Genomic DNA, 144,179 nt, shown 5'->3' with positions numbered 1-144,179 from the left:
TATGTTTGAAAATTAAAAAAAATGTTTATCACAAAACCTGCAAATTAACATAAACAGACCTTTCTGGAAGTGAATTGATCTCTCCTTATTTATTGCAGCTGTTTATTTGTTTAGCTCTTAATGGAGGTTTTAAGAAGCAGAGATAAATCCTTTAGAAGTATGTTCATTAAATACCACAGATAGTTTCCATTTTTTTTCCTTTTTGAATGCAGATAAAATCCTTTTTTTAGTATTTTTACATCATGATTGTTATGTGGTGCCACTCTCCTTGAATGACAACTGAAAAAAAGATAATGCAGGGGTTGTACCTTCACAATCTAAAAATATCTCTAGGCCCAGGAGGACATTTGATACATTTTTCATTTAAGACCCACAATTTTGAAATTACATTGTTATGGCATTAAATTGTCTATGATTTTGTTTCAATGCACAAATTGTACAGTTCTGCAATGAAGGAAATATAATATTAAGAATAAAAGAATAAAACTTATTGATCAATGGTTTGATTTCTAAAAGTGAAGCTGCAACAAGAAATTGTGAAACTGCTTTTTCCCCCAAAAGTGTCGAAGAAGATATTCAACTCATTTGAAGGATGCCTTATCTGACTTGCCAGTGTGGATCAATAAGACAAATTGGGGTGTTCCCAGAACAAACAGAGTTCATCCCAAGAACTACATGAATCTATTTATTACAGAAGTAGATCCACTGACATAATGATTCAGGAATGCATCTTGAGAATTCTAAAATAATGTGATCCATTAGTAGACAACGACTACTATTACTAAATACTAACTCTGTGTTCAATAGACAACTACTGTATATATCATGTACTGCTTAGAGTACTGTGAAAAAGTATTAGCTTTTCCGCATCTTACACATTTAGCATTACATACTGTACATTTACATGTAGTTATTTCTAGCTGTAGTTTCTATCAATGTTTTAACAGTTTTCTAGTCAATTTCGATTCTTTTAACATTTCATTGTATAATTCTGAATATTTCACACACAGAAATATTAAATATTATTATATTAGTTTCAATAACAGATTTGTTTAAAATCCTGTGGAATACAGACATACATTCTTCCAAGCATTGACATCCAATTTCTTTAATCGTTCTGCCTGGTATCTTTTATGCAAATTCCATTTATTACTTTTTTATCATATTCTAATTAGTTCTTGTTATTTTTAGGAGTTATTTCAAGAAATTATATACTTAGAATCCACTTTTATTCAGTGTTCTTCAGACTCCAAATATAATTTCCTTGTGTACTTTAAAAGAAATGGTTCTTGGTTACAATAGTTTATGTTACAGTATGATCTACTGTATTTCCAATTTAAATGATCTAAGTTGGTTTCTCAACTGTCATAATTTGCTTGGTTTAATCTTATACTAATCTAAACCTTAAAGTTCCTAACTGCTACCAGTCTTGGAGATTAAAAAAAAGTTTGGAATGGCAAAACATAAACTGATATTTAAACTTCACCATGTCCTAAATTTGGAAAAGTTTATACAATGAATATTAAGAATGTAAGATACAATTAAAGGTCTATAAACAGAGCGGTATATTTTCAGCCATGTTTTAAGGCTTGTAATCTGTAACAAGCAAAACACTGTACTGCAATACACCACCTCTACAATTTAGCATTACTAGATATTCAATGTCAAACTAATTTCTTTTATATTGATATTTATGAGAAAAGTTGTTTTAATTTAGACTAGTCTGATCTCTCTATAATTGAATTTCAAACATCAATAATATTCAATCTACAAATTAATTTGTTTAAGTCTATCAACTGTAATTTAACTACTAAATTGTATGCTATTGCATTTAAATTTATTTTGAGTAATATCTGACTATCCATTATGATATTTATCTTACCTAAAAAGAATAAAATAGTTTCCTTTCATTTTATGTATATAATAAATAATTCAGTCAGACTGAAGAGTAGTATAATCTACTAAATCTACAGTACATTATTATTGTTTGTGTTGTTGTTAATTTGCTCATATTAACAGTTGTAATAGTAGTTGTAGGCACAATAATAGTGTGATAGGTTTTATTTTACATACGATTTTAAAATATTTAATCATGTGATTATTATAGTTATAATCATAACCACAATCTGTATTTTCTAAATTTCTCCTTATCAGGGAGGTAATTTCTCACTTTTCCAACACACCCACTGTGCAGTGGGGCTGCTGGTACATAATGGCTACCCCACATTACTTAGGTGGGTTCTACACTTGACTAAATAAATAAAGGGTTAAGAAAGTTATAAATGGTTTACATGAAGCACTTTGATATTATTTAGAAAGAAAAGCACAACACCAAATATAATTGAATATACTGTATGTATATGTAATTACTTTCATAAAATAAAAAAGTAAAGATTTCTTCATGTATATCTTTCCTAGTAAGGCAATGTCCCTGCAACTTGACTGGCTTGAACATAAATGCCTAGTGTGCAGCTTATCTCACACCTTGCAAGGAAGCAGTTCTTTTATGGGTTCACAACTGATGCCTCTCAAGACAGTAACTAGTGGCTGTAAGTCTCCCAGGCAAAGAATAGCTGACACCCTGCAATGACTTAGTATCAAAATGCATAAGAATGCTATGTAAATTCAAGGACATTAATTGGTATTTAAATTAGTACTGTGGCTAAGGATCTGTGCCTGTGGCTGGAAGTTTGCTGGTTCGTATCCCACGGCCGGCGAAGGAATCCTACTCCGTTGGGCCACTGAGCAAGGTTCTTAACCTCAACTGCTCCAGGGGTGCCGTATAAATGACTGACCCTGTGCTCTGACCCCAAGCTTCTCTTCCTGTCGACAGACATGACACAAGATACAGGTTGTTTTTTTATCTGATTGACATTAATTAATTATCTTAAATATAATCCGTAGATTTGCTGTTCTCTTTCTTGGTGAATAAGTCTATATTTGTTTATATACTGTATGTATATGCATCATAATATTAAATTTTTTAACCTATCACAAATGCTATTCCTGTGGCTCTTTCCCTACAGTTATTCTGTTACCAAGTGCCGAGCTAGGTGTCTTGCACATTTACACATCTAGTACTTTTTCTTTTTGCTTACATTTTTTGTATAATGCCGTCATTTGTACAATACAATGTACAATATATCATTTATATTTTTCGTTTGTATTTTTTCATCTCTTTAACACTAAATGCTCACTCACTGATCTGAGTATACAAATGCTGCCACCTAGAATTTACGAGGTGTCAGATAGTACAGTATACCACACTTCTTCACAGTGTTTTTAATTTTTGAATAATCTGATGCAGGACTCCAATACAATGGAAAACAGTCAATACAGTATTACATTTTTATTAACCAAATGGTGCTTTCCTGCACTAATCATACTGTATGCATACTGTACTAATGACAATTTAATTAAATAAAATGATTAAACACAACTCCAAATTGTCACATAGCATTCTTTCAGGACCCTATGCAGACAACACGATCTGGGGGAGTGAAGAAAACTCGAGGAAAAAGGCATGCAAGGGGCTGGAAGGAAAAAAGGGGGCGTGTCCAAGGTGCGCTGGTGTTCGGGGGAGGTGTGGCCGAGGCAAACAGTTCGATTAAAACTATACAGGTACTTCCACACAAGGCACAACGCTTATTTCTGGAAAGTTTATCCCTGCCTTGCAATTATTCCTGAAATGTCACATACCCAGGCCAGGTCAGGAAATGAACCCAGGTCAGGTTCTACAATACAATATTCCTTTGGTCCCCATTGCTTATATGAGGACCAATGGATATAGTATCAATCTTTTAACATATGTATATCTAAATATATATATCAGAAACAATCTGGAGTTACAATAACATAGCCCATGCTATTTTGGCCAAAGCTAGCATTTGTGTTTTCTTCTATTACAGCAATGTTCGTAATCATACTGATTAGTTTGGGTAAGAAATTAATCATTTTGAAATCTTCAATTCACATTTAACTGTCTGGAGCCTATATCCTCTGGCCGGCACCGGGTTAAATTACATGAGAGTCGTCTATATTCTATTACATGGTGGGAAAAGCACAATCATGTATGGTAAAGTCCAACAGTGTCCGGAATGTTCAATTGGTTTCCTTCAGTTGAGATTTCTCTGGAAAGGGCTTTGTAAAGGATCAGCTTTTGATTTTACAACCAGTAAAAGGAGCTGGATTCTGGATCTGGGCCTCCAAACAGTCCACCTCAGAATGGATGGATAGAAAAGAGATAACAAAGTATTAGTGAATGACAATGAAAACGGAAATTGGTAGTTTGCATAACTTGCTTTTCCTTAGGATTTATCCGAAAGCTAGACTAAACAAATATGTTTTTAGCCTAGATTTGAAAATTGAGAGTGTGTCTGAATCCCACACATCTTTGGGGAGGCTATTCCATAATAAATTTCATAATCTTAAACTAATCATCTAAAATGTCAGCATACTATCACCACAGAATACTTTTTCAGTTGAAAGAAAGAAAAGCAAAAAGAATAAAAAAGAAAAATGTCTAAGACTTGTGCACAGCAGTGTTCATCGTCAGTTCTGGTACTGGGTACGATTTATATAGATTCTTTTAGGAAAATTGTAGTTGAATGCCTTCATCTCAAACTAAAGGGGGAAAACTATTTAGCATTTCAAATGACTGTTCAAATAACCCACACAAAATCCTCATGCTGTCTTCAATGTGCTAGGTTAAAAATGGCAGCAATCAAAGAGAGTTTTGAGAGTGTAGGGGTGCTTGATGGAGAAGAAATGCATGCCCAAATTGCACTGAAGTCTATCATTATCTAGTAGTGCAACTAGGGACATTTTTAAATTCAAGAACCACTTGTGCTGATGGTACCAACCTAATAGCATAATACTGAATTTGTTGTTTTTTAATGAGGCTCAGCTTTGTAACACACCATGGACTGAACAGAGTTACTCAGCTTAATCGAATTGGACTCAGTGGGAGCTATTTTACTGAGACAACTTTTTTGACTCTAAGAGGATACTTTAAATATTGAAGACCAAGAAAAAATACCTCTTTACATACTCATCTACTTGGAGGATGGAGAGCTCTAGTGTTTTCAAAACTAGCTCTTGTCAATTTCTACACACTTGAAAATGTCCAAACAATCAGCAAATATTTGCACTGGCTACTATTACAAACTACAACAATATTTTTTTTTTGTTTCAGTTGTTTTTCATGCTTTACTGTTTTTAGCAATATTGGTACAGTATATATTACTATCTCAGGTCTATAGTGCATTTTAAACAACATATGACAAATTATTATTTGTTATATTCACGTTCATTTTTAGTAAGATGCAGAATTAATCTAACAGTGCATTTAAAATTTTACTTATCGAGATACAAGGAATAATTTAATCATTATGCTTGTCTTTTTAAGCTGTGTAGATGCATACAGTATATGGAATACGTATTTGCAATGACACCAAAATATATACTGTATACCATACAGTATATTAGCATTGCTCTTGGTTTTTTCTCACCTTTTTTTGAAGTTATATTTATTTTTATGTTCTTTTTTCAAAAATAAAAAACACAAAAGTAAAAGGGAAACACAAAGTAGTGAATAACATACAGTACAGTATGTTATCAGTAACTAAGGAAGGAAACTGAAATAGTGCACCATGAATTCAGTATATCTCTGTTTGGTCATTGAATATTACATGCGTTATATGCACCTTATACAACAATACCTTCCAGAAATGGACTACATTTTTTAATGTAATATCACATACATTCAGTAGATTAAACTTCCATTAATTCTGTGACAACACATCACATCATTTATTTCATTGCTGCATTTTGGAGACTGTCCAGTACCTGCAGAACACATCTTTTGGAAATACTCTATACAGTAGCTATAGTAAAAATGAATTGGTAAAAGTTGCAGCCTAATCCATTGCTTACAAACTAATAAGAAAGCAACCTCTCAGATGGCAATAAGAGCTTGAATGATATCCCACAGAAACTGCTTAGGCATTAAATACAAAAATGTTCTAAAAAATTCTAAAAATGCAGAACCATTCCTCTAAACCATTAAAGGCATCTGTTCAAATTGTAGCATTTTCCCTTTAATATAAGGTTGATTGGTATGTGTCCATCCTAGTCTATAAGTCAGCAGTATCTTGGAGCTTCAAACAGACATTGAACGATTGACCAGTTTCCATTCAGGTTGGGTGACCTGAGGTCTGCTGGTGAACCCAGTTAGTATTATCAATAAGAGATGAATCACCTCACTGACATAAAGGTTCTTTCTGTGCTCTGGGCTCTCAGAGTTAAATGAAATGGATGGTTCCAAAATGCATAATGCATGCTGCTGTCATCACACCTGGTGTGGTGCAGGAGTAGTAGCTGTGAGTCAGGTTTAATATGGATTGTTTTCTCCTAATTGATGAGTATAAAATGGGAGCATAGCTGCCAAATCTGAATAGAAAACAAATTAAATCACATTCTGAAATATGCATTAATATTCCTAATGCTCCTCACAGCGTTTATACGTTCAGATATTATAAAAAGGCTTATTTTAATGGAATTTTATCTCCATTTATACATTTATATTTTTATTTAATGTAGAGGAAACTGTGAAGTAGTGGTCAGGACTGTTGAATTTTAACTGGCTTAAATCCCAGTTGGTACACTGCAGTTGTACCCTTGAGTAAGGTAATTGACTAATTATTTCAGGGAAACTGTTAAGATATGTAACCATAGCATAAGATTTTTTCCTGAAAGTTGTGCACCACGTTTAAATATGTTGATGTATGCCTTGGAAAACATTCAGTTGGCCAATTTAAAGCTTCTGAGCTTTTACTAATAGGTGTTATGGAAGGTTTCTTTATTGTTTATCTAAAGGCACAGGTCATTTCTCAACTTTAATGATTAAATGTTGCAGCTTCTCTGCATCATCCACCTGCTTAGCTAAATTCTTTGATGATAATTGCTAAACGCTCATTATACTGCTAAAGGAAACATCAAATAGTTCATTATTAAAAGCATCTGATGATTAAGAAAATCAAGAGACCTCATCACAGCATTGAAATCTACAGCTAGAATCTATTTTTTTAAATTGCAGATAGAACTGAAATCATTCTTTCGTTTACTACTGGGGTAAAGAAGCAGTGATGACAGATACCCAATCAAGTGTTTATTATAAAGTGAGCCTGTGTTCATTAAAGTAAAATCCTTACCCTCTACTATTTGTTGCAAACCTACCAAAGCAGAGTTTTATCATGTAAAGATCTTCATGGCCTATTCAGAGTTTTGAAACTAAAGTTGACATTGGTGAATTTTATATAGAATTAATGCATTTGACATGGCAAACTACTTCATGATGTTTTCAATGCCTCAACATAAGTTATGTGAAATGTTAAAAAAGAAATGAAATCCGCCTCACTGTTCAAAGCTGGATAGTATCAAAGTAAATTTTAATGTATATTAAAATTACCATACATTATACTTTATTGAAAGTTAGATTTTTTTCCAGAAACATCTTACTGAAAGGAATGAAAACTGTAAATTCCAAAAGGTACTCTAATTTGTAATCTCATTTCTCCTTACTCAGCTGTAATATAAGCAAGAGAAAATCTTTGCAATGGACAAGCCATTTATAAAGTCGCCCAACTGGAGTCATGCAGGCAGTACAGACAACAATGATAGGTGTCTAAGGTGTTATATTCTCTCCCCCCTGGGGCAATATGGGCTGTGCCTGAAGATAGATACTAAACAAGAAGGTCATTGGGTGACTTTGTAGTAATGATATGGTGAATTTAAATTCCAGCAGGAAGATATAATGACTCTCATTTCATCTCAGTCAGACTTTAGGGAACCTTTAATAAATACTTCCTTGAAACATGTGAGATGAAGGCTGTTTAATGAGTTCAAAGTCTTATAAGGAAAAGGACATTTTTTACATGCTCATCTTTATTTTTCATTTTTTATTGTTTTTTTTTGCTCTTGTTCCTAACTGTGTGCTGATTGTTAATCTTTTGTTCTTGTATTGCTGTATCTGTGTTGATGATTTCTTTTGTATTACCTGTTGCTGATCCACAATGATTCTTGTTGCTGTGCTTGCTCTCTTCACTTCACTATTTTATGTCAGGTTACTGACCCTCGCTCACCTTTGGTAGAAATCGATTCTTACCTGTCCATTAAGCAAAGCTGGGGGGGGGGGTGGAACTTAGAATACTTAGGAACTTAGGCACTCATTCTGTAGCAGTCAATCTTAGTTTAGTTTTGCTTGTAAGGATACCCTATCATTGTCTGTGTACTGTGGTTTCCTAATACTTGTTTTAGAGCTGTTAGTGGTTAGCCTGAAAGTTCTGGACTACTTTCTTTTGTTTCTCTTCCTTTTGTATACAGTATATTTTACATATCGGAGTACTTTATAAATGGACATGTGTTTTGCATATGTTTTCTCTGCAGTTTTAGGACATTTGTTATGACCCCTTGACTTACTGTTTAGTGCTTTCTATAATATTGGAAAACTGACTCAATGTTAGTGAAAGTTTTGATTTGCCTTCACAAATCATCAGATTTGCAAATGACCAAAAATAACAATGTTACTTAAAGGTCATTCTTTTCAACAAAAAAATATTTTAAAAAAGGAGCATGACATACTGTACTATCGACATATTGTCTACAACAAATAGGATTTTTAATACAAGGATTTCCTCTCACTGACGTTACTGTACTTAGAATATTACTGTGTACAACGTTTATTTCACCAATATAGAGTGCATCCATCCATCTTCTCATTTACACAGCTGGTAAAATTAGCAAATTGAAACATGATATATTGATGGTTTATGAATAAGGATGTCTAATTTGGAATATTTAAGTACTATTAAAGACATGATGGAAAGCCCAATGTCAGGATTGCTCATTGAATACAAAAGTTGAAAAATACCTCATTCAAACATTAACACTCAAAAAGTAAATGATAAATTCATTAACATTTTGATTTTACAAGCTAGACACATTTACTAAAATGCCAATATGCAATACGTTTGCATCTCTATGTTTTAGAAGCTCAGTCAATGGCATACTCTTTCCTAAAGCATGAGCTGTAACAGTGTAATGCTCCATATGTTTTTTGCATCAAGCCCTGGTATTATCTTGAAACATTCACCACTTGCTCTTAGCTGATTAAAGATTTCCTAATAGCATTATTCCATTCATAGAGGAAGTGTTTGTGGTTCTACTGAATACCGCAAGAGTGGAAATGTTTTCAGTTTGTTCATAATAATAAAAAAACAGGTCACTTGAAACTATGCATGCCAGTACCATATACAGTATAGTTCACTGATACACATTATTGTACCAGAACAAAATACCATTGAATTTATATTAATTGCACTACCATAAACAAACAAAAAAACATAATTCTTTGTAAAGATGGCTTTTAGCCAATCAGTGGTCATCAAAAAACAAGTTGTTAATATTTAATGTATTAACTTGTGATAAATGACCACTGCAGGGCAAAATGTAAAATGCATAATTTATTACAAATTGATCCTCACAGTGCTCAAGCTGTAACAAGCATGTACAGTAATTATTTTGTGCATATCCTTTAGGTATGACATTTTTCTTTGGCATCAGCTTGTATTACAAATTTATAATCCTTGTTACTGAACAACAACACTTAAAATAATTAGTTTAATTTCCCTGGTGCAGAGGATATACTATTTCTTTATTTAGTTGCTACAGTATGTACAGTACATATACCTATTATCTATTTGATTTATTTGTGAACCTCATGCATAGGAAAGAGAACATGATATTCAGTCTTGACTGAATATTCATTCTTGATTATCCCATTAACTCATTTTATAATAAATATCCCTGAAGCTAACTTTATATGATTTTATTCAAGGATGTACGTTTTTTAGAAACTGTCTCATTGTATAACTTGCTTCAGTGTACAGAATTGCATAAGGATAAGAACCATCTATGTTGGTGTTCAAATGTGTTGTTTTAATTAAATTCAGAATATAAGGCAATGCAATTCTTGTGGGTTCTATTTCCCCGATAAAATCATATCCATCAATTATGGACACCTTCAGTCTAGTTCTTAAAATCCTTTACAGGCAATGTACTGTAGCAATAAATGATCTAAACTGTTAAAATAATTTCTTTTGTAAAAAAGACCACTGAATAATGCATAGGAACATTTTACATATAGCAGGATCTCTATTGATCCATCTCCATTTAAAGGGTTTCAGTAATTTTAAAATCCATTTCCCTGTCATCCATGCGCTCTCAAATGCATATCACTTTCTCTGTTAAAGTTTGGCAGGCATCAACACAAAAAAGCATTCTACCTGCTATAATGTCTATCTGCTTGCCTGATAATGTCAATCAATAGAGAAATTCATTTCCGTGCTACTATTTGTAAACAAGATGCCTGTTCTTGTTTCTAATAGAACTGCATTGTATATCATGCAACATTAAAAGTGTTTTAGTGCTGTTGAAAGGATGAATATTTTATCATGAATACTTCATAATTTTCAATTAAATTTAACCATTTAGGTAAAGACATTTGAAGTGTGTCAGTTATAAAGCCTTCCCTGAGCTTTATATTTTTTTCAGCTTTCCTGGAACTCATTCCCTCAGTCATTGCTGACGGTAATTGTTCAGCACTTCAAAATGAAGTAAATGCATAGGGCATCTGAACTGCAAAAGTGAATTACAGTCTGATTACAAACCTGGCATGCCAAAATTAATGAAACCACAACAGGCCATAAAGGTTACAATATAGGGTTGTTCTTTTTGCCTCATATTTTAAAATAAACACATTAACACTGCAGCCATAAGAAATGAAATGACTGAGTTCCTGTGTTATAACATAAAAGAGATTTGAAGGCAAAACCTAATTTTAGAAAACTATCTCAAGTTTATCTGGTTTTGAAGAAAGCAGAGGAATATTTTAAGAAAATTATTTTTAAAAAATGGCTCTGAATGTGTACTGTAAAACTGAGCAAAACTTTTTAGTGGTGTGCAATTAACTATTAAGACATATCCCATAGTGACACTGCCTGTAGAAAATTAGGTTTACCATTTGTTTGAAATTATGCATAGAGGTTCATGTGTAGGTGTTTTCTACATGTAAAAGTAAAAAATCCTGACATCCAATTAAAATACAAAATGAAATGCCACCTCTAATCAGGAAAGATCACTTTCTCCTTGCGGCCATACTATATGGTTTCTTTGTTTTTGCAGGGATTAATAAACTGTATTAGAAGTAGAGAAACTTTCATTTGTGAAATATAAATTAATGTTTATTTATAAATGCACAATTATCTGTAGCAGTTTTACAAATAGTATGAATTTCTGTGTCCAGGGCTTGAATGGTCAAAGCATACTAAAGAGAGACAAGACAATATTAAAATAAAATAAATCTACCTTCAAATATAAGAACACAGCCTTTGGGTGTTCAAAAATACATGTTTGCTTTCATACTCTCCTGCTTTGTCTTGCTGCTTCTTTTGTACATTTTTTTTTCTATCCCAGTACTATTGATATTTTATGTAATCTCAGGTTCTAGTTATGCCTTCCTGATTGGATTTTGATTGGTGGGTAGTTGTACTGAGCTAAACTACACTACACTACCCCTGACATAACCTGTGGACTCTCTAACCTGCATAGCTCTCTATATGTACAGTACCGTCTGTGGCTTGGAGATGTTAATGTCTGACCTTCTCATTGTTTGTCCCTGGTTAGTAGCCTGTACTGGCTAAAAAGTGCAGAATGTTCAATGGCAATGGTGCAGTCTAGATTGGTACTGTATACAGTATCTAGTATATTCCCCTGCTCCCATCAATAGAATTATATAAGATATAGTTTATACTACATATACAGTACTGTACTGTAGTAAATGTAAACTTTTTTCAGTCTCCTAGGGTTTTATGTTTTGTTACAAACTATCTTTACACTGCGTGTCTTTAACATTTGTATGCAAAAACATTTACCCCATCTATACACAAATGCACACACATTTATTCACAGTGAAAATGAAGCATATTATAAAGTATTAAAAATGTTTTGTATAGCAACTGGAGCACCAAAGCACCAAAGCCTTTTTCTGTTTCATAAGTGATCACAACTTATCTCAGCTAACAGGTTATAAACACAGATAATGGAGAAATGCCATCTGAATTCCACTAATTATTTTAATTTGCATTGTATTGCCCATTGGACATTTTGTCAATCCAAGAAGTGTCTCTAAAGCAACCCTTTAAAGGGTCCATTTGTGGGTTTCATAATGCTATATATTCCAACGCAATTAATGTCAAAATTGCACTTTCCAATGTTTTAATTGAATTGATAGTATCTATATAATAAATAAGTAGCTTTTCACAAGAACACTGACAGCAGTGGATAATCTTTGCCTGTCTTCTGTGAAGTACTGTAAAGCTGCAAGACATTGGGGGGTTCATCACTTTAAAAAAACAATACTTTTTATGTTAGCAGGCTCAGGTGTTATTATTTCCTGCCTAAAGATGAGTGGCCTGTTGGAAAGCAATGGAAATGAGGTTAGAAATGGCTGCCTTTTTAAATCATTGGGTGTTAAAATTTCTGTCAAATCATATAATCTTCAGCTGGCATACTGGCACTTTGCCAAACTGAAGGCTGACACAAAGGGGAGTTGGCAGACTTTTTCCCTGAGGGATGACACACTTGCATTTGAGATAATTGGGAGGTTTTCCAAAAGATGGCAATATGGAATTTCACAGTCTCCTGTTGCTATTTGCATGTCATGTGAATGGATGAAAGACATTCTCTCTTTCTCTGTGATGATGAAATATTACACATACAGTATATATAGAATGAAAGGAAGAAAAGGAAGAAATGTGAAAGGGGATATAATTCATAAGACACATAAGCACTCCTGATATCCATGTTATTGTAACCAAATGATTCATATGCATAAGCATAGACAAACCCCAGAAAAAGACTTATTTCTGTATCAAGTAAAGAATTTTAAATGTGAGGTATTGTGAATGGCTTGTATCTAAGGCAACAAGAATATGGTCATTTTGCATTTTCTTTGCTCAGTGTCTATACAAAAGCTTCAGAGTAAGGTTTGCTTTAAAAAATCATTGCTATTGTGCTTTATCGCAAAGTTTTGTTGTACAGTCTATTTAATCAAAGAATACATTTCATTTAGACCATACATTCCATATTAAGCCAATGTGAGTATGTTAAGGGCACTAGAAATGTATGAGAATATTGTATTTTAAGTAACTACTAACTACCAAGTGAGCCAAATAGCCGCCTCTCTCTTACCACCTCTTATGTACATAAAAATTTAGAATAAAAGATACTAATGAACCACTGCAACGTGAGAATATAGAACAGCGTTCACCTTCCATCTATTCCATTATTCATTTCACAAGACTGAAATTAATTTTGCCAAAGTTGATAACACTGACAAATCATCTAGTTTCTTACAAAATTATTCAGACCTTGTTTTCACATTATGGTGCTTTAAAGCTTGCAATCATGGCTTTGAAGCAGCAATTAATAATTTTTACATACACAACTTACTCCACACATTCAAAGCAAAAAATAAAAAGATGTAAATAGGTAATTAACAGAAATGGGAAAGTCAAGATTGCATAAGTATTCCAAGCCTTTAGCTTGTCAAAACTAATTTAATTCAGGTGCACAAAAATACTGATTAGTTTAGTAGCTTTTGTCTGTGTGTAACAATATTGGTTTACATGATTTCAGAATAAATGCACCCATCTCCGTAAGGTCCCTCAGTCAGGCAGTGAATTTCATTGAAAGTTGGAAACACAGCTTTTGTTTTTGTATTTCATCTGCTAATGAAGCTTGCTTTATGTTTAAAAGTACGGTAATTAAAAACCATTAATACTTTCGTTGAAGTTTAAATAAAGTTGATGTTTTGTCTTTTGGCTAGACTTGACTATTTAGCCATGAGATATACAATAGATTGTCATTAAACAACCTTATGTTTATTAATCTTCCTTGTTATGCACACTGAGAATGATAATGTAATGAGAATTAATTTAATCACAGAGTGCTCATAAATTGTGCTAGGGAGAAAACAATAAAGTGTTCTGAAAGGTCACATATAAACAGGTTTTCGATGGACAGAATGATAGATTAACATACTGTAGAGGAAAACAGTATAGGTGTCGTTGATATGAGGACTTTTGAAACCAAATTTCCAAAACTGAATATGTGCTTTTCTATATTGGTACAGTTGGACTAATAGGTTCTAGTAAAAACTTACAGTATTCAGAATTGGTCATGGTTAGAAATCCCATTTTATGATAAGGGACACTGGTCGTTATCCTAAACGGAAAGCAACTCAGTTTATACTACAGTATATTTCGCTTTGCTTGGTAAAATTTGCATGGTCACTTGTTCTCAATATTTACAGATATCCATCAATACCACATCAATCAACGCTATTATCAGGCCAGGGAAAGGTATTCTGCTTGCAATATACATGAAGGTGTGGCTTTTAACAGCAATTGTAACAGCTCTTATCTGTTACTAAAGGGTGGTAATATTCCATTGTAATAAGAAAAGGAAATAGATTACATAGGTTTTTATATAATACATGCACTTAATTTACTATCCTCAGATGGCTGTTTATTCTCATTATAAGAGCTTGCTTTGTTGGAATTAGCTTGCTAATTCCAACTGAATAAATTAATTTTTCCTCAAATATAACAAAGAGAATTCCATATAGTACAAATGCAAGCAGTTCTCATGGCCAGATTCAAATTTTTTATCTTAATTTTTATGGGTATGTGGATACCTTTTCAAGGGCATATTGTGAAAAGTGAAATTCACTAAAAAAATACATTTGTAATCAGTGTTCAATAAATGTAATGTAAAGATTGAGAGTTTTTGTGAAATCCCTCTGGGACAGGACAGTGTCTTTCTGGGATATTGATTAGGCAGAGCTGCAGCAGGAGATGCTTGTCAGCTCTCCTTAACTCAGTACCGCTGCACCTCCATCTGTATTATTCTTTATCTTTTTCTACCAACCTCTTCAAGAACATACCGTCATGTTAAGTGAAAAAAAAAACAATAGCAGAGAGAAACACACTGCCTTGAACCCTAGAAAATGACAAGTTTTAATTTTAGTGTTTAGTTTATAAGCTTATTATGTTAGTTGGTTTTGTTACATTATTAATTTGGGTGTCTCCTCTTGCCAGAAAGCGCTAAAGGCACAGCCATATGGATGTTTTTAGGTCACATATCCACAGCTGGCAGCTTTTTCATGAATGTTCAAAAACATGATGACATGAGAATGGGTTACCTGTAGGTTACCTGATAACTCTTGGGGTGCGACACTGGAATTGAACTGCAGAATGCTGGAAATACACAACTCAGTAGAAATGGCAAGCAGCTTGGGTGTGGGAGCAGAGCATAAACAGGGTTGATCATCTCCCAGTGGGTCTAGAAGACTTCCCTGAAGCATTTCTCTTGATCTATGAATCTCTTTGGCCAAGACCCCACCTCACAGGGGAATCTCAGGTGGTTGTCTCTACCTTAAGCCCTAATGATGCTTAACATTTCAAGAAGCCACTGTCCTCCAAAGTTCAAAAAGGACATTGAGTGTTTCCTGGAGTTCACTGGTTATTAAAGATTTATTAATTACATCACCACCACTGTCATTGAACTCGCTACAAAAGGTAACTGTCACGATTATAGTCCCCCCTCCTTAAGGGTGCTCCAGCCCTTTCACTAAGACTTTATTCTCTGCACCTGTTCCCTATTCCCAGCCCACCTTAAAAGCCAGGCGCTGACGCTCATCCGGGCTCTGCATCTGATTTCCATATCGTGCGAGTCCGGGACCAGGAGGCGCCTGGTCCCGTTAAGGTTTTAACCTCTGTTCCCGTTCCTGTTCCCCGTCCGCCGGTTCCGACCCGGCCTTCGTGGTTTTTAATCCTTCTTCTGATGGATCTTCTGGTTTTGGACTTACCCTTGTGTTTTGGATATTCCCTAAGGACTACTCTTTTGGATTGTTCGCCTCGGCCACACCTCCCCCGTGCACCAGCGCACCTTGGACACGCCCCCCTGTCTTCAGCCCCGTATTCCTGCATGACGTTTCCCTAGTGTTCCCCCACTTCTTCAGATTGTGTCGTCCGCATAGGGTCCGGAAAGAACTGTTCGTTACAGAATGCAGAGCCAACACCTGGACCCCGCGGACGGCACCCTGGCAGCCTGGATTCCATCAGTTTTTTTTTTCTCCCCTTTTTTTTCTTAGGGCTTCGGAGCCGCCCTGAAAAGGAGGGGCGTACTGTCACGATTATAGTCCCCCCTCCTTAAGGGTGCTCCAGCCCTTTCACTAAGACTTTATTCTCTGCACCTGTTCCCTATTCCCAGCCCACCTTAAAAGCCAGGCGCTGACGCTCATCCGGGCTCTGCATCTGATTTCCATATCGTGCGAGTCCGGGACCAGGAGGCGCCTGGTCCCGTTAAGGTTTTAACCTCTGTTCCCGTTCCTGTTCCCCGTCCGCCGGTTCCGACCCGGCCTTCGTGGTTTTTAATCCTTCTTCTGATGGATCTTCTGGTTTTGGACTTACCCTTGTGTTTTGGATATTCCCTAAGGACTACTCTTTTGGATTGTTCGCCTCGGCCACACCTCCCCCGTGCACCAGCGCACCTTGGACACGCCCCCCTGTCTTCAGCCCCGTATTCCTGCATGACGTTTCCCTAGTGTTCCCCCACTTCTTCAGATTGTGTCGTCCGCATAGGGTCCGGAAAGAACTGTTCGTTACAGTAACCCAGTCACAGATTAGAGGATGGATCAGTACCCTGCTGCTTTCCAAACTATTACAGATCAATTCTGCCAAGTCCCAGTGTTGCACTGCCCTGACCTTTCTCACCTCTTGAAGATGATGTATAGCTACAGGCATAGAGTAATATCTGTATATATAGTACTGTAGCTGGCAAGCATTGTGGTGCAGTGCCTTTTTTTTCATTTCCTTTTTTTCCTTCAGTTGGTTTAATTCAGGTTCAGTATCTACAGTACACTGCACCACTCCTTTACAGACCTTACACTCCATACCTATTGCTACAATTAACATCTCAGGAACAGCAACAGTGTGTTGTAGATTCCATGTGAATATCGTTGTCAGATGTAATAGCAGTTAGTGTGGCCCAAACTTAAAAAGGAGGGAGATTTTCTTTGTTCAAGCCTAAGGAGTCTTGAGAGAGAGCACATTTCGTGTCATTGGTTTTCACCTGTGATAAAAACTGCCAGCTGAGTAGCATTTGGAAAACCAAGAAAATGTTTATCTTTTTAGTGACTGCTTTGGGTTGTGTGGGTAAACCTGGTTGTTGTTTACTGCTAGAATGATCTGCAAAGCACTTTTATGTGAGCAATCCTGCTAACAGGACCTTCAGTTTTTACACGTACAGTATTTAGATCTCAAACAGTTTTCTGTTGGAATTCTATTTAAATATAGTGAACACCTTCTTAGAAGTTTAGCTTGCATTTTTCATTGGGTTGTTCTGAAACAGAAGTAATTTAAAAAATACTTAGTGTTATTTATCTCTGTGAAAATTGCCATCAATCACATGCAGGAAAAGGTTGGATAATTAGACAATAATAGATTAGGGGTGGTATGGTGATGCAGTGGTTAGTATTGCTACCTTGCTGCAATGGGGCCCTCAGTTCAATTCTGCACCTGGGGGTCTATCTGCATACAGTTTGGATGTTCTCCCCATGTTTGTGTAAGTTTCCTCCCACAGTCCAAATACATACTGGTATTGCCAAAAACACACTAGAAAATTGTCCAATATGAGTATGTGTGTGTCTGTGAGTGCCCTTGGATGGACTGGTATCCTCTCCAGGTTAAACCCTGCCTTGTGTCTGTTGAATTGGTTGATGGAGGGATAATATTGGATTATGTAGTCTTTTATTTAGTAGAGTGCAGAGATATTTAATGGCTCTTATTATGTACATTTCTCATTTTCTTCTATTGTGAAGTCTTTATCCTACGGTCTTTTCATTCACAAATGGAAATGTACGTTATCCCTTTTGTAGTGAATGCATTTTGTTTTAGTTAGAAGACTACTGCATACTATGTCCAACATTTTCTCTGTATGTATATATTTGCTGTAGAAAACAAACACGGTGGGTTTGAATACTCTGTCCTTTCATTGTCATTGATATCATTGTTGTTCACCCAATTGAAGGGTCCTGTGCTTTTGGGAACCATTCTATTAAAAAGTAAGGTTATTTTTGCCTTATTAAAAGCTATTGCATGGTCTGTTATAGCAGCACCTGGTGGCTTTTCTCTATCAAAACTTGTTGCACTTGGTACAGAACTGAAGCATAATTGCAAAGGAGTACCCCAACATTTAAATGTATATGGGAGCACTCCACAATTACCTTGGGCTGATACTGGTGATGGACCATTTCACTGGGAGGGATTCATCAAGACTCCAACACCTTTAATGCTACATGCTGTTCTGAATTTTAGTGCTACCTGTAGGTGGACCTATTCTAAAAGAATAGGTTTGTGACAGGATGACATCTTTGCAGGGTGTTTAGTAGGCATAGCTGCAGTAGGAGATACTTATCAGCTGCACTTGTTGTGCCTATGCAATCACCTACAGTATGTAACTCTCTCCCTCTCTTCCCAGCAATAACCTACATGAAGCCTTCCCCCAACCTTACCCTCCTAGCCCCGTTGTTCTAGTATTCATTTTTATTGTTTCCCACGACCATTAACACAGTGCTGGTTAATACAGGTATACAGCATGTGTTATCACAATATACAGTTTGCTTCAGTACATTATGACATACATCAAAAGATACATTTTTGCACTGATGTTGTTAAGCACTTTGCCTTTATACAGGTGTTTCGAAACAAACAGGAATTATATGAGTGGACATAGTCTTAATGAAGAGTTCAGTCTGTTTTAATTTTAATGTAGTCCTATATACCTTTTAGGTATATCCATAGTGAATTTGTTTTTAAGTGTTTTTTTTTATTTTTAATGAACCATAAAGCTATATATTCTGCTTTAAAAAAGAGCTCAGTTTATAAATTATATATTTTTTAATTTTGGTTCTGCAGTCTATGCCTTGAATTCATATTTCCCAATAAATATGTCCTCAGAGTCTCCTGTTAGCCTTCAGTTTTTACATAACATCTTACACAATAAGTTCCCTGAACATTGACTTTTTTGGCTAAGATGACTCTCATTTAGTAAAAAAAGCTGAATGAGTGTAACAGACATACTGTATAGAAACAATGGAAGAAAAGCCTCTTCTGATCCATTATAGAACTGAAGAAAGTGTGAAAAGCAAAAGTAAGCAAAATGACATAAACCTCAACACTGAATATGAAGTGCATATCATGTTTCATGCTTCAGAAACACAACTACTGTAAATATTAACATGCATTCTGTATAACAACAAATAAGATTAATTATGTATATTCTCCATGTTAACATTTTTGTACATATATTGTAGTACACAGTGGCATTTTGTATTGGTAATTGGATAGGAAGACTGTCTCCTCAAGGGAAATGGGTTTATTGCTTCCCATGTAAATAGCAATTGAAAGTCTTTCCATATTTTCTGACTATACATGAAACGAGTTTTCATTAGAATTCCTTGTGGATGAATGTTCATGTCACAAATACTGTTTATAGGCATGAAGTTGAATGACATCATATCTCTCCTAGAATAAATTGCACAGATTTGGTGATATAGAGCATTTTCTGAATGCATCTTTATTATTTTTGTCATCTCACTTTATCGAAACCATTATATCTCACATATCATTGCAACCATTACAACCATTATTACATACCAATCCCATTCTCAGTTTGATTCCATGTTTTTCTTTATCATTTTAGTAGATTCAAAACTTTTCAAATGAATCTGTGCGTAAGCTTTGGACAGGTCATATAGGCACAAGTTCAAAGTCAGATGAAAGTTTCACCTTCATGTTCCGGGTGATGTGAAAACATTCTTTAGAGACTCTTAACAGACTGGGTACAGATTCCAGGGAGACACAGTAGGGAAGGAAATAGTAATGCAAACTACGATTTTTGTTTCTGTCAATATCTGCATTTGACAATCTACGTTGCATTTCCTTCCACAATAATTTTCAGTTACTGTAGCTGTATTAATTATGATAAAAAATCAGCTGTGTAGTCTTGTGACCTTTAGTTCCAGGAGAGGAAATGCTTCCACTCTGATGATGGAAATGATAACAGTGCAAATGCTGACACTTACAGAATTGAAATTGAATTTTGTAAATTGATCTCATTGCCTGATGAAAACAAGGCTTCTCACTGCTTCACATTTACATTATTGTACTAGAAATCAGTTATTAAGATGGTTTGTATGATGACTTTAAGAAATCCATAGTTTAACAGCACAAAAACACAATTCTTTGTTCCATGACAACAAAAGCAAAATAAATATCATATAACATGAGAATGAAAAGGATATTTAAATAGGATATTTAAAGAAAAAAGTCCATATTGACAAGATCAATAGCTAATATGAGATAAAACATAATATGTTTAATAATATGGTCATACTGTAATATTAAAAGCATGGCATGAAAGTATCAGAAATATGAACTCGCAGCAATCTAGTATCAACATATTAGCACTATACAGTTTTCAATAAACATGAATATAGTACATTCTTTCTTTCTTTCTAATATAATGATATTAAGGATGAGTTTGAGATTTGACTACATTCTTGATGATTCCACTCAATCAATGAAGTAAAAGAAATAGTGCATGAATCGAAAACATTTCATACAAGTATCATTGTAACCAGTGTGTGAATTGATTGTGTCCTAATCCCTAGATTAAGAAAGTCTCCAGATTGCAAGATTTTAAAAAGGATCCATCTTTCAGGTTTTATTTGGATAGTGCCCTGTACATTTCTGGAGAGCTCAGGCTTAAATATCAGATAATGGTTTCTCAGTTGCATTTCAGTAAAGACTGGAAGTAGAAAGCAGAAAATAAATCCCAAGTAACACAAATCTCAACAATGCTTGCATTAACGTGTGAAAAAGATGTCTAGAGGGAGATGTGGTAGCTAATAATGGCATAATCCATATCACTAGGCTTGTCAGTAACTGTCAATCTCTGAAAGAAAGTTGAAAGTAAGATCCGGCTTGCAGCATCTAAGGTGCATTAGTAATGCACAGAGTCCCGGTGGGGATAATTAGGTCTGAAAGCGTAATCATCAGATGTAAAATACAACCTTTCTTCCTGTGATATGGCATTCATATTCTGTGCAACAGAAGAATAGCAATTGTTCGATGTCAATAATCAATTGCCCTGAGTCAGAAGGTTGTTAGTAGAGCAAAGACTTTAGGTGCTCTTTAGCTATGATTTGAGACTTTTACTGTTGAGAAAACACCTCTGAAGAAGCCAATATTTGTGTTTCATAAAGTGTCCATTTCTTTCTATATTTTCCAAGTTAAAACAGAATAGTATAGCTCCAAATTTAAATTTATGGATGCCGGTACACAATAATCAGCAATCAATACACCTTAAAGATATAGATATTTATACAGAGTACCATTCAAATATATTTAATACACATTATCACTTTAGGATACATTACTTGGCATTGTCTAACTAATTTGAAAGGTTTAGCTTTAGAGGTCTATGACAGTTTAGGTAATTTCCAATAAGCACATACTGTACAGTAGTATGTAGTGTAGTAAACACTCCTATATTTTTAGTACAGTAGAACAACCTGAAAAACTATAATTAGCCACTAGAATGAAAGAATGATTTCTCTTGTATTAATAAGCACAAACAGTAAATTGGATTAATCTTGTTGATTTTACATTTCCTAAGGCATGTTGCCTCTTATTTAATTAGGTTATATTTTTATATCACTACAATTCTGAGATGTGTGTATTATTTTACAAGTTCGCTTTTCATGATTAAAGACTTCCCTGTTAATTAACCACATTTGCAAGTTTGTTTTGCATTAATTCTGACTTGCATCTGGAAGTATTTTTGTCTCTTACAAAATAAAAATATAACTTCACTTGCATATAACAATCATAGTACAGCTGTAGTTGCCCTCTTAAATCAATTCCAGAACTGTTCATAAATTGAATTATTTTGAATTTGTACTCTTGTTATTTAGTAAACTAATGATTTTATATCATTGTGAGTAACAAGTTAAGGTACTCAAAATAAGGAATCCATAAATTTTCTATTAATGACCAATTGCTATGAACTCAAATTCTATGAGAATAAATTATGTATATATACACACATATGCTATGGTGTGCATATTAATCCAAACCTAACCTTACTCCTAATACTAATCTACTCCTATATCCTAATCTTAATATAACCTCATCACTATTGAATATTATTAAATATTTATGGATGCTTTACTAACATTTTGTAGAACCTCAATTTATATTCAATTCAATGAACCTTTCCATAATTTGTTATAAATCATGTCACACAAAATACTGAAAAGAAATGTTAATCGATATATAAGAATGTAAATTAACCTATTCTGATATCTCTTTCCTGAAAAAGAATAACCACTGCAGTTTTGGCACCATTTTAAAACTGAACATTTTGCAATACCTGGAACTGAAACCATCCTAATGTAACTGTCACACTAAAAATAATTAATTGGTGCTCTAGAATTCTCTTGAAGAACCTCAATAATGTTTGGCTGAACTAATTTCAATATATTTTTATTCTATCTGCATTAGGTTCATCCAGTAGCCAAGCTACTGCCAGAAGCAAAATTTTTATATAAAACAATCACAGAAGAAAATTGAAAAGCGGCTAGATAATATAAAATTGTATACAATAGTACTCAAGAGAGGGGCAATGTGCTGACACTGAAATTAGCATCAAAGTCTTGTGAGTCCTGACACCAAATGAATCAGGCTTCAGAATCACAACAGTGGTGTTATTACAGAAAATGACACCCTGGAGCACAACAAAGACCAATTATAAATGAAACCAAACTAAATAGTAAAAGAATATAACAGATATTTGTCAAGAGTATTAGAATGGTAATCTACATAAGCATTCAAGGATCAGCTAGAAAGTACTTTTCTTGATACACAGGTTTCTTATTATTACTCATCTCTTTCAACATGATACTGTACGTCTTTAGGATTTCTTAGGGTATAATGTTCTCTTAATACATAGTTCTAACACTTAAACAAAAGATTAAAATAAACACATTCCAGTTTAAGTTGGGTTTATGAGCGTCAGTTGTAAAGAACCATGGGTATGAATAATAATTAGCCCAGTCACCACAGAAAAAATCACAATTGAAACATACTGGAACTGTCTTATAACTTTCTAACCAGGCTTTTTAGGCATATAAAGTTTGTTAAACTACTGTATGTTATCATATTAGATAATGTAGGTAATCAGTGACTAGAATTGTCAACATAATCTTGTGCTGTGACTATATTTGGAAAAGAACCATATACTGTACAGTACAGATTGATAAAAAATAACATATAGAACTGCAGTGTTTGTACGTTCTTGGATGAATTATAACACTCTAAGGAGAAAAGGTCTGCATCATTGATGTTGTGAGATTCTTTGTTCGGCATTTCATTTCCCATATACAGTACATACAGGGGTTTTTCATATAATTTTTGCTCATTACCCATCAGAAACAAGCCTGAAGCTGTTGGCACACTCTGTAATTGTTCAAATTCACATAATATAGTGACATAAATACCTCATCTAGAAAATTATTCAGTGTCAAATACTTTGTCAGGTTCTTCATCTCTCTTTCGTTTAAGTTGTTATTCTTTGAATTTAGCTTCCAACTTTCATTTCAGAAGCTAATTCTATTTCTGTTATTTTTGAAGTGGTAAAACCAGTGACCCTAAATATTTACCATGATTATTGCATGTTAAGGACTGCTAATGTTTAGTTTAAAGAATTTCAGAAAACAGCATGGACATGTACTAGTGTGCTAGTTAACACATTTGACTTTCATCTTAGTCCCGTTCTTAAGTTGCTTTTGAGATTTTATACTATTGTGATGCCATTCCTGGGGGCGATCATCATTTGGTACCTTTAGTAGGCAGGTATACCAATTTGCTTTGGGCATAATCTCATTACGAAGGCTAGCTTCGTAATGTGGATAGTTTGACAGATTCTGATCCTGTCAGAAACTGCACCAAACAAACTTATATAATTGATTTTATTTAAATGCTACATATTACAAATCTTTGTTTCTAAATTACTTGATTCTGAATGTCTTTGTTATTCAATTACCTTTTTGCATTTCCTCACATAAGATTGTTTGTTTCACACCCCATGTGTTGATACTTAGCAACAACAAACACATGTTTATGTGAAACAAGACATACTAGCATGAAATAATTGAATTAATTTATTTGTTGTGATGGTTTAGAATTTTTTTTGTTGCTTGTTGTAATTTACTCAGTGAGAGATATGTACAGCTTTATGAATGTTACACTTTTGAACAGTTACACTTTTTACCTCAGCTCTTTCAAGAACAGTGCTCATACTGTAGTTTCAATAAAGTTTATCTGTTAAAAATAACACTCATCATCATGGCACGTTGACCAACACCCAAGTCTAAGCCAAAATAACGCATGTGCAAAACCACTGCAATGAATATACAGTATCAGGAATGCTTCTGTAAGAAGCTTTGCACTAAAACTGTAACCCCTTGAAACAGGTTAATAATTGTTCCATTAGTTGTTTGCACCAATAATTAAAATACCATTGTTTTGTAAATATTCTTCTAGTTTGCTTTAACTGTTAGTTTTATAACTTTACCAGAAACAAACGCAAGAATAGTCTATAATTTCCAGGTTCTATTTCCTCCTCTTTATAACAATTGTAATGTAATGAAATATCCTACTTAGGGTCTATAAATAATGTCCTTCATTTTCTTAAGTATGACTAGGAAAATAAAATGAGGCCCCAGTGATTTATTAGATTTAATCCAATTTAGCCCCTATACAACTATGCCAGTTATTCTAAAATTGAGAACATAAGAAAGGTTCCAGATGAGAGGAAGTCATTTGATTCATCTAGCCCTCTAGACATTTAGGTTAAAAAAAGTGACAAACATGGGCATCTCAGAGATCAAACCTGTGGCATAGGCATCATTAACATCAGATTCTAACCAACTGAGCTAACTGGCTTAAAAAGACTCTGATTTGTGCAGAATTAAGTTAAAGTATTTTTTTCCCTTATTACAGCTCATCAATACAGATTGACGTATTGATGTAATTAAAAAAGATATGGCTTTTAATTACAAAATAATTACATTTTACCTAGTTTTTTTTTTTTTTTTGAGCCAATAACAATGTTTCTGAAGTAAAACTCTTCTATTAACTAAAGTTCTTCTATTAACTATGAATCCATTCAAAAGCTCTCCCTCATTCCTTCCTAGCATCCATTTTTAAAGTATAAATTATGTTAAAGTATATTTTTAGACTCAAGATTCAGTGTACACATCAAATCCTTAATTCAATAATTATATTGCGTTTGAAAAGACCAAGTCAATTATTATTATTATTATATCTTCCTTATTATATTCTCTATTAAATGTTTTTACAAATCTTAAAAGACAAATATTTACCATTTCTAATACAGTATATCAGTTACAGAACATGTAATCCCCATTAAATCCATCCATTTTTAATAATAATACAGGGTCATCCTGGACATGTGGACACCCGTTTACAATGAGGCAACACTTTCAGATGCATGACTTCAGAAATGCCAATTAGCATAGGCGGTAAGTATAATTATACTGCGAGAAACCCAGTGAAAACCCATGTGGTTAACTCCAAACAGGAGACATCCCAGGTCAGGATTGATCCCAAGACTCAAGACTATGAGGTAGCACTGCTAACTAACTCTTATATCATTATCCTGCCCTGATCCCCCATTACAAATTTTCAAATGTAAGGAAAATTGAAAACTCCTTGTAGTATAACATCACTACTGCTACATTCCTACCTGATCTCATTATATAGTATATCTGCATTTAGTAGTCTATAGCATACATCTATTGTCCTAAGAATGTGTTTTTTTCCAGTTTAACACACATTACCCACATTACTCTGTTCTGAGGCTTGCAGGTCATTTTTGATATATTATTGTGTAGTTCCCACCACACAATGTGGTCTATCAAGCCTATCATTTGCAATAAAATATTACCCACTAATTTAATATTCATCCTAGTCATTTTAACTTAGTTCAGTTATTCATATGATGTCATAGGTACCTCTTAATGCAGTAGCCTCCAAAAATCTTTCATTGTATTCCTTATACCTCTAGCATTAAGCTGCCGCATAATCATTAAAGAAAGGATGTTTTATTTGTTTCAAGTTCTTACTATTGTCTTGGGCTTTCCTGATTTGGCCTTTTGTGAATATCCAGGCTGCCAGTTTCCTAATATAAATACTTCTTCTTATTATTATTAGTATTAAGAAATATTATTAATATTAAAAACTGTATGGCACGTGGAAGATGTGCCATGTTTGAATACATTTGTTAATGCTGTAAAATAAGAGGCCCCCTAATCTTAATACAAAATGAAAAACAGAAAACTGCAAAGCTGCATCACAACTTTAATAATAAATAATGACTTTTGACATGTTTTTCATGATATTGTTTTATTTATGATCATGGATGGGGTTGTCTATTTAAATGGAATTCTTAACTGAAGATAAGGAAGGATGATGACAACCAAGTCATTTTTATCCCAGCTGTTCTAAATCATCATAATTTCCTATAGTCATTTTATAATTTTCTAGATTCTATAAATATATACTGTACCATAAGCGAACCTCTCCTTTCAGTTTTGTCTTGTGCATTCCTCCAATACCCCATCTCCATGTTCGCAGCTTCCTCATCCTGTCAGGGGGCTGGTCCTCAGCCAAGCAGTATGAGCCAAATTTCACTATACTGTACATAAGCACTCAATAAACATCCTTAAATGCATCTAATTCTTGGGTGTCAGTCTTTGTGAACTCCATTTTTTAATGCCCACAAGCCATTAACAGGTGCTGAATCTCTAAATAGATAAACTGTAAGTGCTGTGATAAAAGGTTCCTTCATTTGAATTCTATAATGGACATATATATTACTGTATATATAATTATATAAAGTGGAAACAAGATATTTGATCATACTTTACCAATAGAATTGGATTTGAATTTATTTTTTTTAATTAATCTCCTTATAATTTATACATTCTGTAAAAATAAAGATTCTATGCATTCATGATTTGACTGCATCTACTGTAGTTAGGGGTGAAATATTATTTTCACTGTTTTGGGATAAAATCAGTTCACCTGAATACACACATGGGATCTGAATGCACAGCCTTCCAATTATGAGTTATGAGAACCTTAAACACTAGTCCACACTGATATATCATACTGACTTGATATATTTGTAATATTCTTTTGGAAATTTTCTTTGGTGTGGCGAAGTTAGAAATAATGATTGCTCAATGTCACTTAATAGATAATTTTCGGCAGCAGTTACAGTTTATCAAAATGTGGCAAAAAGAAATGGATTGGGTACAATTATATAGCTACTTTGTGAGAATCTTTCTATATTAGGCTCAGAACCTTTGAAGGTTAACTCTGTATCTCAAGTTTTTGTCAGACAGATTAAACTAGAATACAAGACTTTAATGAAGCTTCAAAGCTAGCATTTTTACATAATTGTTCAGACGTGAAAGGTATAAGTTTATGTTATTAGAAACAACAAAGACTAGATAAGCTATGTCTAAGCAAGAAACTGCAATATGAAGAAAGCATTTGTATTGACATAAATGTTAATAAAAGGCAAATCAGACTGAAGTTTTAGAGGCATGCCCTGTAGCATAGTTTCAGAATTACAGTTTGTATGGCATCAACATTAACTTGCATTTGAAGAATATCAAGCTGATGTTACTTTTGGCTAAAAAAAAGCATCATTCGTGCATCAAAACACAAATTACCATTGATGTTAAACCTTTGTGAATAGGATCATCGCTGTCTTCAAGGCTAAAATTATATTTAAAATCATCTAAAATGAAATAACATATCTCTTAATCTCTTGAATCTGTCCACCTATGAAGAAAAACACTAAACAACATTAAAAGATTTCATATACTGTATGTACATTTTTTTAAAATTTACTTAGAAATGTTTAACAAGATCTTTTGACAAAGCACAGTTTTTAATGCATTGTTATATTCTTCAATAAGCTTCTCTAAATTCTCTTACTTTTAAAATCATAGAATTTCAAAAGCCACAGAATTACACTGCATTTTGATTATCCAGAAGTGCTTACTTCATTTGGTGCCAAAAGGCACCAAAGGGTAAAATGTTGAACAATCTGTTTTTTGATGAAGAAGAGAAAGAAAGAAAGTTTCCTAGCTATATCAGGTTCTTGGAACTTGAATAAAGAGACAGATGGTTCAAGCCAGAATCTTAAGAGAGCTGGCAACAAAAGCCAACAGACACAGTGTGAATAATTAGAACTTAGAACTTAATTGAGTTTTACTGTATTTTATTAAGACATACATATACATCTCTCTTTCTCCTTTACCATTTGTTTGATACTGTATATGCATTTTTTGATGATGAAAATTGACTGCTGGTTTGACATTGTTGAGCATAAAGTCCTTGTGTTTATTCAATAAGTTGCTTCAGCATTTTACAGCAGTTAGTAACTAGGAATTTCCTCAAATCTGCCCACATGAACATTGCCTTTGTGGGTGTTGTTAATAAAATTTAATTTCCAGAATTGTCTAGTTATTGGCCAGCAAATGTGCTAATTAATCCTTTCTACCACCATACAATTATATCCTCTACAAAATGAAGTGTTTTTGTCACATTGGTAAAATAATGCAAATGTGTTATGCATTTGTTGAGGATTTACAGAAAGGTTGCTCAGCTATGTAGGCCCCCCAAATCATTGGGGATTTGAAATGTGTACTTCAAAGATGAGCTAAGAGAAGAAAGTTTTATACTGATGGGCCCATACTATGGAATGAGCATGAGGCACCTCCAGCATAGTTATTAGACCCAGAATTCAGCAAGATTATTAAGCAAGAACTCCTGTAAGCAGCAGAATAATGTAATGTCTTGCAGTAGCTCATCAGTCAAGTATGGTCCCAGACTAGTAATAGTTTTTTAGTTTAGTAATAGTTTTCTTCATCGTGGACATCAAATCCCTCAACCAGGAACAGCTAAAGATCACTAGAGCTTTACATTAGAGCACTGCTTGAGAGGCTGAAAAATGCAGCACAAATGTCCCAACAGCTGCAAAATATGAAGTTTGACCATATGAAGTTACATTGTAGATACAAACTGTGAGAAACTGACTACCCATACTGTAGCAAAACTGTGTCTAATGATCATACTGTCAGGGAACAGTTCTTTCCAGACCCTATGCAGACGACACGATCCAAAGGTAGAGTGAGGAAACACTGGGGAAAAAAGGCATGCAGGATACGGGGATGAGAACAGGGGGGGCGTGTCCATGGAGTGCTGGTGGTCGGGGGAGGTGTGGCCGAGGCAAACGATCCAGGGATGAGACAAACGGGAAATCCAAAACGGCGGAAAAAGTCCAAGGCCAGGCAATCCATCCGAGACTGACAATTAAAATCCAGAACCGGGTCGGAACCGGCAGGGGGAACGGGAACAAGAACAGAAGCTAAAACCATAATGGAGCCAGGTGCATCCAGATCCCGGGCTTGCATGATCCAGAAACCAATGCAGAGCCCGGATTAGCGTCAGCATCTGGCTTTTAAGGGGGAACTGAAAAGGGGCTGGAACAGGGAACAGGTGCGGGAGATAAAACTAACAAGGAAGGGCGAGAGAGCCCTTAAGAGGAGGGGTTGCGATCGTAACACATACATTCTACTATCCAGGGCTGCCAGTCACTAGTTAATATAAACATACCGATATAGACAGCATCAGTGCTTTAGAATGATCTTGTGCAATACTTTCAACAGAGTTGAGGTTCACATTAACAATTGTGATGGCCATGCTGGGTGTATGAAACTGTACAGTATACCAATTGTTGCAGCTCAGGTAATACACATAGGGACTATGAAATCTTGGAATATTGCAGACGTGTGGTTTATCTTTATATACTTTCCTTTATCCCCGGGCATAACTTTTAAAGTACATGTTAGGGATATCCTGTAATTTAAGTAATTGAAAACAACATATGCAATGTGAACTTAATTTAAATTAATTTAATATAAACTTAAATTGTGTTTTATTGGGTTCATTGGAATTGTGTTTTGTAGAATTTGCTTAAAATCTCCTGTATTCTATGTGTAGTATATTGTACAAACCTTACAATTCTTTGCCTGTCAGCTTTCACTTTAGTTGAAGGGATCAATGCACTTACTGAAGGGCTCTCAGTAAAAAATGTTTAACATCGTGTGTAAATACTGAAGCTTTTTATTAAACTATAAATAAGAATCCATTAGCCTAGACCTTTTCTTATAAAAACAGAAAATCCGGAAAGTCATCTTGTTTCAGAAGAAAAAATATAAAAATGTCTAATAAAGCCAGAACTGTTTATCACATTTAAAAAATATTAATTTAGGAAGTTGTCAGCACGGTGGCACAGTGGTTAACACTGCTGTCTTGAAATGCTGGAGACCTACAGTGGAGGTTCAATTTCTGGGATGCTATTTGGATGGAGTTTGTATGTTCTCCCCATGTTTGCATGGATTTCCTCCTGGTGCTCCAGGTTCCCCACAGTCAAAAGACATGCTGGCATGTTAATTGGCTTCTGTAAAACTGGCCCTGCTCCATGCATGCGTGTCTGAATGTTTCCTGTGATGGACTGGCATCCCATCAAGAGTATATCCTACCTTGCATCCTTTGCTTGCTAGCTACCCCTGCAACCATGTACTGTCCCTTTGCTTTGATTACTAAATGGATTCCATGGGTTCAACAGAGAAAAGTTAATATTGAGTATGAATATGGAAATAAATCCATGTTAATACTTCTGACAGATAAATGCACATACAGATTTCTTTTGGATGTATGGCTTAGTTAATTTTAATGTATGTGAACTGCAAAAGCAGCAAAAGTTTTAAAACTTTTTAAGAGAACTGTACCCTATTTTTCAATAATATATTTTATCCACCCGAATGCAATGTTGCAGCTCAGGTAATGCATACAGGTGCACAAGAGGGGCTATGAAATACTGCAGATGTGTGGTTTATCTTTATCTGTTGTCTTTTATTTTGTACCATGTGCATGAGCAGATTAAATAATTCATATATGAAAACTTTTTTTAAAATTTTGTTTTATCTTTTTTGACACCCTCATATATGGCTTAATGTGTTACAAGCACTTGATCTGTAAAGATAAGGAAGAACCTAAGGAAAGTGGAATGATAATAAATTGAATATACCAGAAACTTCCATCATTCCATTTTACTGAACTAGAAGTTGTAAAAGGAAGGTTTTTCATATATTCTGTATAAAATGATTTGCATATGTCTTAGACATTGTACTGAACAGTTTTTCCCCTTTATGAAAAAACAATTATATTCTAACCTTCTATTGCAAACATAGCCATTTTGTTTTATTAAGTACCAACAGTCTGAATAAAAGTGTTACATTTTAAGGTTGGGTTTCCTCTAACCTAATCTAAATTCTATTAACAAGTCAAATTTGCTATTACAGTAGAAAACAGGACAGGAGTCTTGAGTGAAATGTTGAAGCTCGTAACATATATAAAGTATATAGCATTTTTTTGCAGTAGTGTATTATTGGAAAGCAATGAAACAATCCAATTATGGTTTTGTCAAGGACAGCATGATATACTTTTTGTATTTTTTTTTTTTACTTTTTATCTAATGATGAAAGAATTTTCAAATACAATATATACAGAAACAGGCAAAATAAGTTACACATTTCATCTTTCATTTCTGTATAATTATTGTAAAGGTTTTCTTAAGGTAGTGTACAGTACATACATGCTGCAGTTGTACTTGCAAGTACACATAGTCACATGCACATACAGTATGCTACTCTAGCCATTTCGAGATTGCCCAAAGGTCATAATGCTTATTCAGAAGTGTTATTTGATGCATTTGTTGCAGAAAATACACTGCCTTTTATACTGGTGAAACAGGAGGAAGAACTGAAATAGAAATATTTCATAACATTGAGGACTGAAAAAATTTCCAAGCCATTACTTCCTCATTGTACCTTTCCTGACCAAGATGACACTGATCATCAGTCTGTGTAGTTTCACAGGGAATCAAAGACTCCTGTACCAAAATCACAAATTAGTAATTATTTTTCTTTCAAATGAGCTTCTATCAAAAACAAAAATTAGTCTTAAGCTTGGTTCTAGTATTTCCATGGTACTCAACTACAATAACTAATCTTTTTCTAACCTCTCCAAATATTTACAGATTACTGCCTTCCACACTTCCCATGTACTGTAATTTGTCACCCAGATTTTCATCTCTTTAGCCCCCTTTCCAACACTCTATATACAGTACTGCTTCATATTTCTGTTGTCTACCCAACACACCTACAGAAGCCTTCATAGCCAAAAAATGCTTTTTTCAGTGTGGTATTAATCTTTCCACATTACATCTAGTTTATGGGTGTAACTGACCATTTTTCCATTTGAAGTTAAAAATATTCAAGAGTTTATCATCTTCATCATGCATCTTATTTTTCCTTTTACAACAGAGAACAAAACATGCAGCTACTTGTTCACTATGACAGGCCTATTGCTCAGCAGGCTGCTCATAAGACACATGAAAAAAAAAAATACTGCACAAGGCACTTTTTTTTTAAACTCAGAAATCTACACAAAAAAGCCTACTCTAACCAACTCAAGATGTTTTGGAAGCATGAATCTCTTTATATACCAAACTAAGTCTACATTAAACCCATGTGAGAATGTGGCTGTCAGTCCTTCACCAATTTTCTAATTAATCAGTTAATGCATCATAAGTTCAAACCTATTTTTACTCAATAGAGGCTTAAAAACCTTCTAAAGGCAGGTCAGCTGAAACTACTATTCAGACCTCTATTCAAATTGTGGCCTACCCCTTCACCTTGAGTTTACAAGTGTTAAAAAGTATTTAATATGCCATTTGAACATGGTACTAAACCCTATGGATAATTTTTAATCAAACAGAAATGCTACTTTCACTGTTAAGGCAATTGACACATTTCAAAACAGTAAAGGTGAGTGTTGAATTAGGGGCATTATATATTTTTTATTTACTGCAGAAAAGTATACATAAAATTTCTCACTGCACATAAAACAGACAAGCGATATCTTGTTATCGGAGTTTATCTTTAAAAAAATAGTGCTTCATTAAAATATTGAAAAGTAAAGATCACCTATGAGTAAAAGCAGAACATTCAGACAAACAGCAGGTGTGAAGTCGTCTGATGTTTTCTTTGCATTCACTGAATACTGTATGTCATTGATCAATTAGTTGACTATATACTGTAGGTGATCATAATGTAAACAATGTAGTTTTGCAACTCTAAGTGAAATACTGCCTTTGTTCTTAGCCAATGACCTATAAAATAATTACAACATTTTTTTATTTTGTCATAAATAACTTCAAATTGCCACTTAGTTGAAAGACATTGTAATGTTTTTTTTCTAGAAAGCCATATGGATAAATTTTAGCTTTAGATGTAATTGCCTGTTGAAATCATCTTAATATATTTATATTTAATCATGTCCTTATCCATGAGTAAAACACTTTCACTGTGTAAATGAGTTTGCTTAGTTATGCAAATGATTAATATATATATAAATAGATTTTTATGGTGTACAGTATATGAATTTGAAAACACTTTTGCAAACCTACTAGACAGATAAAATGTATTTATAAACACCAATGTCCATTTTTAAGCAGATGGAAAAATGGGTAACTAATGTATTTCTCTTCAAATAAAACACTTTCAAAGAACTGTGAGACTAAGAACTAGTTATCCCAATAAATAAAACTTGAACTAATGTCATTTTCCATTATCTTTACAGGAACAGACATCACATCTCCTTGTTGTATGCCTCTTCTTCTGAATTCTTCATTTCAGAGTAGAACTCATTGATAGATGTGTATGCCTGACATCTCTACATATGTTTGTGACTCATTAGGGTGATCTTGGCAGGGGGTTCAAGAGGCTGAACATAGTCACGAAAATTAATATGTACAGCCAGGCTGTCATCTGGTGTTTCTGTCTTTATGTTGCTTCACTGATCAGTTGAGAAACGAAAGGACAGAGAACAGACCACTTGCGCTGAATCATTACAACTGTCATTAAATGACTGGAGTTCTCTGTTTTCCAAATGCACAGTGCAATGAAGTGCTAGCACAAAGTGCCTGTTTTGTACCACCTTAGGAGGTGCTCAGAAGAGAACCAGAGATCTACAGTATGTTGTTTTTTCAATTATAGCATTCCAGTAAGATAAAAATAAACCTTATTTTGTACTGTAAGTCACACAAAAATAAAAGCTAACAGGATATGGGAAGCACATTTTATTGTTAATTTACTGTACATACTGTATACAGATCAGAGTTTGAATGGGAAAATATTAGTTCCCATTTTCCCTCTAAGTAATCTTCCATATCCAAAACTTGTACCTCCTATTTTTGTTGTCTATCACACACACCTGAGGAAGCCTTCACAGCCAAAACTTTTTTTTTCAGTGTAGTATTAATCTTTCCTCATTACATCTCCTGGCATGAGAGCTTTTCAGTTGATGGGTGTTACTAACCCTTTTTTTTAAATTTGCAGTTAAAAATATTCAAGAGCTTGTTACCTTTTAATGTACTGTATCTTTTAAGTTTGTTTTATCATAGAAAACACAACATACAGTAGTGCTCCTTGCTCACTGAGACAGGACTACCTCTCAGCAGATGGCTCATGAGGCACCATCATTTTGATAACACACAGCGATATAAGAAAACCCTACTCTGAACAACCCAACACCTACTGTCACTGTGAATTGCTTCATATACCACATTTTACTCTAAAGTCTAAATTAAACCCATGTGAGAATGTGACTGTCAGCCCTTCACAAATTTACTCATAATCAATTAATATATCACTTTGATAAATGTGGAGGCTGAAAACAAAGAGTGCTTTAATTGTATGATGAAGAAATTTTCAAATACTTATATTGAACTTATAGTGGAATGACCTAAGGAAGCATTTTTGAAAACTAATATTTCAGGTACTGTACAGTATGTACTAGCTTTTGTTTTAGTCTATAACCCTACAACATTCAAAGCAGATATTCTGAATCTTCTGACCATATCCCTACTGGACCTCAAGTATGATGTGATTCTGGGAGCAGATATGAATGCTGCTGTGAAACATGTACTCGACTGATCAAAATCAAAGGGGATGAATGCCCAGTCTCTGGCATACAGCACTATAGCACTTGAAATTGTAAGTCTGATCAGGGTGTATAAGACATACTGTATAGTTTGCATTTAAACCCTAAACCAAAACCATTTACATTTACATTTTGTAACATTTGATAGTCTCACCTTTTCTGATTATATTCTACTTTGAAAATGAACCATATTATTAAAAATTAAATGTGCTGCTCAATGTTTCCTTCATTAACCAGCATGATGTAGAATTTCTTGTAAGTAAATCAGGGAAGCATTATTGCTGGTAGTCTACACAGCTACCATTTAGCTCTGAGATTCCACAAGAATGAACACTTTGCAAATATCACACCAGTATGGTAAATGTTATTATTATATTTTGCCTGTTTTATTTTTAATTTTATAGTTCTGGCTTGCAAGATGATATGAGGGATTTCTCCAATCTCTTCAATTACCTACTCTTTTCTGCAGAGGTAGCTGTATTGGAGAAGCAAATATCGCTGTCTGAGCTAAAGGAGTAGTTCAGGACATAATCCCCTGGTATCAATGGCAAACCTCTTTAATTTGATCTATTTTATTATTTATTGAGATGCTGCTTTTATCCAAAGAGCATTTCTACTGGAGCTTAAGTACTAAGTACAATGTTCAAAGGCACAAATGTTGTGCCCCAACTACGATATACAGTCAGTCCACCTCCTTCTAATTTTGTGTGATACCAAGATGCTTAGGTTCTATCACCCTGGAGGTTGCAGCTCAATGACCAAATTATTAGACAAGGATAAGATTTTTTTAATTTCATCCTTTTGCATCTGGTAAAGTTTGTTACCTATTTCCTGTAAGCAATACACATTGTTCCTTTCATCATTCATCTTTCACTTCCAAAAGGGATTCCATCTGTCTACTCTGCTATTTAACATGTTTTCAGAGCCACTCTTTGTCTATCTGTCTTTGTTACTTCTGTTACTTTTCTGTCCATATACAGTATCATTATGGCATAGTCCTCAAAGTTGATAGTATAGTGTAATATGTAGACAACATATCCAAAATACTGCTTCATTTGTATTGTTTTTATTTCTGTACCTTATCAGGGAACAATATTAATTCATTCAGTATTGCTGCTTTTGAATTTTGCAATGGAGAAATACAGCTCTAATTGTAAAAATGCCAGTGGTCTGAAAACTGGAGTTCCTTGCAAAGGTCATGTACAGTAAAGTGACAAAGTGCAAAGTGACATCTGAAACATTATGTTAAAAACTAATCGGGGATTTAAATGGTAAAGTAAAGATTGTGAAAGAATTCACAAATGAAAATGCAAACGGTTTGATATCTCAAAGTCATTTCGTTTAGATCCAATTGAAGTTCCAACAAATAAAAATCGGGTAAGTATCCAAACTTCAAACTAACGTTACCACAGTTTAGCTGTTCTGTTTTTGTCAGAGAAAACAGCAGTTGGTGGGAGGAGCAATGAAGACATGCTCAGTTTTGGTTGGTGTTGCAAATGTGTTGCAATTTTGAAACAACACTAATCTTAGCAAAGGTGTGCTTAACAAGTGTTTCATTTGGATGTTAACTGGTTTCAGTTTAAGTGCTTCTTCCATTCAAGATTGTTGGTCATGTGGTCCAGTGAGAGCTAAAACTGATTTTCTTTAGTCCCACTATGCCAGGAATCCCACATTTGCTAGTAACTTTGCAAGCAACTGTGAGTTATTTCCCCACTAGAGGCTGTTGCACTTGTGCTTGTGTCCTGTGTCACCAAATTAGAACAGGAGTTAAACAGAATATCTGTGTTATCTCATATTTCATGGTTTTTTTTCAATTTTGGAAATTAAACCGTTAAAATCAGAGGTTCTGTGTGTGGGGACTAGATATTTCCTTTATGGATGTTCCTCTAGTTTCATACAATAATTGTAATGTTTTTTTAATGTAATGTCTCCTAATAAGTGCTTTTTAAACTGAATATGGCAAATCCCCGTCCCCATGGTACTGTACATTCCCTGATCCCCAGTTTTCCAAGAAAAGTCACCAATTACTAAAACAAGCACTTAAAAAAAAACCAAGCAGAAATACAGTATAAAAAAAATGCTGAATCTCGAGCCTGGGCAGGCAGTACAAGTGCATAGTCAATCTTGGTTCAGGCACTTTAAGCTTTTTGTGGCAACATTCTCTCAATTTCCAAAGAGGATTTTGTAAAGAGAGAAAATAAAAAAAGAGTTAAAACATAAGGGCAGACAACCGCTCAACATATACAATAGTTAATTTACCACCAGATCCAGCTGTGATCACCTCATGAGACGATGAGCATTCCTCTCAAAGGTGATCGCCCTAAATTCAAAGTACAAATATGTTGCCAAACAAGAAAAAATGGTGTAGGGGCTCATTATTAGGAGTCTTCTATAAGCATTTCTCAAAGGGGGAAGAGGGGGAGGGGAATTTTGAGGGAGATGTGAAAACATTTTGGTTGGGTTTCATAACATCAGTAATCTTACAGTAAACCGTTGCTGTTTATTCCTATATAATTCCACTTTGAGGTGTAATAGAAAATTAAACTAATTGTCAACAAAATGCCTGCTAGGCTAGCTAGAGAGAAACAAACCAAAAGCTCTTTTCAAACATTGAAATTTCTCCAGCTGACTGTGTAGAATTTATATTTTCCTTCCCACTGCCTTGCTCCTCAGTAAGAGCACACTTCTGCCTATTTTCTTGTTTTGCATAATTGTAAACTCCTTACAAGCAATTACTCTTTTATTTGCTTTATTTTGGAATTAAAAAGGGATTCACAATGATACAAAACACATATTTTGAATGAGAATGGTCATTCTTTGTTTTAGAATCTGCAATCCAAACACAAGCCCTGTCATTTTTTTACTCAAATCAACGTTTTGTAAATGCATGCTTATGGCTTTCCCTGGGAAGCGAGGTTGTCTGAATATCCAATGCATAATCACACTGGACATCTGGGGCAATATAAAAGGACCTGGTCACTACTAGCTCTTTTGTGTTTATACAAATCATTAGCTGTTATTTCTCTTTGGTATAGGTAATTGAATGTTACAGATGAGATATTTCCAGATACCACCTATAGGTACAATATGCATTTGGCTTATAAAAAATATGAGAAAGATTATTCACTAACATTTTCATGATTATGTGTCACCTGTTACTACTTCTTTGTCTGCTGCTCTAAATAAGTATATTTACTGATATACCCCAAGACTATTCCTAAATTATAACACTGATCATGGCCTTTCTTTGTGGCAAAAACTGAATTGGTTGGTTGGTATGACCTCAGCTTCTATGGATTCTGTACTTCTAAATACTATGTTTTAATATAATTAACATGGAGCATGCTATAGTTCTGGAGAGTCAGATATTGGAAACATAGTGTGCTGCCACTTACATGGTCAAATCCTTATTGCATAGTGTTCTTACCATAACTGTCTGATCCTTTTTTGTTGAGCCTTTGTTTGGAAGACTGGAGAAAGGTACAGTACTTACAATGAGTCCAAACTGTTTACAAGTTGGGCTGGTGAATGTTGTTGTGTTGAATGTTGTGTTATACCATATTGTTCTGTTCCTGAACATGTAAAAACTGTCTCACAATAAACAATGAAGCATTATAAGAAATTGCACAAGTCTAAAGACACAAAAACACAAAACAGCATATTAAAAGAAACAAACAACATTAAAACATTTTGATGTTGAGATTTCCTAGTAGTTAAAAGTATCAATTCTGAGACTTCCATTTCTGTTTTATTGATAGCACAATTTTATGTGATAGTAATTGTGCTTTTTTTCTTGCTATGTAAATGAGCAGAAAATATGCATTTAGTCATTTGAGCTTTAGCTGTAAACTGGCATCAGCTTGTCACCTGAGGGGAATTTCTATTAGGTGACAAAAGCTGGTGGATAATTTGATTTGCTGTTCAGTTTAACAGCTTGTTTCAGACTTGCAGATAAATAGCACAGAAGTAAAGTATGACTGCTAATGAGGTGGTTGACCTTTGAGGTCATACAGGCTATATTCTGAATATTTGTAAAAGGAAATGTTTTTAATTTTCACTAATTATTAGAAGACACTTATGTCCAATGGAATAATCATTTAGATGTTTACCTCTAACCCATATGTTGAGATTTTTCCCTATCTGTAAAAGTAAAATTCAGCACCACCTGCATGAAAAACAGAAAGAGAAGTAGGAGTATAGAAATAAGCCATAAGTGAGGATTAGAGTCTGTAACTATAATTTACTTTTTAAACTTCATCCTGATGTATTGACATACTGTTGACAATAAATGTAAATTAAATCAAACACTATATTTTCTGAGACATTGGCAGGCTATAATAAATACAGACAGTAGAGCTGACATGATTTACTGTTTAACTGCTTTGTAGGGTGAGGGATTTTTGTTGATTTATATACAGCATCATAGGTGCTACTTTACCTACAGGTCTTTGTAAATAGACAAATTACAAAATGTTTAAGACTTGACAGTAAGCAGTAGCCTAAGTGAATAAAAAGAGGATTTCATTGTTCAGTGAGACAGTTTTCTGGGACACTTTGGTTGATCAGACACTCAGCATAAAGGCTTTTTGTTGGGCAACACTGCCAGCAGCAAATGCAAATAAATAGGAATGACAGCTAGTCATGCTGACAGATAACAATTTCAGATTCTCTTTCATGCCTCACCTAAAGATTTCTTATGAGAATGGAAAGGGAAATAACCAACTTCAAGCTACAAGCCTTTTTAGCGACAGTTTGGAAGAAAATAATTTTATAACAGATATACTGTAGAACAGATATGAAACCACACTTCACAAGCCAAGGAGCTAATTAATTTCAATATGTATTCAAAACTAATTATAACTTGTTCAGTTTTAACCCTTCAGCTAATAATATTTAATTTACTGATTTCAAGTTTCAGAAAGATTTCTAAGGAACTAGTTAAGTGGCTTTTATGTGAGTGTTTTAAGCCAGTGCTTATACAATATACCATTCATATTGTTATTTTGTTTTATGAATTTAAAACATTTTAAATGGCTAAATTATCATATTTCAATTTAAGATTCTCTGCCTGCCTATAAATAAAAAGGTATTGATAATATTAGTTTCGTCAACCTAAATCAAAAGCCTTTGGGTTCAAGAACAAATTGGTTTAAAGAGGTATTTTAAGGTTATAAATAAGAAGATGCAATACATGTATCTAAAATAAACCGATGACCAGATATTTGATACAATATACAGTGCATACTGTATATACAGAGAGGCATTAAAAATGCTATTGGTTGGAAAACTCATTCATTGTTAATGCTCCTTAGTTCATATACTGTATGATGCTTTGAAATTGAGGGGATCTAAGATGGATGAATCCACTCCTGAAAGTATGCAGTAAATGACAAAATCAAGGGCTGCTGTTGCTGAAAAGGCTATAATATCAGATAAGATTGAAGAAAAATTCTAATCTTTCATCAGGATTAACACAAAAAAGGCATGGGCTCAAGGAGATACAATCACGCATTTGAAAGATGTGCACAAAAAGAGGGGAGTGAAATGCCTGTAAGCATCTATTGTGTTGAGAAGTATGATGTGAGCTAGATAATTAAATCCAGATATATATTTATTATACAAAGGATTTGACTTTTTAGATAACATAGTGCAACTCTTACTGTACATAAGATATTTATTTCCCCATGTGCTTCTTATATTGCTCTTGAGAAACCGTATAGACCTTTTCCCAATTAGTGCATGTGTTCAAATTTTATTCTCACTAAAAAAATATAAATTGTATTGTTTTAAATGAATGGCTGTGTGATGCAATGTTATGCTTCTGAATACCCCAGATTATATATGATTTACAGCTTTAGTTTATAAGATACAGGACTACAGTGAAAAATAAATAGCTATGTTGGATATCAAACTGAAATGCTCAGTTTTGTGTCCTTAATGATCCTAGAAAGTACTGTAATAGCCTATATCTTGAAGATTCTGTGATCAAAACTGTCAATATGAATTCAAAAATGAAATTTCTACAATACAGGTAGAACTTATTAGAGACCCAAGAAAACACTTTTGTAATAGAAAAGAAATAAAGACTGCTTATTGTAAAACCCTAAAATCCCTTGGTTAGAAAATTAGAATTAGAAAATGTCATCATACTATTATCATTGGATGTTAGAATTAACGATACTATTATTAATCCTAGCTACATACTGGAGTGGTGACAGAGATTGGTTGGAAGATTATCAGATTATATCAGACCTGCAATTCTAGCTCATTCTAGATTTGCAGAGTGAAATGAAGCAAATTCATGATAAAAGTTCCTTAGTAGAAGTGTGTATGCTATCTCTATATCTCTCGGGCTGATACGTGAAATGTAAGACTAAGTGAGGCTGAATAATTATGGGTTATTACAAACTAATGGCTGTGAAAGAGGACAAGAATTTTTTAAGTTTGTATAGTTCATTAAAAATTATATATTGAAAGTATATATTGTCTAATATAAAACCATCAAAATGTTTCATAAAAGGCTTTTAGTACCTACATACTGTAGGTACTAAGGTTTGATATAGGTTTTTGAAAAATGCATGTTTTGTCAGTGACTTCTTCAGGAAGGGTATTTCATGTAGAATTACTTATGATACTGTATAATACATAAAAGACTGGGATAGAACAGACTATAAACCATTAAAAAACAATTATATATTAGCTGTAACATGGTTTTCCATTGTTTTCGTTTTATTAATAAACTAATGTGACAAAATGGCACAGAAAATTAAGCACACAAAAATCCCACTTTAGAAAAAGGTTATTGCGGTAAAACTGCACCTCCAACAATTTCTACTTGAAGTCCACTAGTGGAAACAGGGTTGCTAGGTTTACTTAAAAACTGCGCCTAACGGTTTCAAGAAAGAATCTGAAACATAATGATTGTAACTAATAGGAAAATGTCTGCACTTAAACTATATGATTAGAAGATAATTAAAAATACTGTATCTCTTCATGCATTCTTTTCCATGTGTCTCTTCATAGTTTCAATATTAACCAAGTATTTAAAAAGCATGAATTACTTCCTAGTTTATTAAAAATTGTGGAGTGGGCAAGCAGTAGACTGAATCTTGCAGATAAAAGAAATATGAAATGTATACACTATGCTGCATATACTGTACAGTATATAAACTTTGATCTCTAGCCATTTTTGGTATATTCCAGTTACCCTAGACTTTGGATAATTAATATGGCCCTATGCTTTTTCATATTGTTTTTCATAACTTACAAATTCATTGCACTCTCAAGTCAGGTACAGTAAATCTGTCACAAGAAATGTCTGTTTAATCACTCCAGTTTGATTTTGGTGTCAAATTGATAAACTAATCATGTTAAGATGGTGTAAGACAAATAATAACAGTATTTTATAACTATCCCCAATGCTATGGTTGTTGTGTGCTTTGTATACTTTAAAAGCTGAAGAAAAGTAATAACTACAGTAGGTGACATTTCTATGAGGCAGTTAACATTTAGCCGTTTAAACAGTAATGTTGATAAAAAGCAAATCACAAGTAAACCTTCTAATATTTATATGTACTGTATACTGTCCATGTAATCCAGAAAAAATGAGATGCAGTACAAGTGAGAAAATTGTTCTCATTGCTTGAATGCATATTTGTTTTTGCTTCTTTGGCATGTACAGTATTTGTAATAGATGGAAATGAACCATGAAGTCCTTTCTGTTCCAATCTGTGCCTTTGTATACTATTATTCAAAGCACAAGGAGTAAAAGCTTTAGTGTTGACCCATTTTTAAGGTAATTATATATTACAAAATTGTGGAATTATTGATGCATAAGTCTACATAAATCCTTGACCTTTTAAATAGAAATTATTCTATATATTTTAATGTACTGGATGCTACATTTATCATGAAAGCATGTTAGGGTCAAATTGTTTACATCCAGCTTGTAGAACTAGCTGACAGTTCTGGTTGTCATCAAGTTAAAGAAAACAAGAATGTTTTTAGCACCCAGCAAAGCCTGAAGGCAATAACTGGACTTCTTTCAAACGCAATTTATGTTCATTACATATTATTTGATTTAATATATTCTCTACACATTTTAGAATATGGAAACATTCTTTATTTGGACTAAATAAATAATATGAAGACAAAAATGTGATACTTTTTGATATTGCACTTAACGACTATAAGAAGTGTCTTAATGCATTTATAGTATTAAAAACAAATCATATTAGTACAGTAAGACCATCAGCTTATTTCTTCAGAGAAATTCGAGCACCTAAATCCCATTTATTTAGTTTGAAAAATCACTGGACTTCAGTAATAGTTTTTCTTTTCATTATGCCCTTTAACAAATAAAATACCAAATTAATTATCTGTAGATCTATTGATATGATAATGTATTTATATAACATTGGATAAAGTGGATAACAGCAAATGAAATAACAACCAACAGTCAGATGTGCACATCACAGAAGCTTCCGCACACTCCCGTATTCAACGTCTTCTATAAAGGCCACTATTACAAAACCAGAAAAGCTCAATAAGTGACAATAATTCATTATACAAAAGCAGAAGCTAATTCATAAAATCCATAATGTTGTTTATCCAAGTGTAAGTATATTCCTTGGCAATTCTGGTGCTAAATAAGACCACACCAAGCAGTATTTATAAAAATATATTTCACAAAGTAGGAAACAATACAGGGGTATCTCTGATTACAATACATGGAGTAGATAATTAAACATACAAGATTATAGCATTAAAGCACAGTAGAAAATATGATTTGCATGTAAGACTATTTAATATATACTGTAGAATCTACCAAGAACTGCCATATATTGTTACAAATTGAGTATGCACGCAGCTTTAGTGCTGTTTAAGAATCCTGTGTGCAAGAGCTAACGTGCATAAACAAATCTATCCCTTAAAAGAAACGCTAAGAAAATTAGCAGTAAATCTATGTACAGGTATTTTTCTAATATTATACAGCATAGCACAATAAACAAGTGTTTAATTTTTTTTAAGATGGGTATTTTTACCAGTTTTATAAGCTTATTTTCATTGTCCAGAGCTCAAATGAACCAGATCCTTCCAGCTATTGTGCTTAAATTATGACTGGTAACTCCAAATATACACAGGACATTTTTAGACACTGTTTTTTTCTTTTTCTAAATGATTAAAATACCATCTGATTTCTTCACAGTTTAATATAATTCTTATATTCTTACTCTCTGCATAATTCTGTATTAACTGCATTATCAGAGTTTCTAATTTCACTTCAATAAAACAGCTGGTCTAGTGACAAATTATGTAAAAAAAATGACACCGATTAATATTTGATGCACAGAAAACAGCCAGTAATGATATAAAATGATACAGTATCTTTTCATTATGATGAAAGAATGGAAAGTGCCTTTTCAAAAATGTCTCAGGATCCTTGTATCTGACGTTTGCTTCTTTAAAAAGAAGGCCACGTTCATATCTGGAATTTCTTATTTAGTTTCTATGTAATGGTTAGGCTATTTATCTTTTAGTGCAGACACACAACATGTGAATATAAAGAGTTGAACTGTATAAAGCAAGTCAATAGGCTTATCCAGTTTATATAATGTGGCCACCAAGTATAGAATTTTATCCCAAGCAATGCTTACTGAAAGCCAGTATGGTGCTCTTTTGTTATTCTTACATTCAACATTGTAATGAAGACCACGTATTGCTCTCTTGTTTTCTGTTTGTTTGTTTCATTTTGGCAGGATGATGGCTAGTGATTTGAAACCTGGACCATTCACAATGGCAAGAACCTTGTGTGTCCACCACAGCCCAACACAGCTCCATGGCTCCGGTGAATGATACAGTGCCGTGTGTCCTCTGTCTTGGTTCTTAAAGCGACTACCAAGAATCCAGATCTTGATGTTTCTGGTGGTCACAGTGAACAACAAATACCCAAAATACTGCTAGACACTCGACAGGAATCTAAGTAACACTCCACAAGAATCATAAACCTCCTAATATAGACGCCGTTTAGATTGTTTCAACATTACAATGCATTTTGATGTGGTAAATGATGAACTCTATACTTTCCTCTAAGAAAAAAGAAGGTGGCCCTTTTTGTAGCCGCTTCTAATATCTGGCAACCCTAGCATAATACACAATTATGTGGACAGAACTGAATCATTTTTGTAAATCCATGGTCAAGTCTCTCTGTCACTCTCTCCCACAGAGTAAAGCTCCCCCAGTCTTTTAAAACGTGGACCCCATTCTCTGAGGTAGTCAAAGTTCTGGTCAGAGTCTGAAGAAGCTGTCTCCAGTGAACTTAGTGAACCAGCCACTGAGCCCCTCCCTTCATATCCATAGATTTGTATTGAGTCATATGGGGGTGCTGTGGGATCATTATCAGCTTCATGAAGTCGTACATTTATAAATTCATCAACATCAACACCATTAGGGGCACAGTGTTGTCCTTGTCTGGGCATAAACTGGAGGTCTGGTTTGATATCCTTGCGAGGCAGAAACCCGTTAATCCCGTCAGGATTCTGCAAAGTGGCAATGTCAAAGGCTTCAGTGTCCTCCTCGCCTCCCCCCTCATCATCGTAGCGGATTATATTTTCTCTGACATCCTCATCATCTTTGATGATAAGAGGCTCATTTTTGTGTCTTCGCAGAGTCACAAACAGCACTACAATAACTGGGTAACAGAAATAAAAAAAAAAACATTTACAAATTTAGATTGTTGTCAAACATTGGGAGGATGCACTTTAATATCTTTAATATTTAGCTTTCATCTTTAATATCTGAACATAAAGTTGCAAAAGAGAAGTTAATTTATTAGATTAAAGTAGCATAAACAATAATAGTCTGAAAGATTTCAGCGTATTTTAACAGTTCCTTGAATCTACAAAGTAAACAAAATAGAAACATAATTACTTTCTGTAGTATGTTTACTTACTTTTTTCACTTACATTCCCTTTCTCCCTTTAGTACTACTATTACTGATTATTCGATATGTGGTCATTACTGCTTATATTACTATATATATTAGACACCAGAACTACTATTACAAATACTGTTCTAGATATTCCATGACTGTAGCTGACTATGAGTGAACACAACATGTTCAGACACTGAATACATACCTACCAATAGGATTTTAGATACATACCTAATAATAGGATTATACACGCAAGAATTGCTATTAAGGCTCCCATACTAAGTCCAATGGGCAGGACATAGGCTTCCACATTGCAAGACTGAACAATGCCATCACTACTGCAACCACACACTCTGATCGTCAATGTGTTGGTGCTGCTCATTGGGGGGTTTCCATTATCAGATACAATGATTGGCAAGAAATACATCTCCTGTTTCTGTCGCCGGAAAGCATTATGCTTGGCAAGAACACTGACAGAGTTATCTGTGGAGGAAAAAGAAACTGGTAAAATAGTGAGTCACTTAGGTCATTGTAAAAGTCAGTGTAAGCTTTATTTCCATCCTAGAAATCTTTCTGTTTTGTATTTTGAGTTTTTCATCTACAGTATATGCTTTCAGCATGTTTGTTTTACAGATGTATTTTATATTTTCCCCCAAATAACTTGTTTTTAACACCTCACTGTTGTTATATCCACATCCATATTTTTATTTCTTTTCTATCCAAGATAGAAGATAAACAAGATTGCTCAAAGTCAAAAAAACAAACAAGGGTAGGAAAAAGAGCACATCCAACACCCATAAGATAGTAGTCATTGCTATGCATTTGTTTTTCTTATTGTATAATGCCCAACACACCTTGCAGCTCATAATTTCAAAACCCTTTAATTCACAATCATGACACAAAAAGAGAGGAAAAAAAGTGTGCCTGACAATGTTTAAAAATCCTGCTTTAGGTTTAAAGGAGCACAATAACTATATTAGTTATTTTGATAATTCACATTAAGTGTACAGTATGTCCAAAACATTCGCATGTAGAAAATAGATCCATAATTCATGGAATTTCACCTCACTAAAAACACATTTCGACTCAACAGGCTCTAGCCAAAAAACTAAATCACAGTCAAAACTAAATATTAATGGCTATACTACTTTATTATTTTTAATTTTAAGATCATCAACTATTTTAATTTTACACCACCTACTGTATATACAGAATCACCAATTTTTAATAGACTTTGCAAAAATATTTGGACAAGGGGGAATCGGGACCATGCATGGTTTTCTCTGAAACATGTACTTTGCAAGATGCATCATGCCTACAGGACAGATGGCATTGATTTTAAAAAGTGACACAGCTCTTTGACAATACAGTAGGCTCATAGGTATCTAGCAAGTAACAAAGATTGCTGTTGAGCAGCAAGTAAAAGACACCCTAGGCAACTCAAACCATCTGACCCCAGTAACACCAAGCCAACCATTGACTAGTGTTTGGGGAATACCCGTCACAGTCTGACATTGATATATTGACATATATCAGACTGGAACTGGTGATTTCTGGACTATGGAGCTTGGAGCTTAACCTACAGTATACTTCAAATGCATGCCTTGTATTGGTTGAGCTCATCTGTACATTTTTTAAAGTCCATTATAAAGACCTCAGCTGCCTTAAAAAAAAAAAAAACTTTTCCTCAAAATAATTTTTTCCAACAAAACAGCACAGTATGTAATACATAAAAACATACTGAACAGATACTGTACATCAGAGGAACATTAAACTGGGGGAGGACAGGTGTGAAAGTTTGTGATTGCATATTAGAGGTCTTTAAATTAGATATGAATATTACTGTAGTTTTGACTTCATTGCTTTTATTTCAACAATGGGAGAGCTTTGTCTCCTTCCTGATACATTCTAACCTCATTATCTATTTTGTATAGTCTTTTATCCTTTACAAAGCGAGTAATGAAATAACAGTTACTGTAAGTCAAGCAGATCATCTCAATTATCTTTCACAGTTTTGATATAACTTAAACACTGCAGAAGAATCATCTGGTATTTCTTGGCTGAAGAAAAGAAAAAAGGATCTTAAATGTATATGTTATTTCAAAGCTGTATTAAAAAGACAGTCAAGTGATTTTAATTAGCATAACCAGAGGTAAGGTGGCCATATGACTCCATGTTCACTGAGGCACTTTGAGATAGGATGGGATTTTAAAACAGCCCTTAAAATAAGTCATTAATTTGTACATTTGGCATTTTGCCTTTCCTGGGATGAAAATTGGTACTTCATTCTTATATGCAGTAAATGGGTAATACTGATCAGCTGTTCACTATGAAACCTAACCCAAAATAATGCTTTTCATCTGTTTGCATGGTTTGATAGATGGCAGGAATAATGAACTGCTGATAAGTACAGTATAACATGTTTACTGCATGCAGGCATTACACACCATTTTCCATCTTGACAAAAATGTAACGTTGAATTTATAAAATGGCACCTTTCATTTTAAAGTTTTAAAATGTCATACTTTCTGTAAGTGTCCTAGTGAACACAGAGTCAAAATAATCTTAAACAGAGAGGTGAAAGATAACTATAGGGCTATTATAAGTGGCTATACACTGGCAAAATACCTACAAAATATACAGAATGTCTTTAAGTCTGAACTTCAGTAATATTACTGTAGGTCTGGTTTAATAGCCCAGTATTATTGCTTCAAATATTAATTATTAATTAAGAACCTTTATATTTGATTAAAATGTATTAAATTGATCTGCATCTCTAGAGAGAAAGATGCAAACATACTTATAAACAAAGTAAAACTTGGAAATTTAATATACCTTATACAGTAGGTTTCACTACAATATATGAGGTATCTTAATAAAGCAGTTATTTAGCAAGCAAACTATGATGCAATTGCTTTTTTGTTTATTCATAAAGAGGCTAATGAAAAATGTTGAGGTTTTTTATTTTATTCCTTCCTGGAACACAAAGTAATTATTTGTAGATGCTCTGAGCAGATTTATAGTAACAATTAAAGTCCCATTTTTGTTATCACATACTTTTAGTAGGTGGTAAAGTATACTGCCAATATGGAAAATGTAAAATGTGGGTGTAAAGGGGATTTTGCATGGATGAGAAAATATGCCTGGGCAAATATTTTCAATTTTAATAATGAACTGGTCAGGTGCAATTTAGAACTCTATACCCTAGGTAAACAGTTAAACCTTAATGTATTGCAAGCAGAATTGTCACAATAATTGCTCTCACTTTTTGCAGAGGTTAACCTACCAAATGAGCATAAGACATTGGGGATTTGGGAGAGAAGACAATAACAGACTAATTCATTTCCTAATGCACTACCAGCTAAAAACATATTGAAATAAATTAGTCATAACATGAGCCAAAGATGAGCTTTTAGACTTGTTAATAGAGCTATGATTGAACAATGAAAATATGCAAAGTCGTCTACATGTATTTATTGGTATGGTAATAATCTTCTAAGGACATTTTTTTTCTAAATCAAAGGAATTATGGGATCTTGCAAATTTAGGATTTTCTATCCTCTATTGTGCAAATGGGCTAAATCCCTGACCAAAAATAAAGTGCTTGATTTAGCTTCTGTGGGCTGAACTTGCTGATCAAAGAGTATTTAAACTGTGTCTCTGTTAATTGAGATCTGAGGGTTTCTGCTTCTTGTGCTGATATTCATGGGTAATTGGAGGAGGTTGTAAAACTCAGAAACAATGATATTCTAATAGCAGCAGAATATGGTAGTAGTAGCAAATTAGGAACAGCAGCTCCAGCCAGAGTCATCATGGGAGTCCTAGCCATTAATTTTTGCAATGAGTTTGGTATTCTTCTCTGTCACTTCATTTCCATAACTCATCGGCAATTAACATTCAAAGAAAGACTATTTTTGTTACCAAAACTTGTATTCTTTATACGTAGAACTGTGTTAATCTTTCAAAAGTGTGAGATTCACTTGGATTATATTAAAATTCAAATTATAATAATGTACTACAGAATGGATACTAATGTACTCTTTAGAGAAGTTAGATCACTGAACCTCTGTCTTGAATACTTTGTTTCTGAAGGATGAATTATAGCTGTCACAGAGATCCACTATGTACAGAAAAGACTGAGCAGTAGAGTATTAAAAATGCAACAAAAGAAACATAGCAGCATGTTGTACAGGTATATGAGATTTTTGAAATACTAAAACACAAAAGTACATTAAAGGTGGCAGTATACAAGCATATTTAGCAGCACATTTCATGAAGCTGACTATGGCATAAAAAAATACAATTTGGATCCCATACATAAATTTAATTTTTTCTACGAAGTTTGTTAACAAAAGGAAATAGCCAGGCTTCACAGTACTGTGTAGATTAAAATGGTACCTAGTGGTTAGTGGGTTATGTTGACATTTACTTTTAATAATGCAGAGCCATCTCACAAAATACTGAGTTCAAACAATGATTATAATTTTGGAATTTATCTTTAAATTGTAAGAACACTGATAAACTTGGGACACCATTTGTTTAAGGTAACCTTGGCAATTTTTTTAAAAAACCAGTAGCTAGTTTCTGTATAGTGTGTCAGAGAGAATAAACACTATCCTTCTTAAATATGACTGTTTTCTTTATGGTGTGTCTTTGAAATAAAACAAGAAGGTGACGCATTTAATTTTACAGTTCTTGCAAGAAAAGCAATTTCCAGCTAAACAAAGCAGATCTTCTAGCCTCTAGGCTTCATACAAGAACAGAAGGAGAAAACCAGATGAAGATTTTTGCCCCCAGCTCTTTGAAAACATTATGAAACATTAGGCTGAGCAAAGGCACTTCAGCAAGTGAAATGCAGAAAAAATAGCTGGCTAAACCAATCATGGTATTTAGCAAACAAATTTAGTGCCATCTGCTACTCTGAAACAATTAAAAAAATCACTAAATCCAATTACAAAAAGAATATTTTCAAGACAGGATTTTGGAACCTCTTTGTTTGTTTTCTTACTAAATGCATTGTGCATTAAAGAAGAAAGGATGTTCATAAGCATGTTGCAAGAATCCCTGCTCTTTTATAAGTGTTTTTAATTTAAATCAATTAGAGTTTATTTAATCGACTTTTTATTGTCCAGTAATTGAGCAGTGTCCAATATAACTTCATATAATATATTATTTTGTAAACATTTCTAACACAAGTAAACCATAAATTGGACAACAGACATACCTGTATTTCAAATTTAAACTAAGAAAATACACAGTTCAAATAGTTTTTAAACATAAAAAATTAACAAATATATTTATGTGTTAATAATTATTTTCAATTATTTTCTTACCTTCATTGTTCTTGATTGTAAAATTAGGGTTGTTGGACATTTCTGGAACTAAGCTATATGTGAAAAAATGTCCATCTTTTGGGTCATCCTTGTCAATTGCACTGACTGTCTGAATTACCTGCAAAAGGGAAATAATTAATAGTTTAAAAGATATATTTGGAGCTGCTGTTTTATTAAAAGCTATTTTGGTCATGGTAAGTTCTGATATCAGTTTTGTAAATTAAGCAAAGTTCATTTAAAGTTATCTAGCTAGTTTTTAACATCAGAATCGGGGTTTATCATGTCTATTTTTTGCTGTGAATACAGCATATTTCATTGATATGGCAGGATGGTGTGCTTTCAGAAAAAAAAAATTAAAAATTGTTCCTTTTTTAAGAAGAGTATATCAGAAAAGGACTGCCTCAATACGTCTCCCAGGAATAAATGGGCTAGAAAATGAAGAGTGTTCATTATTACTGAAGAGATGCAAGACAGTCATTGTTAGTGAAGATACATGTCTCACCTGTCCAGGTTTTCCATTCTCACATAGGAAAGCTTCATATTCTGATGCAAACTCAGGAGCATTGTCATTAACATCAAGAACTTTAATGGCAACAATAGCTTGGGATATTTGACTGTTATTTCCTGAAAGTAAAAGTAATTGAACTTAACAATGAAGAAGAAAGCAGCAAATGATACACAAAACAAAAAAAAAAACTTTTTGCACCAGATCTGTACATCTGGATGTAAAATTCACACTTATTCCATATCCACATTGTTAGGGATCACACAAAGACAGTCGTCAAGACAGACTGACTCAAGAATATATAACTATATGGAATAATAACTATATAAAACTAATAACTATAACTATATGGAATAACCATATAATGGATAAGAGGAATAAAAAATCCATGAAAAGGGGTACTAAAATTCCCTGCACAACATTCATGTTTTATACATGAAACTTTTTTATGCATATTAACGAAATGGTGGCAGTTAAAGTTTAAAAGACAATAAGGGCAATTTAATTAGATTTTGGTTTATTGGAATTATTCATTGCTAATAATTCATAGTTCCTTATGAGAGTCCAGTACACGATTTCCTTTAATCAGTGCAGCAAATATTAAGTTTAAAGCTGTTATCTAATAATTAGGATGAAGTTGTGATAGAGTGAGCTTTTTTACATCACAGTATATTAAATGCCCAGCACAGTAAAATCAAATTCATATCGTTTCTTATCATTTTTATAATATAGTTTATAATATAATAAAGGTTTTATACAAATAAAAAAATACACCCCCCAAAACAATGCATATAAACTGTAAGAGCACATAAAGAACTAGAAGGATCTTCACTGGGACGTAACATACAGTATACCATTCATGATATCACAAATTCAGTTATTTAGTATTTTTGAACATTTACAAGTGAAGTTACTTCTACAACACAATTGTGTCTTACTTAAAATGTAAGTGTACTCCTTTACTAGTAGTACATTATTTTGGATGTAAAGGGGCAATCTATTATACGTCAGAGACTGAAATAATATAACATTAAAAATAAGATTTTTTAAAAAAATAAGTATTGTCACAACTGCAATTATTTATCACTGCAATATCTCATAAAGTAGCTTAAGTAATTAAAAGTATGGAAAAATGCAAAGTTGGAAGTCTGTGCTCAAGAGGCCAATGGTGTATCTGAAAATTCTTTTTAAGTAGGCATTTTAAGTAGTAGCCCCCATTCAATGGCTGGCTGTTAAAGTGACTTTCACTCCCCCGACAGCTGGGAATTCAATCTGATTAGTTAGATGTCATCTGGTGCAAACAGCAGAACACATAGTGGCCTGGGTGGTAAATCATGATAGAATGGGACAAGGAATGCAATTCTTCCAGTTCACGGCAGAGCAACTTTTTTTGTTAAATTCTGATCTGAATCGCAGCAAATGCTGCAGTGTTTGTTTGCTAAATTTCTATTAGTATTTTGCATTTACACTACTATTGCTACATGCAGAAACCATGCCACAGGGCATCAAAACAAAGAAAACCATACACCTGTCTTGATGTGACAACTATGATTTAAAAAGAATGACAATGCTTTTCTTAAATACATGTATTTTTAAAATAGGAGAAAATTGTAAGAAACTGCATGAAAATATAATATTTAATGATCTGGAGTACTTTGATGAGCTTTCTATGACTGTATTCAAGAGGAAGAAAACTTTTAGAAAATCATTAGTCCATAGAATTTATCAGTAGATCAATATTATTATTTTATAAAAAATAGAAAAAAGACATACATTTCTCATACAGATCAGCAAAGTAAGGCAGATTAAAATGTGAAATAATTCATATACATTGATCAGTATAATAGCTAACATCTGTACTTGCCTGTCAGGAACCCCAAATGATTTAACATGATTTAATCATCCATCCATCCTTTTCTAACCTCTTTATCCAATACAAGGTCATAGGGCAGCTGGAGCCTATCCCAGCAAGCAATGGGTGCAAGGTAGGATACACCCCAGAAGGGACACTATTCCATTACAGGGCACACATAGACACATACACACAGACACTCACACCACGGCCAATTTGCCCAGAAACCAATTAACCTAATAGTATGTATTTGGACTGTAAGAAGAAACTGGATCACCTGGAAGAAATCCAGATGAACACAGGGAGAATATACCTTACAAACTCCATGCAGATAGAACCCCAGGAATTGAACCCAAGGCCCCAGCTCTGCAAGGCAGCAAAGCAAACCACTGCTGAACTGTGTCCCCTATAATTTGATCATTTTTCAGAAAATAATATTGTGTAAGGTCATATTAAATGATTTAAGTAAAGGTAAAATGATTTATAGTTGGTGAATGCAAACCTGTACGTGACAATATATAAAAAAAAAAACTTTTTCTTTCCGAAATCTGACCTGTGCCATTGAAAGCAACTTTCACATGTTAGTCTGTGAAACAGGGTGAAAAAATGTTATTGAAAAAAAAACTCCCTGTAAAATATAATCTAGCTAAGTTTACAGACAGGCTACAAATTGGATAACATGTTGCTGCCACTTGTTGTACTTATTGAATTATTTCTCATTTTTCTAAATGACTGTCTTGTTAGATTGCTTGTCTGAAATAATGATCACAAGGTTAAGCTGAGGTTTGACTGTCTTTGAGGACCATCTTTACAATTAGAAATTGTGCAGGAATTGTTCTAACAATTTGTGTTTCAAGGAATCAGATCATCTTAATGCAGAGAAAAAACAAAGACAATCGATGATTACTATTATAGATAATTTTAATATAATAAATATATAATATATATTGATATTATATTGATATATGCATATGAACCTTTTAAGGGCAGTACATTTTGTGTTTTAAGGGCAGTACTTTGCAGCCATGTGAATGACTAATAATTGATTTTCTCTTCTGTATGACTAATATCTTATCTAATAACTTATGTTTCCTTTCTGTTGAATGTTATAATAACCTTGTACAGTACATACAGTTTTTCTTTTGATAGCATGGATACGCCTTTCTCTTTTGAAAATGTTAGTTTTACATGTATATCAAAAGATGTGCAAAAGCCAGTTAATTAGAAAATACATTAATTCACCTAAGGTCAATAAATTAATTAACTATGCTACCTCTCTTAAAGTAAATTAAGTTCTTATTCTTTACCAGTACCAAGTACAGTATGCATTTCTTTTTTTAATTCTGTCTACTTCCATCATGTACTATATGAATGTCCTGCTAAACATATTCAGGATAATGGGAATATCAGACCTGATAATAATAATAATAATAATAATAATAATAATAATAATAATAATAACAACAACAACAACAACAACAACAGTTTTTAAATAAACCTAAATAAAAGTTATACTTACTGATTTCTGTGGCTGTCACAGTAATGTTGTGCCATGTATCTGTCTCTCTATCAAGTGGCTTTGCTAGGGTTATCTTCCCATCATCAACATTAATATTAAATTGTCTCTCCAGGTCTGTGTGCCGATCAATCAAATACCTAAAAAATAAATGTCATTGTAAGTACTGTGATAAGTTTATGTCACATGTAAGTAGCACGTTTAGTTACCTGTAAAGTAGTGTAACAAGGCCATGTTCAATAAGAAGCTCTTCCATTACAGTACAGTCATATACTGTGAGCTCAGAATGATGCACATCTGCCCAACTAAGTGGGTATTGTCCCACATTTCAGAAAATAAAGGAAAAACTAAAGGACACCCTCTTCACATAGGTTTCTATTAATGTACTTGAAGCCACATTCAACAATATAAGTCAGCAGGAAACAACCTGAGAATAATATCTAAGAAAATGAGCAGATTCAAGGCTGACAGTACAGTTGTGCATTTTGTAGTTGTCCAAAACATTTTGAAAAACTCTGCCATGTGTCACTTACTATACATTGTTTTTAAGGCATTCTTTCTCTTGTGGTAATGAAAATGAAGAAAGATTCAAGTAATTGGTGGTTTTGGGGAGTGGGGTTAGCTTTAAATGTTGTATAACTTCCTGAGAAAATGGATATGAATTACAGTAAAAAAATTTATAAGAAACATTTGATCTATAAATATATTGATTAGATACAATATGCTAAAACCTGTTGTGTAAAGATGAAATTAGATTCAATGAAAATATTTTAAATTACTCAAAATTCCTGTCACATTACTGACATGAAGTAATAACTAATCCAACTGATAATACTATCACCACCAAAACTTGTGCATAGAGTCTTTTAGTCTAATGCACCCAAATTAAATTTAGTTTGATCTTTTTTGGTAGCAGCTAGTGTTGCAGGGGCATGTGCCTCATGTTGATTATTGAGTTTTTCATAACAATTATGACGGGTTTTAACTCATTAACATGCTACTGTATATCAGTAACATGATCAGGTTGTAAACATTCCACATTTTCCAACAATTTCCTTTGCCTTCCATCAATTAAAGCAGTAATAAAATATAATGTATAGTAACCTTTGGTTTTTCTAATTATGTTTTTGGTTGCTTTAATCAGTATTCAGGAATTCTAGATCTTGGTGCACTGAATGGAAGAATCCCTTGCAGGATTAAGTGCTTATAGAAATTTGCAGTTTTCTTTTAAACAATTCAATATTACTGTATCTGTTCCTTGCATGTGACCATTCCGCATGCATCAATGAAAATATCTTACAAGCAAATGCATTTGGTTGAAGCAAACTGAGAAGAAAAGACACGATATGGGGCAAGTTTTTTAAGATACCTCTGTAAAATTTCTGATGCACATTCATTAATTTTTAAATTGCTGATTTTGTCGTGTCATCTCTTGACATTTTAATCACGCCCAAGATTGTGCGGACTGGCTTGTACAATTGGTCAATGTCACAATGCCACAAACTTTCACTCATTTTAAACTTAATAAAATCAAATAATTTTCATGTTATTCTTGTCAAATACCTGGCACAGGAAAGGGGCTGTAAATGTTTAAGCACAATAGCTGATATCAACCAATAGCTGATCACATGCATGCTTGCATTTGTTGTGAGAGGTATACTGTGCAACTCTTACTTTCATAATATAATTGTTTTCATTTCATACTAACTGACAGAGCAAATGGTGATTTCCCCCTGTTTACATTTGCCATTATTTTCAGAGTATGCACTTACACATATTCCATGTTCAGGTAGTATTTGCTTAAGCAATCCATAGTAGTAATTCAAAAAAGTCCAACGGAACTAATAATTAACAGTGACTCCCAGGGTTCAAATGTGGAGGACAGTGGGGAGATAGTGTGGTGGAGTCAAGAGGAAAACAGATGGAAAAATTCATCAAGGCAGAAGAGTAGGAAGAGAGGAAAAGGCAGGCAGACTTTGAGCGAATCCAGTAGGAGACAGATGTGAAAGATGGAGACATATAGGAGGACACTCAGATCTCACTAGGAGGACAAAGTGAGGAAGATTCATATTCCCCATTTACAAATGTACAAAAACCTCATCAGCAAATACATGGAAGTTAGAGAAGCATATGAAAGGACACAGGAAATAGGTGTAGAAGCATAACAGTAAGACACACGTGACAGAACCTTGTGGAATACCAATGAAGAAAGAGGAAGGAGCAGAGAACAATCTTCAGAAAGGTAGGAAGTGAATCACTTATGAGCAGACTCCAAAATTTCTACAAGTTCTAATGTTGACAGGAGAATAGAATGATTTACTGTATCATGTCAAAACATCAGAATGATCAAGAATGATGTGAAGAGAAGAGTAGAATGAGCTGAGCAAGAAGAAGCAGTGAGAATCAGAGAGGAGAACAGTTTCTGTGGAGTGTGCCTAACTGAACAAGGTCAAGCACTGATGTTGGAACTGGAATTAGACAAAGTCTGTATTTCTTCATTTTACTGAAAAAAATAGGATTATCTGTTTATGGAGTGGATTGAAGTTTAAAGAGATTCAAAGTTTTTGGAGAGTATAATTTCCTTTACCTTGGAAATATGGACAATAAAATGTGATGTATTGTTTTGAAAACACAGTACCTGCCTTTGATGTATATCCCAGGGATGTTCAATAATTCTTTACCTGCTTACTCCTGTCAACGTACATCAAAAACTTGTGTCCTAACATCAAAGGTTTCATAACTGATGTAATTTCTAGTCGACATTTCAGATCCTTTTTTATTTTTTAATTCCTTTCAGAAGTAGATTTAGGATTTGTGAGAAACAGCAATTTCAAGGTAAGCTCCCCTTAGTACGATTTTTATTCAGTCACCCATAGGAAAGCTTATATCTCTTCTGGATATAAAGCTGCTTGTGGAATTGAATAAATTTTACAAAGGTTAACACTATAGGATTAATAATGTCTTTGGAATAAAAAACATTCTTCTATCATGACATTTATGTTTAATTTCCATCATACAAATCTCAAGGAAAATTTCAAGACTATTCTGCCTAATCATATGTCTTTGCTTTTATCAAAAAATGCTCAGATTACTCAAGGTACTCCAATGGTGAATAAGGAACACCATAATCACATCGTTTTTGCCTAACATACATTCAAGGAGAAGAAACACCTATTTAAGTTTAATGCTTATGCCACCAAGAAAGAACTGTGCTGCAACTTATGAGCCTGACAAAAACATAAACATTCCTTTAGCTGCTAAAGTAGAGTTAGAAATGGGAAAATAAGCTAAAGGGAATTTCTCAAGGTCATACAGTGAATCAGTGGCTGTACTGAGAATTGAACCTACTGTGTGGTTTAAAATTCTGGTTGTAATACCTTAGATCCCACCACAGCAAACACAAAGTAGCACCTTCAGGCACACTGCAACATACTATTTCATCCTGGACTGTTTTGGCAGTGTAGATAGAATAAAAGCTACAAAGAAAACAAGTGACTCAGACTGGTTATGTGGTGACTTTAAAGAAGGCAAGAGTTGTATCTAGAAATGAAAATATGCATGTAAAATAATTAAGGACATTTAAGTCTTTTATTGCTACTAATAATGTTAATAACAAGCAAACAATTTATGAAAACAAGAGACGGCAGCTGTACTTTCTAATGTTTGAAAGGGTACATACAAATTAACCATGGTATAATTACTATTTAAGTATTTACTATACTATTTACTAATACTGTATAAGTAAAGTTTTTTTCAAAAGCTAATAAAAAAAGCAATAGTTAAATCTAATTACAAATTGGACTTATTACATTTCCTAAAAGAGAAAACTTTAATAGAAGCTTTGAATGCTACAGTTTTTAATTATAGTTGTTTTCCAAATTTTTAATGTGTATAATACCATATTTGATATGGATGAATAAAAAGTGTTTTGTACTGTATCTGTTAATAGTGCATATGGTAATTGCCCTAGGGGGACTCTAATAAACTTCTACTAACTAAATGGAACAGAATCTTCTAAGCATACTTGGACAATTTATCTGTATTGGCAAACCACACAAAATAGCAAGAAAATGTCAAGTCACATCAGAGCCATTAGCTTCAAAGACATGGTGTTCCGTAACCTATTCAGCTATTTTGTTGGATGCTATCATTTCATTTGGCAGATATGGGAAGTAATGTGACATTAACCACTTTGCTTCAGAGAATCTGTTCTGAGTACACTTTTTCTTGTTTAAAATGTCATTCCGACAGAAAAATAAATCTTACAGCAGCCTTTAACTAAATTCTCTAAAGCTTTACCTAATGTGGCTTGGCTGTAAGTTTGGGCTTGGACTATTGACACTGACAGAGTTACTTCAAGCTTCAGCAATTGAAAATGAAAAAGAAATTAATCATGCTTGAAAAAAAAACGAAAATGATTTAATTACAAATTACTAAGAAAACAAATTCATATGAAGGAATATTGTCTACATACGAAATAAAATAATGTTTATTATGGAAAGCATGTTGAGACTACGAAGAATATGTACAGTACAGTCAGTATTATTGATAGCCCACACAATTGTTTTCTGTTTTCTTCTTATATCCCTTTCTTGGAATATTTCTAAATTCTATATTTTTTTCCTTAGAGAATAACACTTTTTTCACAAACGTCAGGTTTAATTAGATGCTTTTATGTGTGTTATATAATAAAAAATCCTTTGTACTTTAGCCTTTATTTTACTGTTTTTATACATCATGACTGTTGTCTGTGTCTGAATTAGAATTCAGGACCACCCCCTCTAAAATCTCAGGTGAAAAGCACAATTTAAAATAAATAAAATAACCACCGTGCGGTAACCCAATAATGGCTTCAAACAGTGTTTCTGAAAAAAAAAAACCCAACCTCTTGAATAGAACATTCAATAGAACTTTTTGTCAAGTTCACACTACAGTATGTCTATCTTCAGTGTATCAGTGCATTGAATAATACCTGTCTTAACTGTCTTAATTAAACTATTGTGAAAAGGAAGTGGAAAACAACTGCAAGTATCACTAATGAAAAGAATGTAACATGCAATTGTATATGTGTCATTTCAAGCAGAGATGGTATTAAATCACAAGTAGGATAACCTCTGTTATCTGTAAGAGCTTTTCTGTGCAGATTTTAGTCTTTTTTAAATTAGCCTGTACTTTTCCGCAAATATTTGATGTCTCTTTGTTTCTTGTAGTTCAATTACTTTTAAAAAGAGGGCTAAAACGTTTTTACAAAGAAAACTTTGCTGCATTATAATGGGAAGAATTACAATTTTTGCAAATATATATTTTTGGAAAATATTTATTTTAGGGTACAGCTTGTTTACTTAAGAAATCTGGGAACAGAACTATACAAGGTTTCTAACCTGTCACTTTTAGCACCATTGAAAAATTTGATATTTCTGTACCTGACTAGAGAGTACATTCTTAGAATGTTCCATTTGATTTGATTTCAGCTATAGTCATTAAAAAGAAGTACTAATTTTGCAATTCAAAATTTAAATTAGAAGGACCTGTATAAAAAAATCATAACTCACTCAATATCATTTTCTCACCTTTTATTTAACTTACACAACATTCAAGAAAAAATAATCAGTCTACATGCCCAGTTGGAACACCATTTCCATTTTCATTCAATATATAATTGCAGTACCTGTTGAATGTTGTCTCTTGAAACATTTTGAGTCACTAGAGAGTTAATGAAATGCAGAGGTGAAAATTGTATTTCTAACTCATACTCAAGGAGGCTTTGAGTGATGATTCTCAGAACAGGTTAGAAGAAGTATGTTATTCCATATCTGCAGGTCATATCAGTTGTTACTAGTATTATATTATTTAAATCTTGTTTTTGTTAACCCTAAACAATAGAGATATGTTTTTATTTTAAAATAGACAATCAAAATAGCATCCAAATCTTGAATTTCAAGACCTAAAAACAGATATAAAGCTAAGGTTTCTGACTCTTAATTGACCAGAGGTCTTAAACTTGACATGTTGTGCTTTGAACACAACTGTGGTTTCACTAAACCCATGTGTCATGTCTTATAAGATAGATACCAGTGGTTCAGAAGTTAAATCTTTCAAATGCAGAGCTCTACTATGTCTGTGTCTCACAAAAGTGAGAAAAGAAAAATCAATATGCACCTTTTGTATTTGTGCCAAACAGAATGCAGATTTTGATAGCACGTCTCATCTTACCTTACGTGGCTTTTAGTAGCATCTGGGTCAGTAGCAGACACATTGCCAATAACAGAGTTAATGGTTGCATTTTCATGTATGCTCAGAAAGTAAGTAGGTTTTGAAAAGACTGGGGGTTCATCCGAATCTTCAACCGCAATCTTCACTGTTGCCGTATCCTTGAAGGGAACACCGTTGCTGAATTGAGGATCAATACGAATGTTGGCTGCCTCCACCTTCAGCGTATAGGATTTTTTGTCCTCAAAGTCCAGAGGCTGTTAGAGATGACAGAGATGAATGCCTTTCACTAATGACCACAGCAGCAAGAACAAATGAATCTAATGCTGATGGATGAAACTTTGGAGGATTTCTCTGTATTTGCAATGTTTCATTCCAAGAATGCCATCTCTGTTTTCCTACACTTAAAACTAAAACAAAAAAAAATAATTTTCAAGAGCAAAATAACACGAAACAATCATCTATCGGCAAAATGTCAAATTCCACATCAAGCAATCAATGTGTTATAAATGTGAGAGCACACCAAATACCTTTAATGGATCAAGACTGTAATTAAGGTTAATCTAATACCACTATAGGAAATTTGTTGTGAGCTTGAAAGTAACTGCATACAATGTCAATTACATACATATTGTATATACTGGTACTGGAAACAGAAATATTTCACAAGATATAAAATCCGTAGATACAGTACAGTATGCTTTAGAGAAGCAAATATTATATTTGGAAAAAATGTATATCCTGCATGCAAAATTAGTAGTATTTTGATGGTTTAGAATAGCGCTGCTTGTGATCTTTTGTTCCATTTCATTGACATATTATTCCATCCAATATTTTACATCAACATTAGTGTTATCATATACAGTAGTATATTATGTCCCACACATTTATTTGATATAGCCCTGTATTTTCAATCACCCCTGGGTTCTCTCATAATGCTGTCATAATGGGATAAAGTCGCTTTACACTATATAAAACTGAATAATAAAGGGAATAAAAACTGGGTTGGATGGTGGGAGCTCCTTTGGGAATTAGAAATGCATCAGACTTTTTTAAAAAAGTAACAGTTCCAAACCATGGCCAGAGCCCGTCTTGGAAACCTGCCAAAAGCAGGCACAGCTGTGAACAGCATACAGCTGGGAATCAGTACCAACAGGGAGCTTTGAAGTCTACATGTCTGGCATTGGGGCCAAAGGAAGAAAAACCCTGCAATAGTGACTGTATTAGCCCAGGAAGCAGTTCAGCATTCACATTGCTTTATAAACCTACTCACAACAGCAAATGGACTAACAGCTGAACAGTGGCAAAAGAGCACTTGAAGTTTTAAAACTGACAAGACGCATCAGTAATAATCAGTACTAAAATAGACTTTAATGGACCTTAGCAAGTGGGTGTGCAATACCCATTGAAATGCCTTCCAGTATTTAATAAAATGAAATAATAGCCCTTGCTATTACAATATCTACTAACTGTAAGATTACTCACTTATAACTGCTGGAGAATGTCATTTAAAATAATTAAAAACATTATAGCTTAATAAGCAATGCACTATAAAAAAATACATCCATATGAATGAAGAATTTGCAGTATCTTTTCAACTTTGGTACCTATACAGTACATAGTTCAAATTGCTTTCTCTCTAACGTCTGTATGACATTAATGTTGTATACCAGATTTAATTGTCATTTTATCCATCCTTTGTAAATTGTACTTCTTAAATACAATTTGGGAAATAAATGATCATGTTGCCAATCTTCATACAGTATGTAAGACATTTCTCATTTTTCTTAGCCACATTAGATATAGACTTCAAATCTGTGTACTGTCCCATCACAGATTGTTTGGAAAACTTGAAAATGAATGCTACTCCACCTGCTTGCATTAAAAGTGCTGCAGTTTAATTTTATATCTATTGTGTGCTGGGCTGTATGTGGTAAATGAAGTGCTGGTTCTCGTGTACCATGTGCAAAACGATGCATTTCCTTCCATGTAATTCCCTTGACGCTGCAGCCACTTGCAGCCAGAAGCTCTATTATACATGCCATATTTCCTTGGGAGAAGCAACATAGTAAGTGTATGTAAACATAAAGCATATTTAGGAACATCAAAGATTGGAGTTGGCTAGTACAGGAAGCTGCACATCCCACTCACCAGTGAGAGATCAGCCCGAGGGTCTGAAGATAAAAAGCTTACACCCTGCAACAACAAAGGCTCTTCCGACTCCATGTCTCTCCATGCCTCTGCAGTCCCATTTAAATCGATAGTTTTGACCTTGTTTCTAAGGACTTCTAATAATTTGCTCTGTATATTAGAGAGCAGTGTATGAAGCTGTGTTTGGTAGGGCTCTTTTCAAATTGTTCCACTTAGTCTTTGTTACACATTACACAAGAAACATCAATAGGCTTTTAAAGAACTCCAGGGTCACAGATACACTTCAAAACCTTTCCAAAAGATCATTTAAAATTCTCATTTCATAGTTTTTAAACTTTTTCACATATGAATCCTCATAATGTCTATATTTAAGACATGTATTAAAGAATGCCTTGCAAACTCTCTTTACAATACTCTTGCAGTAATTGATTCAAAACCAGGTGAAGATGGAATGATTAGCAAGTCATAATTCAGTGTAAAGATACAGTTTTCTTTGCATCTTTGCGTGAGCACAATCTAGTGATTTTCAGGAGTTGTTTTTTTCTAATAGTATAAATATAAACTAAAAAATGTGTATTCACTTACAGTATTTTAATGTCTTTATATTTATTTAATATTGATTGTTTGATGATGAGCTTATAATTGTGATTACAATATTAAGGAAAATGTGGAACTGTCAATCCATAGTACAACATTTCTACAAAATATCTTGACATTTACAGTCATCTGCAATGCTTGTTATCCATGAAAATAAGATTGTATTCACTGAAATTAATGCCAGTCAGAGAGCCATTCTGAAAAGAGTTGTCAAGCCAGGAGTTTCATTTCCAAGTAGAATTCCTTCCAACTATACAGCTGGAACAGGCAGCTGACTAAACAGATGAGATGCTGGATGACAAAGAATTGGGATAAAGCTGTAAGATTCTGAGCTAAAGCCCTCAATCCCCTTACCAAAGGATGTCCTTGAGGTAGGCAAAGGTTTACTGTGTTTTGTCAGATTTACAGACTATAAGTAAGGGCTGAAAATTTGCATAAATATTTTGTTTTTTCAGTTTAAACTGGTCCTTTGGTTTCTGCAGCCCTTTTTCATGAAGTAACTGAAATGGTGTGTGTAGAAGAGGATGTGTCCACATAAACCCTCTTCAGCACTATAAAAACAAGTTTACTTGAATGTAGCTTGTGACGCCTTCATTAAAAGATAGCATCTTTACAACACAATCCTATGTATCCTGTGTAGCCCTTTGTTTTAAAGTATTGTAAATTCTCACTGTGAATTCTTCTATACCAAGCCACTAAACTCTCAAATGGACTGGTACGGAAGGAAATGAAAGCTTAAACTTTACCTCAACATTTCTCTGTAACAGAAAATTAAAATAGGTTTGATCATTTTCTTCTAAGTTCTCTCTATTCATTGTAGGTTTCATTTCACACCTCTCTTCACCTATCCTGACTTCACACTACCTGATTAACCACTCTGTCTGTCCCCTGCTCCCACCCCCTGCCCCTCCTCTCTCCAAGCTTTTGTTCTCCTGCTATATTACCTTTTCTTACTGCCCTGTCTTTCTCACACCTGAAGAAGGCTCCACGGACGAAAACATTGTGTTTTCTTTCTTCTGTTTTCAGCATGGAATAAACCTATTATGTGTAAGTTTGATAATGCCCACCATATTGTTCTACATAAAGAACCCCAAACAAAATCCCCAAACAAAAGTTCTTGAACATGACAAACCTTTTTCAAACGAAGAATTCCGTCCTGTGTTTGAGGATCTGTGGTTATCTCAAAAACATCTATTCCATCTCCTTCAATAATACTGTATGAAGACTTAGCATTTTCTCCTATATCTCGGTCATTTGCCTTCACTCGCCCCCCAGCATTACCAACAGCAAGGTTCTCTGGTATTGAGAAGTGATACAAACCTTAAAGAAAAAAAAGAATAAATCAATCAAACAGCACTATTCAAAAGAAGTCTTACAATCCCATTATCATTATCAAAAAGAAAAGAAAAACAACTTAAGTAACACAGAGCAAGAATCACGACTTGATTCTACATCATTTGGTATACAGTACAGAGTAGATAGAACTAAACACTCTTTTTCTACAGGCACTAAAAATCCTGCAATGTTCTTGTGTGGTGAATAATTTTTATGACAGATACTAGAGAAATCTAGTGTAGCATAACTAGTTGACTAAAGTAATACTGGGAAAAATAACCTGTTTAAATGTGTCCAAATATCTCCTAGAAAGTTACAAAATTTAATTCAAGCACAGCCATGAACCAAACATAAAACTGTGCAGCTCTGTAGTGATTGACATGTATTACTGTGAGTAAGGAATCGAGCAAGATGGGCTCGCACATACTTTGTGAAAATTTAGGTGGGTTGTCATTGACATCTGATAGAGTAATCGTGACCGTCGTAGTTCCTGACAGCCCTCCCATGTGACCACCCATGTCTTTTGCCTGAATTACAACATGGTACTGCTCCCTGGCTTCACGATCCATATCGGACAGGGCAGTTCTGATAACACCTATGATGGAAAAAATAGACAAAAGAAGAAAACTCTTAAACATTTGAAGTGACTTAAAAAAAAATTAAACATGCAGCTTTAAAAAAATATAAAAAATAAATGTAATTAATCTTCAATTCTAATATTATGTATTGCTCACCAAAAAAACATGACATAATTTCAAATGGTTGTCTATGATGTGTGAAATACCAATGAAAACAGTGCATAATGATAAAGAATGACTGTAAAGTTGAGTACTGCTTTTAAGCTAAATCATAATAAAAGGGTCAAATAAAAAAAAATTAATAATTTTTGCTACACTTACCTCTCAAGTCAAATGTGAAATTCTGTAGGTCCTGTTGCAATCGGTTTTGTATGAGACTCTATTTAGATAATTGTGTAGATTAGACTTACTTTTCAAATCCTGGCAAATGACAGCTTTAAAACAGACTAGTCATTAAGTATTCTAAAATGATCACCCTTGTCAAATGCTGAATTTAGAGCACTTATGTGCTGTGAGTATGTATCCTATGTAGCCCTTTGCTGAAACAACATCAGCCTGTTTGTTTCCTGGATTGTTGTTATCGGTGAATAAAGTAATTTGCATTTAGATTCTCATTGGATGAGAATGATTTTGTTAGGCATAATCTTATGTATTGTATGCACACTGGAGCTTATTGACTACAGTACCACAGAAAAGAACATAAAGCACACTACCAGATGTGGATAATCCTCTGTGAATAAAGAACATTGCAGATTCATTGAATAAATATAAAAACTGCTATATCAAGGCACATTTGGTATGGAGTAGATTACATGTAATGCATATTTCACTTTCTTTACACTTGGATACATTATTTATGTAAAATGAAGCCACATACAGTATAAGGGTGAACTAAAGACAGAAGAAAACAGGTGAGCAAAGTACAGTAGATGAAATAAAAAGATCCTTAATTTTATTCATATTGCTTCTGCTTTAAAATGCACCTAGAGGTCTTACCTGTATTGAAAATGTGCTTCTGCTTTAAAAAGAACCTAGAGGTCTTACCTGTATTGAAAACGTGCTTTTGCTCTCATCGGCTTCATATCATTCCCCTTTTTTTTGATTAATTTGAAAGGTCATTATGATAAAACTCATATTGTCTTTGGTTCACCAGAATCTAAATGAGACAACCCAATGCACACAAAGCATCCACAGTACATGACTATACATGTGTTCTTCTCATGGAACCCTTAGGATATCTTCTCTATGTGCTAACACATTGGTGAAGTAAATGGTGCTAGAAGCAGCTAAAGAAAAAGCAATGCAAGAGATAAGAGATATATTCTTGTCCTACCCACAGAGTAAAAACATTACTACTATGAACCATCCGTAGCACTTCTTTGCAAATTCAGTTTCATTGCTATGAAAGCAAAATGAGGATTTGGACCGAATTATTGAAGTAGTAAGTCGTGCGTTACAATGCCAAGGGAAATCTAATCCACCAGATTGAAGACCAAGAGGCTTCAAGGCTTTTTAATATGCACAGAGGTGTCTTCCCCTTTTCAGGAGATTTCCATTAGCATGGTCTTATCCTAAAGGATAGCTATGTATTAGCACTGAATTAAAATAATAATCAAAATTTTCATAAACGTGTGGAAGAATTCCTCCATCCATCAACTGATGAATTAGAGCATGATGTTTATTATCAAATACGATTAATTTGCTGCATTGCATTGTAGATGTCATTCTGCATCTAATGGCTGTTTCCTCCACCTTTATTTTTTCATTAACACTCATTAAAACATCTGGCTCACTTGACTGATCCATCTGCATAAATTCAATAATTATGCTCAGATGTGTGCACACGATTTTGCAAATGATTGCTTGTTTTTCAAAAGTTGGCACTGCTTAATTAAAAAGAAGGGGTCAAAAATAAAACAAACAGTAAAGTGTCTGATATACAGTACAGTATGTAATCATGTTACACATAAAAAATGTAAGCAATGTTCAATCTCTTTTTTTAGAAATGGAAATTCTAATGGAATGCTAATATTTAGTTTCTCATAAATAGAATTTTACTTATACAAAAATAGCAATCATCAATCTAGAATAAAAAAAATGAAGATTGGCTTAAGTTTGGATTCATTTACACCTGATGCATGAGAATATCCTGTCTGTTTAAACAATATAATTTACAGATTTACAGAACGTTAAATGATGCATTCAAACATATACACTGTATACTATTGCAGAATTTTAAAACTGCTGTGATAGTGGGTCTATTCCAGATCCTGATATAAAAGCCAAATACTCCAAACCTGTTTTTTTAGAATCCAGATAGATAATACATACAGTATTATTTAAAAATATATCTGTTTAAATAATGGCTTCTCCACGTCATTAGTGTACTTCCTTATGTTTATAAACTTTGGCCTTACTGTAACCCTTAACTTAAATTCAGTAAATTAAAATACCTTATCTATGAACTTAAGAATACTTTTGAGAAGCTACTGTATGAATGAATGAGGAAATGAATGGAAACCAGATAAGCAGGCATGCCTACGTACAGTAAACAAGTAAAATGAGGAATGTTTGGACTTTGTTGGTATACACACATTTTATTTGTATTTTGATTGTGAGTTAAAAATGTGTAAGCCAACCTTGAAATGAAGAAGTTAAAATACTAATAAAAGGCATGTAATAAATTACATTCTTAATGAAAAATGACATTTAACATAGAATCTGAATTCCTAGAGTCCCTTGTGAGTACTTCAAAATTGCATTCCATAAAATGCATTGGATTTATAACCAGGTGCACTGACTCACCAGTGTTTGCATCAATGGAGAAGTAAGGCTGTCCTTCCACAATACTGTAAACTAGCCTGGCACTGTTTCCATAGACTGGGTCATCTGCATCTGTGGCTGTTACTTTAGTGACCGAAGTGCCTGAAGATAAAAGAGAGGAAAAAAATAACATCAAATGCATCCCACAGGACTAAGATATTAACTAAAAGCTTTGAACTGTAAAGACAGAAACAGAAAGTATTGTATATGTTATATCTGAAACAGAGTCATATCTTAACTATTGGACTGTACTTTAAAAGTAAAAAATCTTAATGATCTCAAAATCATGATGTTTCTTAGCACATTTAACTTGTTACTTTTCAAATTTTACTTTATTAAACATTTAAGCTATTATGGTGTACTTTTGTTTCTGCAAAACATTGCTGTTAAAGAATCCTTGCTATAAAGAAATTTTACAAAGTATTATGTATTATATCTAAAGTTTCATGTACACATTATTTGCCCTGATACCCAATGTATAACAGGCATATGTCCAACATACAATACTGTAATTATGCTTTGATATTTGAGTTCACATACCTTGATTTATAAATCAGCTTGAAAGTACCTTCTGATGACACTCTGTAAACGGCCCAGAATGTACTGTACATTGTAAAAATATGTTCTTCCTCTAATGATGAGGTACATTAGCTATGCTGTTTCTACTAAGGGTTTGCTGTTCCAAACCCATTGACATGGGAATTTCAACTGGCACTGTGAACCATGCCCCTTCATTAGCTTTTGGCTGCTAGTGAAAGCAGTGGTGCACCTGGTGAAAACTTAAAATGCCCTTCTGTAGTTCACCTGCTTAGATCCTAAGATTCTTTTTGGGCTACTACAACATAGCTTATGTACTCAGCCTTTCTTCACTGATTGCACTGGCTTAGAATACAAAATAGGTTTTAAAAGCAGAACTCTTCTCAGAATAGTCTTAGCCCATATTTCAGCTGTTCTGCACCAGGTACTAAGTTGATAAAGTTTATATTAACCAAGTGCAAATAGGAAAATGTTTCACAAACAGAGCAAATGCACCCTGTCAAGAATAGTGCTGTGATGAAGACATTTAGCAAAATAACCATTTTATGAAATGTTTACAAATATAAATGCATACAGTACATATGATACATGATTATTTTGTATGCAAAACCTTTATCATATTTTTAATAATACCCAAATATTTTATACTGTACATACTGTATGGTTTCTTCTCAACTACTGTGACTGTATATACACATGAAATTTCTTGAAAAACAGGAAAGCTTATGCTTTATGAGTATAACTTTTATTTTCGGTTTTAGATGGTGAACTACTGCTTGAAGAAAAAAAATGTGACCCATATTCTTGGGGGTTAAGATATGCCTTGACCAATTACCCGTAAAGCACACTGTAGCAAATGTTATGCTCAGAAGTGGAAGCAGAAAAAATGTAGGGATTTACCATCAAACAAAACCTACAGGAGTATATGTAACTTCTATTAAAATTGAATAGTTAAAAGCATACAGTTAACCCATGTACCTGAGCTATTGCATTTTAGCAATAAACAGCGTGAAAGTGATTAAGTCAGTTTCAGTAAAGAATTCCCTAACTACAAAATATGTATCAAAGAATAACATTAAATTCCACATTTGTCAAGACATTAATTTTTTTTTTTAAGAAAGGAAAGCATGTAAGAGTTATACATTATCATCTTTCATGCCAAGAGTCCCTTATTAATTACTATCTGTAAATTTTGTATTTGGCTTCCAAATTAGAATTTAATTTAACCTGTGTCAAGTGCATGTTGTACCTCAAGGCTGAAGCCTTACTATTGCTGAATGGATGATGATGTGAATGGTCAGCTCACATTTTGCATTTTTTTAAATGTTTTTTTACATGATTGCTTACCCACTGAGACATTTCTGTCTTTCCAATCAGAATTCATGCAATCTAGTTCTGATTACTAATGTTACATAACGTGTTGCTGTATTTCCAGTGTTGCAAAAGCAAAAAAAAAGCTTCTCAATTAAATAAATTCATATATTGAATATAGAAATTAGTAAGACATTACACTTTTGTAATAATGTATTATTTTAATATGTAAATATTAATAATAACCCCAAAACCGTCTACAAAGTGGTCAGAGATTTTTACTTTTGTCAATCCTTTCACACCAAAATCCAGTTCTATAGTATAAGTTCTTAATGTTTGAGTGGGTACCGCAGCTGACTCTAGCCACAGTAATACAGTATAACCAATGCTGACATGAACCTAGTGACCTTTTCTCTCACCCTACTTTTTCTACACTAAATCATTTACAATAGTGGTCACTACAAAGTAAAACTTGACTCAAAAATAATAAACAACAAAAAAACAGTTACAGGATTTAAATTTTGAATAAAGAATCACCCACGGTCTACTTGTTTCTTATAATTACACTGCACAAAGACAATGAATGTCTCAAAATACGACCAGATGAGAACTAAATTTTAAAAAAAGGAATAAAAAGACAATGAAGATGCTGTATCAAAGGGGACTCATTACTGTAACACTGCTCCAGAAATCTGGCCTACTATTTTGGTGTAATACATGTATGAGTACTGTATTTCATTTATAATGTAAAAGAAAGTTGCATTGTAATTTATCTTAAAGATATTGCATACATTTGTGTACAACTCTCTACTGACAGTTTTTTTCCTGTTAAAACAAATTTAATGTATTTATCCACTTCTTTTATTTAATATGTATTCAAGTTACGTTTCTGTATTATTACATTCACAGAAGGAGGAATATTAATAAGTTTATGAGCTGACTGGCTTCCAACAAAGACATTTTGCAATAAACGTTTTTCAATATCAAATATAAATGCAAAAAGCATTGTTGTTTCTTAAAATAAAAAGCACTTAATCAGACTGCAGATGGTACGGTAATTATTTTTAAATGACAGGCTTTGGTGTTTGACAGCTAATGCTAAGAATAGTTATGCACAACTTTGAGGCCAGCTGCAGGTATCTTCAAATGTTGATTGAGGAATGATGTTAAAACAAGGAACACCAATGATGACACAGGAAGGCAAGTGTTTCCCTGTTGATGGCCTGGTGGTAACACTGCATGTGATGCACAGCCTGTTGCTTGTAATTATTATTGAGTGACTTGGCATGACAGCTATTTTAATCTTCAGCCTGTTGGGCTGAAAATATTTCACATCTCCTGCACTGGGTTCTCTTTTGTGTTTTTATTTTCTTATTTTTAATGTATGAAACCTTTGTCAAAGTAAGGTGCTGTGTCAGCATGGAAGCAGCAGGTCTCCTCCACCACTGTGGAGAAGAAAATAGATTGGCTCTTAATACATATTGCTTGTAGAGTCTTCATTACGTTTCAGTTGTTAGAGAAGCCACCAGGTAAGGTTAAAAGGTGCTGTGTTTTTTATATTGCTAATTCTTATACATATATACAACCATATTTAATAACATCATTTCAAGGGTGGAGAACATGACTGCTTGCACTTCCATATTTGAAAGAATTCATAGCCACTTGTTTTTCATTTTGTTTTGTATGGTTTTAATTATTTCCGATTGCTACTTGGCATCACTTAGAATACAGTATAAGAAAAAATGAAGCATGCTTTCAGTGTTACCAAAATCAGCCAACCGTTTACGACATGTGTGTGCATGTGAGTGTTTTGTTACTAATATTTTAACAATCATTTATCTTAGATTATGTTAAAACCCTGCCTGTCTCACACTACAGAAAACCTACAGTATATGCAATTCTGCTCAATATCCATGTGAGCAGGGTCTGACATGACAGCAGTAATGTCAGTAAATAAAAATGGCTTAAGAGTTCATGGTTTAGTATCATAAACCAATTATTTCAGATTGATAGACCTTTAAGTGCTTTTGCTGCTTTTTGTTCAAGAATATATAGTATACTGAAATGTAACACAATCTTCATCATTACTAGGCTTTATTAATGTAAGCTGTAGTAGTTCAGGTAGGTAGCTGCGTCAGCATGCGTGGGCTGCAAAGGAACAAGTAATAGGTTTATTCCATGCTGAAAAAAAAGAAGAAAGAAAACACAACATTTCGTCCGTGGAGCTCACACCTGAAGAAGGCTCCACGGGCGAAACGTTGTGTTTTCTTTCTTCTTTTTTTCAGCATGGAATAAACCTATTACTTGTTTATTAATGTTACTTTTATATATAACATTAGATACAGTACAAACTTGGATTTTCTTCAAAACGAACTCTATTCAAAAGAAACATAAAAATGTATAGGGGTGCTGGAACTATATTTCAGCATGGCCTTCACCTCTCACTTTATGATTTAAAAAGAGCTATCAGGTTTTACACTTGTTTATTACACTAGAAAAATACACTTGCCATGTACTGTGGGCTGTATTACTGGCTTTCTGAGGACCAATTGTGAGGCACAAAGGCTTAACTAAAACCCACAGTTGCTGATACTCTCTGTCTTAATGACAAGGTTACCAGCCCTGCTGAAGTGCACTGTAATGTATCTGTCAGTCAATCCACAGTTAACAAACCTTTACAATGTCTGTCAAATATGACTGAAGCTTGCAATCATGGGATTTATCAGAGTGCCTCTAACTGCAATGAAAGAATTCTAGTTTTATATTCTTCTAAACAGGTACTACATCAACCTACTGTATTTGTACACACATACTGTATACTGTGTATACTGTATACACAGAAGATGAAAAAAAGGCTTACTACAGTATTTATATTCAACAACATCAGAGAATAAAACGTTCCTCCTGTGTGTATAAATGTTTAATGAAACTTAAAAATATTGCCAATAGGTTTCATTTTCTGGATGTACAGAAGCTTTAAGGTTCCACATACTGACCTATTAGCAGATTAAGCCACATAAGCAGAGGTTTTCAATCGATATTAAATATCAAATGAATGTTTGAAATATTGATTGAGAAATCTTTTATAACATCAAAAATGTTTGTATAAATATTATAGTAAGTAGGCAATTTTTGGATTCACTGAACTAGATACTAGATTAAGAACTATTAACTAGATTAAGATAATATTTCATCTAGTTAATAAATATCATTAATATAAAAAAAATTCCTAATATACTGTACTTCTAACATTTTTGCATACACTTTCTAATTTAAGGAATTCATATTATCTGTACATAAATAGGCATGTTTATTGGTTTTCTTGTGTTTTATTGTTTTAGATAACCTAGGGTTTTGTGTTGTTTCCTTCTTGTTAGAAGGACTGTTTATAAAGATATAATAAATGTACGGTACAAACATTTACATTTATTCATTCACTATTGCTTAATACACCACAAAATATTTTAAGCATTTTTCCACAGCAGGACTGAAAGACTGTCGCATTTGAATTAGGTATGATAAAGCAGAAACCTATGACATTTAATACTTAACACCATGTACTTTCTAAGTACTTTGACAAAATGGAAAGTTAAGATTAAGATTTGGGAAATTTATATCACTGAAAATCTTGTCATGTCAAGTTTTATAATATCAAGACCTAAGACAATCACAAGTTATATTATTTCACTTTTCTTTTAATGTTGGTATTGATGACTGTAGTTTTGCAAATTCTGTTACAAGTCAACACAGTGGGGCACCTCATTTTTGCATGTCACATTAAGAGATTTAAACTTGCAAGAATGAAATGACTACAGTGTGAAAAATTAAAAAAAACACCAAGAGCAGAGGAAAATTAATCTATGCAATGAAAAACACAGGCCAGCAAAAATATATTCTGCTTCACCACAGTACATTAATTGTATGTACAGTACTATGTATAGCTACAGAATTTATCCTACTACTTTTAATATTGTAAAATCCACACACGCAGCTTGAGATTGTTTTATGTTTGATAATCGGCACTGAATATTTTGGGCTTTACCCATTTAGCCATTCATTTACAGTCAGCTTTCTTGGTGTCATTGCCCTAATACATTTTTATAGTTTTCTTTGTTATATAGAAAAGCTTAATGAAAAGAAAAAAAATACTATTCTCAAAGTGCTAAAACATCTATCTGTAAACATGAAAATGATCTCATGGTTTTGATAATTGTGTGAGATGATTTGTCTTCCATGCTTCTGATTGCTTCAAAGGCATGCAAGGAACAGGTAATGTAACAATGACGCTTACGAATTTGTGGGATAAAAAAAAAAACTAAAGCAGTGGACCATGAAATGGTTCACACTTATTCATCTTGTACAGCAGCAGAATTTTCAGCAGTTCCTCAGGTAATAAATGAGGGATTAGAAATCTTCTTCTGTGTGACGTTTAAAATCAGTATAGATTATCTTGTCTGTCCTCAAAATTGTACTGAGACTCTCTGACTCTTTATGCTTCAGAGAATCCTGATTTTTACCCCTGATGGGCAGAACTCAATTGTAGATTATTGTGTTTCTTAGTTTATTTGATGCCTGTAGCACAGGTAAAATGACAGAACCAAAACCAGCTATAAACTTTAAAGGGACTAAACAGGTTTTAAAACAAATAAGGAAAAATAAATCTCTGCCAGTAGAGCTACACTACTCATCTTCTTCCTGTAAAATTAGATGATACAGAGTTTTACAAAGTGATGTATAGTAGTTTTGTTGACATGTCATTTAAGTGATAGTTTCCAAAGATATTTGCAGTGACTGAATTAATTCAAGTGAAAAGAACTAAAAAGTGAAAGTTTAAAGGGGAAAATGGTGTTGACTAATTTAATAACCATTAGCACAAGCACTTAATAATATGTTATATTATGTTTCATGATGAAAACACTGGGAAACAAACGTAAAATAAAGGAAGGCCAAAAAAACTAATTAATAAACAAAAATGTTTCAGTCTACATGAAATAAAAAAGAGAATAATCCAATAACATGAAAAAAAATAAAACGTGTGATAAAAGTGTTAATTTAATGAAGAAAAGAGTAAAGACTGGGGACTGGTGCTGAGATAGAAAATGTGCATTACCATTTAATTAAATGTTTGTAATTTTTTAACAAGCTGAAAAATATTAGCTCAATTTTTAACTGTTTTAATATAATGGGTTTTATTAATTTTACCATGCTTGTCTAGAGCTGAACATTCTATGTAATGACCACCAGGCAAACAGAACCACTATTTCTTCGAAGACAGTGAGGTTTTGCCTGTCAGTCTGCAGGTCGCATGTATATTCATATAAGCAGTGAAGCATGAGAAGACAACATTCAGAGCACCTATTATACAATTTGGGCTTCAGGCACTGTACATCAAACTGCACTCACAATGTGATTAAGATGTTTCTATATACTAGTGGCTTGTGAAAGTAAGAGGTACAACATCATATCTAGGTATTCCTATTCAGTTACAAAATAAAATGAAACAAAACAATCTTTCACCAAGCTTCAGCATTTTGTTACCTCTCTCAATCTCTTTTGTTTTCTCACTATAGCCAGGTGGACATGTTATACATTAATAAATTTGCACAGTGTGGGTGCTTCAGTAAAGAACAGCAGTATGCACCTTTCTCAAATCTGGGTCAATCACATTCAACATAAGAAGGGGCAGATTGAAATGCATTTCCCAAACTTGTTTACAACTAGAATTTTTTTTAAATGTTGATTCAGATGGAGAATTACTGGTTTAAAAATGTATACCTTAAATTGCTAACATATTACTCATAGTGGGATGAAGTTTGCCAAAAAATCATTGAATTAAGGGAATTCTTTTGTAAAGGAGCAAAATAGGGGGTGGCCATACAGTATCTGAGGACTACCATTTTTAAAGAGAGAACTTGTATAAATGCATCTAGTATACTGATATTAAATATGATAATGAGCATAATATTAAACTAAAGGAGTCAAAATACCACATGATGTAAACTTGTTCAGATGTTGCCATAACAGTTTTGAAAAACATATTATACTAAACCTGTTTGAAAAGGATCAGATGAGTGTCTCATTTGAAACTGTCAAACAGCTGAACAACTGCCTCTCAAATGTAAATATAATTAAGCTACAACACGAATCGCATGTAAATTTATGTCATGTCATTTGCCAAACTGATTTATACCATATAGTGTCGCAGGACGCCGGAGCCTACACGGCAAGCAGCGAGCGCAAGGCAGGCCATCACAGGGCAAGTGCAAGCCAATCATACATGGGGACAATCTGGAGGCCACGGTAAAGGCTGTGGAGGGAAATTTGGCTCGGACACCAGGATAACCCCAAATTCATATGGAGAAATGCCTGGGGATCTTTAATGGCCACTGAGAGTCAGGACCTCAGTTTAACGTCTCATCCAAAAGACGGCGCCCACTACAGTACAGTGTCCCCGCCACTTTACTAGGGCATTAGGATCCACACAGACCGCAGGGTGAGCGCCCCCCGGTGGTCCCACTAACACCACTTCCAGCAGCAACCATAGCTTCACAGGAGGTCACCAATTTAGGTACTGACTAGGCTCAACCCTGCTTAGCTTCAGTGGGTAGCCAGTTGAGAGCTGCAGTTTGATGTGGCTGCTGGCACCGTAAATGTATGTAGTACTGCTCAAATATTTTGTAAATATATTTAAATGGTGATTGCGTTTTTCCCTCAATAATTACCAGAGAATTCCATGGGAGCAGAACTGTATACATTACTTGTGTGAAATAATAAGTAGTAAACTAGATATATAGAATTAGACATACTCACAAACAACCTTAATTTATAAGGAACACAGCTTAGTATGCTAGTAGATCGTTTTGTGATTGATGCAAAATCCTGATATACAATACAGTATATTTTCTAAAATTAAGTATTATTTTTTGAAAGAATGTTTAATTTTGATTTAACCTAAAAAAACATCACATAAGATACAATATATTAATAAAAATACTAATTAAGGTTTTCTTAAAAAATACAGACACTACCCTGATATTTGGGTGGAACACAAAATGAACATTGCAATGTGTCATAATGAGAAAATAAGAGTATAACAAAGGTTACAGACAATACCACTCCCTCTATACTGCTTGTCTAGTAGATTGCAGTTAATTGATCCAAGAATCTCATCCATTCTTGTAACACACCAGGGTATCGTGGTGTGTTATCACCATGGTGTGATAGTTTGTTCCATACTCCGGTAACCCTTTGTGTTAGAAGAAGTGATTCCTGTCCTTGGTTTTAAATGCGATTCCACATACTTTTCACATGCAGAGTGTTATATTTAGCAAAGGTTTTTAAAATTTCAAAACAGACAAGGAATAGTTGTGTTTTAAAAAGTGGTGTTTTGTAAGAAAGCACAAATAATATGCATAAAAATGTGTAAAAAGGCCTTGTTCAGATATGAGTCTTGCCTGCAGTGTAGAGAGGTTAACGCACAAGCCTTTAGCCAAGCTGCTCTCAAGTCAGAGCCTGCAGAAAACAGGTTAAATATATCCCTGGAGAAATAAATCAGAAGGGTCAGCATGATGGTCAAGAAACCCACTAAAGGAAAAGCCTAGCAGGTGTTTTGCTACATAAAAACGCAAGATGAAAAATGAAACTCTGGTTAAGAAGAAAATTAACATTAGAAGTTTGTCAGTATCATGTAAATTGCTCCCATGAGTCCATGGCTGAGAAGGGACTTCAGGCTTATGATGTGTAAGAAAGCATCAAAAAATGCCTGCAGTGTCACTTCTGTGGTGCAATTAATGGTCTTTGATAAGACAGAGGAAACCCTAGCTTGAATGAACATTGAGGCTGACAAGCAACAAGCCTTACATAACAAAGAGGCAGCTGAACGCAGCACTGACAACCCATTTACAAGAAACATTGAGCAAAACAATTAAAACTATCTTTTATTCATTGCAGACGAGTGCAAGAGATGCTGCCATGTAAAGCATAATGGCACTGATTTATTTTAATTAGTTCCATCACAAAGCCATTTTGTTTGCAGAACTTTGAGAATTACACCGACCACTTTTGAATCACTAGTACTTTATTAAAATCAGTGTTATACAGTAATACCTTTCTTTATGAATAGAGCATTATTAACATACGTCTATGGATACATTGAGCTATCATAAATGTTGAAAAAAGTTCCAGTTACATTCAGTTCCAGTTCCAGTACACATCTCAGGGGATCCTGTACTTCTGTACTTTACACTGGATAACTGATCTTTAAAAAAGAATATGTGTATGTGTGCATAGATTTCACAAACAATATTCCTAGCATCTGTTTTTGAGATAAGCAACAGATACACATAAATATAAATACCTGGATATCCAAATACTGTATATATAGTAAATGTTTTATCAATCACCTAGCTGAAATGAAGAATGATGAAATTACTTTTCTTTTTCTGTTCTTTCACAGTGCTTTTTTTTGCTGCTAACCAAAGACATTAAAGAGCAGATATGACAAAATGATTTATGTGTGTATTCCACCTAAACTATCTTAGAATAGTTAGCTTAAAGTAAAAGGAATTAGTCTGGAGATTATATCAAGTCATTAAGACTTTGAAAACAATAATAAAATAAAATCTTGATTGATGTTTCATCTTAAATTATTTGCATTCAATATGATTTTGATAAAAGACTAAAAACAGTATGAGGCTGTACATATTATAAAACTATAAATGGATGTAACTATTCAATCAAAGAGAGAAACTAATATTCAACTCCACATTTTGAGCAAAAAATTAAAAATACACAAAAAGGTTGGAACTTGACTAATGAATATTGTGAAATGTGAAAGTGAGGAATTTACCAGAAGGAACAAGGACAGAGAATGTGGCTGAAGAGTCAGGTCAGCAATCGTAAAGGGAATTGACAAAAATGCAGCTTGTAATAGAAGCCACAAAATCCAGTAAAGTGGTGCAAAGTGTCCACAAACAAGGCGGCAATAAAATTTTGGGGGGATGCCTGTCCTTGAGGAGCATAAATAAGAATACAATGTCATCATCTGAAGATTTTCACTTTAGCCTGTAAATATTAATCTTTGGGCACTATTTACAGAATCTTTCACAAAGCTTTTAAGCCAGTGTCTACAAAACAATACGTTTAGTTTATAACTACATTTGGAGGAGACAGCTATGTAATACTGTACTGTTGTTAACATGTAAAGATCAGGGGAAATAGAAATAATCAAAAAGGATCTAAGGAAAAAGGGTTAAGATATTTTCAAAGAGCAGCAGAAAGGTAAACGCAAACATACAGTATTCTACGTGACTTGTGACTAAATCCATGGCTCAGCCCACAGAAAATTTCTAGCACTTGCTCACTAGTAATCCATCATTGAGAACACACACACAAGCTGTAGTGGATTCTATCTTATCACCTGCAGTAAACCTGCTTTACATTTTGAACTTTACATTTGTGGCTTCCCACTCCTAACATTTCAAAGAGGTGTCCTCAGTAAAGGTGTAAATAATTCAACCAATTACACAAAGCTCTCCTACGGGTCTGATACTCTTTGCTGTATTTTACAGCAGCTGGAGACTCCTTGGTACAAACTTTTGTGTTGAACCCACAGGGCTAATCTATATTTCACTGCTGGGATGGAGTAGTTTCACTCAATATTTCACTCACAGTGCAACACTCTTGAAACACTCAGATACCAAGATGCAGTTGTCAAGAAGAAAAAATGTACAGATAAACAGTTGACGTGTGTACAGCAAAGCATATTTAACATTATCATAAGAAGAGTTATAATTACAACACTAATGTTAATAATAAAAATGTGGCATAATGTAATTTTAAGGCTACCAATATAGCAGAAAGCATACAAAGTTTTAAAATCTACCATTCGAAGTCACCTACAGTATATAAATTTGGCTTTCACATCCGGGATGTAAGTAAGAAGCCTCTTCTGAGAGTGAACCACAAAAACAGGTGACTCGCACTTGTCAAAAAGCATGTGAATGAGAACTAAAAAAACTGAAAATCTCCAGACTTTGTTCCAATTGGAAATGTGTAATTCTAACTCAAGACGGCAGTTCACTAATGGAAACCAAATGTAATTCTACATGGAGGAATGCTGATACATGCATCAAGTCAAAGCATTTCTGCCAGAGGAGAATTCACCAAATACTAACTATAGGGGTGTGAATTAATGGGACCATTGTGTTTTCTGTATATTTTTGACAAAGATGGCTGCACTCTTTACAAAACTATTATTAATACTGTATAACGCTTTTAGATTAAAAAAAAAAACATAAATCTATGTGACAATCTTTTTATAATTTGATGTTTATTAATCTTGTTTCATTAGGATTTTGAATAGGTTTGGAGGACATTGTACAAGTAATACAGTATATTGTAAATTTATACTACATGCATGCCACAAATTACAGACTTTATACTGTAATGTATATGCCAAGTTAAAATCTTTAGTTTATAAAATCTTCTACAGACTTCAGGAGGAAGCAATTAAAGAAAGATTTGTTAGATCTGTATTGGGCATTTTCCCTTCTTTCATCTAGGTGAATGGTACAAGTGCATACTGTAGGTCTATACCTGGAAGATAAATGCATTCTACTGATCTACATTTTTATGTGCACAACATACTCTTTGCACATGTTGTACATTAATAATTTGTTAAGAGCCTGCAGTACATAATATTTATATAAAAGTTTTCCGCTAAAACCCTCTCCAGGGACAATTAATTTTGTTAATTAATTACTTCATTTTTTCTATATTATATTTTCTGGGGATGGGGGAATAAATATTTAAGTGGTTTAGTTTTCCTCCTTTAACATTTTCTTCTGATGTTGTGGAACTCGGATTAAACATTTCCTTGGTTGTAAAGGAAAAAATTAATAAAATAAACACATAAACCACAGCAACTAATCCCTGCTTTTAATTTGGGACAGAAATTTGAAAGGCTTGGGGGAATACATGGATATAGTAAGTAACTCTGAGCATTAATAATGCAGGTACAAATATTCAAAAATAATTACAAACTTTGCTACAAAACTGAAAATGCTGCCACCATCAGTAGATTCCCTGAAAATATTTTTAAAAAAAACATTAAAGAAAAAGCAAGTTACACTCTAAAAGTAAAGGAAAAGGTTACCTAGAATTCTACACCCTCTATATACTGTACAGTAAGACAGTAAAAAAAATCGTTGGACCTGAAGCACACCATTGTGAAAGGCTTAAGCATGTCTTAAGTACAAAATAGATCAACATTTTATCCACTAAAGACTTTGGTGTAATTTAAGGTCTGCAAACCACTTTGCAAAGAATACAGCGTTTGACTTACAAAATATGCATCCTTTAAACATATTGCTTATCACTCTTTGTTATCACATCCATTCAAAGTATTTGAAACTGTAAAACATTCATTATGCTAAAAATCATGAGAAAATGAGTGAATTAACATTAAAAAAAACATTGTCAGTGAGATGCAGTTTGATAGAGTGAGTTGGTCAATTGCTTCTGTTAGGGCTAGGGCTATATGTCTTTTTATTTAGGGCCTTTTTTAGTTTATATTTAGAACAAAGTAATGCAATGCCACCCCTCAAATGATGGGGCTGCTGAAACTGTCATAAACAGATTATCGACATCAGCTTTTTTATAGACTTACAGTATACTGTAGATCTTCATTCAGATAGGCTTTCTTCATGCAAGTGGAACACTTGATGTACAGAAAGCATGACTCATGCAAGAAGAAAGCATGATTCATGTGCAAAAAGAATAAATTGATTTTGATGTCTCATTTGTATTTTTTATTTGTTACTTTTTTAAGGTGCTTAACCTATATGCTAATTCCCATGATGAGCCCTCTCATACTATTAATACTCATGCACAACACACAATTGTATTCTTCTTCAGTACAATATATTGCAGCAGGGTGGAGATTTGTGCTGCAGCTTCACAGTGGTAGGATTCAGGGTTTGATTTTAGAGTGGGGTTTCTTCTATGCAAGTTTTTATGTACTCCCATGTTCACTTTTTTTTGGGTGCTCAGGGTTCAGGGTTACGTTTGATAAGTTGCTTTAATGTATCCCCTTGAGATGTCATCCTTGGTCTCCATAAGCTTGCTGAATACGGTTTAAAATGGTTTATTCTGGTCACATAGATAGATAGATACTTTATTGATCCCGTGAGGGAAATTGCAGTGCAACAGCAGCTTAACACACACAACACAGCCACAGTGTAACGAATTATATAATAATAGTACAATACATACAATACAATACAAGAGTTACTCACAGTCCGGACGCACAAGAACAAACTAGAACAGAACAGTACACAGAAAATCGTATCACACTCATATCACACATATGAATATAAATATAGATGTAACTATAGATATAAATATAAATGTATTGCACAGGTCCCTGGCATATATTGCACAAAAAGTGGTTGTAAACGGGAAAAAGAAAAAGAAAAAGAAAGAGAACAGATGTAGCAGTAGATGTGTAGATGCGTTTAGTCCAGAAACAGGTCACTGTCGATGTTGCCTCTGCCAAGACGCAAGGTGGATGCGTTGTACAGTCTTATGGCAGACGGCAAGAATGACCTCCTGTAGCGCTCCCTGTCGCACCGTGGATGAATCAGTCTATTGCTGAACGTGCTCTTCATTCCTGCCAGCCTGTCAAAGAGGGGATGGGAGAAGTTGTCCATGATGGCCTCTAGTTTGGACCTCATTCTCCTCTCAGCCACTACCTCCAAGGAGTCCAGGTCAAACCCAATGACAGAGCTTGCTCTCCTGATGAGCTTGTTCAGCCTTTTGGAATCTACTGCTCTAATCCCAGAGCCCCAGCACACCACTGCGTAGAAAATGGCACTCGCTACCACCGACTGATAGAACATGTGTAGCATCTTACTACACACATTGAAGGACCTGAGCCTCCTCAAGAAGTAGAGTCGGCTCTGTCCCTTCTTATAGATGGCCTCGATGTTCTTAGACCATTCCAGTCTATCGTCGATGTGCACTCCCAGGTACTTGTACGAGTCCACCATCTCCACGCCACTCCCATGGATGTAGACAGGAGTAGGTTTGACCTTTTTCCTCCTGAAATCTACCACCAGTTCCTTTGTCTTCGTCACATTCAGTTCCAAGTGGTTCACCCCACACCACTCCACAAAGCTGCTGACCAGTCCTCTGTACTCCTCCTCCTGCTCACCCTTGATACATCCCACAATTGCAGAGTCATCTGAGAACTTCTGCAGGTGGTATGACTTTGAGTTGTACTTAAAGTCCGAAGTATAGAGGGTGAAGAGGAATGGAGAAAGAACTGTCCCTTGAGGTGCCCCTGTGTTACTCACTACCTGTTCAGACACACAGTTCTGAAGTCTCACAGACTGTGGTCTGCCTGTCAGGTAGTCAGTGATCCACGAGGTCGTGGAGGCATCGACTTGCATCTCCTCCAGCTTCCTCCTTAGAAGTAAGGGCTGGATGGTATTGAAGGCACTGGAGAAGTCGAAAAACATGATCCTTACAGTGTTGCCAGCCCTGTCCAGGTGTGAGTAGGCCCTTTGCAGCATGTAGATGATCGCATCCTCCACACCAACACTGGGCTGGTAGGCAAACTGTAGGGTGTCCAGTGATGAGCTGACCAGGGGTCTCAGGTGGGATAAGACCAGCCTCTCCAGTGTCTTCATGATGTGAGAAGTCAGTGCAACTGGTCAGGCATGATGTCTTCCAGAGCACCGGGACTCTTTCCAAGCGCAGGCTCAGGTTGAACAGTCGCTGGAGCACTCCGCTCAGCTGATCAGCACAGGCCCTCAGAACTCTGGGGCAGATGTTATCTGGTCCTGTGGCCTTACCCTCGTGCAGCCTCTTCAGCTCCTTCTTCACCTGGTCAGCTGTGATGGTCAGTCTGGCCTGGGGGATGGTGCTCATACTGCTTTCAGTGCTGCAGGTGTTAATGGCGGAGGTGTTGGAGAGTGGCAGCTGTGGGGGATGGGTGGGTGAGTAGCCGTCGGGGGTTGTGGCTGTAGGCGGCCATGTTTGTGGGGGGATGGAGGAGGTATTGGGCAGTCGCAGCTGTGAAGGGTTAGGGAGCGTGTGGCAGTGGGGGGATGGGTGTTGCGCCACAGAGGACCCAGAATCAAACCTGTTAAAGAACTGGTTCAACTCGTTGGCCATCTCCAGGTTCCCTTCTGTTGCACCCCCAGCCTGTTTGAAGCCAGTGATCTCTCTCATGCTGCTCCATACATCTCTCACCCTATTCCTTTGCAGCTTGTCCTCTATCTTCTTTCTGTATGCGTCCTTGCTCTCTCTTAACTTCTGCTTTAGCTCCCTCTGTACACGCTTGACCTCTTCCTTATCTCCCCTCCTAAAGGCTCTCTTCTTGTCATTCAGAAGAGCCTTCAGGTCGCTGGTGATCCAGGGTTTGTTATTGGAAAAGCAGTGTACGTCTTTGGTGGGGATGGTGTTATCTACGCAGAAGTTAATATAGTCAGTGACACAGTCCACCATACTGTCTATGTCGTCCCCATGTGGTTCGCACAGCACATCCCAGTCGGTGGCCTCCAAAGCACCACGTAGATCCTCCATAGCCTCCTGAGACCATCTCCTCACAGTCCTCATGGTCACAGGTTGGCGCTGGACAATAGGCGTGTACAGTGGTGTAAGCAAGACAAGGTTGTGATCTGATCTGCCAAGGGGGGGAAGGGCTGTGGAACTATATGCATCCTTAGCATTGGCATATAATAAGTCCAGTGTTTTGTTTTCTCTGGTCGGGCACTTAACAAACTGGTGGAAAGTAGGCAGAGTGGTGGAAATAGATACGTGGTTAAAGTCCCCTGAAATAGCTATAAAAGCGCTTGGGTGCTTTGTTTGTAGCCTGGCTGTGACTGTGTTTATGACGTCACACGCTACCTCTGCATTTGCCGTAGGTGGAATGTAAACAACAACAAAGATGGCGCATGTAAACTCCCGCGGCAGATAGTACGGACGCAGTCCTACGGCTACCAGTTCGATGTCCGGGTTGCAGACGCGCTCCTTAACATGAGTATGTCCAGGATTACACCATCTGTTGTTTACAAGCACCGCGAGCCCCCCTCCTTTCCTCTTACCGCTCTCGGTGTTTCTGTCCGCCCGCACCATCTGAAAGCCGCCGATGGTAACGTTCGAGTCCGGAATAAGTTCCTGCAGCCACGTCTCGGTGAAACACATGATACTGCATTCACGATACTCCCTCTGGCTTCTCACCAATGCTCCCAGTTCGTCCATCTTGTTCACTAAGGACCTCACATTTCCCATGATGATCGAAGGAAGGTAGGGTTTAAATCTCCTTCTCTTCGCCTTTCGCGTCGCACCAGCCCTACAGCCTCGGCTTCTCCTCCTCAGCTCCTCCGGCACCAATGGCTTCTCTCCAGTGAGTAGAGCCGGACGCGCTAGCGCGATCAGCTGGTCCCGCGTGTAGACAATGCTTCTGTGGCTATCAGCATTGCAACTCGATAGCCACAGAGGTCCAAGTATCAGAAAAAACAAGAAAAAGTTTCTCAGCTTCCTAGTATCCATCATGTTGTGATCGCAAATCTAGTTGCCACATTTGGTAGATGAGATACTGTAGATCAGAGTTTGCTAGCTCCGCTACTCAAAGTCTGGAACTTAGCAAGATTTCTAGGTCTACTTAAATTATAAACAGATCTCCACCTGGGAGAAGTGCTAAATTGATCTGTTTAAGGTTTAACTGGACCAATTTATTGCTTCTCCACAGCCTTAAGCTGTAAGTGATTTAAAGGGACATTGAATTCCTGCTGGATTCTGACCCTGTAGACCAGAATTGTAAGCCAGTGCAATAAGTAATACAACACACTACTAAATGAGACAGTCTCACAAAAACAAACCTAAAATCCAGATGTTGGCAGTGGAGAGATATCTTAGTGCACTTTAGCTTATTAACTTTAAGATTATAATAAAGCTTGTGTATGAGAGGAGGTTATTCAGCCCATCTACAGTAGTTTATTTGGTTGTTAGCAGCACATTGATCAACAACTTCATCAACATGACTGGAGAACCTGTTCTAGAATCCAACAGTCTCTTTTGTAAAAAAGGTTCCTTCTGTTCTCAATCTTAAGTGCATTTTCATTTAGTTTCTATTTGATTGAAAATACTCCAGTCAGGTTTCCTTGTGGTTATTGCTGATCGAGACTAAAAAGATGTAATTCTCCTAGCTCCTAATAGTAAGACACTCCTTAGAGCCCATGGATGTCCTTGTTTGCTCTTTGAACACATCATTTTAAGATAACAGTTGCAACTACAGTTAAGATCATTAAAAAATAAAGTGTAAACACCTGCATTGTCCAAACAGCACCTCACATGTTAGACATCCTCAAGCGCTTGCATTAGTTCCCTTCAGTCACACTTGATCTACATTTTCCTGTTTAGGATGGCGATCCTGTCTTGAAGGAACTACAACTTTTCCTAATGATTCCCCAAAACATAATCCAAGCAAAACCTACTGTAGGAATTTAAATGACATTAAAAATTGTATGACATCTCAGATCAACCGAAATATTTAGTGCAAGTTAAATAAATAAAATGTCTTCTTAAAGTAGAAGTTTTCCTTTTTAATGTTTCTGAACATTTCTGGTTCCTGCAACAAATCCTTGACTGGTTTGACTACCTCAGGAACAGTTAAATTAAACAGCATTGTATTTGATGATTTGACAGAGAGAGTTGGGCACACTCATTTTTTTTACACTTAACACAGCCTCATCTGCTTGCCAGACAATTCATGTTGCCTCTTGAATGCCACAGAAAGTTTGAATGACCTAAATTTGCATGAATCCCCATGGTCATGAAAGACCTTAAGAGGCTTTTGCACTGTTTGGCACAGTGTTTTAAACTACTGAATTTATAGTATACTGAATAAACTCCAGGAGTATGCATCTGGAATAAAATAAACAGGACGGATTAAGCCACTGTCAATCGCTGCACTGTTTAAATAACTTATTTTATGTGTATCATAAAACCTACATTTGTGACAGTAAAAATAAATATACCAATACAAATAATGTGTTCTTGTTGTTTTGCACAAGGTACCAGCAATTTCTTTGTTCTTCCAAACAGTGATGATGTTAAAAATGCAAAATGTAACCATTGCAAATAAAGATCTGCATTCAATCAAATAGTGCTTTTCTGGACAATTATTCAATAGGTGTGTTATTTCTGCATTCTGGAAATTAATTAATTTATTTTTTCTTTAAGAGTGTTATGAAATATCACTTTTGAAGTTATAAAATAGTGATAAACTGAGGGCATTCATTTTTATTCCAGCTGAAATATATTAATATTTGCTTATTACATATAACTAGTGATCATACTCGGTGATTACCTTATATATTTAACATAACTTCGTACTCTCTATAGCATCATCAAATACTTTAGGTGTGTGGCGTATCAATCAGATAAAACTGGAGGAATGTGCAAAGGAGCAATGCAAGTGTTCTGACAACCATTGAAAATTAATGACAAGAAATACACAACTACTGTGATTGTCCTTGAAGAGTGTAGTTGCAGACTGTACATTTTAGAATTATTGGAAATCATTCTTTGGTCTTCAGACACAAAAAAACTGTGCAGTATTTAAATACCACAAAGGTCACTCCAAAAAGGCAGTCTTGATTTACTTCAAGCAGATTAGATGTACAGTAATACAAAGCACAAGCTAATGATATACCTGTAATACCCATGCAATTGTTGGCTTGCACCCTCACGTCTCCATATGGGCTGATACAGCCATTGGGGCTGTCTGTACAGTACGTCAGTACTCCCTGACTCCATTAATGGGTGATTACCCCATTAACACCCGTGGTATTTAAGTCCTGACTGAACCCCTGCTCAAGGCCCTATGATTTGGTTTTCCTCTGAGAGTCTCTGTTCACACTGCTGTACTCAGCTATGCTTCACTTTTGCCTTGCTTTGCTTGTGCCTTGTCTAGCTTGCTGTGTACTGATTTCTTGCTTCCTCTCCTGACTGAGTTCCAGGATCCTCCCTGGTTTGTTTGCTTCATGTCTACCTGGCTACATACCTCACCTGTCTGACTCCGTGTTTTGGAAACTCCATAGGATTCTGTCACGTAATCTCCCTCTCTGTTTCCCTGTTTTTCCTAGGGTCACTGTGCACAAGACTATGCCTGGATTTAAGTGCCTGCCTTGGAATCATTGCACTATCCCAGAGAGCTGATTCATTACAATGCTGTATATAAATCTGTATTGAAACACACTTTCTTAATAAAAAAAGAAAGAAAAATTGCCAATAATAATGTATAATAAATTTCCACTTGGAATATAGGCATTTAATTAGTAAATTAAGAAAACACACAGGAGAGTATTGTTGTATTGTTAAGCAGGAGTGGGAAGTTATTACACACTTCAAACCAAGCAGTGAAGTCACCAAGAAGTTTTATTGGAACTGCAGTAGTTTAACAGGGAAAAAAAAGCTTGGGTATTTAAATCAGAATTCATCTTGCTACTGGCCTTCCAGACCCAGAATTCTAGTCACATCCAAGGTTAGGGGACTGAATTGACTGGCTGTGCTACAATGAGTTCTTAGCCCTGACCTGTGCTTCAGCTTGGGATGTGCACAAGGTGCCTGGCAGGCAGATATGGGTCTTTTTCATACAACTGCACAAAACATTAAAGATACAGTGCCTACATTTGCTTTTAATGTATCCAGTTACAAACCATGACATTTTCTTTTTCTAAAATATGACACATTACTGTAGTAAATAGTGTGAAGGACCTGCAGATTTCATGAACAGTCATATAAATAATGTGTTTCAATAGTGACATATTACAAATTATATACTGTAAAACCCAGAAAAAATGTTCTTCCAGTCTTGAGGAAATAGAAATATTTGGGGACAGCCCAAATCCCAGAAACCAGTGGACTGGTCAAGTTAAACAAAAAAATAAAATAGGCAAATACAATATTTAAGAGGTATTTCAAGTGCAATATCCAAACTTGTTACAAGCCCATCATAGTAAAACATTAAATTGAAAGTTAAAAGAGCAGCTTTTATTTATCTAGACAATTCATTCATGCATGATTCATAATATAATCAAATCATAATCGTGAATCATGGTTAGAATACAATCACGGATATGTTGTTTATTAAGAGTAAATTTGACAGATTTTGCTTCATACTGTATATACAGATATACACAAAATGTGATAGAAATGTGGTACACATTTTATCAGCACTGACATTTTACATTTAATATGAAAGATAATGAGATTACACAGCTAGTCCCTTCCATTTCCAAATATATGTATATGAGACTTCAGAAATATTCATAGGATATCATTGCTGAAAAAATATAATTTAATAAAGTGCCACTTCCTCTGAGTCATGTAATTTTGGTGCCATTAGATTTATTCAAGGGATGAATGTGAGTGACAACTGAAACAATGCATCAGGAAAAATAAAAATATTTTCATATAAAAAGAAACCTTTAAGCATAGAAATATGAAGTTACTGTGACAGGCAAGCAGGCAGACAGCTATACAGACACAGACAGATGACCGATAAATATTGTGTCTGCAAGAAACAGAGTACATCTGCTGTTTGCATTTTAATCTAATAACAAGTAAGTGAACAGCTGGGCTACCCAGTGCAGTTTCAAATTAAGAATCAATTCAAATTGAGCTTGTTAGCTACTAATCATACTATAGGCAATAAGTAGCCAGAATAAGATAAGCTAGCATCAAGAAATAATGCTGACAGATCTTTTGAAACAATTTTCTGACAGTGCAAAGCTAAATACTGTTATACGAAGACCTAAAATACAGAAATACACAGTTAGATTTTATACATAATAGAATTTATAGGAATTAACTTTTTCTCACGTTTGTAAAAACAAAAAAAACAAACACTGCCCTGCTGTATATTTGACTACTTTACTACTTTGACTACTGAGTACTTTAATACTCAAATATTAAAAAAAAAATGTAAATTTACCTTGAAAATGATTTGTAAAATGTTTTTGTAGGAAGATTTTTCTGCCTACACTAAAGAAAGGAGTAATGCTTTGCCATCTGTTTCTCCACCAGTTTATTGCCATGCTTGATTATGAACTGAACATACTGCAAGATTCCCATAGGCATTTCAGTGTAAGTCTAGATGGCAAACTTTTTCTGAATTCTTCTGTGTAGCAATCATTGTCATTCACACCTCTGTTATATGGAAGGTGGGATAGCTTGATTCCAGTTTTGTGAATTATCATTTCCAATAGAATCTATAATTTAATTTAAACAATTTTGTGTTATATTCAGAAGATGTACTATATAAAGTCATCTAATCTCAACACACATAACCCTGTTTTAGAATTGTCCTGTTAGTCTTAAATTCAAATACTACTATTCAAAATACAAGAATATTATATTTTAATAGTTTACAGTTTAGTAGATTTTGTTTTTTTTTCTGCATGGTGTCTTTATTTGTTGCTGTATCTCATGTTTATTGAACAACAACTCATTCTGGAGTTTAAAATATTCGGGAGAAAAAGTGAGTATTGGAGTTAGGTACCATGATAAACCATGCTTAGTTTAAAACAATAACAAATAGAAATCTCATTGTAGTGATATGTACTATTTTTTAGATTGTCCTAAGTCCTTTATACTGCACATTATTTTCAAACTGAAGTAAATGTTTGATAAACCTTACACCATCATGGAGAGATTTTAACATATATACTCTACATACAGTACATTATATACTGATGGCCTTATTTAACTAAAGCTTCAATGTATCCTTTTGTTTGAAACAGAATATATTGTCTTACATTGCTACTAGCAACCAAATGCTCTAGATGGGCTGAATGCACTCCTGTTGATTGTAACTCTTCTCATGTTATGTAATTTTCGTCATTCGTGAACTCATTATTACTTTACTTGTGAAGCATTTTTACTTTAACTGCACTATTATTTATGCCGCAAAACATTGTATATAACATGCATAGTATCAAAATGTAAATTATAAAATAAAGAGTCTGACAGATTGAGAGTATTTATCCCCCAAATCATGAAAGGGCATATTAACAGTACTCACATAAAAGTGTTCCAACCTGCTAATCCCCTTCTGGACTCGTAGTTTAAACTGTGAGCCTATGAATACCTCAGGGAGCACTGGGTTCTGCCAAAAGAGTGTTAAAGGAGATAATGGTTTAGCTCCTCCTAAATAAACATGAGCATCCCCTCCAGACGGCAAAGTATGTCTTAGAATTGGATTTTTTTATTGACCTTATTGTCCTTCTTTAGTGCAAATACATTAAAAACCTTAGGTTTTTCCTCAGAACATCCTGTGTAATTTGGAATCTAGCCTACCATCAATGTGAATAATACACCAAGAAGTTGCTTTTTAAGAAAACTGCATGGTTAGGCAGGCATAAATACAATGACATTTGCCGGGACCTGCTCTGGTTTTTTAATACCTAATTACAAAAACGGCAATTGTTCTGAAAATAGTTAAGACAATGAAGCCTTAAACTGCAGCACTAAATCTACAAGGGGCATTTAAATATAGCATCTTATGGGTGCTTACAGAATAACTTTTCAGTTATAGCAGGTGGGAAGACCTTTGTCAAACCTCAATCAGAAAGTCAATTGCACTCCACATCCTCAGCAATGACCATGTAAGAGAAATTCTTTGAAACGGCCCCTGCAAAATATTACTGTGTAGAAAATTATTTGTATTGGTATTTTGTGACTATGCTCAGATTTTTTTTTTACAGAAATTCAAAGAGCACATACATACAGTTTATTCAGAAAACATGTTTTTTAAACAAAAAATAGTTCACCTCAAAGATTTATCTGTAAAATCCTGTGCAGAATGATAAAATCTGGTGCTAAATTAAGCCCTCACTTATGTTCTAAGTTTTAATGACAAGACTGGCAGGAAGTAAATTCATATTATAACCATGATTTCAGACTATTTAGCCTCATGATGCATACTGGAACTTTTTTATTTCCCATATACCTTTAGCATATGGCAATTCACCCTTGGTTAAAACATTCTGAAATGTTATTCTTTCAATATCTTTTTTATATGACAAAGCACTGTAATGAAGCTTTGCTGACCAGTTAAGACTTGAAAATACTTGTGTTTGTCACAGATGTCGGAAAGGGCATGCCGTGGAATGGCCAGGAGAGCAATAAAGACCCAATGCGCAGCGGCAAAACGGGGATTAGCCGGGGCTCAGGAGGTCAGACGATGTCGGGTAGAAACCTATGCCCTCAGGCCGCGGAGGAGACAACCTGGTGCTAGGCGGGTCTCAAGACATCCGATCCCTCAATGCTGAGCGAGGAGGAAAGGGTGACCCGGAAATATATAGCCCCAAACAAAGACATACTGGAAGGACAAGCAAAGCACAGGGAAACTAGGAACAGGACAGAGTAGCTGTAGAGGGCGTGACAGTGTTTTGCTTAAAGATACTACTGTATCTACAAGGGAATATCCACTTAAGAAGAAGAAGTGAAGTGTTGATTATTCTTTTACACATAGGCTGAAATTTGGGAACGTTTAAGCATCAGAAGACTTTATTTCATTAGTTGCCTTTGTATGTAATAAAATGTTTAATTATACAAAATGATCAGAAATGATTATTCAAAACTTAACATACTTGTTTAAAGTTGGTTAAACAAATATGAGTGCCCAGTAAGTATCTCATATCCTATCTTCAAGTATGCCCATGCCTTAAGTGTAAATGATCAACAAACGAAACCAAACGCATATGCTTAAAAACTCTTTCATTACAAATGACTAAGGAACAACATCTCCAGAAGAAACAGAATATGACAATGAGACCATAATGTTAAACTTTAAAGAATGGAACCCCAAGTCTAGAGCTCTTGTTGTCAGTCCCTTAATTTTGCTTTTTCACCCACAGTTTTTTAAATTGTTTTGCCTTGTAATGGGATATTTCTCTCTTCATCTTCCTTTCCAAGTACATAAAACAAACTGATTGTTTCTGCTCTTTCTAGGGATGCTTGTCAGGGATGTCCACTTTTCTTTGTATTATTCATCTTGTCCTTAGAACATCTAGCTCAGAAAGTTCTTCAATTTACTACTTCTACTTCTATTACTTCCACATTGGGTACAAATGATATGCAGGATTGTTATATTGAGACAGTGTTTTCCTATCTTATTTGCTACAGTAGGTTTGATGATTTTGATTTTGGTACTCTGTTAGGGTTTAAAATTAGCTGGTCCAAGTCCACATTAAGACCATTAAATGCTGATGAGAAGAAAGCCTGTCTACCTCCAGCTGTACCACTGATTAAACATCTCTGAGACTTTGGTATTAAAATTTACATATCTCATGCAATCACAGTAAACAAATTTAACAACATATTTAAACAGGAAGATACTGACTTGAACAGATGGACTCATTTCCTCAATTCTTTTTAAACTCACATCTTCATAAAAAAAATGCTTCCTCACTTGGATATTTTAGTACAATGATTCTGCTCTCTCCTTGCTTAGCCTATCGGAACAGACTGCATTCTAGATTTTTCCAAATTTATATGAAAAGGGAAGAGACCATATATATCACATATGGGCACATCCCCTGTGTATACTGCATTCTACAGCCTAAAAGGTCTGCAGGAGCTAAATTTTCAATTTAATTTCTATACCTTTTTTCATTGTCTGTTTGGTTTATCTTGACACTCCTTTATCTTGGCATCTACTTGAAGAAAGTGTGATATCTTGCTGTACAGACTTTAAAATCTGATATCTGCAGGGGTACATCTGAGATATTTTAGATTGCATTTTGGACTCATAAATACACAATTTATATTTGGCATTTCATGGAAAGACACAAAATCACAGAAGACATGCCTTGTCCATTCTCCTATTTTTTGTAATCATAAACTCCTTACAAGCCTTTCACTTCTCCACATTGGAGTGACAAAACAATTCACACTCTAACAGATATTTTAATGAGGTCTTTGCTCATTCCAGGACTTACAATCACAGTATAAGTAAATGTACAGCTGAGGGGCTGTGGGACGGAGGAATATGAAGTTGTTTTTATTTTGTTTGAAAAATCAATAACATAAAAATGTGACTACACATAATATAATAGACTTAGATGAGTTTATAAACAAAGCTACGGCCATAATATAATATTTGCATTTATGTCTCCAAATATTACTTAATGAACATCTTTTCTGCTGTAGTTATGTAATTGTAGTTGCCCCAAAAGAGCTTAGAGTCAGAGATACAAAAGCAAAGGTTTCTCCACTTACTGTATATTAGAAATAAAAAAACAAGATTACAGTACATGTAATAAATTTTAATGCTTCAAAATTCTGAAATTGTTCTTAAATACTTGTTGTGAATGCTAAACTGCACAGGTAAAGATCTAGCACTAACATGGATTGCAATTTTGTTTGTTTTTGAAAGTTTCAGTCTACTAGCATCAAGCATTTGATTTTGATAACTGAACCTGTCAGGAGCCGAGGTGACCTCAAAATGGTATAATTGAAATTATAGATAGATCATGATAGAAATTATGCCATAGGAATTAGTACATTGTTTAATATTGTTAAAACTGGAGTTTACTTCTGATTGTAAAGAAGAGGAATAGAACAATCTGTCTCTGGGTATACAATATACAGTAACTAGCTTTAACTTTTCACATCACATGTGCCATTTAAAGAAATGGTTCACAAATTCTACATTCTTAGTTCTAATTCTTGAGAAAATACACAGTGTTATTGTATATCCACCCATGTACAGTACTAATCATTACGAATGCAAAAGCTGACCTGAGCACACATAAAACAACACACTGCATTTACTGAATACTGAAAAACTCTACTGATAGAAACCCAGAATACAAAAGGCTACAGTAACAATTTCGTACAGACTATGCTTAATAGCCCATCAAAGTTTCTTCTTCCCAAGTATTTTACTTCCATTTTTTTATATTTAAAGAATTATAATACATTTCCCATTGAGAACAGTTACTATCTTATAGCCCTCCTGGTGTTAATAACATTTTATTTCAATCTCTTTTGTGACAGCACTATTGGAATTTCTAGGGAGTAGCATATAGATTTTTTAGTGTACTGTAATAAACTGCATATTGAAATTTGTTGTGAAAAGCATTTTATTGTGCTATTTTTACATTTTTCTTCCGTCTGATAGAATTTAACCTTCAATGCAAGACTTCCATGCATCTGAAAGCATATTATAAACACAAGATGAAAAAAATATTATTATAAATGTAAGTTTGTTTATTCTTTTCAAAGAGCTCCCAGTTTCTTTCAAGGCTCTCTCCCACAACTCATAAATACTTTAGAAGATCAGCACAAGCCATATAGTAAATGTTTCAAACAAATGCGCAAACATCAACTAATGTTTAATTAATTGACAGTGACAAAAGAAAATATCCACTGCAAAATATGCTTCCTTCAGTGAAAGAGAAATGCTATATTTCTATAGTCAAATCCCATTTTGAGCTCAATTACACGACTTTAGGTTACTGCAAGTAATTGCATTGAATGGATAGCATAGTATTCTCTCTTTGTATTTTAAATGAAGGCAACTGACAATAACAGAACAAAATTCATAAGGATATATAGAGGATAAATATTTGTATCTTCTGACAAAAGAATTATAAATACAGTATAAATACAGTACATGCTTTAGATACTGTTTATGTATTCTCTCACTGGTGCAGGTTTTTCGCTTGATCCTGTTTTAAAGTTGATCAGTTACAATACACACAGAAAACACACAAAATATCCCAACTGAATAAAATAAATAAATATGCCTCTTACCCCTACTCCTTGCCCCTTACCCCAGCAAAATATCTCCACACACAGGCACACAGAATTCTGTCACATAACAAAAAGAAACAACACAAAACCAACCCCAGACATGTCATGCTTTACAACATGTTGTGGAATTGCTATGCTGTCAGACCAGTGTAGCGATACAGGTCTTTTATCTATGAAACTATTGCAGTAACCAGCATCATCTGTCTTATTCTGTCTCCGTTTTCTATAATGTTAAGACAGAATGCCAAAAGTTTTTTTTTTGTGATAGCACTGTGAGAGGTGGAACAGCTAATGTATTAGCATAAATTTCAAATCTCAGCAATGTAATTTCTAAGCAATATGTATACTAATTCATTTTTGTGAATAGCTTAAACTGTGTTTTAAAACACCACATTCTTCTAATTTGTTATCATATAATTCATTGATTAAAACATTTTCTTAAAACTAATGAATTTTCCCTCATTCATCAAAAAAATATATATTATTAATCTAATGCAGAATCTTTTGCCTTGTATGGGGTATGGAAAAATATATATTGAAGCCTGAGAGAATAACATTAGATGAACATGAACTATGGGGTCCATTTCACAATGAGTCCCAAATGCTGTCAAGAGTCTCTCCTCTTAAAAGTTGAAATTGTTTATTGATTAAGATATAAAACAGTAATCAATTATTTAAATAAGCATAAGAATGTAAAAGCCCTGAAAGTAGTGGCTGATTCTGTAAGATCTTCAAAGGCAATGTGTATTGTGGAATCCATGAAACCCAATATTGTTATCAAATCCATTGTAACTGAGAGAAAAAAAAAACATGCCCATGAAAAACTATAAATGTCATTTGAATTTATGTCATGAATATTCCAGTTTAGTCATGTCCTTAACTTGTGCATGAGGTTAGAAAAGTTCAGCAATGTGTAAAATGCACAAAGAAATTAATCTCCTATGTACATGAAGTGGAATATTGAAATTCAAGAAAAAAAAAACCATAAAGCAAGCACTGTGCATATTAAATGTATTGTCTTACCCACAAGAGACATCTCTGGAACTGTGGCATGATATGGCCCACTGTTAAATTCTGGCGCGTTGTCATTGATGTCCTGAACTTTGATAATGAATTCTGAAGGAGGCTCTAGAGGTTCATCGGTGTCCCTATTGATCACCTGCGCAGTGAGTGTGTACTCAGCCTTTTCCTCCCGGTCAAGTCTCTTCATGGCGTGAATATCTCCTGTCTGTTCATTGATTACAAAGATGGTCCCTGCTCCTTCACCTGACAGAATGTACTTGATATTTCTGCTTCCTGAATCCAAATCAGTGTGGAGCTAAGAATAAAAAAAAAACACAGATAATGTTAGATCTTTTAAATAACATTCCTACCAATAATATTTAGTTTTTCAAAGTCCAAGGAATAACAATATTATATAAGTATTGCATTTAAAAATAGATAAAATGCAATCACAATGAGGGTTCCAGCATATATTTTTATAGTACAGATGCTAAGAGGAATAAAACAGTACATCATACACTTAAACATAATGATTTACCAAATTTGATCAATGGTTTCTTAATGTTTTATCCAATGAAACACTCAACTATCTGTATATCAACAATTATGCTTGATCTTATTTAATCAGAAATGGGCAAGAACAAGGAAAAACCTCTAATATTCCTAAAAGACAGCTTCAGACTGGATTAATTTCCTGTGAATGTATTCCAGTACCCCAACAACATGCACAGAAAAGGAAAATATTGTATGTAAAACATACTGTACACACAGAATTAATCAACAGCCTGAAAAAAAACAATATTACTTTTAATAAGAGTTTACTTTAGTCAAGTTTAATTCTTGGATTTATTTTTTTGTACTGCTGACATCTCAACAACTCTAACTCGCTAAATGCATCCCTCAGTTGCGTGTCTGGGTCAAAACCTTAGCTACCTCTTAAGTTAGCCTTTTTGATTGTGCCAAGATACATGTCATTTCATTCTATATATAGAGATGACAATACTGCATTTGTGAAATGGACAGCTGCCATAAAAAAGTGGGTCAAGACTGCAGATTTCCATATTGTGTGTCTCCTAAGTATTAACATGCAACCTCTTTCATCGACATTTCCAAGAAAGAAAATGAAAGGGAGATTTAAATGCTACTGCCAAAGCACTGAAGAGATACCCTTTACTCATGTTCTGAAAATAAATAAATAAAAATGTCATGAAAATGATATATAAAGACAACACCTTAACCTGAAATGGCTTCTTTCAACACTGTGTCTGCCAGAACTTACTGCCATTGAATGGCATGAGCCCTGAGTGCATAAAAAAATAAAAGTAAACTTTGTCGACTGTCAGCTGTCACTGCCTTTCAATGTAACAGAATTTTCAGTACAGTGGGATGGTTCTAAAAGCTTACAACTGAAGCAAATGAAAAAAATGTGATCTAAAGATTTTACTTATACAAAAAGCTGACTAAATGTGTGACATTTGTCAAAAAAGATCAGCCTTCAAATTAAAGACAGGGGTCTCTAAGATAGATGTATTTAGGAAAAATCTTTCTTACGAAAAAGGAAGAAGGAACAGCAAACCATTTACTTCTGCCATCGCTAAATTTGGCATTCATTTGTATAGGCAACATGGAAGACAAAATAAAGCACTAAGTAATCTGACAGTGTTGAAGGTTGGATTACAGCTTGGCTGTCCAATTCTGGTATTTTCATTTCATCTCTGGTCTATCCATACATTTTTGCAACTGCTTTATCCAAAACAGGGTAATGGGACGCTGGAGTTTATCCCATTAAGCACTGAGTGCAAGGCAGAATCCTCCCAGGATGGGATGCCAGTCCATTGCAGGCAACATTTAGACATAAAAATGCACACACTCACACCAGTGACTTTTTTCCCAGAATCCAGTAAACCCTACCAGCGTGTCTGGTCTGTAGGAAGAAACTGGAGCATCTGGAGGAAATCCACAAGAAAAAGGGAACAACATAGAAACTCCATAGAATATAGCACCCAAGGAATTTTACCCATGGCTGCAACAATGTATGGCAATGTAATTAATGGTAGCAAATGTACAGTACATTTTACATTTTACGTCTACAAGACACTGAATTAAATAGTTACTTGTTTAATTGGATCAATTTAACAGCTTCTCCCAGATCTTCAGGTGTGATTGCTGTGACAAACTAATGTTACTGTCATATCTGTTATAGAAATATTGATTTCTCTTTTACAAAAATCCACAGTAACTGTATTATGAAAACCATTCATGATGCTTAGACGACTCTGGTAAAACACCATTTGAGCAATGGCATGATAGATGAATAGTTAAGTAAAAATGGCGAAAAATAAAATGAAATGATTTATGGGCTGCCATAGAGATGTTTAAAACATTCTAAAAACTACTTTAGCAAGTCATAAAAAGCACAGCAGATAGCATTAACATAACAATTGTGCCTTGACTAATTAATCATCCACTTGATCACTTATATAATGCTTGAATATGTACAGATATATTTTTACATTTTAATTGTAGGCACTTCACGCTGAGTAGCATTTTGTTCATTTCTACTTATATGACTGACTGATGCATTATAGGGCCCTTTTAGATGACATATGCTGTACTCTAACATTTTATTTTTCTAGGCAGACTTTTTTTTCTTTTTTCTTTATTTTCTCAACTTGTGAATGAATGTCAAAAGCAAACAATAATGAAGAAAAGATACTGGCTGAAATGCCTTCCATCACTAATGTTACTAAGGCAACCTGCCTCAGTTAAGTCCCTATGACATCACTACCTGAAAGGTAAATGCTATCTGTTTCACACTGGCTCATTACAGGAAAAAAAAAGTTAAGAGAAATACCTAAAATCCCAAAACATAATTCAGTAATTTGAATATCTAATGGGTTAACAAGCTCCTTCTACACATTTCCAGCCAAGATAAACTGTGTCAAGAAATGCACTACAGCTGCATTAATTACCATGGATAGGTGAACAGGTGAAAAAAGCTATTGTCTTAAGAAAATTATAATCATTAACATATAACTACAATAGCTAAAATATGTATATGTGGGAGGCGTATAAACATAATGCACTGTATATTAAAAGAAAAAAACTAATTGATTTTTATTTTTTATTTAATATACTCAAATCAATGAAAGTGAATGTGGCACAATGAAAACAGGACGTAATAAGGGTGAATATCCTTTTTCAAAGTTCTGTACTAAAAGTAGTCAATTCTGCCTCTGACTTCATATCCATTCATCTGTTTTCAACCACTTTATCCAATACAGAGTCTTGGGAGAGCCAAAGCCTATCCCAGCAAGCAACAGTTTTCCCTGAAGCTAATTAACCTACCAATATGTCTTTGGACTGTGAGAGGAAACTGGGGCACCCATGTGAACATGAGGAGAACAAACTCCATGCAAATAGCACCCCAGGAATTCAACCCAGGGCCCCAGCTCTGCATTGCTATTTATTCTATAAACAACATGACAACATTTACCATTTTAAATGAAGAAGATCAAGTACAGTAGGTAGCTGTATCAGCATGAGTCGGCTATAAAGGAACGGGTTACTCCATGCTGAAAGGAAAAAAAAAGACACAGCTTTTCAGCTGTGGAGCCTTCTTCAGATGAAGATGTTGTGTCTCCTTTCTTTTCCTTTCTTGAAGGAATAAACCTTCACCTGTTCATTTTAAACAAAGATACTTTTCATTCAGTACTAATCAATGGCACACAATCAATGGCACACAATCTTATGAGATATACTTTTTGAGTCGGCTATAAAGGAACGGGTTACTCCATGCTGAAAGGAAAAAAAAAGACACAGCTTTTCAGCTGTGGAGCCTTCTTCAGATGAAGATGTTGTGTCTCCTTTCTTTTCCTTTCTTGAAGGAATAAACCTTCACCTGTTCATTTTAAACAAAGATACTTTTCATTCAGTACTAATCAATGGCACACAATCTTATGAGATATACTTTTCATCAGTAATATATTAAAATATTCTCTTATTTTGATCAGGTTTACACAACAAAGTTGCATATTCAAAGCACGGAGAGATACAAGGATTTAGACAATTCTGTTACTGTATGGCTTGTTCTTATATATAAAGAAGCATACAAAATAGCTACTAACTCTGCCACTGGTAAATGCATCACTTTTTCTTTAGGCTTTTTAAAGTCTATAAACCAACAGAAAATGATACACAGTAGGACTTGGATCACCATATCAACAGTACACCTGTTAATGAAAACAGTTCTGTTTCAGAAAGGCTTATTTACCACTTGGGACCAGACTATCTATAAAAAGAACCACTTACCAACAGCATCGGTTCATTAGTAGTGCTCTAAAACTGAAGAACTCCTAAATCAGATTTAATATTGCAGAGGATTATAATTCGTTGCTTCATGAATCTTACCACTGAGGGAAAGAGACAATTTTATATACGTTCCCCATGCAAGGAATTACAGTAGTGTACTGGGTTTTATTGGCAGCACTAGAACAATATGTCATTCCCTACACAAGGCAGACTTTTGTGGCAGGCAAAGGAACAATCATTGTAAGTTTAATGAGGCTCACTCCTTCCCAAGCAGCAGGCTATTTAGCTAAGCCTATACATTAAAATACTGTAATAAGCTGTACATGGCAAATTACTGATTTCTCTACTTGTCAAGACTAATACTGTAGGTAAAGGTTGTGGTGTTCTTTTTCATATTAAAGTCTTTCTCTCAGAGTAATTGGATTTCAATTCTGTCCAAAATAGATCAGAACAAACTCTCCAGCTACATAAATACATGTACTTATGACAAAAATAAAAAGTCTACACAGTAGCTTTGACTTTAAGTAATTCATTATATATTTCTTATGCCTATTACTGAGGTTAGAGTATGACATTAGTAGGATTTTACTCTTAAAAACAGTAACACCTGCCCACACATACAGAAGTTGATTAGCAAATAATGAGTTTGAGGTACAGTATATATCTGATATATCTGATCTTGGGTCCAGAAGAGTAATAAAAATTCCCAATGTACTTAATAAAAATCCATTGGTTAAGCAAAAATACTATCACCTTATATCTCCTTTTGCTTGTACTACGTTTTTACTTGGGAAGTTGCCAGAAAGAAAAGAATGTGACGTTTATGCTGTTTTCACTCACATGCACTATCAGTACACACAAAAAAAACAAATGATTGAAATGATTGCAAATGTACTAAAATACAAAAAAGAAGATCATCATTAATGACTGGGAGAAATTAAATAATGCATAGTTATGCATATGATCCTCTAACTATCTTAAGACAAATTCCACATCCAGTTACCCTGCCAGTAATAATGCAATGATCACAAGATTCACCTACCGAGATACTGTAATGTCTGAAGGTGAATAGACTGACATATGCAAAGATTCAACTAGTATGTCTTATGCATAAAAGTGATTTCAATGATTCCAGTGATTACAAGGTTTTATATTATATTCTGCTCTTCAGAATGTTCAGGATCAGAAATGTTGGCACCCAAATTATTTCACTTTAAAGTTTAATTCTCAAAAAAAGTTTTCCTGAGATTTTAAATGACTGAGAAATCAGTAACAGTGTAGATACATATTAACATGGTTAATTATTCTTCTTTGAATAATTTTGTTATTTTAATGTTTGCAATAATAGTTGAAATGTAGAAATGGAATCACTTTACATGATGTATCATTTCATCCTCTATTCTTGGCAATGATGTCCTTCCAGTGCAGCTTTTCAGAACATTTTTTCACTAGGCAATGTATAGTCCAAGTTTCAGATCCAAGCAGTTTATGTTTGAATTATGGTACAAATGTGTGAACATTCTGGAGAAAGAAAAAGACCAATGTTAAAATATGAAAAATAGCTCTAATGATATCCCAGTACTAGGTCGAATATTATGTATGTGCATTGAATTCTAAGATCATAAGGATTACAATAGATTCTGTACCCTCGAGCAGACAGTAGAAAATAACAGCCAACATTAAATGTAACAAGCCATGCAGGACATGTATCCTATTTATGTGAATACAGCTTGCACTTCAAGAAGGAGGATATGAGTGGGAGCCCATGTATGTTTCTTACAAATATGAACTCACAAAAGATTTGATTTTTTTTATTCTCAACACACCTTTCTCAAGCCAGATGAGGTGATTCCTTTTCTCTATGGATAGTGCAGTAAGGTGAAACTCGGATGAAAAGAATACATTAAATGCTATATCATACAGAACAAAAATGGGAAATAATATCCAAATGGTTCCTTTTCTATTTTAATAGTGTATTACAATTTAGCATCAGCTGAGGACTGATTACCTAAACTGTTCATCCATACAGTATCAATACATTTCAGATTTAAAACTAAAATGTTTCAGTCTGGGAATTATATAATGGGGAAAAAAAACATAATTGGGGAACATAACTGTCTCCACACCAGTGACCTATTAAGTTAAAAATTTGATTTTACAATGCAGATGGAATTTGTAGCAGTTCTGATGGTTATGATGCAGTGTTAAACTAGGCCAGATGGTAAGGCTTGTACAATGATTCATACTTAAGTTTATTTTTTGAATGAGGGACAGCTAACTTGATATTATCAGGGAAAGAAAAAACTTCACAGCCTTCCATAACCTATTCATAAACCTACTTTCATACCACACTAAATGGGAGAAAGCCTTCCTCTCAAACACTAATCAGTGAAATTCTGGACTGAGGTTTGCATTTCAAAACCAAAAGGAATCCAAAACGAAAATCAATAAATTGCTTTGTTCAGCACTATTGTAATAAATATAACAATTTAAGTGGATTTCAATGGTCTTTAGTGTACAGTATACAGTATGTACATGTGAACTGTATATAAAGCACCTCTCTCAGGTCTGATAAAAAGGAGGAGCACAGGACAACTGCAATGAAAGTGTGTGCCAAACACCAACAGTCAATATGAAGCACTGGAATAAATACCCTGTTAAGAGTTATTCAATAACATGCACCATTCAGCATAAACAAATGCAAGCTTGCTGAAACTGTGTACAATTTTAGTCACTACAATACAAAAATATATACAGTAGCTGTTCTGGAATCAGTCCAGAGAAGAGCATGTATATTCCCTGGCTCACAGAAATGTCCTACTCTGAAAGGTGAAAAAGGACTGAATCTTGCCTTGCACAGACAAGTGGACTTGAGCCAAGTCTTAAGAACCACCAAGGATATTAACAAATTTAATCCTATGGAGCTCTTTTGAATTAAAAGTGTAAACTGAATCACAGGACCCAACTTAGTTACTAACTGGTAACTAAGAGGCAATACATTTGGAACACAGAAATTAGGCATTTCTTTACACAAAGAGATATGGGAGTCAAGTTACCCAAGAACTAAAAACCAAATAAGCTAGAAGGGCTTCCTCTTATTTTCAAACTTTTTATGTTTTTATCTCATATGCAATGAAAAGATTACATACAAATTCCAAAGGTTTCATTAACCCAAACATGTAATATAATATCTAAAGCAATAGTTAGGTGTTAATTCCATGCTTAAAAGGAAACAATAAGAAAAATACATTTCAACTATAAAGAATTGTTTTGGTTTCATGCATCTAAGTAGATAAAGTCTTCTTAATAAATTTGATAACATTTATGTACAGTATGTACTGTATTTTAATAAGTTAATTCTTAAATAGCTTCATGATTAAATGCATCATTAGCTATGCAAATAAATAATGCATTGTATGTGTGCATGTGGACTGTTTTGAGGCTGGGAAGTAGTATAAATCAAGATAATAATAATTATTATAATAATTGCTTATACTTATATAGCGCTTTTCTGGACACTCCACTCAAAGCGCTTTACAGGTTATGGGAACTCCCCTCTACTACCACCAATGTGCAGCATCCACCTGGATGGATTAAACAATTTCCTTGCAGTTGATGTGATCTATGTTGTGATGTTGGTCTGAGAACTTCATGAAATGGATACAATCATTGCTGGTCAATAGTTCTCAAATACAGTATCTTTGTCTTGTAGAACTTGCATACTTAAAATATAGATTATTTTCAAACTGTTATTGTTTGGGTAAGTGGACTATAGTTGTAATCTATAAATGTAATCACAAGGAAGGTTTTTGCTGAAGATTGACAGTACTGTAATACTGTTCTCTGCCATGAACAATATGTAGAGCTGTTATATGTGAGACACAAGCTCTGCTGATTTTGATTTTATTTTCAGATTGTTAGATATACTTTGAAACAATACACAATTCACCACAGAAGAAGAAATAAAAAGGTTGTTAAAATTTTAAATATTAATATAGTTAACATTAAATTTAACAATATAACTTAATTTATATAAGTTTTCAGACATGTTTTATAATTCTTAAATGTCAGGAATTAGTATTTCTGAGTATTACTAAATAACCTATGGACTTTATAGGTTATTTATATATCATATATGTAAACAGAGATCACAAAACACAAAAGAGAAAATCCATAGTTTTTTTTTAAATAACCAAACTGAACTTCATGAACAATGTTCATGTTATATTCCACAGCACATTAATATGGATTAAGGAAACTGATATTTATGTTGTTGAGGGTAACTCTGACAACTTCACTAACATTATGGAGTAAACAAATTATTATTAGTACATCACATCAATTTAGTAAAGCAGAGACAACAACAGCTGTCAGTGGTCTTTGAATCACATATTGTAATTTGTAAAAAGTTTAAATTTACTGTAAAGACACAGTTTATTTAAATCCTATGTCTGAAAAGGAATTCACTAAAGGGTTACCAGCCTAATGCATCATTAAATGTCTTGAGATGTCTTGTTACACTTGGAGGAGGAAAACAGTATTTTATTTATTTAGATAATTCTAAAATATGTTTTCAGATTTACTGTACATAGTGCAATGCAATGTATTGCTTTTGCTAATGCTCTGTATCATGTAGCAACATACAGTAGTTTTCAAAAAAGAGAATAACTGCCCAATACAATTTTCCAGCATACTTTCTAGGTCCTGTGCCCTTCTATGTGTGTACCTCATGCTTGCTACCTCTGACTCTGAGATGGATGCTGCCTGTCACAACTGCCTGCCTCTGTTCTAGCCAGACTAAAGGAGGGCAATGGGAAAGCATCCAAACAATCATCAATCTCACAATTGTCCAAAAGTACTCTAACTGTGGCAGATTCTAATATTCATTTAGACACTCAAGAAAGACCGCACATAAACTGAATAGAAGACTTAGCTCATTTAGCCTAAGTACTTTACACATAGAATGAAAGTATAATAGAGATATACACAAATAATGAATATCTAGACTGAAAACTAGGGATTACTAGTTTTCAAATGGATCATCTAGAATGATCATAGTAAGACACAATATACTAAATTTAAAAAAAAACTTTAGTCACACATAGTGGTTGCTCAGGCAATGAAAATTATAGCCAGCATTTAAATGAAATTGCAGCAATTTCATTTGGAAACATTAGACTGTTTTCATGTGCAATCATTTTTCACATGATATCCTCATTTTTGCCATTAAAAGCAAAGCTGTTCTAGATACACATAAGAACATAAGAGCGATTACAAATAAGATGAGGTCATTCAGTCTAACTGGCTCATTATGTAGTTAGTACAGTAGCTATTTGATTCAAGAAACACATCCGGTCATTTTCCCTGAAAGAAACTAAGAAACCAGGGTTTGGCTTCAACAACATTGCTGGGTAGTGTGTTTCTGCTGGCTCATGCTTCACTGTTCATTCTGAAGAAATCTGGTGAGTTGACTTTGTCAATGCTTTTGAGAATTTGGAATACTCGTATCAGATCACCTTGGAATCTTCTCTGTATACATAGGCAACATAAGCAGCTGTCCATCAGAAGCGTGTTTCATTGACTTTAATACCAATACTGATATTAATTACATGGACAACATGGAATGATACTAATTATGTTTCACATTTCAGTTCAGAAACAGTTTGACCAGCTATGATAATTATTTAAAACACATATAGGAAATAAAAAGTCTATAATTGGCATGAATAAATTAAAAAAATACAGCAGGGAAATGCAGTCACCAGATAACTGAAACTTGAAATTTGGCTATGCCATCAGCTATGCTTTCAATTCATTATTTGTATAGTTGTATTACTTGAGGAAGCACTGCATCTGTTCTAGAGGCTTGACCCTCATTCCAAACTTTATTCTAAAATGGAACAGCTGATCCACTCTCTTTATTTAGATAATCCAGAATTTCAATCAGATAACATCTGAAGCAAGGAGCACATTTCACAAAACACATCTAAAAATCATTCACATCTGTAAAACAACCACAAGGTATTTGAAATATCTGCAAAAAAAAACCTAATAGTGCCAGACCTTACTTTCAATGTAAAATGGGTTTCAGACTCTATCACAACAATCATGATCAACGTGTTGTATACAGATCTCTACATACAACACTGTGAACTGTGTCCTTTTAATTAAGAAGATGTATATTTAATTTAAATGTATACCTCATTTTGATACAGACCCATGATTGGATTGCTCAAAAAAACTTCTCACCACAACACAAAGCTTAAATGAACTACAGAGACAATGTTTATCTGCTTTATGATTTTCTTCGTAAAAGAAGGGTATTTTTACTAAAAATATCTGTTGCTGAAAGGCAGCTCTAACACCAGTCATACACAAAAAAGTACAAAGTCTAAAATGAGAAAAATAAAAATATATTTCTATGTCATATTAATGTTTCTACATCTTTTATTAAAACTATTTCACAAAGACGTCAAAAACAGTGAACCTTGATCTTGGTTCCAATGCACACTACAAGGTGCGCACAATAAATGCAGAAATAACAGTAGTTAAAGATAAAGATTTTTTGTTTAGTATTTTTTTTCCTTTTTGCAAGCAATGTTTAATAATGGTGTACTACGATGACCTTTACCATATGAGTCTAATCTACTAGAGTTAGTCATTTAACCAACAAGACAGCGTGCATACACTGTCAATGTAATGCTTGTTAAAGTGTAAATCACAGTGCTTAAGAAGTATACACTATGAAGGACTTAGTAGGATCCAATAGTCTGCTTCTACTGTCTGAAAGGATTTTGAGTAACAGAAGAGCAAGTCACCTGTCTGATTTGACACTGACATTCTAAACTAGTCCTGAGGCAATGACTCAAGCTTGGATTGTACAAGTCTCTACAATTATTCTACCACATACTACAGTGACTATGACAATTTCAAAGAAGTGCAGGTTCTTAAATTCCCTGTATGAATGACGTCAAAAATAAGAAAGATAATAATTTCTATGACTGACTTTATACAATGTGCACCGTTGTTTTGTACCTGAAATTATATCAGTGGCATTAAGCATGCATACATACTCTACTGTACATGTACATGCATACAGAATACTTACTTTATGCTATTTTTGTAAGCCAGATAAATAACAGTGCCGTCTGATGTGTCAGATTATTTGCAAAGAAATTAATAATGCTGCACAAGTATACTATATACAGCAATAGGTTTATTCCATTCTGAAAAGAGAAGAAAGAAAACACAATGTTTTGGCCATGGAGCCTTATTCAGGCTCACACCTGAAGAAGGCTCCATGGCAGAAATCCTGTGTTTTCTTTCTTCTCTTTTCAGTATGGAATAAACCTATTACTTGTTCCTTTCAGCCCTTGCATGCTGACACAGCTACACACCTGAAATACTATATACAGTAGTTACTCTTTACAAAATGTGCACCATATAGTACAAGATGTGTTCTTACAGAAACATTGAATGATTTTTCACTTTTTTGCCAAGCGTCAGAAGGCAAAAGCATGAACTGATGAAACCATTTGGTATTGTCTGAAACAGTGCTTGATAATCAATTAATGGGTGTACATTAATTTCTCACGCTTCAATTTTGAAGTGTTCTTCAAAGCACTCCACTAATTTCAATATATTTAAGTAATGACTCAGAACAAACACTCCCCATGTGCTAATTTAATAAAGATTTGGTTTGTAATATGTACACTAAAGTATGTAGTGTATACTGATAGTGATCTAATATTATTTTCCTCAACAATTAGAAAAGCAAAATGTTTCATCTTAATTTCTTATTTTTCATCCTTTCAAACGAGCTATAGAAATAAATGTTCTTTTTAAGATGTTTACCAGGTTATATACTGAAATGAGCACATTGTGAAGTTTAATCAGCTTTGGGCTATTGATAAAATATAATTCACCTGGAATTTATAATTAGCATTAAATAGGAAAAGTGGATGGTACAATCACAATCACAAAGTAATCATAATAGCAAAATAAAACATTTCATATATTTTTCTTTCCATCAATACATTTGATTGTTTGAATAAAGTGATTATAAAGTGAGGCATTATAACCACAACAGACCTGTCTATTGACCTATTTTGTACATAGCACATATTATTCTTATTATAATTCTCCTGTTTAGTATGCAATCAAGCCATACCCCCATGTCTGCTCTCCAATTAAGCCATTTAAAACAGCATCTGACTTAAATAGTTAATAGAAGTTCTATTGTAAATTGAAGTGTAAAAAGAAAATATATTCATACAGTACAGTATATCCTACTTTGAATGTGCTAAAACTGATACATATAAGGAAGCAAGACATTCATGCCTTTTCAGCACTCTAAACACCGTAACACTGTTTCACACTATTTTGTGAAGAAAAGTGGGATCTTAATGACAATGATGGTAATGGAGATGATGATTCAATAATCAAAGCATGGTGATTATTTTCATTTCCTTATACAGTAAGTGCAGGAACATGGTTTTCAGACACGTCTTTCTATATGGGTAAAAAAAAAAATTAATGTAAAAAGTGTTGACAAAACAAGTCAAGAATCAAACAAATCAGCAAACAACAAAAACAACTACAGTACCTGTATAACAAAATGTATTCCATTATGCCTATTCAACTTTATTATTGTCATTTGGGAAAACAGGAGGCCAGCTATACGGAAAGATAACTGTTTACATTTTTCCTACAAGCTTATTGGAATTATAATTGTGTTCCATGGTGCTTTCCTTTGGTGCAGAGGTCTGTTTAAAGGTTTTGTGGTCCCAGAGAGATGAAGAAAAATGAAGCTCTGTTTGAGAGATTCGATTACTTGTGCAAAAATGCAGTCACACTGTTTTTCTTGGGGATCGACACTCCTGGGCAGAGCTATATTAAAGAGGGAATAGAAATGGTGCATGCACAAAGGAAATATTTTCCAATTATGGTCTGCATGACATAGAAAATATAACTTGTGATAGAGGATTATGAATGAGATAATTACAAGAAGCCTAATGTTCGTGAAGCTACATTAAAGGAAAAAATATGAACTATATTAATTGCTTATTGACTTGCACTGCATCTTAAACTAAGGACCATAATGTTTTCAAGGGCAAAGCAGAAATAAAGGTTGTTCTGCATTCCCTCACAAACAGCGTATCCTGGTCTCGCTGTAGTGGCTTGGAACACTATCCCTTGTCTATCCTGTTTTATTCAGACACCTGTCAGTTTTTATTCTATTTAAAAAAAAAACAAAAGAAAGAAAGGTTGGATTTTCCAATCTAAAATACTTAAAACATGAAAAATGATATTTTATATATAGATTTAAAATGTGGGCTAAAGTGACTACAATAGCATATATACCGTTTACAGTGACCTGATTTTACGTGCTGTAGAAACACTTTATTGCCAGTTTTACATTCAGTGTTTTCTGTGATTAATGGTGAAAAATAATAATATATATGTTTGGTATTTAATACTGAAATAGCCATACTGTTGAGCAAAGAATATCAAAAAACATATTGCATAATTTAAGGTTTTATGAACTACCTAATATATCAGACAGATATAGTATGATATTCATGTGACGGTACATAATGTGAACATGATCCAATTTTGATGTGTAACCTTTCAATATACAGTATGTTAATGGATACATCTGAAAAGGGCTATACACAATATTTACAATATGATAATATGTTCAATTGCAGCATTCAGCACCATATTCATAAACGTTTTCTTCCAAATCTAAAGAGAACATTTTTAGCTACCCGTAAGGAAGTGGAAGTTAGTCCTCATGAAGATGCAACTTGCAAACAGGACAGAGAGCACATGAGTACTCATAACCTGGACAAGAGGCCATGGAGAAAGGAAAAATTCAGTACAGCCAATCACCTCTAGCCAGTGTGTCCTTCAGAGATGGAAGGCCACCAGACAAACCCATGTGAACATTGGGGAGACCATGCAAAGTCCTCATAGATGGTGCCTCTGTTCAGAATCTAACCCCAAACCACAAGAGGAGAAGCAGAAGCGGTCTGGCTTTAGTCCAAATTAATCATTACCAACTTAACTGTGTGTTAAATTAATGAATGTTACATTTTTGAAAAAAATATGATAATTACTGTAAATCTACCAGCTTTGCTTGTGCACCAGTAATTTAACTGTAATACATACTAGTAAGCATATGCATAAGCATAAGCATACATTTAATATAAACATAAGCAGATGCTGTACATATGCAGTTAAGGTGGAAAAATACATACATTAATATGTTTGTGAACTTGATAAGAGTTAATGGCTCCTATGTTTTTTAACACTCTTTTTTCTTAAACTTCTGCCTCCATCTATTCTCTGATTGGTTTACTTTTTTAGTATCTCCCTTGGATTTTCTATGCTAGCCATAAAGGTACAGCATGGCCAAGAGAGGGTAAACCAATTTGTTGCAGACTTGTTGTGTTTGAAAAAAACATTGTTGGGCATCAATTTTGTCAAAGTTCAAAGAGACCCTAGTTGCACAGAGAAATGATTCAGCACATAATGCCTCAATTTAAACATTAAAAGCATCCCTCAGTTTTAATGGTGCTGCTTCTCCACCATAAGTGTATAAACTTATAAAAGGCAAGCCCCTTAATTTGCTATTTGTTTTCTTTAAAGTCAACTCAAACAGATTATTTTTGGCTTATAAATTCTGTTGATATCAGCTGTGTACACCCTCTCTGCATAATCTATTACCCAAAGTAGTATAGCAAAATTAATGAATATGATTTGTGGTTCTATTCATTAAGTCATAACAGGCGGGTACGTAGAAAATGCAGTATAGGAAAAGCTTCTCAACAAAAGGGATAAATCTAGCAAATAAGCAACACAGAAGTACAGTATAAACACAAAAATACTCTTTGACCACATTTAATCACTGATATAATGAAATCCCCATCAGATTTTATGTTCATTTATAGAAAGAAAGAAAGTTTTCATCTCACTTTTATGCATTATAAATGATAATTCCCTCATTACTATTCAGTCAATATTTCATTATTTGCATGGTATTTCACAAATGTTTGCCAGCCAGTAGATACATATCAATGGTTACTTTAAGTATGCAAATAAAACTTGAAAGTGCAAATTTAAAATTGCAGGACCATTTCTTTATTTGTAAGTAACAACCAGTGGCACATAGAGTTACCAACAAGCCCTTAACTTGGAGGAAGATTTTGATTTCTGTTTAGTGACAATAAACAGCTATAGCAAAGGAAAATATTCATTTTGTTATACTACTTTGGATAATAGATTTGCATTACGCAGAGAGGGAGTGTACACAACTGGCATCAGCAGAAGACATGCCTTTCATTGCTCCATTAAAGAACCTACTTTTTAGATGATCAGCCAGATTTTCTAATTGGTTTAGTTAGTATACTGCCTTCGACTCACTATTTATTTTAATAGGTTATAAAACAAATGATTTCAGTAATTCCCAACAGATACAAAAAATATACTCCTAATGGTCATTAGCTGTAATTACATTTCCTAACTTAATTTAGCTCCTCTTCAGTGTGTTCAGCCTTAAAACTCAAAGGATTAAATAACCATGTAGTCAACATAAAAACCAGCTTTTATCAGTTGACCGGTTTTGGCATGTGAGAACGATCTAAAAGATAATAGTGTGAACTGAATTTCACCAGACCTGATTGTCCACATTGTTATTTGTAGTTCATTAAAAGGCCTTCTTCTTTACATTTATTTTTTTTAGTAATTACTGCAAGTTATACTGCATACTGAAACTTGTTGACAAGAACTCAAGCATATAAGCTGTGTATGAAAAGGCATTTGATCACACCTTCACTAAGATTCCAAAGGCTTATACAGGATTTTCCACTGAATTTTCTAAGCTGCTCAGTTATGCAAACTGTTTTTATACAGATCAGACAATTCCTGCATCTTCCCAGGAGGAAAGTCTGCAGTATGAAATGCATGTCTATAGACCAAGGCAAGAAAAAAAAACATAGGTTGGTATTGTTTCAATTACAAGTGCATGGCTATTCTTTTTGCTTGACTATGCTCCATGCCTCATGAAATGCAATTAAAATCAACATGTCCTTGCATCACACCAAATGTTAAGGAACAACGTCTTGCATATTAATAGTTACTACCCTTTCATTGTTTTAATTGGTGAAAGTGCATTATACATGCATACATTCTTTTCATATAACATAACGAAATGTTTTAGACAGAATGTTTTTAAATGATATTTATGATAACCATATTTAAAATATGTATGAGGCAAAGTATTTTCAAAAGGTTGCAAAAAAGTTAAATGGAGAATAATGAATTAGTATTAACCTGAGATACAGTATATAGTATATATATAAGCAAGCAACTCAAGTCTGAGAGTTGGGAATACACCATATTTTGAATGAGGGAGGCATGGTGGCACAGTCATTAGCTGCCTAACAGCACTAGAGACCTGGGTTCAATTCAGGATCTGGGGTGCTATCTGTGTGGAGCTTGTATGCTCTCTCTGTGTTTACATGGGATTTCGCTGGGTGCTCCTGTTTCTTCCCATACTCCAAAGACATATTGGTGGGTTAGCTGGCTTCTGGAACAACAGGCACTGGTATACTGTATGTGTGTGTCTATGTCTCTGTGTGCCCTGCAATGGACTGCAGTCCTGTCCAGGGTGTATCCTGCCTTGTGCTCACTGCTTTCTAGGATAGGCTCAGAATACCTCACAACGTTGAGCTACATGAAGTGGTTAGAAAATAGATGGATGGATATTTTGAATGAGGAGATATATCAGTGCAATATTTACAAAACTGCTGTGTATTAACAAAACGAAAAGGTCATTCAGATAAGCACTGCATTGTGAGTACTGAAATTCTGAATGCTCCTGAATGCCACATACAGCATGCAAACACGATGTTCTTGTTAAGTGAGACATGATTTAGAAAGATGGCACATTCTCCTCGGGAATTTAGGAGAAGTTGTCTTAATATAGTAAATGACTGTGAAACTGAAATATGCTGACAAGATAATAATTTTTATTTATGAGCCTTTTTCGAGACAAAGCTGATAAAATATCCATAGAAACAAGCAACTTAAGTCGCCTGTTTCTCTCCAAACAATAGGGTTAGTTCTTCTTTACCTTGTGCTTTAACCTCACCCCACATACATCTTATATTTATGAAACCATTATACTGTATGTTTCTAATCTAAACTCTTTTAAAACAGACTCTTTTTTGGAGATAAATGTAGTCCTGTCATGACTGTCCTCTAACAGAAGGCAGCGGCACTCTACTCTTCTAAACTCATGTACAGTACTCATATTGTGGCACTCCACATTCTCATTCCACTGGTGTTCATTGTTTTTGAAGGTGGGAAAACTGTAGCAAGGTATGGTACATGACTTCATTTGCTTGTAATTAACTCAAGCCCATTTGGAATATTACAGGCACAATAAATGTTTAACAACATTAATTAATGACTATGTGCAAGAAAAACCTTGGTAATTTTCAATATACTGTTAATAATTTAATAATATAAATTTTATATTTCCACTTTATGAGCTTTATATTATATAAGCAGACAAATGAATAATTATAATATTGCTAAAAAAACTCAGCTAAAGAATTCTACTAAGAATTTCCCTACCTCTGTCCATTGAACCTCAGACTTTTATCCAACACACAGAACATTTTAAAACAATATCTTTCTGATAGCACACAGAAACATTTTAACAAAACCAGAAGAAACAAAGAAATTATTTGCACTGCTGAGTACAATTTCCATGCTAGCACATTCAATACAGATCTTCATTAAGCATTCATGATTCATCTGGATTTCATATTATAGAGTTCTGAATTTTTCATGTACCTGTGCTAGCAATGAACTGCTATTCACAATATATATCCAAAAGCTTTTGCAACATTCTCTGACCTGTTTTATGTATCCCCCTTTCTGCTGGGCAGTTGGCTCTATGCTAGTGAATCTTAAACTCTACTGTGAGGAGGATATACTGTACTGTACCCTTCAACATTTTCAGTGTGAGAGTGTATGTGGAACTCTATGAAGAACTGTATAATGGTTCTTCAACCTAAGTTTTATTTTTATTAGTCTGTCTATTAAATTTAGCTTGACGTTTTCTAATTTATTTAAGTGTTCAGTGTTGTTGGTGCAGATTCATTCTTTTACCACTGTGGTGTTGAATATTGAAATGTACAGTATGCAGTTTTGAAATCTCTCTTGCCTGACACTAGCCTTTCGGTACAGTCTATGTTTAGTGAAATTATCCTTGCTAAACACTCTATTTAACAAACATGTGGCTTTGCTATGAGGTGAGTTCAATACTGTTTGTGATCTTAATTTTTATGTCTGAATGCAATGTAGAATTAATCAAATGCCTATTTGCTGTTAACTGGGATGCTCACCTTCATATGACCTTCTTCATAAAAATCATGTTGAGCTACCAGGTTGATAATTTGAGTTTTAATATGAGACAATTGCCTGTGCATTACACTTTTTGAGTTTTAGAGTCAGGACTGCAGTGCCATTGGTTTAGATTTTGGTACAGTATACTGCCCTGTTCAAGTATGTCAAACTAATTTGAATTTTTAGACTTATTAATGCTGTTGTGCTCGAACACCGTAGTACCTGTCAGTTTGCAATACTGATGCATATATTTAAGATGTTCTTCTGAATGGTATAATCTACAGTAGCTCATATGCCCTTACCTCCACAAAGTACACCTTTATGTTTTACAGTGTGAAGTTCCTGATCGATTCACTGAGGCAATCTCTAATCACACTTGTTTGATGGTTGAGTTTTTCAAAAGTATTCTGCCTAATAATTTTAATTGTGCAGCCATCATGAAAGCTTGTTACACAAAGCAGTACACAGTACACATGTGTAAGTTTTCATGGCATAACAGTTACTGTATGTCACAAGTTAAGAGACTTTGGCCTCACTCTTCACCAACAGACAGACACAACACCAAAATACATACAGTATGCTGTAGGATAGTCCTTACCTCTGCATGATCTTTGTTTTACTCTAACTTTATAGTAAATGGTTATGGCAATTCTAGAACACCTGTCAAGCACTAATGCAGTTAGTGTTGAATTCTGTGCCTACAATTAATTAAACTCACTGTGCTATCATCACTGAAATTTGTTGCTGCTACCTCTATGTTAAAAACAAACAAATATCTGAATCCTTAAGTACTATCTATAGGTCAATTTAGACCTTTTGTTTTTCTAGCCAACGTTCTATAGAAAGATCTCTACAGCAAGATCATTTAAGGAGACATGTTTTGGGCAAGGATGCATATCCTCTTATACTTTTTTAGTTACTTCTGGTAACATTTGTCACTGATCTAGTTGTCTTCTACAAGCTGTTAATCAAATATCAAAATATACTGTAGATATACTGTAGATGTAACATTTCTACAGCTCAATAGTGACAATAGTAATATTAGCCCAGGAATATTCCTGTTTTCCATTAATTTAAATTGTCTCATATTTAGCTCACTGTAATGGAACATCCAGAAAATCTTGGAGAAAAAGAGACTAGCACTAAAGTATGTTACTTTGTTCTTATTCTAGTTATTTAGGTGATGTAAACCCATGTAAAAGCCTAGATTTATTTTTCACAGAACAAAAATAGATATTACTTCCAAAAGCTTATATTTTGTTCACATCACAACATTTAGCTTTTTGGATTAAAGCAAGCATTTAATCCTAAACAAATTAAGTTAATGATCATCACCTCAACAGACCAATTAGATTTAATTGGCAAAGAAATAGATTTCTGTACCTACTGTACCACAATACTTCATATTAGGTCAAATGGTCAAATAGGTCAAACTTCTTGCAAAAGCATTTAGACCTTTCCTACATTGCCCATTTATGTGAAATTATGAAATGATGTACTGTATAAACAATTTTTCTAAACTTAATGTTTCATTCAAAGCACGAATACTAAGACTAAAGACTCCTAATTGTAAGATAAACTACAGTAAATGTCTTCAAAATCCAAAGAGAAAAAAAGTATGTTGATTACATACATATTCTGACATGTGAACTTAAAATTTGGTGGAAGTACCTTTGATAACAATTGCAGCTGCAAGACATTTTGGATTATTCTTTACCAAATTTATACAATGCCTTGGTGCAATTTCTCCTTGGCAGAATTGCTTAGGTCCTTTGCTTATGCAGTGTTTGTGCTCAGCATTTTTCAGATCTTTGCACATATTTTCAATAGGATTCAAGTTAGGACTGACTGAGCCACTCAAAAACATTAACATTCTAATTCTTAAGCTATACCACCGTAGCTTTGGCTAAAATGTGATTTTTCTGTCTCATTTTTAGGTCTGAAGCAGTGTTTCCCTAAGATCTGCCTATACTTTGTTCCAGCTATGTTCCCATTCTTTGTGACACGCTTCTTAATCCCTGCTGATGAGAAACCGAACTTTAACATAATGTTGCCACTGCCATGCTTGATAGTGGTGATGTTGTTGATTGGGTGATGCACTGTGTTAGATCTGCGTGAGATGTAAAGCTTTGCATTAGACCTCAGAGCTCAGAGCTCCAATTTTGTCTTGTCTAATCACAATACAAAATCCTTTCTCACATGTATCATCATTTAGGTGCTTTGCTGCAAAACCATTAGGTGCCTTTAAAATATGTATACCCTTCTCCAGATCTGTGCCTTTATAAAACGTTATCCTTGAGTTGTATCAAAAAGCTCTTTAATGCTTGATTATTTGCTTGGAATTTGTTACCTGACTGAAGGACCTTACAGAGGAAGATGCATTTATTCAGAAATCATGTGAACCATTGTTATTGACCACACAGCCCACTCATTTAATTTTGTGGCTTGTTCAAAAATATTAATCACTACTTAAAGGGTCATGACTACAATTTTTAAAGCAGAAAAATGTGGAATTGTGTAAGGGTCTGAATACATTTGCAATGCACTCTATAATATACATTGTGTTAAAGTTCTAAATGTTAAAGTTTTAAATAATTATGTAAATAAATTTAAATAAATCAATGTACATGAAAGATTCCTAAAAGAGAAGTTTCTTCTCACCCATACTAAGTTATATTAATAATAGTCAGAGCATATGTAATGGTAGAAAACATTAGATATATGTATGATTGAACTATTTATGCTTATAATATACATTTATGTAACTCCTGATTTTGTCAGAGACTGTTGCACAGCAGTATGTATACATAAAAAGAACATAATATAATGCCTACTGTGCTTCAAAGTGAGATATCTGTCAAGAGATGATGGACTGTGCCTCTCCAAACATCTATAATTCTCTTTCACTTAATTGTAATATTTATGTTGCCAATTAGAACACATAATGACCAAAAGTTATTTTATTGTTCTTTTAAGATGTACTCTTTGTAAAGTGCTTGCTGTGACTCTTGATATCAAACTCATGTTTAGGTGACTAAAGGATTCAGTGATATAATTTCTTTCCTTAAACCTCTGGGGTTCTTTTTGAAATGAAAGCAGTAGTGATACTGTATGTATAAAGACATTATTGTATTTATTTTAATTTCAATATGGATGTGGTAATAAACAGTGCTAAAATCACAAAGTTCTTTGAACTTGGTTATAAACCTAATGGATATAGTTCAATGATTAAAAAAGAATGAAAAGATAATGAATTACTTAAAACTTGTTTTTGAAAATTCATTACAGGGGTTTTTTATTTATTCAGCAAGTTAATGGAACCCTGATTTTAACTTCCAGTACAGCCTAGCGATAGTTGCCAGTATTAATGCAATGAACATAATTATAATAATGTCATCCAATTGTAGTCTGATTATAAATAAGGTTCTGCAAAAAGTAAAGTTTTCTTATTTAAACAGATATGCATAAATTGGTCCATATAAACAACCACCTGATAGAAATCTTACAATTGCAGCACATATCGATGAGCTGTCATTCTTTCATTATCATCATTGTCATCAAGTGATTACTTACATGGGGGGAAGTACTAGTTGACCACTAGTCAGACAAATTGGGTGTTCAATTTCTTCAAAGAAAGTTCAAAATGTTTTGGGACCTGACCTACAAACGTGTGCCCACCAGAATCTTTCAAAAGGATTCCTACTCAAAATACTCTCCTGATTGGCATTTGGATTCCAATCTTAATCAAAAGAGAAAGGCTAGAACTGAATACAATACAGAAACTGCAATCCTAACAAAAAAACCTAGAGTAAAATCATTCTTTCAAAACTCTGTTGAAAACAGAGACACATGAAATTCATGGAACGTTGATCACAATCATCAGAACTGAAATGTGAATAACTACCCACAGTAACTGAGTTTTACTGGCTGACAATAAATGATAAATTAGTCTGGCCATTTATAGTTACAGTTGAATTAGATCTGTAAATCTGCAGAAATACATTTCCCCATTAAGCAAATGTTGTTATTAAACTGGCCTAGTGGTAGCAAAGTAGCATTTGGGCAAAGGTTTGTAAAGCTCAAAAACAATAAATGAAAATTGATAGTAAATCAAAGCCTGTATTTTTAGTCATTATTATTTTATACATTATTCTGTTAGTCTTTCATAATTCTATTTCTCATTTTGCAGTTTGTTTGCATTTATTATTTTAGGCTATCGCCATCTACTGATTAAAAACCCTTTATTAGCTTTTGTAAAAATTAATACTGTAAAAAATGTGAAGTACTGTAAAACTTTGTCAGAGACCCTACTTGCAGCAAACTTGTAACACCTGTAGCAATGTTTTCACAAAACAATATTGCTGTATTGCGATTGAGTGTTTTTACAAGTAAGGTCAGCAACTTAAAGCATGTCCTTTCTTCATCATTTTTCTCAAAAGGTCCTATTGCTTATTCATTTTCAGAAAATGTATTTTCTTTTTGATGAAGCACTTTTCTGACCTTCAATTAATATGTTGCATTAACATTACATACTCTGTCAAACATGGATATTTCATCAGTTGTTAGCAGACTACATATAATATCTACAAATACTGTATAACAGTTTTGTGACTAAGGTAAGAATGTGTAATTAATACACCTGGTGTATTGTTCAGCACTGAAGTATTTTTAGTTTATGCACTGTGGTGAAACTGTGTTTTATTTTGATGATTTACATTTTACTGTCCTGCGGGCTTACTTTTCTTCCACTTCCCGTGTTACAAAAATGATTCTTTTTATGAAAGCATTTACACAATCTGTTTTGTGAATATCAAAAAACAGGGGGGAAAAACAGCATAATATAAAGCAATTGATGCTCTGCATGTTTTTTTTTGCACATCAGCAAATACAGCCTTGGCCGCTTGCAGGGTAGGATGTAAAATGTATTTAAGTAATCATCTCCGCAGGGAGAACAACATTCAGAGGTGCTGCAGCCAAATGGCATGGGTGCCATGAGTCAATATAAAGTAACTTTGTTACTCATCGACTGCACTAAGATACTTTTAAATAGTACACAGAAAAATACAGTATATACTGTAGGTCTTAAATTTGCATGAAGTTTTATATTATTGCATGTACTCTATAATGACATGAGAACACCTGCTTAACGGAACAAGGGGGAACTATTAAATTATATGAGAACAGTCTTTAAGGCCCCTTTTATTTTTATCCTCAACCCTTTTGACCCGTTTTCTCTGATAGTAGGTTAAAAGAGAGACAGGTTGTCAACTTGCAAGAAGATCTTGGAAGAAGCTTAGTGTACATCAAATCTTACTTCCACTCAGTAGTAGTGATACAGTAGGTACAGTATATTTTACAAGCACTGAATAGAAAGATTCATGTACAAATGATAAAAGGGTTTCAGGGCAATAACTACCCAGTCAAATGCACTCTGCTTTCTTGCAAATGTGATATAAGAAAGGTGAAAGTAACACTAACTCAACTGGCAAGTACATCACTCATACATGCACTTCCTTAAATAAAGTGAAATTATATCTCCATACCTATTCCATCTAATTGGATGTCATAAGATATTGATCATGTGATGTAATAGAACTACAGTATTCTGAGTAATTTCTGTGAAACATTCATTTACAACATTCTACAAATTTGACCTATATCATACATTTAGGCCAATGGCTTGTTACTGTACATCATAGAAATAGAATCAGAAATTTTAAAAGATAAACATTTTTTGCGTAATTGAGTATGTAATTAATAATTACACCAATAATTCACACCATTGAATTTAACAACCCTGCACCCACTGCAAAAATCAATATTTATTAGAACTCTTCTGACTTAAGTCTAACCTGTCTGAATGCAGATTAGTTTGAGATCTTATGAAATTGGAGTGCAAGTTGGCACAGCTGAAAAGAGAGGGATCAGAAGACAGACCTTTGATCCAGTAAATCCTCATCAAGCAGCTCCAACCAGTCAAACACAGGATGAAGCTGTCTGGAACACCATCATGATCTGTATTTTTCTTCTTAATTGAACTGGACGCAGAGAACCTTAACACTGACACCCTGAGGGCACACTTTCCACAGCTGAGATTGTCCTCTTTCTAATTACTATTATAGCCGGCAAATCCTTTAACATGGGTCATTAATGATAACGACAGGTGATCACACATACTTCTTACTTAAAGTGGCAAATAATATGAAAAAGCTCATTTAAAAATTCTATAAATACATTAACAGCATTACATTCTGTGGCAGACCAGATGCTGACATGTCCTCATTAGCAGGTGTGGGACTGGAACATGAGGTTCTCAGTGATGTTGACTGACTGACTGGCAAGAGAATACAGACACATTCCTCTGCTCTCCATGCACAGTCAATCAATCAAACTATCCTGTAGATCCACTGCCAGCTAGAATACTCACTGGTCTTTATTTAGAGGAATAGGGCAACAGATGAAGTTTAAGTTTATTCTGTGTTTCTTTGTTATTTGTAACTTTGTTTTTGCTTTTTTTTTCCATTGCATTCTGATCTCTTTCCATCTGGCATGTTATTTTGTACTTTTTTAAATAAAATCCTTATTTCAACACCATGACTAACACTGTATCAGCTTACCTGAGTCCACACAGAGTTGAACCTGTCACATATTTCTGTTTGTACCTGTAAAGCACAACAGGCCTTAACTGCTACCAATGTATATCTAGACATACGTAGATATTTAACATATACTTACTGTACCATCACGTATAGTATTAGTCATTTATGTTTACAGTCAATATTCATAAAACAGAGGTACATTAAGGATGTTATAGATAATATCCTCCGCAAAGAAGAAATACATTATTCCATTTACATTCAAAAGTAGCCTTGTAAAGGAGAAGAAAAATCTTGTTGCACTCTGGTTTATAAAAATGGAATTGCTACAGTAGTTGCAATTCATACAACCTCCATGTTGCATACAACCTCCAGTTTTCTTTTCAACAAATCGAAGAATATAAGTCTCTTCTCATAAATACAAAACCATCTATTAATAGCAGTCATAGTCTGATGTTGTACAGGCATGTGTTTTGTACTAAATTACAGTACATTCATACATACAGTAAATGCAGTTGCAAAAGGTTTCCCTTTCTTATTAGACAACAATGCGATAAGAATAAGCCTGAACGAATCCTTGATTTCTTTCCATTTTTTTACATTTAACTATCAACATACAGTATTAATTAAGATTGCTTACACATCACCTTTTTTACAGCACATACAGTAAGTATTGGCTGTAATTTTGGGGAGAACCCATAGCACAGTACAGTACAGTAAACCAAAAAATATGAAAATAAGTGTTTCTAAAATCAGTCATATTACCGTGGTAATAAAATATATTTAAGAAAATAAGATTGGTTGCAAGTAAGAGGGGAACAGTAGTATGTGTATTATCTTTTTGGGGATAAAACCATCTTTATTTACATTCAATGACTTGTACCTAGATAAATGCAACCCAACTACAGTATGTATTTCGTATATTACTGAACAAAAATAAGTGTAAAATATAATAATGAGATACAATTAGCACATACTAATTGGCATACTATAGTCATGTTCATCACCACAGAAACACTGTATGCCCATGTACAGTATGTTGAAATCTGAATGTATTTTAGTTCAGACTGTGATAGCCAACACTTCCATTTAAACATGAAATACCTGAAATAGTAATGTACAAGACATTTAAAACACTAACAAAAGCAGTGTTTCTTTTATTATCAGGCTAAACAGTAGTTTTAAATTAGAATTTAGTTCTCTCTTCCAAAAATCCTTTGAAAAAAACTAATGTTTAAATAGTTCATATATTCAGATAGACATAACATTAACAGCATAGAAAAAACAAATATACAATACAGGAAAATAAAAGTTTAATTTTTGAAGACTAGTGTATTTTCTTTCATATCATTCTATACATTTCTTCTTATTGAAAACTTGGCTATAACAAATAGCTACATTGGTAAATCATGTCATTTAAAAAAAGAGTGTTATGCTGAAGAGTAGATCCTATTCTGATCCTCTTATCAAAATCACAACGTTTTAGAAACATTATAGCTAAATCATGTCTCAAACTAAAGCTAAAAAAGGCATTATTCTCTTTTGAATGTTAAAGTTCCAGCTCAATTTGATGCTGCATGGATGGGGTGATATTTGTAGAATTATTTTTACAATGGCTAATGTGCTAAAAGTGCCAGCTTTCTGGGCTGTACAATTTGCAGAATTGACATGAATTGTATTGAATGGCTGGCTATGGATTACATTTAAAATTATTTTTGAAATGTCCCTTTGTGTATGTGTTTTTTGTGGGACAAATAAATGCTGTTTTTCTTCATAAACCTATTCTAAAACATATATTCTTATTTCTGTGCTGAAGTAATAATCAAAGCATTGTATCCTTCTCTATATGACAATCTCTCCAATTTTTTAGTCTAATATGTGCCATTGAATATTAATACATCGTTATCATTTTCCTTTGTGGAAACATATTATGATTGTTGAGATAAAGGTGTTGGACAATGAAAAAACATCAATCATGCACTCTTTTTCTTTTCTATACATTTGTATTACAATACTAAGAGTAGGGCCCTTCATTACTCATTCTGATAAATTATCATACACACTGACAGACAAAACAGATGTAAAATGAAAGTAACATCACAGATGCAAAATACAGTCATGCTGACAAGCAGTGCAGTCACACATGGCAAAAAGCAAGTTATTATTGTTTTTTCATGTAATAAAAGTATTTTTTATATATTTTTAATCTATTTATTACTGCTTGTTTCATTCTATTAAACGCTTAGCTAGAACTTTGAGTTGAGCATTGTTGGCACCTCAAATAACCAGCCTACTGTAGTACAATATATCCATCTATCAATCCATCCATCCATTGATTTTCTAACCACTTTATCCAATACAGAATTATGGAGGAACTGGAGGCTATCCTGGCAACCAACAGATGCAAAGCAAGAAAGCCTAGTACATTTTAGTAGTAAAAGATGTTGAAAGACCCCTAAGCCCAAATATAATCCATACAGTACCTTTATACAAAGAAGTTGTAGAACACAAATTAGTAGTACAAGATTGTGCAACACAACATATTGAGTTTAAAGAGTCAGTCCTGTAGTCCAAATAAAATCAATGCTTCCAAGTAGAACAATTTAAAAGTAACTATTTTCTGAAGGTGCTTTATTTTCTTGGTGTTTGCAAGCTTTTGAAAGTATAGTCCTAAATTTGTAATTGCAAATATTTGAGTGTTTTATGGTTAATCATTATATGGGCAACTTGACAATGCTAAACCCACCTTTTCACCATAATCAGCAAATGACATTCATAAAACTAAGAAAAAGATGTTAAAAATACACAAATCAGATAAAGTCATTTTTTTAACATTTAAACTTAATAGAAACAAACATTTTGTTATGCTTTACAGTTTGTAAATGTATAGATTTTAAAATATTTTGCAAAACTGTTTATCAACAATTGCTTTTTAAAAACATTGCTTGGTTCCTATTTCTATGTTATTACTGTATCTTAAAATGGAAACATCACTTTGTTTCATTCACAACTGTACCGGATATAAGACAATAGTGGGCAGTGAATACTGTATATGACAAAAAACATACCTGGTACACTTTCTTTAAAATACTGTGAAACATCTTTAACCCATGTTCTGTTCTTTAACATGAAACATAATTCCCGCTGATCCTAAATATTCTTGAGAATTGAATGACAACCTGAATAAGTCTCTTCTCTTTGATTTATAATGCCCATCTCAAGGTGATCATGTGAAAGAAAATACTGTCACATAACTACTGTTACCATCTATTTCTTGTGTATTTTTCTCGAATGCATCTGTTAATCTTTGCTAACTGACAACTGCAATTCAGGAATGCACAGTAACAGACAAGACAGGAGGTATATGTATAATTAAACATCAGAGGGTGAAGCAATAAAATGTACTAGATGGAATGAGTCTAATCTTAGCCCGAGGTGCCTCGATAATCAACCCTGAACCACAAGCCCACAAACACAGAGATCTGAAATGTATGACCCATTTTAATCACACAACCTCTATCCACTTGATTCATTTTTTAATTAAGTGCAAGAGGAAATTGCTGCTTGGGAACTTGTGATGGGGGTTCCTCAATCTAAAACAGCTCTGTTGGCTACTATCTCACCGAAACACAGAACTTATCTGTGCTCTGCAAGCAATGCTTCTAAATATTTAACCTTTAAAACACACAACAGCTCAATCAAAGCAATCAACAGGTCACAATGATGTCTTGATCAACTTGTCACTCATTTGTACAGTAGTTTAAAAACTTTGCAGTCATTCAAACTCATTTTGAATTGGTTATCTGAAATCTGCTTAAAGTCTTTTGTTCAGAGGCAGTCTGTAAAGCATGAAAATTAAGTGTAAGACGAAACATGAACTGCACTTTTTATAACAAATAAGCAAATACAATATAAATGAGTTGAAATTTTAAAGTATGTTTAAACCATTCTGAAATTACTAATTTATGCACAATAATTTATGTCATACTATTAGCATTAAACTCAAAACAGCTTCACATGTATTAACCAAACAAATGGTCAATCAATAACTTAGTCATGCCAACCTGAAACTACTAATTTGGCCACATACCCATAAGGCATTTGCCAGTGTAATAAGCATAACAATTTATTTAAACAAATGTAAGAATATTTTCTGGTCATCAAAAGAAACAATTAAAATGTTCTACAGGGACTCTTAAACTACCATCCTTGCAGATATATGAAACAGTCTGCAACTGCAATGGATTGCTTTCTTATTAGACAAATACCGATTACTACTTTATGGCATGGCACCTGAATAAACAGCAGTGGGTTGGGACTATAATAAAACAATTTGAGTTATAATTATAGGGGTTAATTGAAAGTGTAACGAGATTTTTAAATGCACACATCTTGATTCTAGAGATGAAAAAACGCCTTTGTGCACACACTACAAAAATGTATAAAATGTTTAAAATATAAGCAGTATGCATACAGATTCCTTGAAAGCTTGCAGTTCAAAAATAGGAATCTAGATTTTTGTTTTAAGGAATAGATGTACATAGATATTTTTAAAAAACATACACCCAGTAAACATAGACGTGGTCAGAGAAGGTTTATGGCAGGTTGAAGCTAACTCATGTGCATCAACAAAATAAACAAGCAACAGACATACCATCCTGCCCAATTCCCTGAAATCCTTACCTGTTTCCCCATCACCATTGCACTGAAAATAATCATGTGCGCTCCTTTTGGGATTTCTTAGACCATTTTCAAGGTTTTTGGCACAATACATTTAGGGAAAACAACATCAAACACTGAAGTCTGTGATTCACCTGGGTCATTCTGTAACAACCAGTTCACATTTCCTGACTATAAGAAAAGTCAGCATTGTTTAATTAATAAGTCAGGGAATTGTATTGTATTGAAAAAAGTATTGTTTCTACAGGTTATTTGTAAAGATAGGAAACATAAAACATGATATTCAATAACTATACAAACTGAGCCTTTTTATAATCCCACCCCCTGGTTTCACAGCATATACCCAGCACATGAAGGATTTGATGTCTTTTCACGTTGCTGTTAAAAGTTTTCAAAATGTTATGAAAAAGTATTTAAATCACTAAATTAATGTTTCCACATGATAAGCTAGCTTAATATTCAACTGACAATTTGTATGCCAGAAGACTTACCCTGCCAACAAGAATTGAGTCAGGTCCAGAAAACTCCTCCAGCACAAACATTTGATTCCAAACCCATCCTCTCTTGGCACGACTTAGTATTTTTTGTCCCTCGCCAGTCCCACGTAGACCCATAATGGATCCAGTTTGTAAACTCTTTGACTGGTTGATGGGAGCCATGGAAATGTACGGAAACAATGTAATCCATATAAACAGCAAGGAAGTCCATATATCTGTCAGCATTTCCTCCCAGCGTTTTGGCATTATTCTCCAAGATAAACAGCACTCCCAAAAAAAGATTACTTCTCTCTACTTCGGATTTTAGCTTTCACATTCATTGTGCAATAAAGGTCATGGATTCTTCCAAAATGAAGTCACAGAATGGGGATATATACTTTTTACAGGAGCATCCATTTGTAGGTTTATCAGATGGAAAGATCTAAAGAGACAGAAAAGAAAAAACAATATGAATGCAAAGTCATGTTGCAATACTGGTTGTCTATAAAACTCCAAAACTGAGAAAAAGAAAATTACAAAACCTCAATACTTTTTTAAGAAGCCACGTCTTTCTTTCCATGGAAAATAGTCATTGAGATACAACAGACTTTACTGTATATGGGCAAAGATGTAGGACCAGAGATTTTATGAAAAATACTTATTTACCACTTATGTTCTTCATCAATAAGTGGGCATCATGCTATAAAGCTTTGGTCCATTGAATAAAGTCATTTCATACAGTGAGAGCTGATCTGTCTTATCACGGGATCACACAAGATAGTCTTAAAGTCTATTGCATATCATAACATTAAAAGCCTATTAGTGTGTTTTAGAAGCAATTTTACAAAATAAGCATTTAATAAGACAAAAACAAACACAAGACAGACACGTGTATGCACTCAGCTCTTTATATTCTTCTAGCACTAACTCTTCTGTATCCAGGGATTGTGAAGCACTAATCCGATGTACTGGAGATTAGCATACAATACCTTTGAGCAAACAACATCTGAAATTGATTTTTTTTTATTCGTGGATGTTCATCTCATTTTTTCAAGCACAATGTTTTTCACATAAGACTTCTCTGATTAAAGATTTAAGTGTTATTACAGAGCATATATTTTCAGAATTATTCAAAAGTGTTAAATTAGAGTTTGACCAGAATATAAATTCACTTGCATTCATTCTTAGTGAGGTTTGTGTTTGACTGTTAGTTTTACTAGTGACTGACAATGCCTGGACTAAGTTCAAGACCGACAAATCTTCTCCTGACCTGTATGTACAAAATGAACACCAAATGACAGGTTTCATTGATCCAGATCTGACACTACCATACTGCACAAAAAGAATCTGAAAAATGCAATCATAATGTTTTCAGTTTATATAATTCAGTTAGTTAAGGTGCATGTATTCCTTTGAGGTATTCTGTGATGACACAGGGAAGGTGAGCCAGGATATTGTCATTGTGGAAATTGATCTGTCTCCATGAAGGTAAGGAAAGGACATCTACAACATGATGCACATTATATTGTCTCACAAGTATATATCCATGAAAAGGCCAACAAATGTGGAGATTGTTCTAGCTGTCACAGGGATGTCACCCCATATCAATCATGAGAAACAATTACAAAGAGATGATAAAGTTCTCTCTTCACATGTAACCCTTGGTTTCATGATCCATCACCATCATTGTATATACCAAATCTAAGCATGCAAGACAGTTTCTGGTAGTCATTGATAGCATACTGTATGATCAGCATCACGTCAGATTTTATCCATATAGACAATATATTAAGGTACTGTACGTGCTTGTATGTGAGCATCTATATTCGGGTGTCGCTGCTGTATTGCATTTTACAATCTGATGCTAAGTTCATTTGTGATGAGTGGTCCTGGTAGAGCCTGGTAAGCCTCAAGCATCCCTAAATCCTGCAAAACTCACCAGCTCTGACTATAAAAGCCAACTTTTACAAATGTAGGAATACTCATGCTTTGGAGCATTCTCTAACTTTTGTCCTAGTAAAGATGTTGACTTGTTTAGTGTAATGACTCAAGAAGGCATATTCTGTACTCAGTGTTTTGATCCAGCATGAACAGTTTTTACGAACACTTAAAGACTTGTCACCATAAAGCACATCCCTTTTAAAATATACAATTAGTAAATCAGAACTACAGTATGTTTTCTTTACTGTCATTTGTGCATTAACAGTTTAATCACAAGTACTGTAACTATGTACCTTGTGCAGAAAACAAAAACTGTTCTTGTTCTCTAGCTACCATTCTAACTACCATTCTTTGCTGACAAAAAAACAATATACTAATTATGTTAAATAACTAATTATGTTAACTTATTCACTACAAGCTTCATGTAAGCATTTCAAAAATGAAATTGAACTCCGAGTTTAAAATAAAAGAATGTTTTAGCAGTTGATTTAAATCAAGTGCATAGAAAGCAAGAGTATGTCTCCCCTACATTTTATATACACTGTGTTGTCTTTTTAATTTGTAATATAATCAAGTCATGTATGCCCTCAATATGTTCTAAACAAATATATGATACACACTCTGACAGTTTCTATGATCTACAGTAGGTGATTATTTGTTTTTGACAGATTGTAGAATTCAGTTGTCATAAAATTGTAATTATTGAATAAATCAATACACTTTCATTAAGTAATAATATATTGTCTTGATTCTTAGGATGTTGTAGGCTGTCTTAATCTCTTTATTGTGCAACTGGACTGAAAAGAACATTAACAGAAGCACCCATTTAAGGTGTACTGTACTGTGTAATAGATATGGTGCCACTGCATTCTGAGGTTAATATAAGATTCATTAGCACACTCTGACTAATACCCAAATACCAAACAAGCAAGCAATACAAACGTTCTTCTTAGAAACAACATAGAATACAAAACTTACTGGATTTTATACTACTGTATATCTACTGTTTATGTATACATGTTACTGCTCTGTCTTTCTCACACCTGAAGAAGGCTCCAAGGCTCCATGGAAACATTGTGTTTTCTTTTTTCTCTTTTCAGCATGGAATAAACCTCTTATTCCTACTGTATGTATACATGATCTGATGATACACTACAGGTGGTCAAAAAGAAATGAGTGATCTATTAAGTGATCTGTTATGTGATGAGCATTACATAACTAAAGTTCCTACAGACAAGTACAGTATTTGCCTAAAACACAAAGCAATCAGAAAAGTTATTATTTGCTCACGTGTACCTTTTGCTTCACATAATTTCATAATTACATCCATGTAAAATTCCTACACCTACAGTACGTTGAAGAGAAAAAAATAACAATAGGAAAATGATGAGTTTTCTATTTTCAATCACATGCTAAGTTTAAAGCGTTGTAGCTTTTACAGTCGCTAAATGGTAGAAGGTAATATTTGCTTTCCAGCAAGACCTCTAGAAATCTTGATGAACATTTAAAAGACTATACCATTACAAGAATAAGGCTGATCAGCAAGTGTATTTACAATATACTGTATATGTAAATCCAATAATAACAACACCCTGCAATATAAAAATAAAAGTTGTCCAAACAGGGACAGATCAATTTGTATGTTAAAATAATGATGTGGTTTTCTTACACACTTTTGTAATCTAAGCCTATTCTTGTGTTATTCTTTTGTTTCACTCCTCTTCTTGTTACTATGATGACGATAATAAAGACAAGCATGGACAAAATTACCTCTGGGCAATAGCTTGGGGCTATCTTTCTCAGCGTCCACTATGGATCATAACAGCTTAAATGTATTGCCTGCAAGACGACCAGTAAAAGAAACTAGGTACAGTGTATAACACAGGATTCACCAATAGGATGAACTGCACATTTTATTAGTCTGCATAAGGTACAATGTTGCTGCCCTGCATTGCATGCAGATGCTTGACTAATCAAAAGCTATACGCACAATTAAAAATGAAGCTCTATACTCTTTTTTGCCAATTATTTTATTAAATCACAGGCATACATTCAATACATCCCTTTTGCAACCAACTGTCTGTAAACAGAATAATTCTACAGTCAGGCTCTTTTGCAACCTAGAGTACTGTACATACCCGTCAAGTTATTTACCGAATATACGACTGTGTACAGTATGTCAATTATATTTTATTCTTATTTTTCTATTAAAGTCACTCCTTACAAATAATAGCAATCTATACAGAGAGATTAATTAAGAAAACCTCCAAATTACAAAATATAATAAAATATTTAACTGCATTATACAGTACCAATAAAAAAAAATTATTAAAAAATAAGAGAGATCTCCAAGTTCCATGTAAATAAATTGTGCTAAGCTTCAGCTCGAATAGCAGTAGTTAACGGTATTATACTGTAACTCTGCAAGATACTTAAGTGCTGTACGGTGGCCAACTGCATTTTGCATCGTTTCAGCACCACCAGAGTTGCTCACACAGACGGAATCCTGATTTATTTCCAAGAGAGATCCATATGACAGAGATGCAACGAACGTTTCAGCGGTGATACTGTAAGTAGCAAGTGAACTTACTGTATCGGAAAGCATGCGTTAAGACGAATAGCAATTATTGTAGATAAATGTACGTTTATAACAAAGGAGAGTCACCAAATAAGTATGCGGTATGCATATCCTCTTGTAAAGAGAAAGCAAGTGAATATCCAGAGGCTGCGCTCAGGATGTTACCTGCGAAGCAAGTATCATCGTCTCTATATCCGAAGTTAACAAAGGCGGTACTGTAAATAAGTGACACATTTTAGATAACTTTCACCAAAACAAAAGTATAAACAGGATTAAAACGGAAATGTCAGCAACCTGCTTCGTTTCACCGTAACTTTCAATACGCTATTCGTCTTCTACCAAAATCCAGTAATACCGTATAGTCACAAATAAACAAAACGTAAAACATGAAATGCGACCTGACTGAGGTCTATTCACGGCACTGGATACAACCGCATGAAGTATGGCCGAGTGCTATTTGCTACAAGCAGCCGTACACCTGTTAGTGTTTTGGTAAGTACAGTACTGGATACTTACTCTGTTATATTCTAACATCTGCAGCATTGTAAAGACGAAAAAGAAATATCCTTTGAATAGATCAGTGGTCAGTACATCTTCTGTTAGGAAAAATAAAAAAAGGCCAGGAAAAAATGAAATACAGAAAAGAATCCTTACAGTTCACCAACCTACCACAGTGTATTAGATCTCCAGCGTGCCAGACTGCTGTGTGTAACTGTGAAGAGATGTGTAGAAGTGTTTGGAGCGGGGAGCCTCCCCTTGCCTCTCTCATTGGGTTGATCTAGAGGCAGGTCCGCCGCTTAGAAATTAATGCACGTTTTTATACCATGGGAATACACAACTTTTATGACCATGCGGCGACGGTGTTGTCAAAGACAGAATTGCAGTCCGTTTTAAAACAACTGAAAATATAAGCAGAGGACTGACTTTCGTTTTTCGAGCTACTGTATGCAACCGGTACACCGGTTTTCACCATTAAATAGACCGAAGACGGCTCACTAAGGTCAACGTGCATTTTCAGTGTGAAACTGCAGATACGCTTAGTTATAATGTAGGTAAGCAGTAAAATACGCACTGTCTTTATTTCTTTGCGAATGTTATTTCATAGATTTCCGTATACTAAAGCAGCTTGCTTCAGTCAATAATACCTGCAACGGAGCAGACGCTTCCCGCACTGATTTCAATACAATACCATTGCTTTCTGAAACGGAGAATCGTTTCTGTCCTCATAAAACATTTTCATCATACCTGTATGTGTAACAACGGTAGTGTATCTGAATAGCAATTACAATAATAATAGGAAGACGATCCTATTTGTAAGAAATGCTAAATATAGCAAACCCAAGACAAAAACTTCATTCAAACTTCAAGCATCAGAAACCTATTTTCCCCAAGTAAAATAGGTCAATATGTGAAATCTGAAGCCAAGTATCATCACCTGTGTTTTGTGGCATATACAGTAGAGTCAAGCACATACTGTAGTGTACAACAACAATAATAAATTATACTGTAGTATTAAACATCTATAAAAGTGACTGGCTAATTGTAAAATGTAGTGATTGGACTATTATACATTTTCATGTGTTATAACAGAGTCTAGTGAAACTGCTGTATCTATATGGTAAAAATGGTTGTTTTAAATGCTTTTTTCCCTAATACATCTAACCTTTTTTATGGTTTCCTAACATATCTCAAAATATAAATCTAGAAAAAAGTCATCAGTAAAACATCCATCTCATTATACCAGCTTTGCACAATATCTGGTCTGTTACCATAAGTGGTGACAATGAATATAGATTTATGAAGAATAAGAGAAAATGCAACAAATTTTAATTGTATATTACATTATATATACTGTACATATATTTTCCATACATTTAACATATAATATATAATGAACAAATATTAAATAGAAAAATGGTGCATACTGTATGTGGATTGATATTTTGAAGAACACCGCATAACTATCAACTTACTTTTAAATAACACTAGGCAAAAGAAAACATATAATATATGGTTTTAAAAATATTTTTTTAATAACCAACTGAGCAACCAAATTCATAGCGATTGTTTTGTTGTTGTTTTTTTCCCACAACTAACATTCACTATCAAATACATGTGAAAAAAAAGAAGTACTAGAAATATATGCACAATTTACACATCAAAGCATGAAGGACTAATGGGTACACATAAAATATTTTAAGAGGAAACAAGCATTCTGTTAATACTATTACATACAGCATATTTGAGAAATAGTATAATAATGATAAATAATGGCATGGCACATCTGATCTATGTTGGAAAAATTAAATTGGGGCAGAAACTATCATCAATAAAGTATCTGTAATACTTGTGCTTAGTAGGTTTCCTTGGTAGATGCCAGTAAAGGATGATTAAATGTGAAGCTTAGCAGAGCTAAGTGCCCTCTAGTGTGCGATAATGTAACAGACTTCATGCTTTACAGAGAGACTGTACTAATGGTCACCTAAACCTCAAGGGGCTTAACTTCATTAGTTTGAAGATCTTCAAGCTAAAAAACTACACTGGTCATAATACATTTTCCAGTCATATGTTTTTTTTAATGAATATTCTGCATTTAAAAAACAGTGTCTCTTTTTTAAATTTGTTTCTTCAATCTTGATGTACAGTACAAATATACTGTAACGATTTTCTTTGCTTCCCAGAAAACGTCGTTTAATTAAGTTACACACACGTGGGAGGTCAAAGTGGTTTCACACAGCCACAGTAATAAAAATGTGATAATCAAGGCATTTCCTTAGTTTTTGCAGATCAACACACTGATCAAAAACTAGAAAGAATTACGCAGTTATAGTGCAGCTTCTTATTGTGTTAAAACAATTTTGATCTTAATTAGTCAATAGTTTGGCTTGTTTCAAATGCTGTTTATATACTAGTTTTATTTCACTTAAATTTCTTAGTGGCAGCTACTGTATCACCAGTGCTCTTTCATGTTATCAAATAGGTGGGGTCACAGAAGAGTCAGAAGCCTTAAAAAAGTTTATAATATGCAGACAAGAGTCAAATAAAATTAATTTTCCAACCAACTTTGTTGCTTGGGTCTGTGGTACCTGATACAGTAGTACATGCTTACCTTGATCATTATTGCTTATCTTGAACATTGAACCTTGAAAAAGCAGCTGAGAAGATAGATTGATTAGCAAGACTTACTTTTTTTTATTTTTGTTGGACACTTTCTGGTGTTATTAGCTTCAGATAATGCCTTTTTATATTTTGCTTGCTTCTACACAGGTGTCCATGCACATTGAATTTAAAAGTAGTAAAGAATGAATTAGTTGCACTGTATATCCTCATGTACAGTACTTGTTGCATACTTTTTGAGTTCTAGTTTAGTAACCTTCACTACTCAGATAAAAAAGTAGTAAAAACTATATAAATGAAAAATAAATGAATTACATATTATTAGTAAATGAATTTAAAAATGTATATTAATTCCTAAAATATGCCTTCTATTAAAATACCTCCTTTTTTCAAACTAGTATTCTTTATCAAGCATTGCTTTAATTCTGTCAATGCTATCTTATAACCACCTGTTTCACATCCCTACCTGTAAAACTGCAAAATGTTATCTTTAGGTTTACTTTCAGGCAATTTACATAGATTATAGAGATTTCTGTTAAGGCAGATAATAGCTCCAACATGCATTCAGAAGAGGCAATATATCTCTCCTCCTACATTTGTTGTTTAAATCTCAAATCCTCTTGTAAGCTTTATTTTGGAAGCAAGCATGAAAAGCTTGATTATTTTAGCCTAAATAACTACCACCCCAGGCCTTATAAAATAAGCATGTGTTATTTGCTTTTGGTCACACATAAATTGTAGATTCTTTAAACATTAAATAAATCTACATGTAAGTGTAGTTTGTTTAAACAAACAAAATTAAACCTCAAAGAAGCCATATTACTTTACAACGATGACAGCTGACACCCATGTTAATGTGACCAGTGGAAAAAGGGGGTGTATCGAATACATTGGATTTTTCAAATAGTATGAACAACTGAAAAGCTAACACTTCAAAATAGAAATGTGGCAAGTAAAAACTTTGTGTGACATCACAACAACATTTAAGTTTCTACAAGTCACAATGAATACAGAGACAGGTTAAATTCGGCTTCTCATTCTTCTTATTGCCATAGGCATAAATAACTGTAAACGTTTAAATACAATCCACGTTCACCATCTTCTACAATCTAATCTTATTTTCCCACTTCATAGCCTATGAGACAAGCTTTCAGCTGAAAAGCCCCACATGAAAGAAACAACCAAAGCAGCACAGCTTCTTACTTACAACAGTGATTATGAACAACAAAGCAAAGATTTCTGGCCAGAATCTGAAACACTGACTTCATGATCAAAAGACTTCTCAACATAGTTAGTAATATCTAGATAAATTGCTTACTAATTATTAGTTTGCACTTTGTATGTGTTCAGTGGCCATTTCACGTTGTGTTTCTTGACAACTGTTCCTTTCCTCAAAGCACTGCACAAGTAGCTCATTTTTGTTTTGTAAAAATAAAACCAGTGAACCCTAGCTTTAAGATCATTTTGGTAAGATTGAAGCTAAAATTGAACATACAGGAAAACATTTCTCAATCTTAATTGCATAACCCCGATGATATGACTATCTTTCTTATAGTTATATATAGTATCTTTCTATATTATATATAGTTAATATTCTACTGTATGTCTTATAACCAAGGGATTAGCTCTGTGAGAATAACTGTTTTTCCATAGATATCGGGAAAATGAGGTTTCCTCTTAGTTTTGGCAACCTTATCAAAACTGTCTAAATAACATGCAGGTTCATATCTTGGAACAGGACATGTTAGTTCTTCTTGCAGTATATTTTTTGTTGTAGCTGATTATAAATACAGTAATTCCACAATGAATTTGATATTCAAATCCTTAATTTGTATGTGCACAAACAAAACCATTACTATAGGTTTTCTTCCAGTTATAAGGGTTCATGATTGAAAATCATTTTTATAGCTAAAATGCATAAGACATTGATATACTGTTAAATATCAGTAAATGTAGGACGAAGACCATGCCTTGGACTTTTGCACATGATCTATAAACATTTTATAACTAAGTGTTATATGTCTAAAATATAGTGTTTTCTTATATGCATCATAAAAAATAGCTGTTTTTCAGATGCCCGCAAAAATATGTGAAAGATTCAATTGAGATGGCACCATTTGAGGACCATACTGTACTTATAGTAATTCAGTGATATAAAAACCCCACCAATACTTTTTGTCTAGCACAGCACACATTTCAGTGTTTTATTTAACTGAATACCTACACATATTTGTATAAGAAATACCTCTTATACATCTTTATACATCTACATGGTCTTCATGCCCCTTGAAAACTGTCTTAAGTTTAAAGAAAACATTTTGGCTGACTGTCAGTTCTGTTTTTATACTTTCTAAATGTTCTAATATAGTCAAAACAGCTCTTGCAATTGATATACAACCTTTAGGCCTAAATAATTTGGATGCCCTTCTCTGAGGTCTGCCTAATGTTGGTATTTTTGTTCTTTTTGTTCGTTTTATTTGATGGCTAAAGTATTGTTGATATTGTAGATTTTCTGTGTGATCTCCACTGATTATTTCTAATAATGTGCAAATTCAAAGCTTTCTGGAAATTTTCAGGAAAATTAATATTTATATAGTTCTAGCAGCCTTGCAAGCACATCCTATAGTTACGAGATCATCACTCATTTTCACTCACATTCATTTTCACTGTACAGTCAAATAAATAATTCAAATGTAGTTGAAATATACATGAATGGTTCTTTTATCATTATATTATTTTACATTTCCACATTTGCACGTTTATAACTTACAAGGTACTATGCACACATGATTTACAATCCTAATTTTAAATATTGATGAATGCAATATGAACTTTAATTCTTTGGGACAAAAAAGAAAATGAATTACTCATGATTTTTCCTTTAAGATACTGTTAAAATTATTCAGATGAAAATCCCAACAGGGTTTCTTTTAATCTAAACAAAGCTAATTTAAATCATGACAGAGTAGAAGTATGTAATACTTTTTTGCCTTTGTCCTTGAGTAAAAAAAGGCAGCTGTATGTACTGTACAGTTTAATTACATTACATAGTAAGTGTCATCTAGAAATCTAACATTTATAACTTCAACAAATTCATAACTTACCACTGAGAAAATGACTACATTTTTAACAGGTATTCCAATATTTTACTGAATAGAGTTGATAAAGGTAAAATTATTGTGTTGATAAAGATTTGCCATCAATTGGTTTGATCATCACGGGGTCTACTGTGAAAATCACAAGCTAAGAATAGTTGCCATTCCCTGCAGCATGATCTTTTTGTATGTGACAGATGCTTTGCATCAGGTTACATACTGTACAGTATGCTGTAACTTGTAAAATGTTGTGGAATTCTGTCCCAACCAGACCGCGTACGCTACCTGGGTGTACATGTGGCATTTAGTGTTATCACATTAGATTCCACATCTGCACCCATGTTGTCCCACAAATGTTCAGTGTGACTCAGGTCTGGAGAACAGGACATCCACAGCGTAACTGTCAAGTTCACATCTTGCAAGAAAGCAGCTGTTAAACAAGTTGGGTGTGGACAAGTACTGCCTGGCTAGCTGTTGTGATGTCAGGATGAGCTTGCATGAAGTGCACCAAGTGAGGCAACAGGACTGGATCAATGACCATGCAGTCAGGATGCCACCAATCACGACAATAGCGTTACCACCTAGCCCCTGAATTCCTGCAAACTTTGGGACAAGACATGATTTTAAAGGTGCCCTGGAAATGAAATAAATGTGTACAGTATGTAAATAAAGTGCTAAAGTGCTAGATATTGGTGCTTAATTACTGTGGGGGCCTAACTTACTGTGCAATCATCTTCTGCCCTCTTTCAAGCTTATTTTTTAAAGGCCCACTTAATTATCTGCTTTTAACAAAATATTTTTCTGGGTTATATCAGGCCTAGAAAACTAACTGCAGTCTTATAGAAACTGGATTGTAAACTGTTTTAATGGAAGAAAAATCACATAACTGAGATTCAATTCAGAAGTACTGTACAACTGTTTAGCTGATGCCTTAATCCAAGGAGATATGTTTAAACAATTTCTGAACTATATAAAATGATCATATTGAAAAAATGACATAGAATCGTAAAACAAAATGAATTTAGCATTATACAATACACTTCTATAGTCACTGAAATTATATGTTGAAAGATTACAATTTACTGTATCTACTGTTATATTTCATTTAAAGTGGAAAATGTGCATAAACTAGTAGTACTGTATTTAATTTCCGTACAATTTACAAGAACCACAATAATTTTGACTGCCGCTTTATTCTAAAATGCATGTACAGAATGTACAGTATGTGGTAGGTTGTTCATCTTGAAGTCATGCTGTTGATACTCAAAGACCTAACTTGAGCAAGGAATTACTAATTTTTCTTGTATTCTCTGGGGTTATCACATTATTTTGCTTTGTCTGACATTTCAACTAGCAATCTGTGTTCATCTTTTGGAAAGGGGCCCAAGTGTTTTTGTGACCAGAATGTACAAAAGATTGGATTTGTAGTTTCATTCCTTCTAGCTTCTGTAATAGTGAAATTTTCCTTTTTAAATATTTAATAGAACACAATGATGCTATATTACCTTACCTTGGCTCATGCACTGTCATGTTACTCAGCAGATTAAGTGGCTCATTTAAAAAGAAAAGTTTCGGATATTCAGGTTTTGAAATTGAGAATGGGGAAATGTGCTTGTTACAGTATATTCAGGCAGCTCAGATTTCAACAGGAAAAAACAAGCTGAAATACTGTAAATGCTTTTCGAAAAAAAATTACAAAACATGGCTTCAAATTGTTATTCAATGTAAACAATTTACTTTCATTATCTGGAAAAAAAATTCAAAATGTGTCAGTTTCCGGTCAATGTCCTCTTAGATTCATGTAGAATTTCTGTCACTGTTTGAGTGATTTTTACTGTATCAGAACAGACATAAACCCTGCAGCTTTAGAGCAGTGCACTTGCTGAAGGCTATACAGATACCGTCTGGCGCACCCAGCCTCAACCCCATCATATTTTGTGACATGTCAGCAACCCCTGGGTAGGTTTCATGTTCAAGCTGCTCTCTGCTTTTTATAATCTTACAGCCAGGCTCCCGAGAAATACTATTTCTGTAATAGGCTTATTACCTGGTGACAGGCAGCTTTCACCAGATGCATTACCCATGTATTGGCTTCAACCATGTGTCAGCCTCATCATGCACATAGCTGCTACACTGTTGAACATTCTTCTGAAAGAGCGCCTCATACAGTCACTGACACCAGGTTTGTTGGAGGACTTAGAACAATGAGTTAACACACTCGGAGGAGGTTAAAACTTTATATAGCACAATAAGGAAAATTTAAGTTAACAATGAATGTGACTTGTCAGAAGTGTACTAAAATAACTGAGGTCTGTTTCCTAACATAATCATGAACTATCTGAAAGCACAAGAGCAGTTTTAGGTAACATGAACATATTTTTCAGATTAAGTTACATTTAAGCTTTGTTTATATTTTTTAGTAATTATTCCTTTCACCTATAAAATGGACACCTATATGAGCTAAATCATAGATTTTTGTGATTCAAATCCTTAATGAACAATTCATCCTTTTTAACTCTTATAATGTCAAAAAGTCATTAGCAATAAGAGGTGTAAGCAAAATACTTTTTCAGACTCACCAGGGTGTATCACCCTGATTTCTTTTAAAAGAAAACTACTTTTTACATTTTCTACTTACAATAATGTACAGGTGTACAGTACATTATTGAAGTTCCTGTTGTAGGAAAAATTGGCTTCAGAAAGTGCTGATCTTTATTAGGGCAGGAAGATGGAACTTTTTAAAATAAATACATGTATTATATTTTCTTTTTTAAGCTTTTAAGCAGGTTGCAATTTCACATTAAAAATATAATGTTTTTACTCAGTAACATTAATTTCTGCTAAAGAAAACTAATGGACTTTTATTTCAAAATGAGAGAGAAAAAACGAAATCCCAATAAATGCCTTTAAAAGTATACATTTTAGAAAATTAAATCTAAAATGTAATAAATGTGTGTTCTATTTGCATGTGCTCAAGATGTACCACTATTTGTTTATAACCAATATGTTTTTATTAAAGTAAAGATATATGAGCCACTGACTCACAAGAAAGTACTGTATTTCACCTCAGGTTTCTGGGCTATTTAGTGATCTACTTAACATATTCTCTTACAGTTTATCATCACCCACCACTTCTTTAATTAAATGTTTTCCTGTAATGCACTTCATCACATAGTATAAGGCTTTGCATTGGGTGTTTTGTCATTAAAACATGACAGTCATTACAGGCAGAGAGCCAAAACTACATAGTTCAATACAGTTAACTCCTAATAGAATATATTTATTGATTTACTCTTGAAGCAATACCGAGATAGCGTTCTTTAACTTGTTTTTTTCTGCTGTGTTAAAATGGTTGCAGATGAATTAGTCCACATTTCATTACACTGTATGTACAGTATGCAATGTCCCAATAATGGAATTTCTTTAACTTAAAGAATAGTTTTCATAACAAATATGTCTTTCCTTGAGCATAGAAATAGAAAAAAGAGATGTGAAATAAAGAAAGCAGATTCTATTTTTTCATCACTACTTTTTAATTCAAATTAATCATTTTCATCTAGGATGACTGTAAGGCTTAAAACATATATTTTAGAAAGTCAACTTAGCAGAAAAAAATCCAATACTATGTGGCAGACTCTCTTATTTTTGGCATTTAAGCACAGCCATGTTGAGCAGTGAAGTCAAAGTTTAACGGTTATTTTAGCCCTAACCCCGTCTCAGCTTGAGAAGCACACTCATTTAGAAGATCATTTGAACAGCATGTTTCACATAATTGAGAACTTCTTTAAAACAGGAACATTATAACATCAGGTACATTTATTATTACACAAATTATTATGTAATTATACTATTATTATATAATAATTATGTAATAACAAAATGTATGCTGAAATTGTGGTTACATGATTTTTTAAGTATATTTTCAACTCCAATGAATATCAATTTTGAGATTACTAAATTACTAAAGTGTGAGAAAAAGCCCTAATTAAGAATTAAGTTTAGTGTTTTCTTTAAATGCACTCAGGTGCTGATGACATGGCCTTGTTTTAGGACATACTGTAATTCACATTTAAAAAGCAATATTTCACTGTTGTTATTATTTTTACACGTAAACAGCTATTTAAAATATATTCCCATCTTCATAAGGTTACAATTTTGCATTTGAAGTAAAAAAATAATGATAAGTGAATTCACATTTTATCATTTTAATACTAACCCTAGCTTAGCCTGAAACATGCACATTTTAACAATCTTTCAATAGATTAAATATTGTTTAAAATGGGGGGAAAATACCTCTGCAGATAAACTTACAGTACATGTGTACTGCTGGAATTCTGGTTGTTTTTAATAATATTTTATTTTAAGCATATCTTAAAATCAAATGAAAGGTAGGATTCACATCAGTTTTACTTAAAGGGCTGGAATAAGCCTGTGGTAGGTTTAAGGTTAGATTTCAACGACCAACATACCGTCACCACTATACAGTAAAAACAAAAAACTTTAGAATAGATCAACAAACCTATCTATACAACCAAACAAAAGGTTCTGACTGGCTTTCTCCATGTATTGCACCATCTGTGCACCCACAGAGTAATATAAGACACAAGGTAAAAGAGTTAATAAATTTCTTTAAAATTATCACAATCTCTTGAGTAAAATTGCTGATCAAGTAATGCTTTACATCCTGGTTCAAGAACATTTGTCAAAAATTAATTTTACCATTCTTGATAATATTCTCTATTTTGTCAAGGTAGCTTAGTCTTTTCAGACGAATATATTGATTCAGTGAAGTATATTTACCAATCATATGAATGGAAGATTGTGGAAACTCGTAGAAGAACGTCTAAACCCTAACCTAAGGCAAACCCGTAGCTAGGGTTAGGGTTAGGATTCCCACAAAACCTTGACAATTTTTGATGGCATGGCTGTGTTTTAGGACAGAAATGATAGTTAGGAAAATCAATGTTTCAATGTTTTCTAAACATTTTCTTTCTGACATATATGCGTATATACAGTGCTGTGCCCCAAAATGGA

At 34.0% G+C, this 144,179-nt stretch overlaps 1 protein-coding gene across 1 annotated transcript; it reads right to left on the bottom strand.

The window, feature by feature from the left end:
* Window positions 1-44,084: 44,084 nt before the first annotated feature.
* On the bottom strand, window positions 44,085-128,858 carry cdh8 (cadherin 8). The gene is made up of 11 exons (XM_088938922.1): window positions 128,430-128,858; window positions 97,952-98,246; window positions 69,230-69,349; window positions 66,274-66,441; window positions 65,644-65,831; window positions 61,767-62,020; window positions 55,557-55,693; window positions 52,183-52,304; window positions 51,681-51,798; window positions 46,579-46,830; window positions 44,085-46,104 (listed from the first exon to the last, which is right to left on the bottom strand). Exons 1-11 carry the CDS (start codon window positions 128,679-128,681, stop codon window positions 45,611-45,613), a joined length of 2,400 nt encoding a protein of 799 aa, XP_088795048.1. The 5' UTR covers window positions 128,682-128,858; the 3' UTR covers window positions 44,085-45,610.
* Between the last annotated feature and the right edge of the window lie 15,321 nt (window positions 128,859-144,179).

Source organism: Atractosteus spatula, chromosome 21 (genome assembly GCF_055471065.1).
Source record: "Atractosteus spatula isolate fAtrSpa1 chromosome 21, fAtrSpa1.hap1, whole genome shotgun sequence".
NCBI classification, from domain to species: domain Eukaryota; kingdom Metazoa; phylum Chordata; class Actinopteri; order Semionotiformes; family Lepisosteidae; genus Atractosteus; species Atractosteus spatula.
Note: the sequence above shows the minus strand (reverse complement) of the source record. Positions and strands in the feature narration are given on the sequence as shown.

Coding starts and splice junctions, on each gene's coding strand:
- cdh8 (XM_088938922.1), bottom strand. CDS start 128,681: ATGCCAAAACGCTGGGAGGAAATGCTGACAGATATATGGACTTCCTTG. Junction 98,247..128,429: donor ACTCAATTCTTGTTGGCAGG/GTAAGTCTTCTG, acceptor TTTTATTCTTAG/CTCCACACTGATTTGGATTC. Junction 69,350..97,951: donor TCCAGAGATGTCTCTTGTGG/GTAAGACAATAC, acceptor TTTTATCTTCAG/GCACTTCGGTCACTAAAGTA.